General features: G+C 44.1%; 2 protein-coding genes and 1 pseudogene across 5 annotated transcripts; all 3 read right to left on the reverse strand.

Moving 5' to 3' along the window:
• Positions 1–19,740: 19,740 nt before the first annotated feature.
• Aldh8a1 (aldehyde dehydrogenase 8 family member A1) lies at positions 19,741–38,601 on the reverse strand. 2 transcript variants are annotated; one of them, XM_051164303.1, is made up of 7 exons: positions 38,361–38,597; positions 35,070–35,217; positions 33,905–34,060; positions 31,771–31,920; positions 26,282–26,538; positions 22,798–22,959; positions 19,741–20,208 (listed from the first exon to the last, which is right to left on the reverse strand). In XM_051164303.1, exons 1-7 carry the CDS (start codon positions 38,496–38,498, stop codon positions 19,756–19,758), a joined length of 1,464 nt encoding a protein of 487 aa, XP_051020260.1. In that variant the 5' UTR covers positions 38,499–38,597; the 3' UTR covers positions 19,741–19,755. The 2 variants fall into 2 exon arrangements, with proteins under 2 accessions (XP_051020260.1, XP_051020259.1); XM_051164302.1 differs by lacking the exon at positions 33,905–34,060 and having other exon boundaries at positions 38,361–38,601.
• Positions 38,602–45,846: 7,245 nt separating this feature from the next.
• Positions 45,847–113,411, reverse strand: Hbs1l (HBS1 like translational GTPase). 3 transcript variants are annotated; one of them, XM_051164299.1, is made up of 18 exons: positions 113,263–113,411; positions 110,132–110,197; positions 106,646–106,759; positions 104,197–104,391; positions 74,119–74,230; positions 69,339–69,583; positions 68,786–68,951; positions 66,002–66,119; positions 63,530–63,676; positions 61,892–61,966; positions 59,893–60,010; positions 59,342–59,410; positions 57,253–57,357; positions 53,508–53,598; positions 53,059–53,167; positions 49,407–49,507; positions 46,527–46,671; positions 45,847–46,000 (listed from the first exon to the last, which is right to left on the reverse strand). In XM_051164299.1, exons 1-18 carry the CDS (start codon positions 113,303–113,305, stop codon positions 45,989–45,991), a joined length of 2,031 nt encoding a protein of 676 aa, XP_051020256.1. In that variant the 5' UTR covers positions 113,306–113,411; the 3' UTR covers positions 45,847–45,988. The 3 variants fall into 3 exon arrangements, with proteins under 3 accessions (XP_051020256.1, XP_051020258.1, XP_051020257.1); XM_051164301.1 differs by lacking the exons at positions 104,197–104,391; positions 106,646–106,759; positions 110,132–110,197; positions 113,263–113,411 and adding an exon at positions 102,896–103,048; XM_051164300.1 differs by lacking the exons at positions 45,847–46,000; positions 46,527–46,671; positions 49,407–49,507; ... (9 more) ...; positions 69,339–69,583; positions 74,119–74,230 and adding an exon at positions 101,137–102,890.
• LOC127204905 (39S ribosomal protein L46, mitochondrial-like) lies at positions 78,146–82,953 on the reverse strand (annotated as a pseudogene).
• Positions 113,412–126,180: the final 12,769 nt, after the last annotated feature.

Consider the following 126,180-nt stretch of genomic DNA (forward strand, 5'->3'; position numbering starts at 1 on the left):
GAGTCATCAGAGAGGAAGGACTTTCAGTTGAGAAAATGCCTCCATGAGATCCAGCTATAAGGCATTTTCTCAATTAGTGATCAATGAGGGAGAACCCAGGCCACCGTGGGTGGTGCCATCCCTGGGCTGGTGGTCCTGAGTCCTATAAGAAAGCAGGTTGAGAAAGCCATGGGAAGCAAGCCAGTAAGCAGCACCTTCCATGGCCTCTGCATCAGCTCCTGCCTCTAGTTCCTCCCCTGCTTGAGTTCCTGTCCTGACTTCCTTCAGTGATGAATAGCAATGCGGAAGTGTAAGCTAAATAAATGCTTTTCTTTCCAACTTGCTGTTGGTCATGCTGTTTTTCTGGCAGCAATAGAAACCCTGACTAAGACACCTGCTACTGTGGCATCTCCAACAGGTCTTTCCCAAATGACTACAGTTTCTGAAACCATGAGCCAAGACACAGGGTTTCTCTCTCAAACTGCTTCTGTCAGTGACTCATCACAGTCAACAAAAGAGCAACAGAGAAGTGATGTCACCACAGAGACAGGATGATGGGGTGGCTCTTGGGCCTTGGGAACTGTGGGTCGATTTGAAAGGCCTCAGAGAGATTTGAGCTAGAGACACCCTCAAATGCTATAAGCTCCATTTCATGGACAATTCTGATCAGAGAGCTGAAGACCAGAGCCGAGAGAAACATAAAGAGTAAAGATTGTGGGCCGGGTGGGCATGGTGACGCTCGCCTTTAATCCCAGCACTCAGGAGGCAGAGGCAGGCGGATTGCTGTGAGTTCGAGGCCAGCCTGGTCTACAAAGTGAGTCTAGGACAACCAGGGCTACACAGGGAAACCCTGTCTCGGGGGGGGGGGGGGGGAAGAAAAGAGTAAAAATCATCATAGGGTTTCAGGTGGGAACTGAGCTAGGGGTCATTCAGGTTATATTCTGGCAAAGAATCTGGCTAGGTTTTTTTCCTGTGCCCTGAAAATTGAGGTGAGGATGAAAAGTAATGCTCATTAATTTCTATTCTAATTCAAAATTAATTCATTTGGCGGAGGAAATTCTAGCGCAGAGTGGCATTCCGGTGGCACAGCTACTGCTCGTTGTTGCAGTCAGATTTATAGTGAGACAAGAAAGTGAAAGGAAGAGAGTCTAAGAACGGGGGAAACACGCAGCTTGGCCAGGAAACGAGTGTGAACTCAGCCAGTTGCGCACGAGACAATCTTAGTTAATAAAGAGATTCGTACCAATGAAGCATCTTTGTACTTTGCTGTAGGGCAGCGGGAAAAGCCCCTTGAGAATCAGACCATGCAGCAAAAGCCGAGGTTATAAAAACACAAATTCTTCTGGGCTTTTCTGGTCCCTTTCTCATTGGCTTATAGATAACATGCTTTTGCTGCCCCTCACAGGGCACTGTCCCGCATCTCTCTCTCTCTCTCTCTCTCTCTCTCTCTCTCTCTCTCTCTCTCTCTCTCTCTCTCCTCCTCCTCTCTCTCTCTCTCTCTCTCTCTCTCTCTCTGTGTGTGTGTGTGTGTGTGTGTGTGTGTTCATCTCCTCTCGGTCTAGGTACTACAGTCAGGCTGGATTAAGATCATTCTAAGAGCTTCATTTTTAGCTTCATTGTCTCTCTGAAATCCATCACATACCAAGACACTGGGGACAAGGTAATGACACAGCCTAGTCTACAAAGCGCCTCTGCTGACCCTCCTTCATTTCTTTCCTTATTTCATTCCAGTTTTTATTTATTCAATGAACACTTGTTGAGGACTTACTATGGGTCAGATACTACAAAGGAGAACGAAAGAGTAATACTACAAAATCCTTTTTTGTACACAACTACACAACACACTCACACAAACACACACACACACACACACACACACACACACACACACACACGTCTATTCTGTGACTCCTCCGGCATCTTCTCATATTGAGACAGATGCTGGTTCTTGTTGCATTACAGTTAGTGGCGCACACACCTTACTAGGGGGCAGTGTGGGACAGCTGCACATGTCAAGACACTATGGATAATGAAGACAGCTGATAGCGGTTAGACCTGGCTTTGCTTTTGACATTTTTCATGACTTTGGCAAATGAGTTGGTCTTACTTGTAGAAAACGGAAAGCAGCAGCACCGGACACCTGATCATGTCCCTTCAGCTCCCGCTGATTTTAATATCCAAAAGCTATTCCCAAGGCGAGAACTCTGTAATGATGGGTGAAAACAAGTTCCCCAGGGTGAGCAATGTTGAAACGAACGTGAAAAACAAGCCACAGTCTGTTTCTTTTAAACACTTGCCCATGGCATGGGGAGAGAAAGCCAGAGAGGGAGCAAGGGGACAGGGAGGCAAGGAAACAAGGAGAGAGAAGGATGGAGGGGGAGGGAAGGAAAAGTCACAATTTTGCAGAGGAACAGCGCCACCTGCTGGGATGAAGTAATGCTGCATCTAGTAAGTGAAAAAAAAGCGGCCAAGCTGAGGTTTTGACTAAACATGTATGATGGAGAGCATCTCTCTCTCTCTCTCTCTCTCTCTCTCTCTCTCTCTCTCTCTCTCCGCTTCTCTTCTCTCTTCTCTCCCTCTCTCTCTCCTCCTCTCGCCTCCTATCCTCTCCTCCTCCTCTCTCTCTCTCTCTCTCTCGTTTTTAGTTCTGGAAAATCATCCTAGGTCGAATTACATTCTAGAGAAACTATCACTGAATTAGGTCCCCAGCTGCCTTTTCGCTTTGGAACCACGTCTCACTAAGTTGTCCAGGCTGGCCTTGAACTCCGAATCCTCCTGTCCCAGCCTCCAAGTGTCCTGGGATAAAGGGTCTGCGCCACCAGGCCTGTGAGCAGTGTTTGTAGCCTTGAGAGAAGCTGAGTTTTCAAACTTTTAAAAGTTTACTTACTTTTAAAAATGATTTACTTATTTACTTTTATTTTATATGCATTGGTGTTCTGCTTGCATGTCTGTCTGTGGGAGGGTGTTGGAGCCCCTGGAACTGGAGTTACAGGCAGTTGTGAGCTGCCATGTGGGTGCCAAGAACTGAATCTGGGTTCTCTGGAAGAACAGCCAGTGCTCTTAACCGGGGAGCCATCTCACTAGTCCCTGAGTTTTCAAACTTTCACAAGACCATAAAACTGGTGGCTCTCTCACCAGTTATTACAGCCTTGTTTTTTGTTTGTTTGTTTCATTTTCTCGAGACAGGGTTTCTCTGTGTAGCCTTGGCTGTCCTGGACTCACTGTGTAGACCAGGTTGGCCTCGAACTCACAGCGATCTACCTGCCTCTGCCTCCCAAGTGCTGGGATTAAAGGCGTGTGCCACCAACACGCCTGGCCCTACAGCCTTGCTTTTTAGTGGATCTTCATGTTCCCTCGCTGTCTCCTGTTCTCCTTGAGCCAGCCTCAGCGGTATGCACTAGGAAAGGTCAATTAGGCTAAACCGCAGGATGTAAGCATACGGCCCCGCCGGGATTACCCTTCCCACATGCCATTTTATTCAGATGCTTTTAATCATGACCTGACTAAGTCTCCTTTCAGAGCAAGACTTCCTCCTGTGAGGAACTTTGGACATTTCTGAGTTTTCTTAAATGGCAAGGCACTGTATAGATTGTGCTGCGCCCTCCTATTCCTGAAATTCTGAGACCTGGAAAGAAAAAAATATACCAAGACCAACAGCAATTTTTAAAAGTGCCAGTTGACAAACAAAACATCACTCAAAACGGTGTGGACAGGGATAGAGAAGGTTCTGTGGATGTACATGTGGCAAAATGATGGCGCTTGGGTGGCACTGAGTGACGAGAGGTGAAACGCAGCAAACACGAAGCACACGGGGGCAGGGGAGGGAAATGTCTTAATGCCTCTGCTAAGGAAGAAACGAACCACCCTTGAAGGGCCACCAGGAAGAGCTGTTTAACCTGAGTGGGACTTTTTCAGAGACTAGTTTAAGACAAAGGGGGAAAGGGAAGTTGAGACGAGGACAGACAATGCGAAGATAAGGAGCTGGAGTTCACGCTCAGCAAACTTGAAGATTCTGGGAAAGAGAACAGACCAGCTCGAACTGTGTGTGTCCTAGGCTGAACTACCTGCCAATCGTCAGTGGAATAAAATGACTGTAAGACAGGAAAATATACCCCCAGACCTATAGAAATTAAAGAAGAGGTTGGAGGCCACACATGTATAATTAAAATAAAAAGGAATACATGACTCCTTGATACGTTTCTGTGTTGATGAATATGCTGGTGGAGCATTTCTTCACAGTAAACCAAGGGAGTGGCTACAGAGGAAGAGAAAAGAAGAGGAAGGGGGAAAACTGCCTGAAAAGAAGGATTTAGACTCGAAGCCTAGGAAAAATAGTAGGTTAAAGAAAGCAGTGATTAAAAAAAGAAAAGAAAAGAAAAGAAAGCAGTGATTTCTAGAGCAAGACATGAGAAAAGATGGTTAAATAGCATAATATACTAGAAGTAACTCACAATTAACAAATAAGCCGACTGGATAGTCAACTTTCTGCCACAAGAAAGGGTGGGCAGTGAGGTGCCCAGACTCCACACCCCTTCTCAGGGCTGTAAAAAAATTGCGAATTTGCATGGCAGCCTTATAAAAATAGCCTGCTTGCTTCGGCTTTGTGTCCAACGTGCAAGCTGATAGGCCAGGGCTTCGCAAGTGCTCAGAGGCCAGTCTCAGAGCTCGCTCCCCACCCCCAACACATTTCTGATTCTGAGGCTAAATCTCTAAGATCACTCGAGATCAACGTCTTTCTGTAAATGAAGGTGCAAACTCCAAAGCCCTGGAAGTGCCCAGGAATCAAAGCTTCAAACAGGATGATGGCGTCTCGCTCTCCCTAACCCAGGATGGTGCAGCGGGCTCCGTGCTGGACCGGAGAGAAACAAACAAGGCTTCCTCGGTTCTGTACTTGCTCACTTTGACTGTACAGACAGCAAACGGCGCCTGTTTCATATGTTACCTCCCATAACTACGGTTCTCACTATTTTGCTAAAATACCTGACAAGAACATCATAAAGAACGACAAGTTTGTTTTGACACACAACTTGAAGATGCAGGGAACGTGGCAGGAGCAGAAGCTAGAGGTCCACAGTGTTCCTGCCGCGAGGAGCAGTGAGACATGGGTTCTGGCGCCCTGGCAGTTTTATCCCAGGACCCCAGCTCGGGGAGTGGCAGGAGCAACACTCAGGAAGGGTCTAACCTCCCCAGTTAACCTCTCTGAAACACTCAGTGCCCGGTTTCTAGGCATTTCTTAACCCAGTCAATTCGATGATAGGCATCGCCTATCACACTCACAATGGACATCACCTATCACACTCACAATGGATGGACATCATCTATCACACTCACAATGGGCATCGCCTATCACACTTACAATGGATGGACATCACCTATCACAATCACGATGTACATTGCCTTTCACACTCATGATGGATGGGCATCACCTATCATACTCACGATGGACCTTGCCTATCACACTCACGATGGATGAACATTGCCTATCACGCTCACAAATGACATCACCTATCACACTCACAATGGCCATCACCTATCACACTCACAATCGATGAACATCACCTATCACACTCACAAATGACATCATCTATCACATTCACAATGGACATCGCCTATCACACTCACAATGGACATTGCCTATCACACTCACGATGGATGGCCATCACCTATCACACTCATGATGGGCATCGCCTGTCACACTCATGGAATTTTCTCTTTTTGTTCTCATTCCAATCCATACCCACCACTGGTCCTGATACTGATGTCTGTCAATTTTTTCGGTTTTGAGTGTTCGATTGTGCCAGTGGATATATTAAGCCTTCACCTAAGCTTCTGTGCATGTGAAAATCTGACAGTGCCCCACATCAGTTAGGGATGATTTGGGGTCTCATACAAAAATCTAAACAAACAGAAGCAGGAGGCCCTGGGCTCACACTGCTGCTCAGTGACATCCCAGGACCACACCTCTTGCCATGCTTTCATACCCACAAATCTTAGCAGGTGCTTTGACCTTGGCACCTCTCCCTCTCTGTCCCAGCATGCCTGTGTTGTCTGCACCGTGCTCCACATGGGAAAACTCTCTGCAGCAAGGTCCACCCCTCCTCTGAGAGGGAAGGAACACATGGCTTTTTCCAGAAGCGTCCCTAAGCATCATACTACACATTGTCTTACTGGCCGAAACTGGGCCCCACAACTACCCTAACCAGCCCCAACTGATGACCATCATATAATCTGCGCTAGTTGAAACTGGTGAATTGTGAGTCGTTCCCAGGAACCAAGAGTATGTCCTACGCCTCTGAAGCCACAGAAGCCAAGCAAATGGGATTCTGTTGGCAGGGAAGGAGAGGGAGAGGGATGGGTAGGGGCGAATGGTGGAAAACGCCTTTCACCACCATGTCCTACTGGGTGAAAGCTACACCTCTCTCTCTCTCTCTCTCTCTCTCTCTCTCTCTCTCTCTCTCTCTCACACACACACACACACACACACACACACACATTCACACTCACACTCACACATGCTCATACACACTCACAGGCACACACATTACCACACACACACATGCTCTCGTATATAAATACACGCTCACATTCACTCACACACACTCTCTCACATACACATGCACATACACACACACACACAGAGCAATGGGGGGGTTGGGGCCTAGGCATCTGGCTGGTTTGATGAGCCCACTGATACCAGGCAGTTCTCACTTCTTCTTCTTAGGCTCTGTGCTTGGCTTTCCACAGAAAGGTGAATACGTCTAGGGCTTTGATCGTTCCTTATCTACACCTACATTAAAAAAAAAAAAAAAAAACTTGCACAGAAATTTGTATGAGCTTAATAAGTACATGTTTTTAAGTAAGTTCCAGCTACAGATGACTTAGACAGAATGTAACAAAGGTAACCATTCTGGCTCTGAGAGAGAAACATCTTGGAAATACACTGCTACGGTATGGTGGACATTGAGCAGCTTGCTGGCTTATTCTCTAAGGAAGAACTGTGAAATAATTTTTTTTCAAGTATCCAACATCCTCTGCCATCAAGGAAGTGCACATTAAAACTATCTTGAAATTCCATCTCACCCTAGTCAGACTGCCTATTATCAAGAAAACAAAGAACTACAACTGCTGGTGAGGACGTGGGGCAAGGGGGCTCCTTGTTCACTGTTGCTAGGAGGGTCAACTGATGCAGTTGCTGTGCACATCAGTGTGGAGGTTTCTCTAAAGACTAGAGCTAGAACCACCATATGACCCAGCTTCACCACACCTAGGCATATAGGACTCTATGCCTCTAAAACCAAAAGCAAAGTAAGGGGAAGAGGATTATTCAGCTTACATTTCCAGATCATAGTCCATCATTGGAGGAAGTCAGGACAGGAACTCAAGCAGGGCAGGAACCTAGAGGCAGGAGCTGATGCAGAGGCCATGGAGGGGTGCTGCTTACTGGCTTCCTCCCCATGGCTTGCTCAGCCTGCTTTCTTATAGAGCCCAGGACCACCACCCTAGGGATGGCCCCACCCACCATGGGCTGGCCCTCCCCAACATTGATTACTAACTGAGAAAATGCCTTACAGCTGGGTCTCATGGAGGCCTTTTTCTCAACTGAGGCTCCTTCCTCTCTGACGACGCCAGCTTGTGTCAGGTTGACACAGAACCAGCCAGGGCGATCGCTTCCACATTAATGTCTGTTCCTGCTCTATTCATAGCAGCTAGGGACTGAAATCAGCCTAGATGGTCGCCAACAGATGAAGGGATAATGAAAGTGTGGGACAGGTACACAGTGGAATTCATTCGTCAAAAAAAAAATTAAGTAATAAGATTTGCAGAAATTTTTGATGGACCTGAAAAATACTATAATATGTAAAGTAACTCAAGGCTCAAGAAGACGAACAGGGGGCTGGAGAGTTGGCTCAGAGGTTAAGAGCACTGGTTGGTCTTCCAGGGGTCATGAGTTCAATTCCCAGCAACCACATGGTGGCTCACAACCATCTAGAATGAGATCTAGTGCCCTCTTCTGATCTGCAGGCAAATACCATATACATAATAAATAAAACCTTTAGAAATTAAAGAGAGAGAGAGAGAAGATGAACAGCACACTGTCTCTCTCACATGAAGATCTTAGTTTCTAATCTTTATCTATGCATGTTTGTGTGGGAGTGAGTGCATGCAGAGGCCCAGAAGCTCAAATGGTGCCCATGTGGGGAATAGTATTTAAAGGCGGAGGGATGGTAGAACACATGGGACACAGAGTGAAGAGGATGGGTGAAAAGGATTAAGCATGGATAAGAGAGCAAGGAGGTGGTAAAGACGAAGGGGGCGGGGCATACAAAGCTAAAAATATTTTTTAAATGACCTGAGGAAACATGCTACTTTATAAGCTAATTTTAAAAAATCAAATTTATAAAAAAAAAAAAAAAAAAAGGGAATGTGTCAGCGGCAACCTGTGTGGGTGAATACAGCTGGTCCCAGAAGACATTCCAGAGCCGAGGGTAGTACAACTTCTATAAACTTGTTGGTCAGGAAGGCCTGAGGCTTGTAAAACAACACAGGGCATGGGCACCACTCTTTGATTGCTCAGTGGATCTAATGTAAGACCCTATTGCCAAAGACACTGTGGACTTTGGTTACAGGACATAGAGAAAGAAAAAATCAAGCTGGACCTGAGGAGGAAACTTTTTCCCTGCTGGCTAGTTTTCATAATGCCAGAGGTATGATGCAGGATGCTGGGGAAGAATTGTCATCTCAAAGACCCACTCAGTGGTGGGCCTTGCACGCTACCCTCCACACCTGCCCGGCAAGATGGCCTTCACCACTGCATTAGCAGCTTAACTGCTGTGGGAATAGACAACCACTTTCTAATTGCTCTTAAGTAGTCCCATGTAGCCAGAGGTAATTCAGACCTGGTACTACAAACCCGGTCCAAAGCCTGTGGCTAGGAATATTATAAGCCATGGTGTAGAAACTGTTATGATTGCTTTGCTAAACTGATGCTTTATGTCCATCAACCTGCCTTCTAAATGCTTATTCTTGTGCCCACATATTAGTGCTGTTCTTAGCTTTGGTTAGAGCAGGGGGCTTTGCTGGTGGTGAGTTTTTTGGGGTTTGTTTTGTTTTGTTTTTACTTGCTTTGCTTTCCCATCAGCTGGTGGTTACTGCAGAGACTCATGACTGGTCAAAGTGTTTAGAAAATGTGAATATTGAGTGCGACATCTATTTCCTGTCCCCTTGATGGCTCAGGGGACCACTGTGAAAAAGGGAGCAAGCATTAAGGATGTAAGAGCAGGGCCGGGTGTGGCGTCGCACACCTTTAATCCCAGCACTCGGGAGGCAGAGGTAGGTGGATTAATGTGAGTTTGAGGCTAGCCTGGTCTACAAAGTGAGTCCAGGATAGCCAAGGCTACACAGAGAAACCCTATCTCAAGGGGGGAAAAAAAAAGTATGTAAGAGCAGGAAGAGGGAAGGGAGGTCTGTGTGGAATTGTGGAACCTTGTCTTCTGCGCATGACATGAACAATGAACTCATGGCAGTTATGATTGGCAGACAAGAGCTGCACAAGATCCGGGTTGTCAACACTCCCTCGTGGATGAAGGAGAGCCTCAAGAGGCTTCACCTCCATGCTCATAGCGTATGGGCAGGTCAGGATGACTAGAAAAGAGAGATACAGGAATCTCCCTGAAAGGAGGAAGAAGAGGAGGAGGAGGAGAAAGAAGAGGAGGAGGAGGAAGAAGAGGAAGAGGAAGAAGAGGAAGAGGAAGAGAAGAGGAGAAGAAGAGGAAGAGGAAAAAGAGGAGGAGGAAGAAGAAGAAGAGGAAGAGGAAGAAGAGGAGGAGGAGGAGGAAGAAGACTAGAAAGACATGAAAGTAGAAAGGTGTTTGTTGGGAAGAAGAAGAGCAGTGGGGCTGGTGGTGGGGAGACGAGATAGCGAAATGAAGAGATGGACAGCATATTGTACACACGTACACAAACATCGCAGTGAAATCCACTGTGATGTATAATCAATACATGCCAATAAAAGTTTAAAGAAAGGGGGAAGTTATAAGATATGCACAGTGTGCATCGATAGTGGTTGTATTTGTTTTACAATTCTTGTGACCAATACCTGAAAAATCCACTTAGAGAATCAGATTCATCTTGGCTTTTGGCTTTAGAAGTCACAACTCACGGTCAGCTGCTCCCATTATTCCTGAGGCTGTGGTGAGTCAGAGCACCATGGATGAGGGTGTGGGGGAATCATGGTGTTCACCGTGTGGGAGATGAAAAACAGAAAGGGATAAAAAAAAAAAGGGGGGGAGGGCAAGGACAAAGTATGACTTCCCAGGACATGACCCCAAAGACCCACTTCCTCCAAACAGACCAGGTTCCTAGTTTCCACCACCTCACACTGTGCAGTCACATTATAAACCCACCAGCAGGGCAAGTGTTCAAATCATCAGCGTTCTGATGGATTAACATACTGATAGAGTCAGAAGCCTTCTGATCAATCACTTCCCTAAAGATCCACCTCTGAACACTGTGGTTAGGACAAACGAGTCTTCTATACCTTGTGGTGGAGCCCTTCACACCCAAACCTTAACAATGGCTTTTAAATAGGCTTCCATTTTAGGAAGTTTGCCCAACACTGTGCAGCACCAACCTGCATAAAAAAGTGCCTCCCTTCCTTTCTTTCCTATCTCCCTGCGCTCCTTTCTGCCTCTGCTCTCTTACCACCTTTAGTGCTTTCTCTTCGGGAATGCCCGTGAATGGCGTGGTGGTATTTCAGAGCCCAAAGTAAAATGAGGGTGGTGGTTTATGCCTGAAACCTTGTGCTCCAGTGGGAGCAACAGGTTTGATTCCACGAGGGCAGGGAGAAATAGAGAAGGGGGTGGAGAGGGAGAGAGGCTGTTCAGAGATGTGCATGGACCAAAAGATGTACACCATATTTTTGATACATAGGACCAATTGTTGTGCAGAGAAGTATTTAAATCTATAATTTAATACCGTACATATATGCCCTGTTAATTACTGGCAACACAAGAATTACCAGTCTTCCTCAAGTGTTTATCTTTCAAAGTATGGTACTTCAATGCTGCTTTTGTCAATTGCCAGTCTCTGGGGCCTCTGAGCTCACAGGAGTCCAATGTTGAGAGGGGGCCTGGCATCCCATCTTGCTGTTGCTTTTTGCCCCTCTCCTCCCCTAGGCAGCCAGAGTGCCTTCAGCACCTCTAGGTGACCACCATGTGCTATCCCTGGGGGCTCTGATGCGACAGCACTGAGCAGATGATACATCTGGCTCCCAACTGCCTCAGAAAACAGTTTTGATACTTTTGTTTTCTACAACCTAGTAAAAGAGAGACTCTCAAAACTAAATAATTGGCCTTTACATTTTTGAACACACAAGAAAGAGAATGTTTGCTTAAAAGATGTAAGCAGCATTAAACGTGTATGGTCCACCTTCGAGTAGCAAAACTGTTTGAGTCATCTCCTTTTGTCTTGAAATCTCTCTAAAACCTCCAAGGCAAAGGCTTTTTTTTTTTTTTTTTTTTAAAGTCACATACTCCAAATGTACTACCACACAGCTGCCCTAAAACCTCATTCAAATAGAGTTGATCAGAACAGGTCTCCCTCGCCACCTCCAGCCTCTAGATCCTAGGGGCTACCCCAAAACTAAAGAGGAAATCTTCCAGAGAGGGGGGGACAGGCTCTGGAACAGCACATTAGCAGGCAAGGCTGCCCACTGTCTGCGCTCAGGCATCTGAGAGGAGACAACTCCAATTAAGAAACCACCTTCATAAGATCTGGCTGAAGGCAAGCCCATAGGGCATTTTCTTAATTAGTGGTCAACATGTCCTGGCTTCTATTAAAAAGTGGGCTGAGCAAGCCTTGGGGAGCAAGCCAGTAAGCAGCACCCCTCCCTGTCCTCTGCATCAGCTCCTGCCTCCAGGTTCCTGCCCAGTTTGAGTTCCTGTCCTGACTTCCTTCAGTGTGGGAGTATAAGACGAATAAACCCTTTCCTCTGCAACTTGCTTTTGGTCATGGTGTTTCACTGCAGTGACAGTAACCCTTCCTCTTTTCCTTCTGTGCACACATCACACACTTAATATTCTAACATAATTCCCCTGCTACCGAAAGGAGGGCCTGGAGGAGGCGTAGGCTCTATTCAGTGCAGTGGCTAACTTTACTTTGGCTTTGTGCTTCAGCTCTGGTCCTCAAGTAGCAAAAATGGGATGCTCTTCAGCCTCTTGGGATGCCCCTCCCACCACTGCCTCTATCACCATCACTGCTGCCCTACCTACCTAGCACTTCAGGGATTCAGAGCCGCATCCTGAACTCCAGCAGGACGCAGCTGTCTCCACCAGACTTGCGGAGCCCACATTGCTTACCAGAATTTGAGAATCTCTTCTGCTTGTTCTTATCTTAGTGTTTGAGTCCCAGTCTGTCAGGAAGTGACCTTAGCTCTCTGGATACTCAAAACTGCTCTCTCCAGGGGATCTGGTGACCCATAGCCTCCAGCTGGCATTTCCTGTTTCAGCTCAGCTAGGTATTTGACCCTTAAGGACCTGCCTTAGTCATTTCAGAGTACCCACTGCAGAGCCCTGGCTGCCATTGGTCTGTCACAGGAAAGTGGGCCCAGTCATTCATGACCCTGGGTTAGAACCACCCAGTTTAGACTCCAGCCCAAGACTCAGAACCTCCATCCAGGTCTTACAACCAGTAAATAACCCAGCACTTTTAACTGGGATTCATGGACTTCATTTAGATGAAATATATAAGTCATGGTTATGGGGGTGGTTTTTGTGTTTTGTTTTTGTTTTAATCTTCATTACTTGAGAAGCTTTGTCACTCTTGGTATGGCATGTCCCTGTCTGGTCAAGGCACTTCAGGAATGAAGATATTTCACCCTGATGAGGCACACACTGTCTACAGGCTGCCAAAGCTGTTAGCCAAGTGGCCAAAATCCACAGGCATTAGGTCAGTATCTCTGAGCAAATCTGACTAGATCTTGCCTGTTTCTGCTCCCCTCGGAAGGCTGAGGGGCCAGGCTGCAGACGGCTGTAAGCCTTCCATGTCCTACACTCTCAGTAGCCTGTGCCTTGCAGCCCAGGGTGCTCCAAGCAGTAGGGAAGTGAAGAGCATCCCCACAGCCCCACCTAAGGCTAAGAAACCCTGCAGAGGGAGATCTCAAACCAGGAAGCCCCGTGCCTTCCCAGTTCGCTTAACAGCCTTTGTTCCAAGAAAGGCATGTCAGCCTGAGTTGTGTGCAAAGGTAAAGGGGTCAGGACACCAGCCAGCCTGCCACACTGGACTTGTTCTCTCTGTTCCTGACCTCTGGCCCAATTTACAATGGCGGTAAGAGGGGGTGTCTCCTGACACACCCCTACTCCCTGTCACCAAACTAGAACAAAACCGCTCAGCCATTTCCTTAAGAACCACAGAACTAGGCACTAGGAACGGGTGCCAGGGAACATTAGCTGTCACATCTTCTCACGGGATGTCACTGAACGGTAACCTGATATGAACATGTAATCTTAATGCCCCATCTTACTGAGTGACAAAAGTGCGTGAACAAGGAAGGTTCTGGAAGTCTAAGATCTGAGCTCCAAGTACAGGCTGTTCTGACCATATCTGAGAATTACCTAAGGGCAGGGGGATGGGGAGGGTGGAGGACTTTGGTGATGCAAATATTTTAAAACTCCACCAATCTGCACACTAATAAAGGGGCTTCCGTAAAACACACAGAAAGACCAGGAAGCAAAAACAAAAGAAAGTTTGTTTTCTGATGCTGTGATAAACACCATAATAGAAATGAAACTTAGGGAGGGAGGGGTTTACTCAGCTCACAGGTCCCACTCACACCTGAGGGGAGGCAGAGGCAGAATGCGATGAAAGATGCTCACTGGCTCTCTCAGCCCACCTGCCCGGGGATGACATCACCCACAGTGGTCTGAGGGTTGCTCAATTAATTAGCAGTCAATGACCCACAGGGGTAGGAGAGATGGCTCAGCAGTTAAGAGTACTGCTTGCTCCTCCAGAGGTCCCAGGTTTGATTCCCAGCACCCACACTCTAGTTCCAGGACATCCAGTGCTCTCTTCTGGCTTCTGTGGGCACAAGCATACACATAGCGCACAGACATATGTGCAGACAAAATTATACCCAGCACATGAAATTAGAAACAATTTTAAAAGAAGAAAATGCTCCATAGGCCTTCAGGCAATCTGACACAGGCAGTTCCTCAGTTAAGGTTTGCTCCTCCCAGATGACTCTAATTTGTATAAAATTGACAAAAAATAAAGAGCGGGCAAGGCCTCCTGGATCGCTCTACCCTAGTGTACCTATGGCTAACACACCTCATGAAAGACAGTTATTATCTAAGGCCTCCACTAGGCTCTACAGGGAGAGTTTAATCATGTTCTTAAAATAATAAGCAACCAGCTGGGCAGTGGCGCATGCCTTTGATTCCAGCACTTGGGAGGCAGAGGCAGGTTGATCACTTTGAGTTTGAGGCCAGCCTGGTCTACAAAGTGAGGCCAGGACAGCCAAGGCTACACAGAGAAACCCTGTCTCAAAAAAGAGAAAAACAAATAAAAAATTAAAAAATAAAAATAAGCAACCATTTCTTCAACCTTGGTGGGTAGAGATGGCCGGCCAGAGTAACAAAAACAACAACAACAAAAATCTCAAAACAATACAAAAAAAGCTCAGAATGAAAATGGTGAGAGCTGTGACCCCTCCCCCCTTCCTTAAGCACTTTTAAATGGAGTTCACTAAGGTTATGCTCAAAGAGAAGAATTTGAGTTGGGACTAGTGGACTCTGATTTGTGTGTGTGTGTGTGTGTGTGTGTGTGTGTGTGTGTGTGTGTGTGGTGGTGTGTCTATTTTGTTTTGTTCTCCTATATTTGAGTTGAGGTCTCCTGTAGGTCACACTTAATAAACTATCTTTAGCAGTGTGCCTGCACAGAGGGTGGAGCCAAGCCGCATCTCTCAGGACCATGGCTCCATCCCCCCACCCCCACCCCCCACCCCTACCCCCTACCCCCACTCCCACCCCCATTCAAGCTTGTCTTCTGCCAAGCAGCTGGCCTCTGATGTCCACATTGCATTGTCTGATGAGCCAGGACACCTGGCTGTTACTCACACTGGCTGGGTGTCTGGGATGTCCTCGGACATCAGTGAGAATTAGTTGATGCTGTCTTAAAACTTGCTCTTGGCTTTGTTACAGTCAATTGTGTGGTTCAAACCATAGGATGTGTGTATGTGTAAACACATATACACATGTATACATCTGGCTGGTATAATGACTCCGGGTTTTTATGCAGTTCAGCACAGCAAAAGTTTGTATAGTTTCTACTTCTGTCTGAGACAATGAGCTCAGATCTATGCCTATAAAAGCAGCTTTGACGAAGATCTAATATGAAAAGCCCGCCTGCCTTCAGACAATATGCATTCTGTGGAGAGTCAGGGAGTGAGACTCAAGACTCGTTTTCAGGATACTGTTTGAGAAGTTCAAAAAGTATGATTAAACATGCTTCAGATTATATACTCGGAAAAGGAGGAAGAGGAGGGGGTGGAGGAGGAAGAGGAAGAAGAGGAGGAGGAAATAAGAAAAGGCCTGAGACACTGTAAATATGGAAAAGAAATGTTGCTTTCTATACAGCTGGTTCTCAAGCAGTCAGCATTGGGTGGACTATAAAAAGCAATGCATTGGTGCACCTGCAGAAACAAAAGGATGCACTTCCCTGCAGCAAAGGGGAGAGGAATGAGAGGGTGAGTGTGCAATCCCGTCACTGCTGCAATTACTTAGGTGTCTGGAGCCATCTGTGCAAGGTCTTTGCTTCTTTCAGCAACTCTTAGTGAGGTACGAATGCAGAAACAGCCACACTCATCAAGCTATTGGGGTGGGGGTGGGGGGTTGCTGCCTGCCTCTAAAGGACACAAGGCGATGGGTCAGAGAGAGGGAGGAGTCTGACCTGAAACAGTATTTCCACTTTGTATCATTTTGGCAGTTACATGAACTCCACAGACTGGGTTTTCCTCTCTCATTATTTCTAACTTTAACATGCAGGGACTTGGACTTTCTCTAGATTAGGGCGCACTAAATATATCCTGAGGAAAGAGTGCCGTGAGTATCCTTTGTCCACACTGAATGGGAAGATGTGGACTTTCTCCTTGAAATGGGGCAGAGGTTCAGGAGGGGGCACGCAAGGGAAGGAAGGTCAGTAGTCTCAGCTCAGAGTAAAAGCTGCAGTAAGCATTTTGGTATCACTTCCACGGGGACAGTAGAGGCGGTGTCACTTCCACCCCACAACAGAACTTGGGCCTGAACACAAACCATGAACTCAGCCCAAGATACAGCCTGTGGCCCCAGAAACCCAGAGTTATAAATAACCGCTCTGCACCCCTGTTTAGTGGAAGAGTGCATTCTCCCCAAATGCCTGGAAATCAGTGCAAAAGGGATTCCGAGGGGGTGTAATTCACTCAGCTTCCAGGATTAAACGAACAGTCCAAAAATCTCCCCAAAGAGGTAGAGGTAGCGACAGGATCTCGTCTTTTCTTGCCTCTCTCTGTGATTCTCACATGCTTTGATTTCTCAAGGATGATGCCTGAAAAATCAGCTATCTCCTGCTTGGGAAGTCATGTGCCCCTTCCTGTCCCTCCTTCCCAGGGACGGTCCTTATGATCTCACACGTGGACACACAAATGTGATGCTGAAGTGAGAGAGAGAGAGAGAGAGAGAGAGAGAGAGAGAGAGAGAGAGGAAGAGAGGAGGAAGAGGAGAGAGAGGAGAGGGAGAGAGAGAGAGAGAGAGAGAGAGAGAGAGAGAGAGAGAGAGAGAGAGAGAGAGAGCTGTGTGCCCGACACAGGACCTGCTCCCATGCACGCAGCAGGCGCCTGGAGCTGCAGAGCCTCAGAGAGAGAGAGAGAGAGAGAGAGTGACAGACAGACAGACAGAGACAGAGAGAGAGCTGTGTGCCTGACACAGGACCTGCTCCCATGCACGCAGCAGGCGCCTGGAGCTGCAGAGCCTCGCGGCTCACAGGCTATCATAACAGTTACAGAGAGTCAAGACTGGTTCCCACCCGGAGGCTGGACGACCCCTACAGAGACACCACCCAGCCTCAGAGTCCTCCAGGGAACAGGTTCTGTTCTCGGCAGCCATTCACTCCTCTGAGCTGGAAGCATTAGGATAAAGCAGTTCTTATTTCATACATAAGGTCAACCGCAGAGGCTGTGGTTAAGAATAATTCTTGCCTCCATGACTCACCCTCGGCGGGGACAGAGGCCGGCTGCTTAAGACATGGGGCGATAACTGTAGAATGCTTCTCAGAATTAGCAACTGTGTTTTCATGGCCCTCAGAAGTCCTTTAGCTCTTTTGTTCTTGTGTTATTTCTGGGTGCCCCGTGCCTTCCGTATCTAATTCTACCTACGGACCCTTTTTGCTGTTAAGATTTTTAGCGAGCAGGTCACTTCGTTCGTGCCTCGGCTGTTCATCTGTGGGAGGGGAGAGTGCCCTCAAGATCTCTGCCAATCTAACTTCTTATGATTCATTCATTTTCACTTAGCCAGTTCTTAATATTCCAGTGAGTAATTTCTAATGCTGGGGGCATTTTTGGGGGGGGGAGATCATTGAGTCACGCTGGAAGTAAATGCAATTATGAGGTGGCAGTATAATGGCATCTCCGTGGGTAACACTGGACTGGGGCCTGTGGGGGAGGAATGGGAGGCCGTGTGGGATGAGAAAGCCATAATCAAATCCGTGGCGATGGCACATGTTCAGACAATAGGCAGGATTAGGCAGATTATTGATACATGCTGCGTGGCTGGCTGTAATCGGAAATATGACTCTTCCCAGAGCTGCCTGCCATTCATTTGGCAGGAGCCTCGGAGTAGCGATGACGGTGGGATCGCGCAGGCATCTGGGTGAGTCAGCGATTCCCCGGGTGCAAGTCAGCTTGCAGCCAAGATGGCATGAATGTCTCAGAACATTCAACAGATAGATGATAATGCCAGCAGGTACTCGGAGCCTCCCTATAGGTACCCACAAACGGCATGTCCTAAGATAGTACTCCCATACCCTCACTGCTGGGCCTGAATTGAGAGCATTTGAGAAGTAAATCCACCCACTATGAATAGAGTCATGAGTAGCTGCGAGGGGCCCCTTAAGAAGAGGATAGTGAAAACTCACAGGAGAGATGCAGACTCAGAGCAAACAGCAATAAGGATTTTAAAGGTCTGGGATCCCAATGCCTCATCCCAGGCAGGGGTGACCGGGTCTGCCTCCTGGGTCTTCTTCTAATGGGAGCAAGTAGCTTTGAGCCAGCAGAGAAGATTGTGGAGGAAAATGCTCTTTTCAGTAGCCTGTGCTAGTCTCCCTAGATAATAGGCAATGTTGTCTCCCTTAAAGCAGCTTAGTTACAGATCTAGAGACCCGGTGTATCCTATAGCAGAGCAGAACACGGTTCCCTACATCCACTCCCCGAAAAGGCTCCACACAGGAGTGAGGAATGAACTCAGAGTTCAGGTGGGAATTGAGCTTGGGGCCTTCAGGGGTCCAGCTGGCTGTGGAGTCAAACAGCAAATAAATAGTAAGGAGAGGCGAGAGCTGGCAGAGGTTGCTGGCTTGTGCGCTGCTGTAGAGCTCCCTCAGTCATGTGGAATGGAGCCAACCAGAGAGGAGAGGCAAGGTGGGAGTGCTTCTCCACTTCTGGGGCACAACCCACAGCAGGCGTGAGGCTGTCAGAGTCTGAGGTTCAAACCCCACCTCTGCCTTATACCTCTGTGTGACCCTGAGTCTGTATGGAACTTGTGTAAACCTCAGCGTTTTCCTCGGTGTTCAGAGGACATGGGGAAGGGGTGTTAGGCATGCATCTATTAGTAAAAAGTCGGTACTTGTGAGAGATGAGGATAAAGGGAGGAATGGACAGCTTGAGGTGTATCCCGTACCACTGAATGATTTATCGCTTCTTTGAAGAATTAGAGTTGATTGGACTTGACAGTGAAAATGGCTCAGACTGTTCTGTGTCCCAAAGTTCCTCTAAAAAGTCATCATTATTGTGTTTTCCTCTACTCTTATCAAAACGGATTTAGTAAGACCCACCATGTGACACTTACAAGCCCTTCAGCCCATCACTTCCTGATACTAATGTGATCAGCCAATTATCAATCCTTTTGATGTCAGCTAGAGGGATGGGGAATCTATCTCCACAGCTTTGCCAAGACTGGAGCACTGTTTCTTTCCAGGTTTGTTTTTGTTGTTGCTGTTGGTGGTGGTGGTGGTGGTAGTGGTGGTGGTGGTGGTGGTGGTGTGTGTGTGTGTGTGTGTGTGTGTGTGTGTGTCTGCGTGCATGTCTGTGTGTGTGGCGTTTGTGCATATCTGTGTATCTGTGTGTATATGTGTGTCTGTGTGTGTATATGTGTGTGCTGTATGTGTGTATATGTGGTGTGTATGTGTATGTGTGTGCTATGAGCCACCATGCCAGAATTTTACAGTGGTGCTGGGGATCTGAACTCTGGCCCTCACACTTGTTCACAAGCACTTTAACCACGCAGCCAGTTCCCTGGTCTTCTCTCCAGCTTTGTAGGTCTTTGTTCTGTTTTTGGTATATTTGCAAATGAAAATATCTGCTATTGGCAGATTTTCAAGAATTCACAAGCTGGTAAAAATACCAACTAGTGCAGGTTTCCTGGCAAGTCAAGACACAACTGACTGAACACAAACACACTTGAGGGTTCTGTTTACTGCGCTACACCAGTGATTCTCCGCCGTCAGGCACCCACCTCCGTAACTTCTCCACAGGGAGAGTCAGTGTTTAACGGTGATGGTTTTAATTTCCGTGAAGAAGTCAAATGAGTCCTTGGCTCCTTCTCTTCCTATCCCAGAGCTCTTCATCCCTCCGAACGGCAGGTTCAACTCCCTGATGAGCCAGCAGTTGGTCCAGACCAACCCTGACTGAAGCCTTTTAGCTACCCTGTGGATGCGCCCCACATTGTTCGACCACACTGTAGCTGCCAGCCCATACTTAACACCGTTAGCTCTTTTAATGACTTCCTCTTCGCTATCAAAGGGGACAACGCATGTCACTGGGCCAAATATCTCTTCCGTCATGCAGCGGGACTCATCCTTAATGTCTGTTATCACCGTGGGAAGCATGAAGTAGCCTGCCTGGTTCCTGAGTGGAAGACTCAGCTGGTCCACACCCTCACCACACAGAACCTGGGCCCCCTCAGCGCGAGCTTTCATTACATAACTTCTGACCTGGGGAGATTAAAAAAAAAAACATAATTAGAAACCTCTTACCATAAGTTTGGTATTTTACACACGTCAGCAGAAAAATCGGTGTTTTCTGATGACTGAAAAGCATCAGTGAAAAGGTCAGTGCTAAGGGACCTGGGGCTATCTTATCACTCAGCTGTGAATCCTGACAGCCAAGTAGTTCCCACCATGTCTGTATATTTAGCCCTCATGCAAAAGGCGACAGGGGTGGCGGGGGTGGGGGTGGGGCGTATTTCATACCTAAGTTCCAGGTGCTAATATGTGATTTTATGTATCGTCACCTAATTCTTTCAACACTCTGTCAACTATTGTCCCCAATTTACTTGCCTTCGAATGTGTATAGGTTCATGCAGCCACTAAACAACAAAGCTTAAATCACACCCAAGCCCATCCCATAGTTAGGTGCAAATCAGGGCCAGTGAATTCTCATAAGCTCTCAAATATTACAAACTAATGTCTTTGTTCTTGGTGCCTTCTAGAACGTGATCCTACTGCTGAAGACATCACACACTTGAGTCTTAATGATTTACTGTTACACTATAGATTAGTCCATCTCTCAATCCTCACCAGAAAAGCTCCCCCTTGCCAGAAGATGGTAACTTAACACATAGATCCACAAATGGTCAAGGAACATAGAACCAGAAACTGAAGAGTATTCAGCCATTAATGGGGTGCTTATACGACACCATCTGCTTAGGGGATCTTTGCAGGGGAGGGGCACAGAAAGACTCCAGTGGATGGACACACAGAAACCTTTCTGGACACAAGACAGTGGCACATATGAACTCACAGACTGTGACGTCATGCACAAGACCTGCACAAGCTCAAAACAGACAGAACTTGGCACGGAAAAGAGAAGTGGGCACAAAGCCCCATCCTAGCTGAGGAGCTACAGGTGAGTGACAGCTGCCAGAAGTGGGAGACAGAGTCAGCTTTCTTTCTGAAGGATGTGGCCCCTGGTAGTGGACGGCCACATGCCCAAGAATGCAAATGCAACACACTGGGACTGTTATAGCAATAACTAAAGACACAAGTTTGGGTGGGTTTGGGATGGGGATGGACCTTGGAGGGATTGGGAGAAAGGGTAAATATATGATCAAAGAATATAATGTATGGATTCCTCAAAGACTTCAACAAAAATATCTTAAAGAAAGTGGAAAACGAATGACATGTAAGTGTTAAATGCTTAGTAAGTGTTAAATGCCTTCTGGGTCTGAGCTTCTAGAAAAAAAGAAAAGAAAAGAAACAGATCTCTAACTTTCAGTCTTACTACTGATTGTGCTCTGAAAACCAATGTAATGCAAAGTAAACTGATGCCATAAGCTAACAGAGCAAAGAGGGGATAATGACAGCCGCCGGGCAATTGAGTTTGTTTCCGTTTGGAGTCTGTGCTGATTCACCCAGCAAGAGAGACGTCCAGAGCCCATGCATTTAGACCCAACTCCAGGTACTCAAGGCCAAGCACCAAAAAGAAAACTCCAAGGAAAATAGCTACCTTGAGTTTGTGCCATATAGTCTAGTGTCACAACGACTCTTCCAGTGATTCTTACAAGTGCTGAGTTTGTGGTGATTTCCAGTCCCAGGACACAACAGTGGGTAAGCTCAAGGGAAGATGGCCAACAAGGGAAGATGTGCACATGATGTGCCGGGTGGTGTTAAGAGTCATCGAGAATCATGGAGAGATGGTTCACTGGCTAAGAGCACTTGAAGATCTTGACAAGGACCTGGGTTCAGTTCCCAGCACATACGTGACAGCTCACAACCATTTCTAGTGTTCAAAGGCCCTCTCCTGACCCTTCTTATGCAACACACATGCCTGTGGTATGGAGACCCCCCATATAGGCAAAACACATGCACATATAAAACAAGCCTTAAAAAAACAAACAGGAGAAAAATAAAGCACTGAAAAGCTAGGGTGCGTTGTTTTATATAGGACGTGCTGGAAAGCTCTTTCAGAGGGAACCATTTGCTCCAAGGATGAGGAGGATAGGATCAAGCAGGTGTGCGAAGGGTTCCCTTCTGCTCTTGCTCTGTGGGACACACTTTCCCATGGTTGTAAGAGTAATACAAAAGTAATAGCATTTCAAAGCCTGGTGTGTGCTCTGCTTATACTGAGCTTCTCTTTAAGATTTGATTTATTCTTGTGTGTGTGTGTGTGTGTGTGTGTGTGTGTGTGTGTGTGTGTCAGAAGGGGATGCTAGATTCCTTGGAGCTGGAGTTACAAGCATTTGGAGCTTCTAATAGGGGTACTAGAATAAAATTTTAAACTAATCCCACTGACCCATCTCTCCAGCCCCTACGTGTGTGCTCTCCTCTCTCTCTCTCTCTCTCTCTTTCTCTCTCTCTCTCTCTCTCTCTCTCTCTCTCTCATGTGGTTTTTTGAGACAGGATCTCACTATGTAGCTCTTGCTGTCCTGGAACTTACTATGTAGAGCAGGTTGGCCTTGAACTTACAGAGATCCACCTGCCTCTGCCTCCTGAGTGCTGGGATTGCAGGGGTGCGCCACCACCACCCAGCCTCTATTGAATTCAGAACATTCTGGAAGACATGTGGCAGAGATTTATACTTACTTTCTCCAAATGTGCCTTACTTATCAAGGCACCCATGCTGGCTGATGGGTCAGAGGGAGCGCCAACTTTCCACTTTCTGGAAGCCTCCACAAACCTCCTTAGAAAGTCCCTGTAGATGCTCCTCTGGACAAAGATCCTGCTGGTACAGAGGCAGATCTCCCCCTGCCGAGAGCAAAGACAACTGTGAAGCCGGGGACACTCTTCTTCACAGGCAGACGCCCCGTGTTTCTGATCATCTGCCATGTACCTGGCAGTGGGGTCAGCTGTCAACAGGACTAGTCCCTCCCGTACAGAACACATAATCTCACAGGACGAGAGACACAAACACAAACATTTGCCACATGATAGACTTGGGAGAGTTACACACACACAAAAAAACAAAAAAACAAAAAAAAAACAATAGAAGAGCGTTAGACAAACGATAAAATTAGGGATTTAGTGAAGGAATTCATGGGTATCACTTACAGAGCAGATATTTGAAGGGACTCCTGGTTGATATGAAGGAGCTGGGTAAGAAAAGACCAAGACGGGAGAGGTTCAGTGGTAAGAGCGGAGAAGGCACGGAGGGGCTGTGGTGTGGGTGCAGGCGGTGATGTGCAGTGCAGGGACGATAATGAGGCTAAGAGGGGAGCAGGCCAACACCCACGAAGGCCCAGAAGGTTTCTATTTTACTCTCAGCATCATGGGAAGGAAGCAAGAGGTTTTAAGCCACAGAGTGATGTGATCAGATTTACATTCTATGTGTGTGTGTGTGTATGGTGTGTATGTGTGTGACATGTGAATACACATGTGATCATATATATATATGCATGTGTGTAGGTGTGTGCTTGGTTATATGTGGTGGGAATATGTGTGTGCAGCTGTGTGTGTGCTTGTGTGTGTGGTGTGTGTGTACATGTGGAAGCCAGAGAGCAAACTCTCTGTCATTACTGGGAGGCCATTGCATGTTTTGGTTTTTGGCTTTTTGGGAAAGGGTCTTCTCGGGGTGCCTAGAGCTCTCAGAGTAGGCCAGCCTGCTGACCACTGCGCCTGTCTTCATCTCCTCAGTCCTGGAGCTATGCCGTGTGGCTTTCTTACATGGGTTCTGGAGTTGAGCTTGGGTTCTCATACTTAACATGGCGAGTGCTTTGCCAACTGAGCTACCTCCCTCCACCCAGAGATTTACAGTTTTAGATGACCATTCTTGAAATTGTGTAGAAAACAAAAAATAATAGAAAATTAGGGTGAGGAGTGAAGAAAAATATTCCAAAAGCTCAAATAAATGTAGGTAGCTCATATCAGGGAGGTATTAATGAAAGTGGAAAGAATTCAAAATTCTTAAGGAAGCATGGAACCCCCAAAATGTAGGAGATTTACATGGGTACACTAAAAAGTGATGCCTTAGAATACTTATTAAACATAGAACCAACAAGAAGTGTTTATAGATCAGACATAGGTACAAGGAGATGAGAGAGCAAATACAGGGCTGATCCAAGCTCTGGGCCCGGGCCACTTTGGGTGGCATGTTCTTCCGTGGAAAGGCAAATGGGAAAAAAGGGAAGAGTCATTTTTCAGAGTGTGGGAAGAGAATTCTGTTGTGGGCACATTAGGTTCCGATGCCCACGAGAGATCTAAGTAGACATGCTGGGTGCTCAGCAGGAAGGTCCTGGTAGGTTTTGGAGAGAAAAATAACCCTAACTGCCATTTAAATACATCATTAAACCTTTACAAACCACATCTAAACATTTTAGAGCAAAAATGCATGAAAGTATACAAATGCATAAATATTAATGACATTTCACATCACATTTATATTCGGTGTTCACAACAATCCTAGGGAACAGAATGCTTCTAATTATCTTGGTATTTATACAAAGATTTATTGTCCAAATTAGGCAGTTAATGTTCTGGAATGATGCGTTCCCCGACAGGACAGCTATCGGAACCATCTGCCTATGTGACTTGGAAGGTGGGCGAACACCTGTCGGATTCAGTTTGCATAAGTTCCCTACTCAAAAGAAGGGGCCTGGTGGAGAGACCCCAAAGTTCTAACAAGAGTCTCAGCACTTGGTATTAGGAAAATACAGGTCACACTGAGATCCCGGAAAGGATGGCTCAGAAGGAAAAGTCACTCTCTGACTCTCTGTGCTGTGCCGGGTGCTGGTTTGGACATTTTCTCCATAAGAGCTCTGCAGTGTGTCAGTATTCTCAGTCCGAAGTTAGGAAAAGGAGCTTTGAACTAACATATATACACCCAGGGTCCCCCCATGGCCATCCCAGGGTCACCCCGAGAGTTTACCCATCCTTTCCCTGAACCCAATTATCTTCAATCAAGGGAGAAATATGTTCTGTGTAGAACTCATCAATCAGCTGAGCAAATAAAGCAAGCTGTGGTCGTTTGCTTAAAATCAACCTGTGGTCGTGGCTTGGGCACAGCCTTTCTCTCATTGATACCTTAAAAATATGCCTCCCCAACCCCAGCCCGCCCCAAGACAGGGTGGCGGACCATCCCAAATCCTAGAAGAACCCTGGCAGAGGAGCAGCCCACAGTCTATCTCCTTGCTTATCACGTGGCAGCCCAGTTCCCTTCATCTCAGCTCTCAGAGTGTGCCCCTCTCTTTGTCTTCAAGCCCTCAATAGTTAAGTTGTTCACTGGGTATATCTGCTCCTGCTAGTGACTGCAAGTCGTGCTGTAACCCTGAACTACCTGATGAGCACCCAGACACAATATTTCTAGCTATCTTCTTTGGGAAACATGACAAAAGAAAAAAAAAACATCATTTACAATTATCATGAAAATATTAATTGGAAGTTGCATTTCACACTAGACATTCACAAAATCCCTTTGGAAGGTGGCATTGTTCCTATCAGTGGGAAGCTGCTGGCCAGTTAATCTGGTCCAGTGTTCTTATGTCTCTGGGAGGCCATGACTTTAAAGAACCTAAAAAAAGGCAGCAAAGCCCACAGAAACATCTGTGATGTAATAATAACAACAACAATAATAATAGTAATATTATTATTATTACTAATAGAACTTGCAAATATGTCCTGTAGTTGTCTGTCACCCCAAACTCAGAAACTCACTTTGGAATGTTACAGGAAATGGGAATTAAGCTTGAGAAGGCATCAGGGATGGATGGTTTTTGGAAGAAAAGAAAATCTACTGGTAATAGGACCTGTAGCTGCAAAGAAAGGACAGGCATCTGTGTGAATAAACAGATGGAGATGCTTAGAGTAGCAAAATCAATCATTCCAACCATAGCTGGCACCTGAGAAAAGTTGTGTGACTTAAGGAGAGGCACGTGACAAAAGAAGAAGCTGTGACTGTTCCAAGCCACCGCAGGATGTTAGAGCAACACTATAATTGATCCTACTTAAAAAAAAAATAGCTGAGCCATTGCCACTCCCACCCCACCCCACCCCGCCCCACCCCACCCCACCCCGGATTTTGCACTGTGATACGACAGAACCCACCTGTCATGGCCTGGGTAAGCGAGGCTCATACCTGGTTAGCAAAGCTGGACCGAACGGTTGCCGGGATACACTCCTCCAGGTTGGCATCCTCAAAGATGATAGCAGGATTCTTGCCTCCCAGCTCCAGGGAGAGCTTCTTGCAGTGGGGGGCACTTAGCTGGGTAATCCGTTCAGCCGTGGGCTGGCTCCCAGTGAAGGAGATCAAGGGCACCTCTGGGTGGGACACAAGGGCCTCCCCAACCCTGGGCCCTGTTCCAAACACAATATTGATCACACCTGGTGGAACACCTGGATGGGATGTAAAACCAGTAGTTGATTACCTTAGGTTTATCGAGGATACCTGAAGTGACGTGGAGACTCTCCTTTGGGAGTCCCAGAGCTGGTGTGACAGTACCTGGAGATTTTATGAGGAGCTCAGGTTTAATAACGAAGACAATGCTGCAAAGTCTCCTCTGCTTATAGACTCCACCTGCTGGGGTTCCTCTGGAAAGATGCAGGACGTTCTGAGCAACTCAAACTGTAACACTTACTACGGTTTGGGTACCACCAAGCAGGTGGTGGTGGAGCAGGGCCTTGTTCCAAACTTGATACCTAGCAGTTGTAAAGCAGTGTGACGGTGTTAAGTGAATGGGTGTGGGAATCTGCAGAAATGTGACAAGATTAACTATTCTGGCTGAGAGACACAGGAGCAGGCTTCCCAGAGGAGGTAATTTTTTTGACTCAAGATCCTGTGCCCTTGGTTGGGTACAGCACCAGTGCAACCCAAAGTTATATAACAAATGCCAAGAACATAACAAAAATCAGTGCCTCCATCTTTTCCACTGCAAGACCCCTTAGACCTAAATTCTCATGTATACACCTACCTATTTTCAGGATTAAATTCTTTAGGGTGTGTGTGGAGGTGGGTGGGTGTGTGGATGCACAAGTGTGTAAGGCCAGAAGTCAACCTCAGTGTCATTCCTCAGAGGGCACCCTTTTAGAAACAGAGACTCTCATCACCCTGTAGCTCCCACAGTGGGCTAGACTGGTTACAGGGTGAGCATCTGAGATCGGCTCCTCCCCCCACCCCACCCCTACCCCCGTCCCAGCACCAGGATTCTAGTGTGTGCCAGCACACCTGGCTTCTTCTTCTTCTTCTTCTTCTTCTTCTTCTTCTTCTTCTTCTTCTTCTTCTTCTTCTTCTTCTTCTTCTTTTTTAACCTGGGTTCTACAGATTGAACTCAGATCCTCACGCTGTGCGACAAGCACTGAAGAGACTAAGATACTCCCCACACCCCATGAATTTACTTCCTCATGTCTGCCCACCAAGTTGCTGGCTAAGGGCAGAAAAACCATCTGAGTCCTGTTCTCCATTGTATCCCCTGTGCCACCTGTGAATGCTGACACTTAGTGGCTGCTTCACGAGTGTCAGCTATTGTCACTAGTGACCTATAATTATCCTGATTGATATATATATATATTATCTGTAGTATATGTTATATTATGTTATCTGTTGTTACTTGTAGTATATGTTACATGTAAGTTATCTGTAGTATATGTTATCTGTTATCTATAGTACATGTTATCTGTAGTACATGTTATATGTTATCTGTAGTGTATGTTATATGTTATCTGTAGTATGTCCTGTTCTATGGCCTGAAATGTTTGTCTTTACATTTGGAAAAAAAAGACCCACCCTCACATCATGTTTTATCACAGCATACTGTAATACACTGCAGACTTTTCTACTTTATTATTAATTTCTCATTGTGCCTAATTATAAATTAAAGATTGTCACAAGTGTGTATGCATATTAAAAGGTGTATAGAGAGACCGAGGCCATCACCGTTTCAGGCCTCCACTCACAATCTGGAAACACATCCCTCACTTATGAGGGGAGGTTACAGACTGGTTTTTTACTCACAGCCCTTTAAGGTGCTTACTGTCTACTATTAGCTCGATTCTCTGGTGAGAAATTTGGCAAAGTAGAGTAAATGGTAAGTCAGCCATCAGTACATCTGATCAGAGCAGGTTGACAAATGTTGGCGGGTGAGAGTGAAGTGACCAGGGCTCAGCGTTCATCATCCAAACAGAAGCGCGGATGCCAGCTGTGGAAGCTTTACATGTTTGTGTTGTGTTTGTATCTTAGGCATTCTTAGGCCTTGTGTGATGTGGCTGGACTCAGCCCCTCTGTTTCCTCAGCTGTAGCAGGTAGAAATCCTGCGTGAGAAGGTTTTGGAATAGTCTGGCAGCTCCTGTCTCCTCCTCCCTTTGCCCCAGATAAGGCATCTCTCTTCAATTCATCAAATCTTCAAGAATGTGATCTTAAAGTATACGTAATACTTTCACACTAATGATCCAGAGATCCCTTCCACAGAGCCACAGCATAAGCCTGGTCACTCTGAGGGGACGGTAAAGATCCACCCCTCCTGGCAGTGGATCCTTGAAGGAGGCAGGTGGGAAGTCAACATTGTGATGTGTCTGTCTGTCAGAGTCTCATGTCTGAGCACTCCGCCTCTAGTTTAGGTTGATCTTGGTTCATAGTCATAGAGAGAGGAGTGCCATGTACCGAAGACCTTGGGCCCCAGAGCAAAGAGGAGTCTAGAATGGCAGCCACTGATAGCACAACAGCAAGGGCGAGTTTCCCACCACGGCTGTTATCGTTGGGCAGATGGGAGAGTACGGGTATAAGAGGAAGTCTGTAATATCAGCAAATCCTGAATGGCAGAAATGAACTGAGTCATGTCTAATGTTTACTGTGGTGTTTTAACAGAAGCTGAGAGAAAACACAGGGACACCGAGTGTGCCTCACCACGGGACAATGAGCTCATGCCATAGGCTGACTGATTTCCACACACACTATGGTTCTGACTGCCTGCTTGAGGTCTGATGTCAGTGTGGTGAGAGGCAGCAGCTCATGGTGATTTCTCAGCATCATCTGCCACTTGAGCAAGACAGAAACAAAATGTTTGCCCAGGTATCTGCTTTCTAAGCTTGTAAGAGACTCTGGTCACAAGTGATAAAGGATGGTATAGTTGACAAACAGAAATTGTGGAATAAAACTGTGGTAACTGGCTAGGAGATAAGGCAGGATCACGTGAACACAGAAGAATGAAGCCCTCGCTGATGAAGAGGCAAAACTACCTCAGTTTAATGGAGCAGATTAAAAACTGATGGGAAGGGCTGTGGGCCCCATCAGTGGACTCTCCAGAAATAAGATTTAGTGCCTCAAGAAAACAGGGAATACTTTGGAATTCCCAGAGAGGTACTTGCTGCGTGCTTCCTCGTGACTTTATTCTGCAGTCTTTGTATCAGTGCTCAAGACTACAAGAGTTAACACACACCAGATGTACTGTCATCTGACTCTCTCTCTCTTCCCCCGGATGCTCTTAAAGATTCTCTTGTGGTACAGTCAAGTGCAATGTCGTATGCATGATTCACACATCATTCTAGTCCCAACATGAAACCAGCGGCTGAAGGAGAGCGCAGCCTGAGCAACAGTACAGCATCCAACTAGGGGAGAAGAGTGGGCAGTACTGGCCCAGCGAAGAGAAAAGAGGGCTGCCTTGGTGTAACGGCCCATTAGCTGCCAAGAAACGAGAGCGACTCTAAGGCAATCACAGGAAATGGAAAGGCCTTGTGACAGGAGTGTGAGTGTGTGTGTGTGTCTGTGTGTGTGTGTGTGTGTGTGTGAGAGAGAGAGAGAGAGAGAGAGAGAGAGAGAGAGAGAGAGAGAGAGGAGAGAAAGACAGACAGAGGGAGAGAGGGAGAGAGAGAGTTCATTGCAAACCAAGATCTGTTCAAGCAGCAGGAACACAGGTATTAAACACGCCCCTGCCCCTATGATCCAAGCAGAGAGAATGTTCCTGGTCTGTCTGGATTTGAGAGCTCCCTCAAAGGCCCACCGATGAAGCTTTGGTCCTCAGGTGCCTGTGCTGCTGTGTGACAGAATACTTAAGAGCAAGGATTTAGAAGGAAGAAGTCAAGTCACTGAAAGGGTGACCCAGAAGAGAATTGGGTGACCCTGGCTGGCACTTCTTCCTCTTCCATCCTTCCTGTTGAGGTGAGCATCTTCCTCCCAGACATGTTCCCACTGTGACGTACTACCTTCACCACACATCTAGATGTGACGGGGTCAGGTGACCATGAGTTGAAACTTCCCAAAGTGAGAGATAAAAAGCTCTCCTCCTTTCAGGCTGATCCATCTCAGGTGTTTGCTATGTCAGCAGGAAGCTAATTAGCACGGTTCCTCTCTAGGAAGCTGCAGTCACCAAGTTCACAGGAAAAGGCCGACGTGTACAGCAAAGACTCAGGTTTGAAAAAACTGGAATTAGAGTGTAGTCTGTTTATAAGGAAGGAAGGGAATGTTCTGGGAAATGAGAGAGGTGGGCATAGCCTCTCCGTCCTCTTGGGGCCTAGGGCATCTGTATAGGAGGCCTCATCCCTAGGCCTATAAGGAGCAGCACCATTCTCTAAACAAGCCCAGACTTGATCAATCACCAAAATCCTAAAGAACTAGGAAAAACGGCTGGGCACAGTGGCACACACCTTTAATCCCAGCACTTAGGAGGCAGAGGCAGGTGGATTGCTGTGAGTTCGAGGCCAGCCTGGTCTACAAAGTGAGTCTGGGATAGCTAAGACTACACAGAGGAACCCTGTATCGAAAAACCAAAACCAAAACAAACAAACAAGCAAAACCCAAAGAAAACCTAGAAAAACTTCCCCGGAAGCAAGCAAATGTGCCTTCTTTCACTTCTGAGGCATCCAGAAGTGGGGGAGAGAAAGGAGACATGCGCCTGCTGCTCACTCTGTGGAGGCTGGAGAGCCCAGAAGTGCCTCCTCCCCGCCGCAAGGCATTAATCACATCACATGTTTGCACACACAGAAGGGTGGCGAGTCATTCCCCACTCCCCAACCATGAGGGTCCTGACAGAAAGGTTACTTGCTGGGATTTAAATACCAGGGCAACGTCAGGTTTCTCAATGCACTTACATCCCAAACGAAGCCAAAATGTGAACGTTAAAACATTAGCTCAAAGAGAACGAGCCGAAGATGGGTGGATATTTCTAAGAGGCCATGTTCCACCCACTTCTGTGCTGTTCCGAACACGAAGGAACTGGGGCGGGGTATATAAATCGCTTGAAAATGGTTGAATCTATGTGGTACAGTTGAGCTACACAAACCATAGGAACACTCCACTTCTAAGAGTGACTAGTAGCTCAGACCTACATTTAAAGTGACAGCTGATGAGTCTATCTTGAACCAGTGGGTGTCTTTGGTGTGACCAGGTCTCTGTAAGCCTGTACTGTTTCCTGCACTGATCCCCCCACCCCCCATGGGGTGGTGATATTCCTCAATGGGGTTAAAGAGGAAAGAGGCAGTGGAAGAGAGGCCTGCTGCTGCGGATAAGGGCATGGCAAGAAAGGACCAGGCTTGCAAAATGAAGAGATAGCACTGGCATCGGTTTCGCTCTGGGCGAAGATGGCTTCTAGCAGCTGTGCCGTAGCTCCACGCCTCCTTCTGGTCCCCACACTCTGTTACCTGCTTTCTCCAGGTGTTTGCAGAACATCCAGGCAGTCACAGAAGTCAGCTCGCTGGGTTTGGCTATCACGGTGTTCCCAGCAGCGATGGCTGGAGCTATCTTCCAGGTCAGCAGGTAGAGCGGCAAATTCCAAGGGCTGATCAAACCAGCTGAGGGACGAGAAGAGAAGTGTGGCTGTGGTGACACCGCCTCAGACACCGGCCAGCTGGGTGGCACCCTAGCAGAGCTCTGGGCTGCTCAGAAAACCCTAACTTCACTAAAGCCAACTTCAGGGAAGTTATTCCGAAACGCCTTAGGAGCAGTGGGGCCCCCTACGACAGCAAAGTCTTCTTGATGAGGCACAGGTGAAATGAGAAGCCACAGCCATACAAGCTGCAGGGCTGAAGGCTGTCAACAGTTTGTCAGCATGTTCTCAATGGAACGCATATTGAAGTCTGTAGACTGATTTTTACTTTTTTAATGAAAGCCTTCTCCCAGGGCCCTCGGTATTAAAGCCGCCCGGTTGCTGTTTCCTGCCTGGCTTCCCCACCTCCGTCTCCAGCCTGCTGTCACTGAGATAGAAAAGCTCAGGCTGTGCTAAATTATATGTGAAATGGGCACGAAATGGTTCTGACTGTTCCGCTAAGGACTGGCCAATGGTTAAGCTGATGGACCTTGACATACAGACCTGGAAATCCACCCTGGCAACACAGAAGGTCTTAAAATCAAATCCGATTTGCTGGATAATGCTACACCTGCCTTCTAGCAGGTGTGTCCACTCTACTGACTTTGTGGCACAGTCTTGCCTCTACCAAGTTCACACTCAAGAACCATGCAGTCAGTTTACTTAAAAGATGGCCCAACTGGGCGTGGTGGCGTATGCCTTTAATCCCAACACTCAGGAGGCAGAGGCAGGCGGATCATTGTAAGTTCGAAGCTAGCCTGGTCTACAAAGCAAGGACAGCCAAGACTACATAGAGAAACCTTGTCTCAAAAAAAAAGAAAGAAAGAAAAGAAAGAAAAAGAAAAGAAAAAATGATAGCTTGAAGAATCTCATGACATTATAAATAATTTATAATTCTGTATATTAGATCCCATTTCCAGCTATCCTAAGCCACAGGTTGGGCATGACAGAAAGTATCTCTATGACAAATTCTTAAACTTTCCAGTTATCCACAGCCTACACAAATAAAGGGTCTCCCTTACGAATTTAAAAAATATATTCACTTTATTTCATATTTTTGCCCTGTGGAAGTAAGTCTATTTTAATAGTACTAAATTTCCCACAGGAAAAAATCTGTTCTTTGAGAGTAACAGAATGTGTTTGCAATGAAATATATTCATATGTTTCTTAGCAGGAGATTAAAACTTCCCACAACACCTTGGGAAATGATTTCTGGAGGGTTGGGGGATCAAGACAGTGAAATGTTTCATTTGCTTTCCTTCTGTAAGCCTAAGACTTGTAGCTGGTAAAGCATGGTGTTTCTTCTCAGGGGAAACAGCGACATCTACTGGTTACACTCAGTCATTTCCTACACTTGAGGCAAATGAAATAACTGTCAGTTAGCAATCATACCAGACAGCTGGCATCACTTAATCGACTTCACAATTCTTTTGTTTTTCAAGCCAGGGTCTTGTGTGGTCCAGAATGACCTCGAGCTCACTATGAAGCCAAGGATAACCTTGTACTTGCTGAGTCATTCTTCCTGCCTCCCCCACCCAGGTGCAGGGGATGAGCCAGCCCACCCAGCTGAGCCATCCGCCTTATTAATTTATTCAAAGTTCTTACTGAGTCATGTAAAGAGGAAATATAACTACTGCCCAAGATTTTCAGAGTACTGAAGTGTGCAAAAGTTGCAATCCCAAAGCCTAAACAGTGGCACCGTCTGGATTTGATGTTTTCTTATTTTACTTTATAAGCAACAACTCTCTCCCGACCTCCCCTCCTGCTCTGCTCTTCCAGGACAAAGTCTCTGGGGGAAAAGCCAAGGATTTGACACAATGAGAGTGAACTGGAATTCATTTTTAGAGCCAACGAATGTTCAGCAAAATTAGGAAAACCAACCCCTTCCCTTTCTTTGGTCTGTCCCTAGTAACCAGTTGCCTAGAATTTCCTGAGCTTTCTGACACAGGTTTTCCTCAGCCGCCACCTACCAATTCCCACTGGGGTGCGAACAGTGTAGTGCATACAACTCAGGTGGTCCATCTGAGTGCACTCCGTCACGTGGTGCAGGACGGAAGAAGCAAAGAACCGGAAGTTCTGAACAGCCCGAGGAATGTCCATGGTCCTTGCCAGTGTGAGGGTTTTCCCTGCAGGAAGTGAACAATATAAAACGCTGCCTGTGCGTTTCATGTGGCGTGAGCGCCGACCTCTGTTTACTGATACCATACTCATTTCCAGCCCATTGCTGGTACTTTACCGCACAGGGCTGACCCTGTTTGGATCAAGCGATGAAATTTTTAGGTGTGAGGCTGGAGAATGAGGTGGGAGGGCCTGAAATAAAGCTACAAGATCTTTGCTCTGTGACCAGCTCCTAGGTTTCACTGTGAATTTACCAGATGCCCCCATGTCACCCACGCGGGTTCTGGTGTGTTAGCAGCTTTGAAATTGGCAGGACGGAGATGATGAGTGTTAAAGTAGTTGAATGGGCACATCAAATCCTTAAACATCCCCCCCCCCCATGTGTTTAGGTTGGCTAATGGCAGGTATATTTTAATACTGCATGACTCTTCCTAAAAGACACTGGGACATTTATAGATACCCACTGTATTCCTATGCCCTTTGGGAGGGAGTGAAAGCGTGGGAGTAAAATAGTGGCAAAGCATCTGAAAACTAGCTGCTCTTCAAATCGCCTTTACTTGGAAATCCTCTGAAGAGAGCAGACAGATTGCACGGCCGTCCCTAGTTCCTCCTGCCTCCCCATAGCCATACTCTGCTGTAGATCCTTGCAGCTCCTTTTGCCCCGTTTAGCTGCAGTGGGGCAGAGCAGGTCAGCCTCTACCCCCCACCCCCACCCCCGAGGCTTGGCCTTCTGCATCCTTCATGCTTTTACCTCCATCTCTACTGTTGTCTTGAGATGCAAGTGTGCAGGCTATCTTGACACCTCAGACGGGATAATACGACTAACTTGCCCCGAGTGCAATCCATTTTAGTAAAAGGCAACAGACAAACTAGAGTGGGGGGTGCTAGGAGCCACTAACTATGTAGTGGGCTGCGGCTTTCATATGTATTTAATAAGGCAGCCCTGTGCTCAAACCCAATCCCTGTTGGTGAAAGGACTTGGAAGGCAGGACGCATCCCCTGCCCCCACTCCCTCACCTTGGTCCTTAGATTCAGCCTCAGCTAACTCCTCCAGGGACTGCTCCAGTGTATCAGCCAGCCGGTTCAGGACCAGAGAACGTTCCTGCGGGCTCCGGGATGACCAGGCAGGGAAGGCCTCTCTGGCAGCCTCCACGGCAGCTTCAATCTTTGAAGAGCAAACAAGAGATGGTCATTTTAGCTCTGTTGCTCCTGAGGGGCTGGCAGCATTCAGAATCCATGGCTTCCTTCACACCTGATGGCCAGCCTGCCTGATTTCAGTTATTCAATGCGTCCTAGTACTAAACTACACACAAAACAGGCAACATGAGTGTTTATGTAACCAACAAATAAGATTAAAGACAAAAGAAGGGTGGTTTGTTCTCTGCCGGCCACGGTCCTCAGGCAAAGCCGACCATCTGAGTTCTGAGCCATTGCCACCGTGGGCTCACAGTGATCAGCCCAAAGGCCTTTTCTTCCTCCTTTCTGCTGATCCTCTTAGGAATTTAGCCTCAGAGGCAGCAGCAGGCCGACTGGCACGCCACTGAGCATAAAGCCTGGACCAAACTCTAGCCTGAACTTTGAGTAGCCCCGAGACATGCCCAAGAGTGACCCCCAGCTCCTGTGAGTGGTGCCCAGGATGGAATGGGGCATCTCAGGGGTCTCAGAACAACTGCTCACCTGGCTCCTGACAGTGAATAGGCAGAATGCCCAGGCAGCAGTTTCAGAGGGTGGCCTCTGAACCCAGGGAAAGTACCTGCACGGCACAGAGCTGACAAATGACTCTGACCTGCCCCACATAAACACTCACCAGTGAAGGCACTAGCAGTTCAGTTAGGACATGGGCAAAGGGCGTGAGCAAAATATTTCACAAAAGATGTAAACAAGAACAAAAAAAGCTGTCCAGTCTTAGTGACCCTAAGGAAACGCGCATGAAGTCAACGTCTGTGCTTAAGAGATTCTGGGCTGTGAGTGTAGCTCAGTTTACGGCATTTTTCCAGGGTTCTCACTGCTGTCAGTTCGGGGGCCCCCAGAACCACGAAAAGGGGGTGGGGACAAAACAGTGGCAAGGCCAGATGCTGGAAAGGATGCTGAAGATAGCTCTCATCTACTGCTGGAGGAAACGAGAAAGGTGGGCACCCTGGCACCACATGACCCTGTCTAACCTCTTAGCTCCCACCACCACTGCATCGGTAATACCATCATGGGCATTTATCACCCCCCACCATTGTGTCAGTAACCCCGTCCTGGGCATTTATCCCAGAAAAATGAACGCTTATTTTCATGCAAAAAAAAAAAAAAAAAAAAAGTGTTTGTAGCAGAGATAGTCATCATCGCCTCTAACTGCAGGTGACCAGCTCTCCTGTCCTCGGTGACCAGCTCTCCTGTCCTCAGTGACCAGTAGCCACCTGTGGCACACCCATGCTAACTGCATATGTCTCTGCATTAAAAGGAATAAGCTGCTGCTCCCATGCTGCTGCCCCCAGGGATCTGCAAAGCTGAGTGACAGACATGCACTGGAGAGATAAACCTCACCAGTCACTCGCTGACTAATTTGCAAGACTTTAAGCAGCAGCACAGAGCTCTGAACCCTTATTCTAACTCTACACGCCAGTACTGTGCGCTACTCTGTTGGAAGCAGGCCGAGGCACACAAATATCTCACAATTCAACTAAGTGCCAGTGTCAGGATTCGAACCCGATCTCTGTGGGTCCCAAGACCATTAACGGACATGCTATAGCCCAGTGGTTCTCAGCTTTCCTAATGCTGCGACCCATGAAATTACCTTGTTACTTCACAACTGTGCTTGTGCTACTGTTATGAGTCATAATGTAAATACCCGATATGCAAGTGTGATATGATGTGTGACCCCTGTGAAACCTAAAGGGGTCACAACCCACAGGTCCCACTGCTAAGCATAAGAAGTTGCCTTGTCCAGCCCATGACAGAGGCTAGTGCGCCGCTCCCAGGATAAATATGTGAAATCAGGTGCCCTCTTGTGGCCAAACTGTGACGCACACAGAATGCAGCTGAGTGCTTTTCTGCCCTCTACTTTTCAGACTGTATCAGTTTGCTCTACACACACACACACACACACAATTTGGTATGTATCTTATAAAGTCACCAAAGACACAGCTTTTATGGAACACATCGCTTGTGTAAACTGAATTGCTGAGAAAATAAAAACAAATGTATTATACTATCTCAGCTACACAGATGCCTGTCTTATTCCGCTTCCTGAAGACCTGGGAGCTATGCCACACTCCACCTGCACTTCGTCACTCTGGAGACACCATGAGACTGGCAAGAGCCGGGATGGGAAGGTGAGGTTCTCCCGCAGCTTGGGTCATTGGAAACAAACAAAATTGCTGGTTACAATTTAACTAACAAGTAATCCAACATCTTTACACTTTAGTACAGAAGTCTAAAGTTGTTTCCATGAGGTATGAGACAGATTTAAAGTTTAACAATGAGGAAAAAGCTGAATTTAAGAAAAAAAAGCCTTGCATATAAGGTATATTTATATAGGAAGACTGGAATTACATTATAATTTAGTCTTTGTGCCTTAAAAAGAATAAGCAGCATGCATTTAATAACCACACAAACACACATCAGCTATACTTAGCACACAAAATAATCTTTAATTCTCAGTGCAATAAGTCATAAGTAATCAAATGTATTCAGGTATTTTACAAAATTCTCCAAATGAACTTAATTTTTCATAACTAAAAAAAAAAAAGAAGAAAGAAAAAGGAAAGAGAAAGGAACCAAACTATTAATGTCTTTAAGTTGTTAAGAATAATGAAAAGATGAAAGAATTTAATAATTCCTCATTAATGAAACTGAAAATTAAACAATGGTCTTAAACAAACTTTTTGGGTTTTTTATTTTGTTCTCAACTAAAGATTTTTAAGCTCATTCGTTTTTTTATAAACCCATGGAGTTAGTGGACACCTTGTAGAACAAAGGATGCATTCGGTGGTGTGATACTTCTTTCAGTTCACACTTTGTACTAGACACCTATTATAGTCTGTATGAGAATCACAAACCTTAAAACCAACTGTGTCCACAGCAGTTAAGTTAGCAAGCAACAACTTACCTCTGAGCATAGTATGCTGAGGGCTGTTCCCGGCTTATGCCTGTCCAGTCATATGATAAAGTACCATATAGAATTCGACAATTTCCTTCACACACACACACACACACACACACACACACACACACACACACACACTTTACTTTTATAACATAGTTGTCCACACTTGGTCAACACAGTAAATATATCTTAGTTTCCTAAGTGAATACACTCACCTCTTCTTTGCCACTATTTGGTACTTTGCAATACACTTCCCCCGTCGATGGATCATAAGAATCTATGTATGAGTTACAAGGCACAAATTTTCCACCTATGAAGTTTTCCAGAACCAGAAGCTCCTTCTTTCCAGCCATGTTGAGGAGCTAACGTTCCCCAGCCTGTCCAGCAGCTGGCTGTGGCTGCTCAGGACTTTGTTCGGACACTCACCCCCACCCATTTCACAGCCCCAGTGTCCTTATTTGCATATCGGGCACCAGGAGCAGTCCTGATGCCCTCCAGAACATTCCAGATTCCAAACTCTCGACAGTTCTTGAAGGCAGTGAGCAGCTGGTCAGTTACAAGAAATGGATAACGTCCTAAACTAACACCACATTCCACACTCACAGTCTCTTCAGATTGTCCTTTCAAATCAGCAGTGTGCACACATGCGGGTGACCTCACACTGCGTGCTCACCACTTGAGCACTAAGTACAAGGCATAAAGACAGTGGACTCTGCAGAATAACTGCCCATGAAATAACCACCATTACCCCACCCCCCTCTCTACAGAAGAAATTGAGCCTCCGAGAGGTGAGACCATGTCTTCAAGGTCACACATGACCACAGGGCCTCGCCACCTTGACCTTGGGGACAGATGGGAGGACAGGATCCATTGCTTGTCTTCTTCTGTTTTCATCTTGGCAGCCTTCTCCCTGAAATGTGCCCTCCATGCCCAAACCAGGGCTGCAGTGATACCTACATAGTCTAGACAGGCCATGAAATGAAGATACAAAGCAAAAATGCATATGTCATGTACAGCAAAGCACAGAATCTTGTCAGTTCTACAAAATTGATTTAAAAAAAAAAAAAGTGGAATCTGTAATAAAAAGCAATTTGTATCTGAGAGAACAGTTGGCCAGGAATGTATTAGTGATGTTGGCTCATCTTTAATCAAGAAATGGGCCACACAGAAAGGGTCTCTACTGGCTAATTGAACTAGAGAGTATTTTTAACTTTTAATATTGGTCTGGGAATGTTAAGAGTACATGTCTTTCTCCCATGCTGGCAGGGTAACACAGAACACTTCTTGGAGCAACTTGCCAGTGTCGCCACATTAATATAGACTACTTTGGGTCTAATGATTTCCCTTTAACAAATCTCTCCTTAAAAAATATTTGCTCACAAACAAGAAATACCAAGACATCCAATTTTTACAAATATGAAGCTGAGAGCACAGTCAGGGTCCGTAGTAAGCTTTTCAAAGTTGAAGACCAAGAAGTATCTGCATATTCTTTCTTTGAGTGCCACCAGGCCTCCCCACCAAGGGGAGGTGGTCAAATATAGGGCACCAGAGTTTATGTCAGAGTCAATCCCTGTTGTCCACATAACTGTGGAGAATGTCCTGTCCATTGGCTAAAGCAAAGTAGGGGTTCGATGTTTACTACTTGTATTGTCCTTGGTGGCACTTAAAGAAAGAATAAGCAAACTACCAAGATGAGACTTGATAGCCTATGACCATATAGTGAGGGAGGAGGTCCCCCTTGATCATAGACCTAGAGGAGGGGAATAGGGTGAAAGCAGGAGGGAGGAACCGGAGGATACAGTGATGGGATAACAACTGAATTGTAATCTGAATAAATTAATTAAATAATATAAAAATTTTTTAAAAGAAGTATTTGCACAGATGCATAGATGATAGAGTGCTGTGGTTAATTTAGAAGTATGGCCTAATGAATGTTTATGATTAGGCTGTATTTACGACTATGGTATTTACTAATCCACTATCGACCAATAAAAACACAAACACCTGTTATATTTTACAATAGCCCTGGTTCACCTAGGCCAGGGCAGATATTAATCCCCTAAACTACCTCCCATATCGGGGCAGGTATCCCATACCCTGCCCCAATCCCATGCCACCTGCTTCTAATAATTTCTATCAAGTTACCTACCATCCATAATCCCAAATACTTGCTAATGTTCTTCATCTAGCCCAAATCCTCCATCCACTCTGGCCATGTGCTTTGTCTCCACCTCACCCATGCCACAGCCTCCTTCCTTTTCACCATCATGTAAATAGCATGCCACTGCAGTTTGAGTCTACCATTAACAGCTTTCATTAATATAGATTTGCCAACATTTAGGAACTATTAACAAAAATCCAGTTCATTCATCTTTCCTTAATTTTTACCTAATGCCTTTCTTCTGTGGGATCTGATTCATGGCCCCACATTACACATGCTTTGCCTGGCAACAGGTTCAGGTTTTCTTGTTTGACGACCTCAGTTTTGGGGTCAAGAATTTTGTACAACAGCCTTCTAATGGAATTTGATCTTTTCCTCAAGACCAGACTAGCATTGAGGCTTTCTGAGCAGCAGACCCAAAGGTCACTGTTATGCATGCTGGTAACTGTGACCAGCATTTCCCTGGCACTGACATTAACCACCTGGCTAAGGTAGTACTTAGGAGGCTTCTCCAGTTAGATGTATTATTTCCCAGCCATTTTCCCATAGTGTGTTCATCAGAAGGTTGCAGGGCTGGGAGATGTCTCACTGGTAAAGCGTTTGCCTGAGTTTGGATACCCAGAACCTACATGAAAACCAGAGCATCAAAGGGTGTGCCTGTAATTCCTAGCACTATGAAGGCAGACACGGGAGGACCCCCGGGGCTTAGTGGCCAGGCAGTCTAGCCAAATCAGGATGTGCTTGATTTACAGAGATGCCCTGTCCAAAAAAATAAAATAAAGAGGACGTTGACATCAACTTCTGGCCTACACACACTCATGAAGAAGAGGAGTCGTGTTCTGTCTCCTTGAGGGGAGAGGCACTGCCCAACCTGTTCCTATTAACATGGGCACAAGATGTTATTTCCTGAGAAAGTAGTTTTCTTTCCTAACTTTTGAAAGGAAATGTTTATTTAGCTGATTTTGCTGTATGTCATTAATTTTTAAAGGCTATAGTTTGAATCCTTTCTATTATAGACACACGTAATACACACATGCATGTGTATTGTTATCTGCTACATAATATAAATACGTAATGCAGGCAACATATGTGTATGTGCTACATGCCTATTTTTTAACTCTGATGATTTATACTTTTGCATTTCCACAAATAACCTGAAATGACATAACTAGTGAAAAAGCACAAAATCACAGTAGGTTAAGAGTGGGGAAGGATATAGTGAACAGATAATAAGACACAGATCAGATAAAACCATCAACACAAGGTCCTGCATAGTTTGTGGGCTGAGCATCAAATTTAGTGAGAGCTTCCTAGCAGCCCAAGAAGCCCTGGGCCACAGCAGGCTCTATGGGAGCTTCCTGTTTATGCCTAAATGCCACACTATTGCATAGAGAACTGTTCTAGCGGCCGAGCTTAGCTCGCTCCAGCACTAGAGCGGGGTTGGCTATTTGACCCTCACATGGGAGAGGGTGAGGAAGGTGACCTTCAAACAGAAGAGCCCCAGAGCATCCCACAGGGCTTTACAGACAGGTGGGTCCCTGCCAGTCAGATGTCATCACTGTGGAGGCCATTGTGTCAATGTCCCAGGAGACAGTACTGGTCTGAAACTTCCACCTGGCCACCTAGAGAGCGGACTGCTGCAGGATGGCTGTGAAGAGGCAGCAGTCAACACAGGCTGGCTAGGCCCCCAGTACAGAATTGACTGGAACTGGGGAGATGACAGGGCCCTGTCCATCGGCTCCTTTTCAGTCTGCATCCTCGCTCCTCTAAACCCACGGTGTTCCGTTATCTCAAAGTTCACACTATTAAGGTGACTGACTATGCTTTTATTACACCAAACCTATGGAGATTAAGCTGTTGAAAATCCAAGGTTTCCTTCATCACTAAGAATGCACATCTGTGAGGTGTTTCAGAAGATAAACCCAGCCACAGGGACAATGGCTCAGGTGGAAATGTCAGTATGCAGTCACCCATAGGGCACCTACAATGTGCCACAGGATTATACCTTCTATTGAGATTTTCTGGCTTAGAGGTTCTGAGGTCTGATATTGTCAGCATGCCAACAGGCCCACTGAACAAACGTGTGAGACCATTTTAACATCGATTTCCCTGTTCACTTAGGAACCATGAGAATTAGGAAACTCACAATCATGAGCACACTCCTGGAGTATCCTTTTCCTTTATCGGACCAAATGATAATTACCACATCAAACCTGGAAACTAAATATGCAAAGTTCACCTCAGTCTCATCGTAAGCAGAGCAATTGAGGGCACTCAGAGATAACAAAACACTGATGAACTCACAAGAAACGAGGAGACTTGGGCCAAGTTCATGCCTAACAGCATCTGGGTCTCTCAGGGCACACTCATGCCTGTCCTTGTTCGGACTGGCCATGGCTGCTGTGGTGTGATGCTGTGTCCCTTCAGGACCCAGGTTCGGGTTTAACCCTGCCATCAGCAGTATGCAGGTGGGCACTCCAGAGCTGACTAGGAGTCCGTACCTGGCCTCGTCTGTCAGTGCCCTTGTAGTGGACTAGAGGAAGCGATCGGAGGACAGCGTTGCTCAGCCTGGCAAGGAGGTTGCAAGAGAAGCAAGGACTATTTACCACACAGCAAATCTACTGTCTCCTCATCATGGTCTCCCAGTTCCAAGAACAGCAAGGATGGAGTGTCTCTCGCAGATGACCTAATGTCAGATATTCTGTCACAGTAGAACAGACCTGTATGTGTACTCAGAGGGGACAAAAGTGCCACAGCTCACTCTTTTGAAGGTCCAGGGACAACCAAACTCTCTTGTGCATCATGCTATATTTTTGTTGTTGAATTAATCCTCAGAAGATACAGTTGCTTCTGTTTCCCACATTGACTCCTCTCCTGTTCCCTTGTGCAGCGGACATCTCTGACCAACGGGAGGGCGTGGTCTTTGGTGTCCCCAGATCCACTACAGTGCATCTGGGCAAGGACCTGTTCCTGTGAGTGGAACTGGAGCATGCTGTGCTTTTCTGTGGTTGTGTTCATGACTTTCAGCTTTGAACAATTTTTGGCTGCTCTCTCTCACTTGTATGCTGCTATGCAACCACTCTCTGCAGCTGAACTTTGTAGAACTCCTAAGATGCAAACAGACCTCCTCCTCCAATTTCTTACTGGCCAAAAATTTCCTCTCTGACCACCCAGGTAAGTTTTCTGATCTCTATTCTAAGTCATTATATTTGTGCTCCACCTCATCGGTTTGAACACCAGATTGTAGTTTTAATTAATTGTTATCATTTCACCTTCTAGAACAGCGGTTTGCAACCTGAGGTTTTTCCCGTTTGAGGGGTCAAGTGGACCTTTCACAGGGGCCATCTAAGATCATTGGAAAATACATTAAGATTCATAACAGAAGCCAGGCATGGTGGCATTTGCCTTTAATCCCAGCACTCAGGAGGCAGAGGCAGGCAGATCTCTGTGAGTTCGAGGCCAGCCAGATCTACCAAGCAAGTCCAGGACAGCCAAGACTACACAGAGAGACCCTGTCTCAAAAAACAAAACAAACAAAAAGATTCATAACAGTACCAAAATTACAGTTATGAAGTAGCAACAAAATAATGTTATGGTTGGGGGTCACCACAACCTGAGACATATTAAGGGATCACAGCGTTAGGGACGTTGAGAACCATGTGCTCTAGAAGGCAACTTTGTAAAACATGCCTGGCACTTTTTGAAATAGCTTCTTGCTTGCACTTCTACCTTTTAAATAAATATAGGCTTATGATATTTTCACCAGCTATTTAAATTCTTCAGCTAATGCTTCTGTATCTGCAGTCTAAGGAGGGTAGCTAAAAACCATTAGAATTGGCTAAAAGCTATTTAAAGAAAAGGTTTACGTCCACATCTACTAGGCCAGAGTTGATTCTGCAACATTTAACTTTCCAGTGCTGTTAGTATTTACTTATTGGTTTGGTTTTTGTTTTGTTTTGTTTTAAAACAGTGTGTTCTCCCTACACATGGTCATTCTATTTCTGAAAGCTATTCCTCTACAAACTTTGTTCACATGACCTATAAGGCAGAATGAGAATTCAAACAGCTTAAATTACATTATTTGATACATTTTCACGATGCATTTTTGAGGGGCACTAAAGGTCAGGCTATGTAATCAGGCCAGTCTTGAGTTCATGGTCTTTTGTGACTCTCACTGAACTTGTTTGCTTTTTTATTAATTAATTCAGTTACCCAAAATCAGTCTTCAAACTTGTGGTTGTCAGGATAAACTTCTTAGTGTAGTCACAGTATGTCCCGTATCTGGACTCCGTTCAATTATTTCACTATGTTGTTTTAAGGTGCATCCTACAACTATATTTACATCACTAATTACATCCTAAAGTGGCCTCACTGAGGAGGATGAGGCCTCTGACAGACAAGAGCTAGCCTGGTGCTTGCGTTGAGGCCAAAGTTCTGCTCAACACTTACACCCTTCAAAAAAGCCCCTTCATTTCTATTACTACTTACTTATGCTAAATTCTTAATTTAAGATGTTATTTTAAAATAGCTGACATCTACACAGTGCTTTCTATTATTATGGTATGAGTGCAATTGTGACAAGCACGCCCCCAGCAGCACAAGGGATCGTGCACTGTGCGGTGCAGCAGGCGGAGTGGGGCACACCTGTAATCCCAGGGCCTGGAGGACCCAGGGTTAGAGCCACCTGAGCCACACAGGAAGTCCAAGGCCAACCTTGGCTATACAGTAGAGCACTAGAAAATAAATTTAAGGGGGAGGGGGCTAGGAGGTATTAAATTTGGAAATCTAGCAATATACCAAATGAAGATGATCCAACAAATCAAATCCATCAATAAACTTTCAAGTTTGTTGTTGGAACTTTGAAGAACAACTGAGTCTTGACCCAGATATGGCAAATAATTTCAAAAGGATGAAAAACCCAAGGTATGGTCAGAAGTGGCTAAGGATAAACTTGATTCACAATTAGCATAAAAAGCAACAAATCATGTTAGTCAGAAAACCCCTGGGTAAAAAGATGCCACACAGTGCCCAAGTCTCATCTGGTGACGGGTAGAGTCCCTCATAAATGTTCAAGGGATAAGACATGGTTTTTGCAATACATTCAAACTAAGGCATTTTATTAGCTGGCTTTTCAACTTAAATAACATCTTAGTGACCTAAGAACAGCTCTCAGTCTCTTTACACCACACTTTGTCAGGTAGACTTGTTGAATGTGAGGGATGTTTTCCTTTTCCACACAATAGCTTTACTGTTACTGTCAGTAAATCTTTTCTTAGTGTAACTAAAAAAAGCACCAGGTCAAAGACTGACTATGTCACAAGCCCCATTAAGACACCCTTCCTTAAAACATGCACAAAACAGGAGAATGGAAAAAGAGAAAACGCTTTTTTGGTTTGGCTGGAAGCTGAGTCCATTTCATGATGATGTACGCGTCTTCCTGTGCTTCCCACGAGTCAGGGGATGCATTTACCACTGCCACAAAGGGAGAGTCTGCTTTTGAAATGGAAGTTCCATGTTGGCCTTTCTTTGCCAGGTGGCAACTTGGAATTTTGCAGGAGTGATTATTAATACTTCCTGGCAGCTAATTATAGCTTTAGTTTCTCTCATCTACAAACATTTCAACCCCATGTTTCTGTCACTATCTCACTGCAGTTGGACACACGGTGAAAACTGGACCCATCATCACTCTTTTATCTGCAAAAGAAAAAAAAAAAAGATGCCACTATCATCTGAAACACTTTACAAGAACAATGACGAAAACGAGTGATGGTGGAACACATTTTTTTCCTTTACCAGTTCTCTACATATTTTGTTTTCTTACACTAAAATATTGGATATTAATCATGAGAATGTAGAAGAAAATTCAAACTAACGGGATTCCTCGGTTCAGTTCTGGCTATTTCGCCAAAATGTCGTCATGCTCTGTCATATACAGAAGGTGTGTGTGTTTCAGAAAATGTTTAGAACTACATTAATTAAATTTTTTGGATGAATTATTTTAAGTACACTGAAAGCCAGCAATTTAAAGATAGGTAACATGAATTTTTCTACCAAACAAGATTAGGACTCCTAATTCATTTGACTACAAGCTACTTTTCTCCTTTTCTCCTTTAAAAACTATTTAATTTCTAGTGCCAGTATTGTGCACTCCCGTGAGCTATAGCACCTCAGGCCCACCTGTGAAAGGAGAAACAGACAAGGCTCAGCAACAGTCGGTTACCTCAGTGACAACGCCAGCAGCTATTGTGGAGCCACCGTACCGCAGCATGAACCTCCCCAGCTCCTTGAAGTCCTTGTAGAGCTCCAGAGCCACCGGCCTCTGTGTCTGCAGCTCTACCAGCGCATTCTGGCCCTTGGTCAGCAGCCTGTTAGGAATGGAAGGAAAAGAAGAAACAAATGAGCTCCTGAGAGGTGAGGGGGTCACACCCAAGCAGCAAACCAGCTCAGTCTTCAAACCCAGGAGAACACGCTCATGTGTGCACGCTTTAAGTGTAAGCCTGTGCCTCTGAAGTCAAGCACAGCTGTGTCCCTCTAGCACTCTGTGTCCTGTCCATAATGCTCAAACACCCATCCTGACCGACGCTTCCCCACCATCCCTGAGGAAAAGAAGAGGTTTGTTATCTAACAAAGCGAGTGATAAAGCTTAACACTGCCAGGACACTAACTCTTCACCTTCTTTTAGACGTGTTTATTTACTTTGCAGTTCTGAGGATTTACCTTGGACGTCACACATGCTAGGTGTATTGCACTAGACTTCACACGTGCTAGGTGTATTGCACTAGACTTCACACGTGCTAGGTGTATTGCACTAGACTTCACACATGCTAGGTGTATTGCACTAGACTTCACACGTGCTAGGTGTATTGCACTAGACTTCACACGTGCTAGGTGTATTACACTAGACTTCACACGTGCTAGGTGTATTGCACTAGACTTCACACGTGCTAGGTGTATTGCACTAGACTTCACACGTGCTAGGTGTATTGCACTAGACTTCACACGTGCTAGGTGTATTGCACTAGACTTCACACAGGTGCTAGGTGTATTACACTAGACTTCACATGTGCTAGGTGTATTGCACTAGACTTCACACGTGCTAGGTGTATTGCACTAGACTTCACACGTGCTAGGTGTATTTTGCACTAGACTTCACATGTGCTAGGTGTATTGCACTAGACTTCACACGTGCTAGGTGTATTGCACTAGACTTCACACGTGCTAGGTGTATTACACTAGACTTCACATGTGCTAGGTGTATTGCACTAGACTTCACACGTACTAGGTGTATTGCACTAGACTTCACACGTGCTAGGTGTATTACACTAGACTTCACACGTGCTAGGTGTATTACACTAGACTTCACACGTGCTAGGTATATTACACTAGACTTCACACGTGCTAGGTGTATTGCACTAGACTTCACACGTACTAGGTGTATTGCACTAGACTTCACACGTGCTAGGTGTATTACACTAGACTTCACACATGCTAGGTGTATTACACTAGACTTCACACGTGCTAGGTTTATTGTACTAGGCTTCTGTAGCATGCACAGGGAGAGAAAACTCAACATTAGATACAGGAGCCAATTTCAATTGAAAAGTCCTCTAAATAATTGTCTGGGTCATGCAAGCCAGACACAAACAACCCCACAGAGAAGAACATTTATGTAAGTCACTGAGCCAGTTAAGAATCCTGTCTCTGCCACTTGTAAGCTCCATATGAGTACTGAGGCTATAAGTCCAGGGACAGCACTCATGGCAGAGCCTAGGAAACACAGACCTTAGAAATGCCATTCGTATAGACCTGTGGTGTTTCCCAAGGCATCACAGTAAGCACTGATGTGAGACTCTTAGGACTCCGTGAAGAGAGAGGCAGCACAGCCCTTCCTCCCTGAGGAGCAGTCTGCTTTTTAAGTACAGACTCTCTTCACTGCCAGTCAGCTCTTACCCAGATGCAGAAGATGAGAAAAGAAGGGGTTTTTGGGTAGGATTCCCAACAGGGCTCCAATGACAGAGACCTCACAGTGCAGGCAGCCAAACCCACCTGGGACATGGGATGGCCTTGGCTTGTACCAGCAAGAGTCTGTGTTCTGCGATATGCACCTGCATTACTTTATTCTATAGATAGATGCTCAGTTTCTCAGAAAGAACAACTATCCACTCCTCAGACTCTGCCCACTCCTCAGACTCTGTCCTGTCCACTCCTCAGGCTCTGTCTACTCCTCAGGCACTGTCCACTCCTCAGACTCTGTCCTGTCCACTCCTCAGACTCTGTCCACTCCTCAGGCACTGTCCACTCCTCAGACTCTGTCCTGTCCCCTCCTCAGACACTGTCCACTCCTCAGGCACTGTCCACTCCTCAGACACTGTCCACTCCTCAGGCACTGTCCTCTCCTCAGGCACTGTCCACTCCTCAGGCACTGTCCACTCCTCAGACACTGTCCTCTCCTCAGATACTGTCCACTCCTCAGGCACTGTCCATTCCTCAGACTCTGTCCACTCCTCAGACACTGTCCACTCCTCAGACTCTGTCCACTCCTCAGACACTGTCCACTCCTCAGACTCTGTCCACTCCTCAGACTCTGTCCACTCCTCAGGCACTGTCCACTCCTCAGACACTGTCCTTTCCTCAGACTCTGTCCACTCCTCAGACTCTGTCCTGTCCACTCCTCAGACACTGTCCTCTCCTCAGATTCTGCCACTCCTCACACACTGTCCACCTTGCTCTCTGACAAGGTCCCTCAGTGAACTTGCCAACTGAGCCAGGCTGGTAGCCCAGTGAACGTGGGTGCACCTGGCTCTGGCTCCTCCTGTGTGCTGCTATTACAAGTGGGTACACAACAGCTTGCTTCCTTCCACGGGCTTGGAAGATCCGACTGAGGTCCTCATCCTTGCACAGCAGGCACACACATTACCAACTGAGCCATCTCTCCAACCCTTAAATGTTTATTTATCTATATTTTTTTAATCTAGCCACTAAAAAGTGATTAGTAGAAAAAGCAAACTGGATCCCACTTACCCCAGTACACACATGAGCTTCGCTGTAAGGAATTTGCCTAAACTGTTAGTGTCTATGATTTCTGCATTAGAACACTCACTTGGGCTTCTTCTTTGTGACTTCTCCAGTACTTTTGTTTAGGACGCTAATCAGTCGTTTAATAACAGCAGGCTCACTGACAGTTTGGTAGTGTAACAGCACCTAAAACAAACAGACAAAATGTAATACAAAGCACTACTACTACACAGTCCTAGCCTTTGCTTGTGGCACATGATAAACCACGCTCATCAACCACCACGGCGCAGGCACTTCCTACTGATGCTCCAGCAGGCCTCTCTCAGTCCCACACAGTGAGGAAAGTGCACCGTGCGCCACAGTGACAGTGAGGAGAAGCTGGGTCCTGGCTTAACGGCTCCTATCGACCTAGTGACAACCTCACAGGTGTCTGTCTCTACTTCGTCTGTAAATATGGGCAACGCCAACACAGGTCCAGAGGCTCCTCACAATTTTCAACCCTACCCCCAAACCTAAAAACTCAAAAGTGTTTCTCCAAAATCTGTTATAAACCTATTTAAGCAACTAAGTTTCGTGCGTTTCATGTGCGACGGACATTAACTAGCTACGGCGCAAAAACAGTCTGTTTCAGATCTGATGTTGGATGCCGTCTCTTCCTTTTTAGAGTTTTAGACAGCATGTACGCATTCAGCTTTCTAATAAAATCCTTTCATTTCTGAATTCTGAATACACTGGTCAGAGGGCGCCAGGATCACACTTCATTCGTGATCGCGAGAACCAAGTATCCACTGTCCCATTACGTTGTTAGCTCTGACACCAAGCACATGGACATGACACCAGAGGCACAGACTAAAAAAGAAACTGGATTTCTCCAAAATTACAAATTACAAAATTACACTGCGGACACCTCAGAGTGAGAGGGCAGCCGCTGAATAGGATCTACTGTTCCCACACTCAGAATGATGCGACTGCAGGGCTTTAGCCTGGGGTGAGAACATTCTTGACATGGGCAGCAGCGATGGTCATACAATACAGAGAGTACACTGAATTATATACTTAATGTAAATTTCCTTAGATGTAGTAACTGCAGTAAAATAAAATATAAATTAAAACTTAATCTGTCTTATGATTTCCTCTTAAGATGTGCATGTCTCATCATCACAATTAGATATTTATACATACAAGTGTCCTCGCAGAACTCCGCACTCACTAGAAAAACTTAATTGTTTAAGAAGGACTTTGTTAAAAAAAAAAAAAGGACTTTCTTAAATTTTTTCTACCACAGCAACTAGATATGACCACGTTTCCCACTCAAATGTTACCCTGATAGGCCGTAGAGCAGTGGGTCTCAGCCTGTGGGTCTCAACTCCTCGGGGGTGCAATGACCTTTTGCTGGGGTCAGTATCAGATCTTTACATTACTATTCATAACAGTAGCAAATTTACAGTTTCGTGATGGTGGTCAGACAGCACAAGGAACTGCAATGAAGGGCTGCAGCGTCAGGAAGGCTGAGACACTTGTGGTACAGTCTCTTAAAGCAGCTGACAGCTCCCAGCTCATGCTAATTTTTAAGAAACTGCTATAGACAGGAAGATGGTACTACTATTTGAAATGAGTGTTGCTGTTCTGAGTGCTCTCCGTTGGTAAATATTGTGTATGTAATCACAGCTTCAGTGCCCTCGCTTTCTAGGAGTCCCTTTCATTGATTCACAAGCAATCACCTAGGACCTACTTGCTGACTGACACATGAATCCTAATGGTTAGTTGATAAAATACTTTATAACAACTCTTTTGTGAAATACTTTTTAAAAGGTGAGTAAAAGTACAATATGATTATTAAAGTATTTAAATATCTAAAAACACACTGACTACATGTATATAGAAATAAGAGCCATAAGCAAAGCATAAGATTATCTCCTAGGTCTATAATCATATGGGTCTGAACGTCCTATGTGAACCTCTGCCTGGCTCCGCAGACAGCATTAAAGACTTTAAGGAGTTGAGAGATTAATTACCATCCTGGGTTATTTCACTTCTTCTCCTAAAAAGGTTCCCAGGGTCAAAAATCAAAATAAAAGGTAAAAATCCATGTGATTTGTAACTTTGGATGCATATCATTCTAGATTAGGATAAGACGTTATTTGACACAAACACTGCATATTTATGTAAAGTAACAGCTTTTCTGAATTTATACAAACAAGAACCCTGCATGGTGAAAGTGGCTCACAGAGCACCTGTACCACATGATCTGATGGGGAAAGAATTGCCTGACGGCGGAGTTACAAGTGCAGGGAACCACATGAGTGTGGCCTCAGGTCTAGGAGAGGAAAATTACACATGACATTCAGAATTCACAAGTGACTTCGTTCTGGAAGAAGGGGCACTATGACAAACTCCTCATCCAGAAGGATGCAGCTGCATCATGCAGGGGTCATAAGTGGCTGCAGTAGTCAGAGCTCGCCAACAGACGACAGAGCCCAGAATAAACCTGAAATCTTGTGTGCACACACACCAGGATGACAGCATGTGAGTGTGTACACACACATGCCAGGAGGACAGCGTGTGAGCGTGTGCGCACACATGCTGGGAGGACAGCGTGTGAGCATGTGTGCATACATGCTGGGAGGACAGCGTGTGAGCGTGTGCGCACACATGCTGGGAGGACAGCGTGTGAGCATGTGTGCATACATGCTGGGAGGACAGCGTGTGAGCGTGTGTGCATACATGCTGGGAGGACAGCGTGTGACTGTGTGTGCACACATGCTGGGAGGACAGCGTGTGAACGTGTACGCACACATGCTGGGAGGACAGCGTGTGAACGTGTACGCACACATACAGGGAGGACAGCGTGTGAATGTGTACGCACACATGCTGGGAGGACAGCGTGTGAACGTGTACGCACACATGCTGGGAGGACAGCGTGTGAACGTGTACGCACACATACAGGGAGGACAGCGTGTGAGTGTGTCTGCACACATACAGGGAGGACAGCGTGTGACTGTGTATGCACACATGCTGGGAGGACAGCGTGTGGGCGTGTACGCACACATGCCAGGAGGACAGCGTGTGAGTGTGTCTGCACACATACAGGGAGGACAGCGTGCTAGCATGAAACATGCTGAGGTCAAAACAAGGTTATGCAATCACAGAATATTTTTATTTTCAGTATTTGTGTGACTTTCTAACCTTTTAGACTAATCTACCACTTTTATAACCAGCAATACTGAAAATGTGTGTATTAAACAAAACAGAAGCACTCAAATTAAAACACTAGGGAAGCTTTATTACCCAGTAAAAAGTCTATCATTTCTCCCAGAAAAACTATATACCATCAGTTTGAATCAACTGATTATGAAATACCATCTCTTGAAAAAAGAGCTTAGACTTAAGAATTAAAATAAAGGCTGGAGAGGTGCCTCAAGGGTTAAAAGCACTGGCTGCTCTTCCAGAAGACCTAGGTTCGATTCCCACAACTGCTTGTAACACCAGTGACGGGAATCTCTGTCCTTCTGGCCTCTGTGGACACGCACATAGTGTGCAGACACACACGAGGACATGCACCCACACATAGAAAATAAATAATGAAATACATATTTCTTTAAAGAATCAAAGTAAGGAACAAAAATAATTTCTTTCAGATCCTCACTTGATTCTCTGAATTAGGAAAGCCATTCATTTAGGGCAACCGAGGACTCCCCTGAGTTCACAGAAGCAAGGACAGAGCACTGGAGACTTACAGGAAATCCTTTCGTGATGGGGACTTCAATCCTGAAGATGAGGAGCCGGGCTCTGAAGCGAGTGCAAGCTCTGATAGGTTCTTTGGGGCCACAAAATACGCAGCCAACACTATAAAAACAGAGGGGTATGGGAAGAGAGAGACAGAAAGAGAGAGGAGAGAGAATGGATGAATGAACACGAAGAAGAGCACTTGAAAAGAAATAAACAGCTAACTAACTAAGCATGTTCTCTAACTGCCTCCAAGCTTCCCCGCGGCACAGCTTTCCTCTCAAGCACACACTGGATTTGTGTGCCAACATGAATTAACTCCCATCTTAGATGGCATTTGCTAAAATTGTATTTGGCCAAATAAAATCCTGGCTAAATTGACCTAGTGGATTGCAAAACTCATGTACTCCGATGTCCTTCATCTGGCACAAGGGCTGTTAAAACTCGCTTTCTTACTCACTTGATCTTGATGATATCCATCCCAACCAAAGTGAGACTAACGTGATCGCCCGCCGCTGCCCAATCGACAGGTTCATCATGCAGAGTGATTCCTGGAAATGAGTAAAAACCAAAGCCTGCAGTGAAACACCTCTGCACAGAGCACAACAGCAGCGCTTGGTGGGGTGCCCTTCACCCCTGTATGCATCGTTTTCAGTCTGACTGGCGTCAAGGAAGCCTGGTTCCTCAGACTTGACACTGTGCTGCCATTTGCCCACAGGAGCCGGTTTCTTCTCATTTAACCAAATATTTAAAACTCATTTACATGATGAAGCCACAGATCTCAGCAGGCTTCATTTAAACACGGCTATTAGCTTAATGGGCACAGGCACAGTTAAATACTCTGAATAATTAATAATTATTAAATTATTCCTAACTGACAGGACTGGTAAGGGTGGCTGGCAGTACTTTATTCTCTTGAGCTCTCCTGCCCTTCCATCCACCCAATGCACAGCCTAGGCTGGCCGTGAACTCAGATTCTCCCGCCTTTAACTCCTGGGTTCTAGGATTACAAGTGTAGCCTCATATGGACAAGCTTTGTCTTCAATCAGAGAATGTCGGGAACGAAGCCCACATTCCGGGGCGTGTGTGCTGTGGCGCAGCAGTGCTCTGTCATGAGCCTCAGGGTCACTCGACTAGCCCTTCACTATTCCTACACACCACAACTCATCACAGGAGAGGAAGGAAACAGCAGTACAACTTAACTTAAAAATAATGTCGGACATCACCACATCCCTACTCACTTCAAGGCAGTCCCAAGGAGCAGTTCCTCAGGGCAGTACTCAGCGTCCTTGTCCCACAGCCTTGAAACAAAGCCTATGCTGTTTCCCTTGATGCGTTAGGTTTACAGTTCACTTACTTTCCACTGGAAGCTGGGCTTCTGAGGACGATGGTACGCAGGCCAGCGGTGGAGAACTGTTCTAGGCTGACACGTTTTTAATAAATCACATGCCCCACATTTCCTTACAAAACCGTATGTGTTCCCTGTGTGACATGCTCTTTTAGGACAATATTCTTGGCTTCAAAAATTTACTAATTTAAATACAAAATTAACTAAATATCAGTGAAATATCAACTAATTTAAATTATTTAATTTTTAAATGTAACTGAAAATGGTTGTATCTGTATTTACTAGAAATAGGGACTTGAAGAATATAAGGTAGCTAATTTAATGCAACAGAGATTGCCTTAGCGCTTTTCATATTTATTGACAGATTTTTCTAAAATGCTTATATTGCTCTTTTCTCTCACCATGTTAGCATTGCATATTTATTTTCCATAAGCTTTCTCCTTGGCGAGTCATTACAAAAAGGAGCTTTCTTTTACTTTCTTCCTTTAACACTCTAGACACTTGATAAGTTTTGCCATTTGAGTTTTAGTTTTTGCAGACAACCCAAGCTGCCTGGCCACCAAGTAACTCACAATGTCATCTACAGTGGGCCCGGAGTGCACTCCTCCACCCTTCTCCCCCTCCCACATGCTGGGACTCTATGCGTGAGCCATGACCCTTAAGTGTGATGCCACTGGAGTGAAGGAAGGGCTGACTTGGACTGGTACTTGATGGCAGCCAAGCCTCCGTGCTTGGGGTTAATAGGCAGTGTCACAGGTGTACCTCAAATATTTACAGCAAAGAGCATATGCCGTGGGTTGGAGTCGGAGCCTCTCCTGCTACACAGCAGCTTCTTGAACAACTGCCCGCTAGAGGGAATGCTTATCTCCGTAAGGAGAACAGCAGGCAGACGGCAGTAAGGAACGTGGGCTTTCAAAGGCCATCCAGGGATGCAGTGTGAAGGCCTATATTACAGTGATTTTAGGATCACATTCTTTTTTTTTTAAGATTTATTTATTTTATTTATTGCATATGAGTGCTTTATCTGCAGAAGAGGGTATCAGATTACATTATAGATGGTTGTGAGCCACCATGTGGGAATTGAACTCAGGACCTTTGGAAGAGTAGGTGGCGCTCTTAACCACTGAGCCATCTCTCCAGCCCCTAGGATCACATTCTTAACTCACAGCTGCTGATTTCCAGAGTGTTTCAGTTTGCATATGTGTGTGAGAGTATGTGTCTGTGTATGTGACTGAGTGCTGTGTGTGCGTATGTGTGTGTAAGTGTCCATATGTGTGTGTGTGCGTGTGTGTGTGTGTACATGTGTAAGCACATGCACGTGGAGGACAGAGGTCAGTCAGGTATTGGGCCTCTGGCACCAACCATCTCATTTTGCCAAGCAGGCTGGTTTAGTTGCCAGAGAAACCCAGAGACCTGCTTGTTTGCTTCTCCAGAGCTGCGAACGCTTATGTGAGTTCTGGGGGCTGGGCGCAGCTCTCCCTGCTGGCAGGGTAAGACTCTAGCGGCTGAGCCAGCTCTGCACCCAGTGCCTTAGGTCTTAGTCACTTTCAAAGCAGAAGCAGACAGCTGCCCTTGCAAACAACAGAGCTATGGTAATGGATCTTAAAATACACATCACATTTCATCTAAATAGAAATGCCATGGTCTCTGGCAGGCAAGAAGAAAGGATCAAATGGAAACAGAATTCCCATATAATCTTTAAATATAGGTTGAGTATATCACCTCAACAGATATTTACCAATTTCTTAAAATGCCTGTGGTGGCTCACGCACAGAATCTCAGCACTGGAGAGGCTATGGCAGGAGTACCACAGACTTAAGGCTAGCCTGGGCTACAGACTGAGTTCAAAGCTCTCCCGAGCTCTATGGTAAGACTGTTTATCCAAACACCAGGGCTGGGCGTGGCTCAGTGGTGCTTCTCCCTAACAGGCTCCTAGACTCAGTCCTCAGCACCCGAGTGACTGGAGTTAGGAAGAGAGAAGCAACAAGTGGCAGGTGAGCCCTAAAATTTAACTTTTAAAAATGTACATTCACATTTACAAACTTGTCAAGTACAACATGAACACAAACTAAACTACAGAGCAGCAGAGGAGTATACTGAAGACTCAACATTTCTAATAGGTCACAGTTCAGCTTACATTAGTTATAAGTTCTATCATAAAACAGCTTCCGTTTTAAGCTAGAAGTCAGACTAAGGTTAAGTAGAATTGAGAACTTTTAAAGCAAAATTTAGACAAGAACATACACAGGAAAGGGTGAGCCTGAGCCGGAAGGAGTCATCAACCATCACCACAGCACTCCCTGGAAAGCAGTGGTGGGGGCAGATGAAATTACTGTTATTTCTCCTCAACATTAGCTTCCCTGTGTTGGCCTCTTGCTTAGGTCTTCCTGTGATTGCCTTACACATATACCTCAAACACAGAAAGAGAGATAATCAAAGGTGTCATGTGTAGGTATAAACATGACCAAAGCTGTTGATTCTGAAATACAGATTCCACGTGACAAGCCGCCTGACACTGACTAGCTATTATTGGGCTGGATTCTTTAATTCCTTCTATAAATAATAATTTTTAAGCATCTGTCTGGCACATATATGGCTGGCTCAGCCTTAAACCCGATTTGATGAATCAGAGCCCCAAACAGAACGCTGCCAGGGCTAGAGTGCTGCATGTACACACAGCCACGTGCCCCAACAAGAGGAAAATCGTTTAATGTTTTTACACTGCAGTGTTCAACAGTTAGTATCATTTTGACAGTTAGTTACAATTTCAGTAAGAGGAGTTATAACTCGACTACTGATGGAGAAATGTGCTGTCTCAAGGCCTGCTGGCGACAGCACGCTGCAAACGGGCCAGTACCTTTTGCAGTGCACGTTTCATTGGGCGGCATCGCTAACAATCGATCACCAGTCTGGATATAACCAGCTTCAATTTTACCAGTCACACAAAAGCCCGCTCCTTGATCTGCAAAACATACCAACATCACATGAAACATATAGGGATACTATCGGATGCTCAACACCGCGATATTTACTGCCTCCAAAAGGCCAGGAGTCAAATGAACACCAAGCAATGGTCATGTAAGAAATTTTAATACCTCTACCAAATACGGCACACTTCACATTCCAGTTTCTCTTACAAATAAAATTATTCAGATTTATTTTATGCAGTGAAGGTTCATTCCTTTCCAGATATTTGTTGAGCAGCTAACACATACTAGACTTTCTACTAAGCTTTGTGGTCAGAGAAACAGAGGCCATTTTCTGTCAGAAGCTTATACCAGTAAAGAGAAAGACGAAGGCAAGTGCACAAAAAGGACACAAATGTGATTTAAAATAAACAGAAAAAAAATGTTCACCTAAGAATCCACAGTGGCACTCTTGTGACAAGGCTCTGTGCGAGGAAGGACGAGAGAGAGAAAACGAAGGAGGAAGATGCTCACAGCCTTGGCTAACTTCAATGTCTATGAGATTCTGATGGGCAACCTACAGTCATATTCTGAGGCAGAGGGGACAGCTGGGAAACATCAAGATGTGGGCAGTAGGGGAACGTACAGACACTAGTTCATGAAAAGCATGCAGGATAAGAGAAATGAGGCAGGAGAGCGCTGTTTCATGTTCTGAAAATGAAGCCCACACACCCAGGAGGCACACCACAAAATGAGGTGGCAGGAGAAAGTGGGTCACAGAAAAGCAGGGAGCAGAGTCTCATGGTGGATATGACAACCACCATCATCAAAAAGAATGCAAATTTACATGCAGCAGGAGTCAGAACCAGAGCACGCACTGAGGGGAACAGGCGAAGGCAGAAGCCGGGAAGCTGCCCAGAGAGAGGGCAGGAGGTCAGCAAGTATCAGTAAGAAGAGAGGCAGAGAAAGCACTGTAAGGCTGAATTAACAGAGCAGGGCTGGGGGTCAGGACTACAGGGGGTGCCCGGGTGGGTAGCCTGGCATACTTAGGAGACAGCTCACATCTTTTTCAATTATTCCAATCTATCACCACTCCACGTCTTATTCTTACAGCCCTCTGAGGTTCTCTAGGCAGGGTCTTCTACCTACTTCTAAGTTAGGCACTGAGCAGACACCTTTGTCTTCCCCCGCTCTAGGAAACAGGGTTTCCTGGTATCTTAATCACTGGTTTGCTTGTTTTTAATCATAGTTAATGGTTCTGATTGCTCATATTATATTTCCTACTTTGTGATACTATGTCCTAAGGGTAGGACACAGATGGCTAGGAAACAGGCAAGGAAGGAAGGGAAGCATGGAAACAGGTAGACACAGTGCCAACCAGGATCTCAAGGTACACACACGTGTATACATACATACATACATTCATACATACATACATACATACATACATTCATACATACATACATACATACATACATTCATACATACATACATACATACATACATACATTCATACATACATACATACATACATACATTCATACATACATACATACATACATACATTCATACATACATACATACATACATACATACATTCATACATACATACATACATACATACATTCATACATAATTATCATTTTAAGATTACGTTTATTTAGTGTCTTTGTGCATGTGTTCAGTCACCATAGTGCAAGCATGTAAAGGTCAGAAGAAAAGCTCCCAAAGTTGATTCTCTCCTTCTGCCATGTGGGACCAGGAGACTGAATTCAGGCTGTCAAGCTGGCGGCAAGTGCTTTATCTGGTGAGCCATGTTGCCAGCCCCTTACTGTGGATGTTAAGAAAGGGTGAGTTAACTGATTTGTTTAAGGTCAGGAAGATAAAGTTTAGGTCTCTTTGGCCCCTGACAGGTAAATGTAAAGTGGGGAGCGGCGTGTAAGCTGAAGGGGCCATGTGATGAGAAGAAACGAGACAATATAACAAGACATCAATGGTGGACAGGCGGCATGAGCAGCAACCCTTCGGAGTAGCACTCACCTTTGAAGACATCCGACACACATAACCTAAAAGGTTTGTCAATAGATCGCTGAGGGGGCTTGAAGGAATCTGGTAGAAAAGACAACAAAAAAATAAGGTTTAGTTTAGACCTCAGAGCTGTGGACACTGCTCTGCAGAAGGGCACACACCCGGCTTGCATAGGGGCCTAGTCTCCAATCCTAGCAGCCTCAAACCCAAAGACCATATTTTTTTCACTATCTCCAGTGTGTCCATTACTGTCTCTCTTCTTCTAAAAAATTAATCTATTTTGTACATACAGTAAATGACTGTTTTGCATCAACTGTGTTCCCCACACATCATGTCATTTAATTTCAACTAGTCAAGAAGACAGGTAGAGCAGGTTCTAAACTTATTAATATGGCTTCAAAAAACCAAGAATTTAAATAGTACACATGATTCAAAACTGAGAACCCAGGTTCTCTGATTACAAATTCAATGCTTTTTCATATATATTCTGTCGCTCACAAAGAGCTCTAAATAATAAATATCAAGTCTATAGCACAGTAAAACAGTGACAGTAGTGTACATACCAATTTGTTCTAGTAAACATAATCCTTTATACCACTTTGTGAGGTCACTTGACTGTGATCTTGTGATTAAATTTTCACCACTGAGTCCACTCGTAGGGATAAATGCTACATCACTCTCCTATTAAAAAGATGGAAGACAGAAACTAAATTACAACATTACAGAAGCAAAAACTACAAAAACTCATCAACACTACAACGGAACCAAGTTTGCAACTGAACAACAGATGAAAGGTGACAGGAATCAGGGGAGCACAGCCCTGGTGTTACCCAGGAATCCGGGGAGCACAGCCCTGGTGTTACCCAAGAATCAGGGGAGCACAGCCCTGGTGTTACCCAAGAATCAGGGGAGCACAGCCCTGGTGTTATCTGAGCCAATATTTTTTAATTTGGGGAAAATCTGGAAATTTTCTTCAAACCATTAAAGCATGCTACTTGCTGATGGAGGCATATTTCAGATTTTTTTGCTGGATAAATTCTTCTCTACCAACATTCTTCTATGACTTCCTTTAAACTTTTATTATCTGAAGTGGTAGGAAAATCTCTTATTTACATAAAACCCAGGCCAATATTCAATATATGTAAATTTTAAGAGTCAGGTATATACATATACCAGGATGAAATAAAAAGAAAAATGGAATTAAACATACTTAGCAGGATCAAAACATACCAATGACTCATTGTAATGAACATTTGCAAGTAAAGACATCTGGGCAAAAGGGTGTACTATGAGACACACTGAAGCTTCCCAACAAAATGTTTTGCTTGTTTGTTTTTTAAGTTCTTTTGTTGTTTTGGTTTTTTGAGACAATGCTTTTCTCTGTGTAGCCTTGGCTGTCCTGGACTCATCTTGTAGACCAGGCTGGCCTCAAACTCACAGAGATCCACCTGCCTCTGCCTCCCGAGTGCTGGGATTACAGGTGTGCGTCACCACGCCCGGTGATTTTTAGGTTGTTTGTATGTCTGTTTATTTTCTATTTTATTTACTATTTTCTCTTGGGGGGCGGAGGTTACAAGGCGAAGGGTGGATATGAAGGGACAGGGAGGTATGTGGGACTGCAGTGCACGACATGAAATTCACAAAGAATCAATAAAAAGTTAAAAATAAAATGAAGAAAATTTTATGAATTAAAAAAAAAAAAAAAAAAAAAAAAAAAAAAAAAAAAAAAAAAAAAAAAAAAAAGAAAGAAAGAAAAGAAAAAGCAAGAGGCAGAGGACCAGAAAGTCTGCTGCAAGGTTGTCTCCTATAGATGAGAGGGAAATGACATCCATGAAGACTCACTAACATGGCTGCCTAAGTAAAACAAACAATACCCAAACCAACAGACACATTAGCCTGGGAGGGAGAGACTCTTGTCTAGGGTCTACCCACAGTCAGAGAACATGCAACTAAGGAACACTGACAGAGGGAGACATATCTTCCTCATGGATGATAAGCTTCCTAATTGCTTAGCCAACGTCAGCTCTGAGGCCATACATACAAGCAACGCTAAAGGACTCAGCAGGCTATACACAAACATACCTATGCATATATGTGTATATATATGGACCTACAGAGAAACAATTATATATGTATTATATATTTATGTATATATGTATGAATGTGTATATATATATATATATGGACCTGTGGAGAAACAATTATATATGTATCATATATATGCATATGTGTATGAATGTATATATATGGACCTACAGAAAAACAATTATATATGTATCTTATATAAATTATATGTGTGTATGTGTGTATGTACATATGTATGTATGAAAAAAATTGAAGAGAAAGAGGCTATGAATTTGAGAGTAAGCAAGAGGAACGGGTATGGGAGGAGCTGGAGAGAGCAGAGATTGAAAGATATAATGTAATTATATTTTAATTTTAATAATTGTAATATAAAAATTTTAAAGACCAAAACAGAATACTAATAAATTAGCTTTTTTCTTCCCTTGGTAAAATGACTTAGAGAAATAACCCAACTAATTTAACTTAAAATTATCATACCTTAAAACCTGCTTGCTTGAGAAAGTGTCCAAGTTTTCCAGTAATATCTTGAAACCTTTCTTGTTGCCAATTTACCTGACAAAGATCCAATTTATAGGGAGAGTTATGCTTGGGAATAGAATACATAAAATTAGAATTACTACAATAAAATGTACATAGTGAAAATTATATTAAAAAAAGTAAAATTAAAACTCAGGAAAAAAATCTTAGCATTAATATGACCCGAGATTAACTTCTCCCTCTTGGAACAGGGAGCCAGCAAGGACTCTCTACTAGCTAGATCTACTAGTCACGCTAAAAGTGACTTCAAGCTCGGAGAGACACGTCAGTAATTTATTAAATTGGGCTTTGATCACTGACACCCACCTCAGCCAATCACACTGGCCAAGTGTGATGTCACCTCTAGGTCATGCACAGAGCTTAGATGTGCACAGCACCTTACGTAAGTGTCCGCAACATACGTGGAAATGCGCATCATGGCAGTGAAGGCTAGACTCTCAGGCAGCAGCTTCAACACAAGCTACTACATCTTCAAATTTTCATATACAAATGCTAGAGAAAGATTACATAATAAACTATAGAGGAACTAATGGAGATTATTGAATATCAAAAGCTAGGATGAAGAAAATACATAAACATAAAAAACAAAATATGTATTTATATGCCCAAATAACCAAATTGGAAAATGAGTAAACTACACAAAAAATTTCCAGGAAAATGTGTATTTAAATATTATTAGTATTCATAAAGCAACAGTTAACAAACAAAATATGTTCTGTATATCAAATTAGAAAATATCTTTCATAATAGCTGATTTTTCAGTTTAGGGTCATAAATCTACCACATGTACCAAGAGTGGATAATCAGCGCATTTCTCAAAGGCACTTATGCCATGGTTAGCAAGTTTTAAAAGTTATATGGCCTGAGGCCCAGAGATGTCCCCAGAACAGCCATCTCACAACACCCACAAAAACAAATCTTTAAAATAAGATAGTTTCACTATATCACATCATTAGTGTAGCCTACAATAAAGCCATTAGAATTTCTTTACCCACATAAGAGTATTGTCAACTTTTTTACAAAGGAGAAAATCATCTACCATAATCCAATAGTTGTGACAAAAAAAATGAAAACAATCAATTTCTATAAAAATAAAAATCGGTGGGTGTACAATGAAAGGGTTTTATCTTTCATTTTACAACGGTGCATACATTTTATAATTGAAAAGTTTTAAGTTCAAAAAAGTCATTTTGAAGATAAGATATTCTTGCTTCAAAATTACTATTATCATATTAAGTTAATTGAAAGATAGCAAATCTATTTTTCTTGATACTGCAACTAGACTAAGCAAATATATACTCTCTCCATCTGTGGGCATCTATATTGGCAGAATAGTGTGCATTTAAAAATGCTCTGTGCACCACAGGAGTGTCTGGTGCTGCAGAAGCCGGCAGACACTGCTGGATCCCAAGAACTGGAGTTACAGCGGGTTGTGAGCCATCACGTGGGTGCTGGGAAGCAAACCCAGGTCCTCTGCAAGAGCAACAAGTGTCCTTAACCCCTGAGCCATCTCTCCAGCCTAGAGAACATAATCTTAATCAATATTTAAAACAAATTCTGACAGAACCCTTCAGTTACCTGATCCATCTTGTTGACGGCCACAGCAAGCTGTGTCACTCCAAGAGACCGGACCAAGAGGCCATGCTCACGTGTCTGTCCTCCAGTCTCAAATCCAGCTTCAAACTCTCCCCTGCTGGCATCAACCACTAAAACGGCTACATCAGCCTGAGGGAAGAGAGAATCACAGGTGGAGACAGAGCCACTCTTTTTACTCAAAGGACAGCTCACTCGATTCACCACTTGGTCAGAGTTAAAGGCCATAACCTGACCACAACCTGACACCGAACACCAGAGCAAATGGAAGGCCACAGCAGATGGGCACAAAGCTCCAACAGGGAAGATGATGCGATAGTGACATAAAGAACAGAAAGAGGTCAGCAAGATGGCGTCAGGTAGAGCCTTTTGCTGAGGAGCCTGACTAGATGGATCCACATGGTGACAAGAAGGACCTGACGTCCATGAGTTGCATAGCCATACACAAGTATTAAGTATAATTAAAGTCTGCACTCAATTACAGAAAATTAAAATGCTTGCCTAAAGGTGAGAAAGATAAAATTAAAACATAAAGATAGCAAATTATCTCAAGCATCATCTTTATAAAAAAAAAAAAAAAAAAAAAAAAAAAGCATACAGAGTTCTATAGAGAATTAGTTAAGATATAAGCTATGAATTTTTTCTCAAGAAATACAAAAAGCCAAAGTTTAAATTTATTAAAGCCATCCCCACTTTTAAAAAAAAAAAAAAATCAAAGCCAGTGGTGTGACGCACTCCTGTAATCCCAGCACTTGGGAGGCAGAGGCAGGTGGATCTCTGTGAGTTCGAGGCCAGCCTGGTCTACAAATTGACCCTGTCTAGAAAAACAAATAAAAACAAAAGAAACAAAAAAAGGTCAAGGGGCTGGAGAGATGGCTCAGTGGTTAAGAGCACTGGCTGCTCTTCCAAAGGTCCTGAGTTCAATTCCCAGCAACCACATGCTGGCTCACAACCATCTATAATGTGATCTGCTGCCCTCTTCTGGCATGCAAGTGTGCATGCAAACTCATACATTAAGTAAATAAATCTTGGGTCACTTTGAGTTCAAAGCCAGCCTAGTCTACAAAGTGAGTCCAGGACAGCCAGGGCTACACAGAGAAACCCTGTCTCGAAAAACCAAAAAAACCAAAAAGTCAAAACTACACATTCCTAGGTCCTACGTTGAGATGCCACAGGTCAGTGATGCAGAGGGAGCAGGGGTGCGGTCTTGTACACATTTGTTACACAACCCCCCAAAGGGCACTGTGATAGTAAATATCAAAAGCCCTAAAATTATGCGCATTTTACGTCCTATGAATTCCACATTTAGGAATTTATCTTACAAAACAATTATCCTACATAATATTCAGATATCAGAATATTATCTGTGGTGAGAAAAATCAATGCATGAATCACCACAGGTCACTTGTCCCTCTGCTGCAGCTACTGTGTCGCCAGGTTCTCCACCTTCTCCTTTCATACTCAAGCCCACAAGGCAGACAAGAAGCTGCCTCTGGGCGGAGCACAGTCCCTGTGAGCCTCCTGGGTCCCATGACTCTGTATGTGATTTTAATTCCATCTTGGAGAACTGGTTTACAAAATTTTACACAACACTATGGCCCACAGCTGTCCTTCCAAGTGCATTTTATCAATCATCCTGTCAATACCTTGTCTGGATACTTTTCAAAGGATGATGCTCACTTCCCCTTACACAGTTCTTGCTTAGCGTTGGACTTGTCTCAGAGATACCCAGGCTAGTGACTGAGTGACTTATAGTCTACTCCTGACCCATTCGAGACCAGGAATAGCGTCTTTCCAGGGTCTGCTGATACTCTACACAGGATTAAGTGCTCTGGCCTCTTGGAACAAGTCCCACAGCTTTGAAGCTGTTTGGTAATTTTGTTGTTGTTTTCTGTACTGTCTGTTGTATAGAGAATCTCACAAAGATTATCATATAATCTTTACCATACATAATCAGAGATGAAAAAGTCATAAAGTAGTCCCTGAATCTATAGCATAGACCTGCAACCTCAGCACGCGGAAGATAGAAATAGAGACAGAGTGTGGCATCGTGAGCCCAGCTACACAGACACTCCAGGTTAGTCGGAAGTCGCAGCAAGAGCAAACCAACAGCAAAGTGGTCTTGAGGTGCTCAGGTGGGGCTCCTTACACGGTGTTCCCCTTTTGCTCTTACTCACTCACATACTCTTTCTACCTTAATTGCACTTTAATGTGTTCATTATCATGCCGGACTTTAGGAGGAAGCAGTCAAGCAATCCATAACACAGCACAAAGCTTAGATGGCACAGGTAAGCTGAGCACAAAAAATACAATGTATCCATTTTTTCCTAACTGCTCAAAAGTAAAACTTTTCATTTTAAAACACTTTACAAGTTAAAACTCTAGAGCTGCAAGCTGGTAGGTGTTGGGAGCTGAAGACACAAGCAGTGCGCTGCACTTGGCTGAAGCAGCAGGTACCTGGGCCGCTCCTGTGATCATGTTTGGAATGAAATCCTTGTGGCCTGGAGCGTCCATTAACGTAATGACTTTGGTTGTGGTTTCAAACTTCGTCATGCCAACATCCATTGTTACTCCCCTTAAACAGAGCATAAAATGGTTAAAGTCTACTATACAAACAGTCACTGATGTGGACTAAATCTCTTAAGTAATAACCTGAAGTCTTCATCATAATGAAGCAAACAAAGGGTTGGTACTGAAACACCAGCTATAACTTAGTATCCATTAAAGCCAGCTTGTATATACAGCAAACTCAATCAGGATGGTAGGTATTCCCCATTTCCTTAATGTTTTGCAAGAAACAAAGAAAGCTATACATATATCTCTAGATGACAGAAAAACAGGTACTGTACATGAAAAGATAACATGACAAATGATTACTTTCATTTGGCTTTTCTAATATTTTGTTTATGCTTCACTAATTATAGAAATAAACACAGAAAAATTCCACTTGCAAAGTTGGCCAATAGTTATAATTTGAAAATGGGCAGTATGAGAGATGACAGTTTACATCATATTTCATCTTATCATTCTTAGAGGCCAAGCCAGGGCCACTTTTCAGCCACAAAACAAAGATTCCAATTATAGGAAATCCCTAGGAATGGCTATAGGAGCCTGAGTCCTGTGACCTTGAAAACTTAGAATCAAGTGGACAATAGGTTTGCTCTGGGCAAGAGGTTCTCAACCTGTGGGTCATGAAGGGGCTGCACATCAGATGTCTACATTAAGATTCAGAATATAGCAAAATTACAGTTGTGAAGTAGCAACAAAATAATCTTATGGCTGGGGGGTCACCACAGCATGAGGAGCTGGGGGGTCACCACAGCGTGAGGAACTGTGGTGAAGGGTCACAACTGTAGGAAGGCTGAGGAGCCTGCTCTACACCACTCACAGGAAGAAGCACAGCTTTCCTTTGACAGACAGCCCTGACACTCCAATGATGAACTCAAGTTGGCCATGGTAGTAAGGGAAGTGGGTCTCCTTACTCAAGCCATCTGAACTTGCCAAAGCATGCCTAATGCTGCTTATTACGCTCCAAAGTGGCCACAGGCAACTTAGGAATAATTAGGAGTCAAGGTGTTTGACCCAGTGCAATCTTGACTCAGCTTTTATCTGTATTTGAACCTTTATAATCCTTTCATAAGGATATAAAAATGTTGCCCAGCTTATTAACATCTGTTCTTTTTAAAAAATAACTTATTTATTTTTATTTTATGAACACTGGTGTTCTGCCTGCTTGTATGTGTGTGTGGGTGATGATGTCAGATCCCCTGGAGCAGGAGTTACAGACACTTGTGAGCTGCCATGTGGGTGCTGGGAATTGAGCCCAGGTCCTCTGGAAGAGCACCCAGTGCTCTTAACCACTGAGTCATCTCTCCAACTCCCCTAACATGTGTTCTTCAACACTGATTTGCAATATATTTAAAATATATTTAAAGAACATATCAGCTTTTAAAATGCCATTCTGAAATATACAGTGGAGCGAGCTAAAAACCTGCAGTACGTACTCAGAAACCTCCGCTGTCTACAGAATTGAGGGGCAGTCCAAAGTACAACATGGCAAAAAGCAAAAGATAGTGACCGCACTGTCACTGCCGTGAGCAGGTGTTACAGCTGGAGGTCTCAAACGCTGCTTATTAGAGGAACAAGTGCAGCCAGCTCACAGCAGCTCAACTCACATAATTAAGTAAATTTCACTGAGCCCTCCCAGCTTACATTACAACTCTTCTCAGTCAGGCTACACAAAGAAAACAAAAGCTGTTCCCTTTGACAGTCTGCTTGTTAGACAGACAGGAAGGAATCACTTGGGCCTCACAGTTTTTCAAAATATGGCAACTGACAGGTTATTTTTTTTTTTGTATGACAGTAGAAAACAGTTTGCAATAATATACAGAGAAAAAGCTGCCTATACATGAGAGAGAGAGAGAGAGAGAGAGAGAGAGAGAGAGAGAGAGAGAGAGGATGCAGATGCTCAGTAATCAGAAGCAGTGCGGACTACTGTGACCTGCTATATGAGAACCACTCAGATTAACAACATCAGAGATGCTCCAAACCGTTCACTCAGAACTCTCACAGGGCCTCGTGGGGCGTTAGTCGTTATTTTCCCTTAGTTGTTACATATCTGCCATTTCACCACTATTAGGTAGCCTTTGCTTCTCCATCTCCAGCAGCCTTAAATATAATACGCACCTGTGCTTTAAGGTGCTTCAGAAGGAAACACTATTGCTCTCTGGCCAGAGGTATGTGACTGTCTTCTTCCTTCCACTAGAATCTACCCAAATTAGCACTAAGTCCTGAGAGACAGAAGGAATAACTGATAGGACAGACTCAATGTCTCTGTGTGGCCCCTGTCTCATGAATTAGAAAACTGTGGAGGCCTGTGCTCTGGACCCACTGGGCATGCACAGGTAGGCAGAGGACAGCCTACTCTTTACCTTTCCTTTATAACCTCCTCATACAAGACTGAGTAGAGTCAAGACAGCATAGCGTGCTGAGGGAGCGTCAACTGCCAACTCCTCTGGCAGCAAAATCAACTCAGGGAGCCTGCTGCTTGTGTGCTACTCTGCTCCTTGGCTGGTTTGGGATAACTGTTCTCTCACAGAATAGAGCATGGCCAGTGTACAAACAAAAGGGTTTGCCAAAGCTTTCTCTAACACATTTCATGCCTTACATATTCAACACACACTGCACACTTATTTTAAAGGACGATCATTTCAAACTGAAATTTTGAAATATGGTGACTACCTTTCCCTTTCTTCTCCAGTCTCATCCAAGACCCATGCATATGCAAATGAAGCCTTGCCCGCCTTTTTAGACTCTTGTTCATACTTGTGCATAGTTCTCTTGTTTACATTACCCAGAAGGTACAGCATATGGCCCATCAGAGTACTTTTCCCAGCATCAACATGACCTAAGGAAAATTGATTCAGGGTTAAGACTCGGTACATTTCCAGATGTTGTTCACATTGAGGCATTGCATGACTAACTCAATAGCCCAGGGCAGCATTTAGAGTAAGAAATACCAATTTTTATCAAGGTTAAAACACCTAGATGTGGGGGCAGGGAGGAGAACTGCACACATAGTTTTAGAGAGGGTAAGTTTTCCCTTCTTGGGGGAAATACATCCCGTTTTCAAAATGTTCACCAAATGAAAATGCCACCACCTCCTTGGTGACATAGCATCACTTCTCCCTGGTGACTAGAATGCATTATGATGCGATGCCTCTTTGCTTTCTGCGGCTCCAGAGGCTGCCTGCCTAGAGCCGGCCCTCCCGACACGGCAGAACAAGGGCATTACCGATGACCACCAGGTTGAGCAGCTGCTTGCCGCCCTGCCGCTTCTCCAGCTCAGCTCTCACATCGATCTGCTGCCTCAGCTTGCCAGACTTCTTCACGGGCGTTGGAGTTGAGCTCAGCTCGTCCGACGCTTGGGCGGAGGGAGGCTGGAGGGCAGGCTTAAGAGTGCTGGGCTCAAGACCCTCGTCACCAGGAGCTCCTTTGTGGGGAGCATGCAAACTATCTCCATTTTCCTCGGAAGTTAAGCTATAGGAAGCAGATCAGAAAAAAACATCAGAAAGCCATGTCAAATGCTGCCCTACTGTGTGAGAGGGCAGTGATGTCTCTTCCCGTTCTTAGGTCTGTCAAGGTGGAAGTGGAAGCGAGCAAGACCAATCCACACGGATGCAGCCTTGGAACCTCAGGAGGGATGTCTGCTGACCGTGAGGAGGGAGCAGGCATGCACACTGTCAGGCTTCAGGCAGGGAACGCCTGCATCCTGTGAGGTACAAGCGGCTATTTAAAACTCTTTAATGCCTTTAAGATTTAAAAATGACCGTTCTGGGCCTAGGCCTATACTGACTGCTATGACTCAAAGAATAAACTGATAATATTTTTTCAGACATTTTCTCATATAATTTCATGATTTTAACGAATTAAGCTGATTTCTTATTTCTACATGACCTTTCCAAAAGAGGGACCATTAATGTATAAATCTAAAGGACTAGCCTTACTTCCTGACGTGGCACTCGCAAGACTAAGTACAGAGCATCTCTCAGGCATGTGACGTCAATCTCCTTCCGTGTGCTCCAGAGGTGTAGGTACAGCTTTCAATGTTAGTAAAGCGGAGTGCCCTCCAAACAATGAGCCACCTTTCACATGTGCACACACAGAGAAGTGAACTGCCACTCTCTCATCCGATTTTAGCCCCCATGATCAGTCAGAATCAAGTCGTATTTGTGACGCACTGGTCAGGATTGTGTGTATTTGTGATGTTATGGCCAGGACTGGGTGTATATGTGATGGTAGGGTCAGGACTGGGTCTATATGTGATGTTATGGCCAGGACTGGGTCTATATGTGATGGTAGGGTCAGGATGGTGTGTATTTGTGATGTTATGGCCAGGACTGGGTCTATATGTGATGGTAGGGTCAGGACTGGGTGTATGTAAACGCAATGGTATGGCCATAGACAAAGTTTTGGATCAATGGGGGCTTTCAAGAAAATTCAATACACTATGAATTGTATTTTTTTTTAATTCTTGGTAACTTTTTTTCAGATTTGTGTGTGTAGGGGTGTGTATAAGGGGACTGTGTAGGGGTGTGTATGTGTATGTGCACGCGCAAGTGTTTAGGTCAGAAAGCAGCAAAAGCGTGCTATCAGTTCTCTCCTTCTACCACCTGGCTCCTGGGGGCTGTAAGCAGCAAGTCTGAGGAGCAAATACCTTTGCCCCCTCTCTGAGCCATCTTGATTGTCCATTTTTAGGCCTTTTAATCTTGAGAAACTACAAATATTATATGCTCTTTTATTTTGGGTGTTTGTTCTGAAACAGAATCTATGCACTCACAGGCTGAGCTGACACTCAATACGTAGTCAGCCTGTCTAGAACTCACAGTGACCCACCTGCCTCAGCCTCGAAGACACTGGGATCACTGGCATGTGCCTACAAAGTCTGGCTTGTAATATTTTACTTAATATAGTCACATAAAGGTTGAACTCAAGTTAAACAACCCATATGTTTTAAATTTTTCATGTTCTATTTTTCAAGAGATAGTTATCCAGTATTATTTGTGTTTCTATGTCTGTTTGTCTGTCCATCTGTTTTGCAGGCCATCTCATTATACAGTACAAGCTGGCCTAAAGATTGGGATCCTCCTGCCTCAGCCTCTAGAGTGTTAGGATTGCATAAGTGTACAGAATGCCCAATTTCAGTATTAAATGTTGCCTGATGCCAGATTGTCAAAAACACTCCAATAAGTTATCTCTGTTAAAATGATATTTTAATCCACTTGAAGTGAGAGGATTCTGTCAATCTGAAACACTGTATTATATGTAGCACTGACCTAAAAGCCTAAAAAGAAATGAAACTAGAATAAATTAGCCTTAAAATTCTAATATATGGTATACACTATATTACAAGTAATTTATACACATGTAGCAAATGTTCAATCACTCTCTCAAAGGCTGGGACTTCAGTGTCCAGATAGAGTGCTGAGACCATGAAACTTGAAAACCCCAAGTCTACTAGAACAGTCCAAGAAAGACAACTAGGACATGGTGGCACACCCTAACACATGTACCAGAAAAGAAACAAGGTACTGATGTTAAAGCTATGAGTTGTGCAATACAAAGGTGAGTAGAGAACTTAACAGCAGTCATTTCAATGCTGTTGTGTCAGCAGAATTATTAATTCTGTTCTCTCCTTATAGGCACCACTAGGACTACCTCAGCCATGTAGAAACTCATGCTGCGGAAATCGATCTAAGAGTGTTTCCTTGTTTCTGTGTTTTCTTGAGACTAAACCAGAACAGCCCCAAATTTTATCCAGATTATGAATGCTACAAAGTATCCTATAAAAGTATACCTTTACTTGTCTTAAGTGCTGATAAGTGTTCCGAGTACTCAATCTTTAATTGGATATTTTATATTCTAATGATTTTTCCCACTGAGCCCTGTCAAAATGTTGACTCAGAGACATAAAACCAAAAAAGCTTTACTATATTTACAAATGTAATTTTAAGATAATATATCTCCAAGGACTCTGATTAATACTTAAATGATGTACTGATGAGTGCAAATGGGCCCTGTCTTCATGAAGCACTTGTCGCTGTGTGACCTCCTAGCTCAGTGTTTGGACTTTATAGAAGTTATACTTGCACATGGTCACCAGTTCCTTGTGTATAAACACTTCTCTTTCTTCATCATTTCATCCATTGTCTTACAGATACTTGTGCAGAAGCTCTGTCTGTCTGTCTTTCCAATACAATATATTACCTAAAGCTTATTTGCAGGTTGCTAAGACTTCTGAAACTTTCCACATCGAGACCACAATGCCTTCAAAGAAAGGGCTGTGTATTTTACTTATTTTGCTCAATGAAGTCTCCCTAGATAGGCACAGTGGCGCACGCCTGCAATCCAGCACTCAGGAGGCAGAGGCATGTGGATCTTTGAGTTCCAAGCCAGCCTGGTCTATGTAGTGAGATCCATGCCCTGTCTCAAAACAAAAAAAGAGGCCCCTATAACAGAATTAAATATAACTAAACACATTAAGGCCGAGAAGGGTTTTTGTGTTAACTCAACCCTGATTACAAGAGAAAAGGACAACTTTCAGAACTGAACAACTCAACATCATCTGACTAAGTTCAAGCTACACAACACAGATCAACTCTATGTCGCTCATCACTGAACTAACACGGACTGTAGGAGTCCCGGCTACCAGACCTGGATAAAGCCTTGTTTGGAAATCCAAACAGAGAAGTGGGAGACCATTGCTTATGTTCCCACTCCCACAGATGTTTATAAAAAGAAGAGCAATAAGGGTCCTGAGACTGTATTTCACAATGCTAAAAATGAGTCGTCCTGATTAGTAGTTGATGACTTCTTCCCCTGTATGCCTGGTAAATAAGGTATACATAACTTATAAACAGTACTTTTAGGAGACAGACTCAGGTAGCCTAAGCTGGCCCAGAGCTTTACGTAGCTAACTCCTGATCCTCCAGTCTCCACCTCTCAGGTGCTAGAATAGCAGGTGCATGCAGCCAAGCCCAGCAAAAGGGATAGTTAGAGAATAAAAATTCTGAACAATTTTAAAGAGGCTACATATTAATATTTTACAATATGAGACACATGTAACTCACTTTCCTTCACTATTAAAAACTCCTACAAGTTTTAAAAGTAAAAACTCCTAAGATCAATAACAAGTACTGTCAATGTTGACTTAGTCCTTTTTCCCTACATAGTCCAAGTTCTAGGAGTTTTTAATTGCATGTGTTATTGATACGATGAACCACTTTATTCAGCATAAAAATTAAAAGAGGAGCAGGAGAGAGAGCTTACTGGTGTGTGAGCAAGAACTGGGCGTGGTAGCACAACACCTGCAGACCTGCAGGCCATATGTTTACATAACTGAGTACACATGAGTGCACACACACACACACACACACACACACACACACAAATATTCATAGACATACACAAATGTGCAAGCACACAAACACACCGAGTTACAAGAACTTCAAGGCAATATTTTTATTTTACTTTTAATTTCCTTCCTTTATCGGTATTTTGCCTGCATTCATACATTACAAGTATGTGCAATGCCTACAAAGACCAGAAGAGGGTGCCAGATCCCCTAGAACTGGAGTTGGATATGGCTGTGAGCCACCATGTGGTGCTGGGACTGGAACCTGAGTCCTCTAGAAAAGCAGCCAGCGCTGCTCTAGCCCAAGGCAGGATTCTTACTATTAAAATCACTGAGTCCGGCTCACTGACTCTCAGGAGCTGCTCGCCCAGACCACCCAGAGGTCTTAGGAATCCCCTATGTCACAAAACCAGATTCTATAGGACATAGTTGTTCCGTCTAATGTAAGGTAACTGTCAGTCACTAACGTGAGGTGACTCACAGTGAGTCGCACAATAAAGTTAGAATCAGAGCTAATCTCTCAGCCCCGCCTGTCCTCTGCTCTACACACTGTCCAGGAGGCACGTGAGCGCTAGTGGGTTATTACAGAAAATTGAAAAGGTGTTCTCATCAATGCTCAGGAGGAACGGGTGTTTTAAAGGTGAATGATTCAGAGTCTCACCCAGGCACTTCAAACCCCAAAGTCTGCTTCTGCTTCCCAGACACAGTCATCTTCGCAACTTTCGGCACAATTTCAGATTCACTCTGGGATGACCGAGATCCAACTGATTTTCCTAAATACGAGTAAAATATAAAAGGACAATTAGTTTCCAGAAACATATGGCATATTATAGAGAGTGCGATTAATTTTCACAGGATTCACGTCTTTGTATACAGACCTTCTCTTTAAACGGTGAGACAAATATGCTGAAAGACTATGGCCTATTCTGGGAAACCCCTGACAGTCTGGACACCCATGTTTAACCCCAGCAAATCTCTTCCTAATCTTGAGCTGACTGGTAAGTTTCGGTATCAGAAGTCAAGGTGGTTTCTGTGCTGAGCCTTATTCTGACATTCTACCTAGATTCTCTACCTGCCTCTGTGACCACACCCTTTCACGACGCTAAAACTGTCCGTTCTGTTAGCAGATGGCTAAGCTATTTTTGATCCCCTGAGATTTATCAACTGATGAACAAGTTAAAGTCTGCTGAATTTTGCTGGAACATTCCTTGTTTTTTACTTGCATTATGCTCTATGCTAACCACACACAGAGAACAGGACAATGTAGGAAAGTCAAAAGCATGAAGGATAAGTTAGGAGTCGGAGTAAGACTTTATGGATTCACACCTAACTCTATCGTTTTAAAAATGTATTTTCTTAATTTTCAAGGAGTACCCACAGGCTTGGATTCACAAAAACATGGGAACTACATGTGGTAAACTAGTAGACACATAAACAGAAAGTGCTACAGTAATTAGGAAAGACAAGTTAGTGTACAGAATTTACTTTAAAAAAAAATGCTTAACTCTTTGTTCACTATAGGCCAGTCTGGCCAGAAATGCAAAATTGAACAAGAAGAAAAATGTGCTCAGAGAGTCTAGAAGGGGACCATTAAATGATTTTTAAAATGTAAAATTAAACTGTTGTTATTGGTATAAAAAGTTCATCTATGGTGCCATAAGATCTGATGACAGCACACATGAACTAGAAAGCCTCTCCAGAAGGCCGCCTGGTCACTGACGCTGTTACAGGAGGAGGAGTTGTTCTGAGTGGAGAAAGTGAGCCCTGTGAAGCTCAAGAGGTGAAACGCACAGGCCCATTGGGCCACACACAAGACACAGAAGTGAACGGCACAGAGTGGTAACCAAGTAGCAGGAAGGAGAATATAAAGTAACAATACGTAAAAACAATCCTTCTGAGGATGAGGAAACTACAGAAACCAGACCGTCTGAGAACTCTGAATGGCAAGTAGGCACCCGAACTCATGCAAGGCCTGAACTAGCGCATGCGTTGTGGTTCATGAGCACCTAACTGGAAGAGAGCTAGAAATCTGAAAACAAAGACAGGAGATTGCCAACGTGAGGAGACAAATCTGATCTGCCTTATTATAAAGCTCGGGAAGTTCTTCAGCATCTAAGTGCCAGAGGACACACTTGCCACAAGATGGGGAGCAGGAAAAGGTGACAGACCAAGGGAGGTAACAGGCCTGAGGCATCATAGGACCTGAGGCTGCTGACCAATCAGGTGGTAAGAGGCTGCAAACGCGGCAACCATGGCAACTTTAGATAAGGGTCACTAGTAGTGTACAAGAGACTTAAAGTGAAGAGTGCAGGGAGTAACGGGCAGAATGAGGTAAAAACAAGCAAAGTGAGAAGCAGACACACACACACACCATCTTTTCATCTGTAACCTGGAAGTCACCAGCTCTGACATTTTTAAGGTTTTAATAACTCATTTGGAAGCAGAATCTGACACGAGGCTGTTTATGCACAGCTTTCTTCTAGACAGCTCCATCTCAGGGTGGAAGTAGCGAGGAGCTTGACTACAGAGCCTGCTTGTTACTCAAGCCCCAGGCCTGCAGACCCATGGTGGGGACATGTAAATGCTTCTCAACACCTCATGGTGTCTGATACTCCAATCTGGCTGTAATGACTTAGAGGAGCAGTGTAGGTGCGTAGAATGACTAAGAATGCTGGGCAGGAAATGGAAGCGGCAGAATATTGTAGAAAGGGCCTAGGATCCTACTCAAAAGGAAACTGAGAGGGCTCGCTGGACACACTGCTGATGCTGATATGTCTGGGGAGGCAGCAGGGATCAGGATCCAAAGCATGGCACACTCAGTTGGGGTTGGGAAGGGGTTAATATGAGGACACTTTCTCATGGCTATTTTTCTGTTGAGCCTGGGGAAATTTTTCTTAAATAAGAATGAAAAAGGAATTTTTAATAATAAAAGACTAGTCTTTTAAAAAAAAGTGCAATTGGGCATGGTGACACACAATTTTAATCCCTGAAAAAGCAGGAGGAGCTCTGAATCTGAGGCTAGCCTGGTCTACATAGTGAGTTCCAGAACGGCCTAAGCAATGTAAAGACCCTGTTTCAAAAGCAAAACAAACAAATCAAGTGCTAAGACCCATAGATGAGAAAGAACGTGTGTTTGCCTTCCTGGGTCACACACATAAACTTTTCTAGGTCCATCCACCTTGCCTGCAAATGGCATTATCTTTTTTTAACAGCTGAACAGCATTCCATTATGAATATGTTAAGATCTGTTATCTGCTGAAGGGCTGTAGGCTGTCTCCATTTCCCAGCTATGAACTGGGCAGACATGGTGGCTCTGAGAATTGCTGAGCCAGTGTGGAAAGAGGGCATAGCTGGGTCATGGGTACGTTTATCTTACTTAGTGTTTTGAGGATTCTCCAGACTGATCTTTGAGTGCAATGATTTGTGTTCCCAATGACCTCACCAGAATGTGCTGTCAGTTGTTTTGCTCATATTAGTTATTCTGACCGGGATGAAATGAAATCCCGAAGCTATTTTAATTTGTATTTATATTTTTAGGTATTCATTAGCCATTTTTATTTCCTCTAAGAAGAACTGCTGAGATTCTTAGCCCATTTTTAAACTGGATCATTTGTTTGTTTTCTTTGAATATTCTGGATATCAATCCTTTCTGAATGTGGTGAAGATTCTCTCCAAATGTGTGGGTTTCTTGTTCAGTTGATGTTTCCTTTGCCTTTTAGCTCTGTATCTTCAAATGTCAGTACAAACATGAAGTATAAAGGGAACGTAGAGACGGGGCAAGAGGCAGTGGATCACAGGTGACATGAAGCAGGAAACCACAGGGAGAGGGTGGGAGGTCCGTACAGGAGGTGGGACGGGGGACGAAGGAAGACCACGATTAGTGCAACGTCAAGGAATCATATTTCATGTTTACCTAAAATAATATACAACACACATAAGTGTATGTACACACATACACCTTAAAGAAAGTTAAGCCACTTGAACATTGCTCTCCCTAAGAACCAGTGACCAACAAAAACACTAGTAGCAGGCATGAGAAACCTCCTTTCAAATAGTTGGTCAGGGTAGTCCAAATGACTCCCAGGATTATAGATGTAGAGCCTATCTATACATCTACATTACAGATGTAGCCCTTGGTCACTTCCCAGGGATTCGGGGTGGTCCCTCTTGCCAAAGGCACCACAAGTTTGGACACAGGACTCAGCTGACAGGAGCTGGATCTGATCTGAAAGCCTCTTTCCTGTGCTCTACCTTCTATGGTTCCAGAAAAGCATATGCGAGCTGCCAAAGGGCAGAGGGGAGCAACTACACAGTCCTATCCAGCCGCAATACCCGTGGATCACAGCTACTAGCACCTCTCAATAGACTTAAAGCCCATTCAATAGAACTGACAACCTAGTCAGCTCCCCAGGGCTCATGAATCATCAACAACAACAAAATCTATTACCACCACTCTGCTAGACTAGCTTAATTCCTTCCTTACTGCATTCTATTTTTTTCCCAACACAATGACAGACACATGTAATTCTCAGAATTTAGTATGGTGCTTGATGGTCCCTGTAAATGAGCATCAGCATTGTTCCTGAGATCCTAATAGCTGATTAGTGAGCGTCATCCACAGGTAGCAGAGGCCACTGGACGTCTAGGAGAAACTGCCTGACCTGAGGCCATCGGAGGTCCAGGAAAAACTACCTGTCCTGAGCCAGGTACTTGGGCTGCAGATAGTCACCCAACTCATCCTTATTAGCCCACACATGGTGGCCCTTCTTCCTGGCCTGCATGAACCCTCTGGTGAGACAACATAGCTTTGAAGAAGACTTTGACCCCAAGGTCACTCTCTGTCCGCATTGCCTTGGGGAGCATGAACTTGCAGTGGCCACAAGGTGCATTCCCTAGGAACTTGGTTTCCATGTTGTTTTCTGAGAGTGTAGTCAAGACCCACTCAGCTGTCCCTCGAAGGGGCTCCGTAGGCTGCCACTCTACTTGAGGGAGCTTCCAAAAATCTTGGTCTCCAGGCTTCTGATTAAGAGGACAAGCTTTCTGTCTAGCTTACGATGCAAGGAGGTTCTGTCATTTTTTTTTTTTTTTAATCAGCTTCTATTAGCCGAGCTCCAGGTTTGAAGTGTAGGAAGGCCTGCTCCCACACAGCTTCTAAATCTTGTGCAAGTGTAATGCCCTCCTCATCCTGTTCATCATCATCAAGTCGGCTTTCTTCACCAGCTGCTGAGTTTCATGGAGAGCACAGAGCTCATGGTCTGAATACAGGCTTCTCTCTGTCTCCTCCTGCAATGGGGTGAGTGGCTTGGTGATCAGCTGGGGCCGCTGCAGACACAAGGCACCCAACAAGTGCCATGGAGCCTGGCTGCTTGAGAGGGTGTAGCCTCAAGGGACAGACCACGAGGACTTGGGCCACCTGCCCAGGGCCTGTCAAGCCGCCACAGAGTACGTACGCCCTACGGGTGCCACCATCTTTCTGTCTTCCCACCTCTTACTACATCCTAAATTTTATCTTTATACCAGCCCTCATCATAAAAGCCTCTTTTTTTTTTACAGCAAATGGAGACCATGACAAGAAATCAGTGCAGAGATCAACAGACCATGGGGAGCCCAGCACCAACAGACACTTCTACATCACAGCCCCTGCATCTATGGTCACGTCAATGTGGGAACGGAGTGCAAAGAGTGAAGACTCCAAATACCAAGAAATCTACTGTAAAACAGCCTCTCCTAGAACAGGCTGCATGAATAACACCGTAACAATGATGCTATCAATTGATATGTCAATGTGAAAGGGGGAAAAAAATCCCTCAGGGTCTCTCCATAAACAAGTATCTACAAGCAGCCAATGGCTGCTGAGAGAATAATAATTACCCTCTCCCAGGGATGAGCCCCCTTTTGGTTGTCCAGTATAAAGTAGTCAGCCTGGAAACTATATGCACAAAAACAACAAAAGCAGACTTAGTACGTTGCAGTTATATATGTATGTGCACACACACGTGCACACACATGTACATAACAATAAGGAGAAAGGAGCTGCCAACTGAGACACATGAAAGGGTTCAAGGGACAACAGCTGGGAGAGGCTGAAAGGAAGAGAGACAGGCAAAGTGTTATGATTCTATTTTAATTAAAAACATCTAAAAACAACAAAAAATAGGTAGCCATGATATTTAGATCCTTTTTAGACATAATGAGACATTAACAGAAAACACACGGACTGCTGTATGCAAGGTCAAGGTTCTACCCAACAGGTGTCAAGACAAAGTAAAAACGAAAGATATCGCCCTCCAAAAACTGACTGTTTGGAGGACAGGAAACCTAAGCTGAATGAAAAGTACTGAAAATGAAAAGTAGGGTCTATAGGCCAAGAAAAGGTCAAGGTGGCAATGGTAGTAAAAATGGGTATGAAATAGTTATTTTGAGGAGGAGGAAATCAGACTGAGTGGCTGCTAAGTGAACATCACCGCAGAGTCAGCTCAAAGTCCTGGCCTTCCCAATACACTAGCAGAGCATGCGGTTGTGCTGAGTGAAGGCCGAAGTCTGCAGTGAGGAAGAAAAGGCAGCTATGAGGCCGTAAAGCAGGCGCCTGCAGAAGAGCTAGCAAGGTCTAACACAGGCAAAAGACAAGAACTTCCAACATGCAGAGACGAAGGGGAAAAGTTACAGGAGCAATGATGCTGGAAGGGCAGGAAAATGGATAAAGCTGATTTCCTAGGCCCCAGGCCTACAGCCTACAAACAAGTGGAACAAGGAAGAGGACAAATGGCAGGGGAGACTGTGGCAGAGCTGGAGGGTTTGGCTTTGCATGAGAAAAGCACTTAAAGCACTTCCTAGGGTTCAGCGAAAGTGAAGAGAGAAGGTGGTAGATACTTGGTGCATTGTAATAGCGATTGGTAGTGGTGGTGGTGGTTATATTGCTGCTGCTGGTGTTGATGCTGGTGATGGTGGTGATGGTGATGATAATGGTAATGGGGATGATGGTAATGGTGATTATGGTAGTTGATGCTGATGATGGTGGTGGTGATGGTGGTGTGTGTCTGTGCATGTGCGGACCTTGACTTCTAGGAACAAGAAAAAATGTAAGATGAAAGTCTCATTCCAAGGACTACAAAACTAATTCTAACTTCCTTTTAAGATTCACTTTTAGTATATTCTACAGGTTCATGAAAATGTTGATTCCTATATATTTAGTATACTGAAATAATGTAATTTTTACTTTTAGAGGTCTTGTAAGCATAGAGGAAAAAAGTGTGATGATCTTACACTACTTTTGGGATGCAATAAATTTTACTTTGGTATGTTTTTACATCTAAGACTCAAGATGTTTCTCTGTGTAGCCTTGGCTGTCCTAGACTCCTTTTGTAGCTCAGACTGGCCTCAAACTCACAAAGATTTGCCTGCCTCTGCCTCCTAAGTGCTGGGATTAAAGGCATGTGCCACCACGCCCAGCTCAAGACTTAAGATGTTTCAGATGTTTGATTAAGTGAAAGTACACAGAAAGATGTCAGGATTGAGGTAAGAATACCCTCATCAAAGCACTTCATTAGCCTGCCTTCCTTCCTTCCTTCCTTTTTAAGTCAGACGTTCCTTTAGAAGGCCAGCAAAAACCACAGGTCATTCTTAACTAAAAAATGCAAATACACATATGATTTTGCTACCTCAAAGAGATCACACACAAAGTCATTCTACTGTTAGTGCTGGGCTGGACAGGAAGCAAATCCTACTGAGATCATAAATAGACAAGCATCTAAAGGAGTCAATCGTGGACCAATAGAAGACAAACCAAGACACACACACACACACACACACACACACACACACACACACACACACACACACACAATCTCTTCCTCTCCCCCCCGTCATATTCATTGGGTGACAAACACTCCTGCCCCAAATTGAGCAGTACACTTACAACAAATCTTAAAATGCCAACAGCGGGAAATGAGTGCTGGGTAGGAAACAGGCCTTGAACTCTCAGCCGTGCCCTTCTACTAAGCAGCTGTTACCATGCACCTTCTTTAACTTGACTTTCTCCGGGATTTCTCTTGGAGGTCACAGGCTGCACCACTGAACCTTGCAGGAATGAACCCCTCCTGTGCTTTAACTTCCAGCTGGCCCTTCCTGGAAATCCCATAGAAGTGCTGTCCATTCTAAAAGGGTATCAAGATCCTTGCCCAAGCTATACAAGACCCACTCATCCACCAAACCATCTAAAGATGTGTGTTCTGAAGACTCTTATTTAATGATTAGCATTTAGCCCCTAATAAAAAACGGAAGAACTGCTTATGTGTTCCATCCTTCATTAAAACGTAATTAAAACTTTTTCTCTATTTTATAGATAAATAAGGACACACAGGTTAGATGATTTCACTGTAAGGACCGCCTGCCTGCCCAGCTCTTCTTCTCCATGCTACAGTTACATCTGCAATAAAGCTCCACCTCCTGTCCCCTGGGGGTACCCTCTGACTGAGACTTCCTCCCCAACTGCCCTGCTTCCTTGTTAGCTAAAATGTGGAACCCAGAAGAGCCTTTCTCAGTGTGCACTTTTATAAAGGATGAAGAGGTAGACCACTGCGGCAGCATATCAGTGTTGCTGACTCTTGCTGGATTTAATGCTGGTTATTCCCAAACACTTATAAACCACTCTGAGACACAAACTACAAAATACATGAGATAAAAGTATGTGTCTGAGTTCATAAAGCTTCAGTTTTAATCTGACCCAAAACTTGGGGAGCATGACATACAGAACTAAAACTCTACACACTGTTCAAACAAATCAATAAACTTTGAATATCTATCCTCTCTCAATAAATTTTAATATGTATGTAGCTCCACCCCTCTCTCTCTCTCACACACACACACACCTCTCTCTCTCTCACACACACACACCCGCACACCCACACAAACACCCACCCACAGTTTTGCAAGAACGTCATTAAGGGAACTCTTGCAGATTTATGTTAAAGGACTCATTTTCCACTTATTCAGTATAAAGTAAAATAATTCAATGTTCTCAGGACAGACTGTTTAGAAAGACAAGGTAAGGGAAAAACAGAAACCGCGAGTGATATTGGTGATTCATCCATGAAAACGCTGTGTGCACATTCTATAACCCTTTACTTTCTCTACACCACTATAAAGGACTCTCAAGCTTCTGCCTTGGGATCCCACTTACACCATGGAGATACACGGCCTCATATGGAGAGAAGTTAAGAACAGGATACCAGACATATTCTTATGTAGGGCGCAGCCTAACCAAAACACTGAGTTTGTCACATCCACCAAATGAGCATCTACTTCTGGATGGAGTTGAAATATACGTATTTGCAAGAACACAAAAAACATGAATCTAAGAAATCGGACTTCATTACAGAGACAATTTATTGCTGAGTAGTATTTTAGAAGAAAGCCTCTCATTAGAAAATGATTACTGAAGCTTGCGGTCAGTCAAGTTCATCTCTATAGTGTTCCGTTTGGACATTTCTATGCCCATTTAGTGTCCAGTTCTTAAATAACTACAATAATAGGATCAAGAAATGCTCGATTGCACATGGACCATGTCACACACAGCAAAATAGAGCACTTTGCCTTGTCTTGAACCCAGGATTTCTGGTTTTGCTGAAGTATTATCCAATGAAGTTTCTAGAATACATAACAAAACAGTATAAACCTGGCAGTATAAATCCAGTGAAACTATGCCGGGAGAAAAACATTGTTTTGTTGAAGTTCATGTGAAAAGTAAATGTGAGAGAAGGAGCTGAACTTACAGTCAGGAAGTGTCACAAGAATAGCTCAATAATTAGAGAATCTGAGCTATATCATGTAGGAGGGTTGCATCTACACATCCCATATACATGTGCGTGTCTGCTCTACACAGTACACAGTAAGACGTGAGCACATGGAAAATACATGGGAACAGAAACATACAACAGCACATCATTTCCAAACAGCTTCTTTCAATGTCCCAGTAACTGCTGAAGGACAAAGGCAAAGAGAAGTTAGGGTGCGACTTCTCGAATGTGTTTTCTCTTACGAATATCTCAGGGTAAAAGCTATCCTGGACTCATCAAGTTCTCAAAAAGTAGGGTTCCTCAATGTCACTGACATTCTGACTGTGGTCACATGCTTCTGTGAAGGGACTGTCCTCAGCACTGTCAGGATCTGTCAACACTGGCCAAATCTTTCCAGCCCACATATGTCAAATACCAGTCACTTGGAGGTTAGTAATGCCAATAAAATAGGGGCTCTGCTACCATATACCCCAAATTTGAAGTGAGTCTACCTTATCTCCATGCCTAGCTTTCTTATCAGCAAAACAATATTTATGCAGTCTCCATAGTGGGGGTATATGAGGAACTGAAAGAATCTGTATACACGAAGTGCTTTAAGAAGCTGACCACCAGGAGAAAACACACAACCTGTGGGTCTCTTGACAGCACCAGACTTAAACTCTGGCACTAAGTCACTCATGATGAAAAGGGAACGACATTGTGGTAGGGGAAAGAGATCAAAGAGTAAGACCATGATTCTACTCAGAAGGAGCTCAGGAGCCCAGCAAGAGCTGCCATAGGGACATGCTTCAGTGTCACACTGTGACCTGCAACAAGAGCTGCCATAGGGACATGCTTCAGTGTCACACTGTGACCTGCAACAAGAGCTGCCATAGGAACATGCTTCAGTGTCACACTGTGACCTGCAACAAGAGCTGCCATAGGGACATGCTTCAGTGTCACGCTGTGACCTGCAACAAGAGCTACCATAGGGACATGCTTCAGTGTCACACTGTGACCTGCAACAAGAGCTGCCATAGGGACATGCTTCAGTGTCACGCTGTGACCTGCAACGACGCAGTATGAAGACAGGACATGGAAAAGTCGGGGGGGGGGGGGGGAGTTCTGTCCAATCTGGAAGAATACAAGTGGGCCAGGGAGCGCAACAGCAGTCCACACAGGAGCCCGCCCACACAGATGGCAACGCCACCAAGAGTTCACCATACCAGACACTATCTGTATACTGGGTCTTCAGAGCTTTGCATCCTATGTATCGCATCCTGACACTGGGAACACAAACAGACAGCATCCATTGTAAGGGACGTGCTAGATAAACAAGATGGAAAGCAACAGGACCATTAAAAGAATTCTGAGAGATCAAAACAGTGATTCCAGATGGGCAAGTACTGTGGCATTCAAGAAAACATAGGAACTTCAGTGACCAATAATATTCTAATAAAATGGACTGCTGGAGTATAGGATGAACTGGGTGTTAGAAAGGGAAAACAACAAAAACAGGATTCTTAAGATTCTAGTAAAAAACTAATAGAATATGGTGATGAGCTATGTGTTTGAAGGAAGGACCAACAGGAACCTCAGCAACCGCTAAAGTAATCCAATGATATGAGTGAATGCAGATGCAGGAGGCTGAGACCCCTTTAAAGCTCATCAATCCACAGTCAACACCAGACTAAAGGCTACAGCGCAGAATTAGTGAAAACGCAACTAAAACACCTCAAGTCACTCCCAACTTGAACAGCTAACAACGTGAAGGGCAAGAAAGCAGCTGGGTAAAACCTTGAACGCTCAGCAGAGCGGGCAGCGGAGAATATGTGTACACTTCCTTTCAGATCAACTGAAGTCTGACTCCTTAAACGAGCTCAAGTGTCACGTATCTTGAACTTTGGTCGAATTCTGCATTTTATAGGAAATGTTCATTGACTACCTGAGAGCACAGAGACAATCAGTGCCACGCTTGCTCCTTTTCTCCAGGTTCTCAAGGGACCGTCCTTTCTGCTCCACTGTGTCCTCTAATTGTAGCTCTTCAGAATGAGGGACATGTGTTCCCAACATAAGTCAATCAGGGTCGTTAAAGTAAAATATCCACAAAATAATCTTGAATCAAGTATCTCTAAGAAATGACAATGTGTTGTCCAAATCTTGATTTTGTTACTCTATTGATCATAAACTACAGTCTGAGATACTTTTGAAAAGGTAATGCTAAAATCAATTGTTCTGCCCCAGGCATGGTAGTGCATGCCTTTAAATCCAGCACTTGAGAGGCAAAGGTAGTGAGTTCTAGGCCAGTCTAGTCCTAGTCTACATAGCAAGTTCAAGGATATCCAGTACAGAGAGAACCTGTCTTAAAATTAATTATTACAATATCAGACTTAATATTTACATTTCAAAGGCTCCTAAGAGCAAACTGGAAAAGGTTAGAGTCAGATCATTCTCTGCTCAACAAAGAAGTTTTAATGTAAAACAATTTTAATTTCCACTGGGAAACTAGATGCATAGGGTATTGTTCCTTTAAGAAATACCTGGACAGTCTTCTGGTCACCCTAATTTTTAGGAGATGGAAAAGATGTATTCAGATCCAAGATATCATGTTCCAGTGAGATGCTGTCACTTTTAGGCCACAGGTGAAAACAAAGGGTCCAATCAAAGTGACTCAATAATTTATGAGTTAAATTTGAAAGGCCTTTACTGTGTATCTTTCTGTTGTAGATATACACCTTTATAGTACAAAGTATTAAACTATAGGCTGTCTTACTTTTCAAACTGGTCTACCAGTTCCATGGTTAGTTTCTTTTTAATAGCCTCTGCAATATACCGTCCAGTGAATGAAGTATCTTAGGCACTCAAGTATTTAATGTAACTATACTTCTGTGTATGGAAGGAAGCACAAACTCTTAGTGCTTCTCACAGTGGGAGAGGAAGATGGACTTCAACAATATAGACATTAAGAAGATGCTTATGTAGGTGAACTGCAAACACGAGGACCTGAGTTTGGTTCCTAAGCACCTAAGAAAAGCTAGGTATGGCCACACATGCTTGCAAGCCCAGTGCTGGAGTTACAGACTCAACACCTCGGGGAAGCACTGACCAGCCAGTGAAGTGCATCTTTAGGTTCAACAAGACCTCATCTCAAAACACAAGGTGGAAAAGCAACCAAGGAAGTCACCTTATATCAACCTCTGGCCTCCATATGTGCCCACACAGGTAAGTGTACCTGCACACATGTGTGCACATACATACACCATGCACACAGCTCTCTATCCTCCCCATCTCCTCCCCCTCTCCCTCTACCCCACCACACACACACCAGAAGGAAAACACTGGCACCTCTGCTCTGCACCCTTTCAAAACTGCTCTCACTAAGTTGATGATCAGTACCATTCTCTCAAGAAAGGGGAAAAATAACCGAGAGCCACTACATCCGGTCACCTGGTATAAAACTAACTCTATACATAAAGAAGTTTGCTCAGACACGCTGCTAAGTGTGAGGACCTACTTCTCACTGGGTGGTCTTGGGCTCTTGACAGGTATATGGAAACCCACGCAAATCAGGGAACCAGTTCAGACGACGCTTTAAAGGGTTGTCCCCTTAGAGCTGTATTTTAAACATAACTACTACTTAGCCTACTCATTGGGATCTCTCTCCCACACACAGACATTAACTTCATGTGACTGTAAAATGCCTAGAGCACACACTCTCACTATAGAGCACTATACAATAACACTGTTATGCAGGGGATATCTTATTAACCCAATCAACCAACCAGGGAGGCTCCGCCCCCAACACAACACATAGAACCCACAATTAAAACGCAAGAAATACAAGGGACAATTTTTAAACACAAGTCTGAAGTATCCGAGGAGTTGTAACCTAGACTGTTCTCAAGGGACAATTCTTAAATACTAGCCTGCAGCATCCGAGGAGTTGTAACCTAGACTGTTCTCAAGGGTGGATGAGAACCCTGGATTTGCGACCGGCATTGCCAGGAGACAGGCATACACAGAGAGAGATTTAAATGTGAAGACTAATTTTTGCTTTAAATTAAAAATGATTTAGTCAATAAAGGCACCTGCTGCTAAGCATGGAGACCTGAGTTCCACCCCTGGGCACCACCATGGTGGGAGAGGTCCTCTGGCCCCCATGTAGTGCCCAGCCCCCCGAAATCAATACATATTGAAAAAGGGTTTAAAGTGCCTTTATGTTTCTTAATGTTTTCAATGTGTAGAAACTAGGTTCTAAAAGTTGATTCCTTATTTTAAAACATGTGTGAAAAAGAGAAAACAGGATGCAGTTTACAGTTGTATGATTAAACCTGAAAAAACACACACAAAGCGCAGGTGCCTCTTCCCCTGACCCAACCTGCCATCTTCTTAATTTGAGACAGGGTCTCACTGATGCAGTGCAGGCTGGCGTGAGTTGAGGATCGTCCTGCTTGTTTCCAGACTCCGGCTCCAGGGGAGTACCAGCACCCCCATCTTTTGTCAACATTAGGAACACTGCTTTCACTTCACAGAGTCAAAGAGGAATGCTTCAGTTTCTATACTTTCCGACCATCCAGAATAAATTCACAGTAAACTCCTTTGGTGTGAAACGAGTTCTCAACCTTTAGTCATTCACATTAAAACATACCAATTTAAAAACATTTAAGAATAAAAAAGTAACATCAGGTTTTCTGGGTAAGAACATTTTGTCACCATCACTCTCCTGTAAGTGCATTTCAACATAACATTCATAGAAATTCACACACACTGAATTCTCAAAACGTCAAGAAACTTGTGTTAATTTTCACAAGAAAAACTTCAAATAAGTCATTTCATTGAATCTAAACAAACATTAAAATTCTAGTTATCAGACATACACTGAGAAAGTACATCAAGGAGACCAGACAGCCCACTTCCTTCAACAGAGAGCTACACTTTGGTCTGAATTATTCATTTCAATAGAGCTTTATAGCACAAACCCCCATCAAATCCACCACTCAGCACCCGTCTCCAATAATGAGAAGAGAACAAACAAAAAGAACCACTGGGGCACATTTCCATTTTATGGACATAACACTGAACCCATTAACTTGTGAAAACACAAACTTCATGACCTGGGAAAATGACTCTGAGGTTTAACTGCCTGCTGCAGAAGCCTGAGGACAAGAGTTCAGATACACAGAAACCCATGAGGATGTCAGACAGCAGCCTAGTGTCAGGAGCCAGCGCAGGCTAGCAACATGGGCAGCTCTGGTTGGACTGCGCCTGAGCCAACGAGCGGAGTGCAGGGCAGCAATGATGGAAGACCATTCCTCACATCAACCTTGGGCAACCACATGCATAGCACACAGGTGCACATGCACCTACTTACACACACACACACACACACACACACACACACTGTATACACATTCATATGCACACAATAAGTAGATTTCAGTCTGGGCTAGATTTCATCACAAACCTTGATATAAAATTACAATCTAGTATGCAAAAGCTGTAACCATCAGAGCAATAATGATTTCTATGGGTCACTTGGGAAATAACTTGGATTCATGCTCTAGCAATTATCCTCTAAAAATACATTTGGGTTTGGGGAGCCAGAGGTTGGTAAGGTGCTCATTTGCACAAGCATGAAAGCCTGACTTTATTCCTTTGAGTTCACCTAGGCAGAGCCAGGGAGACAGACAGGATCCCAGGAGCTCACCAGTCAGGCAGCCTGACCTAACTGGCAAGGCCCTGTCTTACTGACAGACCCTGTTTCAAAACAGGTGTGCAGTTCCTGAGGTGATATGGAAAACTGACCTTCGGCCTCCACATGTGCTCAAGTATCCACACAAAACACACACACACAAACTCACAGATCTGCACAAAAATTACATTTCATTTATAAATACTATTGCTGTGACTAAAAAACACAACAGCCTGAAAAATAAAGCAACTTAAATCCTTACCTTTCCTCCCCAAAAGAAACCCTGTTGACAAGTCCACTGCTGCTCTTCGGCATTCTATCTTAGGCGTTTGTTCATTTGTTCTAAACTCCAGATTTTTTGCACATACCCATGAGCTTCCTACCATGAGCATCTCTAACAGTTCACACTCAGCTTCTGTGTTACACACAGGCACAGCAGAAACACCTCAACAATGCAGACTCCAAGTTAACAAGCTCCTTTTGTGGGCCAAGAATTGCTGTAGTGACGTAATACATGCAAGTCATTAGACATCACAACTACCCGAAGAACTGTTAGTAGCCTGCTTTCAAAATTAAAGTGAACCTGGGGCTGCAGAACGCACACACCCATAGGACCCGGGTTCAATGCCCAGCACCCACATGGAGACTCACAACCGTCTGTGTGTCCAGTTCCAGAGAATCCAACATCCTCTTTCACCCTCCACGGGCACCAGGCCTAAATGCCGTGTAGACATATGCAGTCAAAATGACCTTACACATAAAATTATACTGAAAGTACAGATAAATAAAGGGAACTGTGGCAGTGCTGAGTAACCAGCCAGAGTGGACCTCAGTATCCATGCCTCTCCACATTATTCTGCAAACTGAGTGAGAATCAACAAGTTCCTGTCAGAAGTTCAGAAACACTACAGGTCTGGATAAAGGGAAAAGCTGAGGAGAAATAAAAATCTCCGGGCGTGGTGGCACACGCCTTTAATCCCAGCACTTGGGAGGCAGAGGCAGGCGGATCGCTGTGAGTTCCAGGACAGCCTGGTCTACAAAGCGAGTCCAGGACAGCCAAGGCTACACAGAGAGACCCTGTCTCAAAAAACCAAAAAAAAAAAAAATCTCAAGGCATGCAAAGCTGGAAACCAGCCAACAGATTACAGGGCTCACACCAACAGGAGACAGTAAGTATCTGCTGTAATGACGTCTACATGGTACTAACATTAACATCAACATCCTGTCTAGGCTTTTACAGTTTTCATGACATTAAAACAGGCATACATGCACACATGTGCACACACACACATGCATACACACATGCTTTCATAACCTCAACCTCACTTTCCCCCAGTGCTGGGGATCAAAGTCCCAGCCTACACACACTAACAGGGAGGTTCTCAGGAGCGATCTCATAGACATGAAAACTCTCTGGGCATGGTAATGCACACCTTTAATCCCAGCACTCGGGAGGCAGAGGCAGGCAGGTGCTGTGTGAGTTTGAGGCCAGCCTGGTCTACAAAGTGAGTCCAGGACTGCCAAGGCTATACAGAGAAACCCTGTCTTGAAAAACCAAAAAAAAAAAAAAAGTTTTATAAAAGAAGGTAAATGGATATAACTTAATGCACTCTTCCTAAAGGGGAAAAATCCCTGTACATTTTTAGGTTTAGTATACTAAAGGATGTTTTGGGGTTGCTAAAAAATGGCCACATGGAGAAAGTCAGCAGATAGTTATGTAAACAGAAGAGCTCCGGAAGAGTCAGCTGAGTAACATGAGAGCCTCAGTTCACTAGACTGGATTCTAAGGACCAAGCTCAGCTGTTTCATCTCTGGCATTGTCCATCTGCAAGATGCGGTGCTCACAGTACCTCATGGAAGCTTGCTTCTCACAGAGACTTCTGAGGTAGACACTATCTTCTCGGACAGCGCGTTGGCAGTGCTAACCCACAGCAAAGCGAGCGCTCCAGGTACCCTGAGCACAATTCTCAGGGCTCACTAGTAGCTGGGACCTCAGCAGCCCCGGAAGCAGCACACACTTGCCCAATGCCCACCCAGCCGCACACTCACAGGTAAGGACACCCAAACAATTTAACACCCGCCAGTGTAACATGAATCCTGTACTAAACAGCTTAGTTGAGGCTATTAGGACTAACATGTAATGTGAGGGATCAATTCGGATGATGTTTCTGAAGGGTACGCTCAGTGTGTCCTAAATACCTTACAACAGCCACTCCTCATCTATGTCTCACTACAGAATCACACCTTTTGTGAGGCAATTGAGACTACTCAAATACGCATCTTTACAGTAGTGCGGGAAAAAAAACACAAAACTTAAATTCATGTGGTACTTGGCTAAATAAAATCACCAGACACCTCAACAATGGAAGGCTCAAGGGTTAAGGGCACACACAGGTAGAGGGCCCACTCAAGGTGGCTCACCACTGCTTAGACCTCCAATTACAGAGGATCCAATGCTTTCTTCTGGCCTCTGTAAGTTGCATTCACACATGTGCGCACATGCAAACACACACACACAATATTAAAAATAAAATCTTAGAAACATAATTCTAAGGAAGCTGGATAGAGCGGTGCAAGCCTGTGACTCCAGCATTTGCAAGGCAGACAGGAGGACTGAGAAGCCTACCAAGGCTCTCAAAACATGACATTTTATATATCCCTAATACCAGCACACCTGTCTGACTTTTTTCTATAAAATAATTAATAACTGGCTGAACTGAATTGATTCGTCCTTTCTTTCCACAGTGTCCCTCACAAAAGTATTTAGAATAAGGACAAAGTTATTCAAAAGCTATTCTATTAAAACACTTATAACTGCCATACAATGCAATAATTATTGAGTATATGATTTAATTTTAATTGTTTTTTGGGTTTTTCGAGACAGGGTTTCTCTGTGTAGCTTTGGTTGTTCTGGACTCGCTTTGTAGACCAGGCTGCCCTCAAACTCACAGCGATCCGCCTGCCTCTGCCTCTCAAGTGCTGGGATTAGATGTGTACACCACGACGCCTGGCCTAATTATAATCTTGATAATGTTTAAAAACAAGGTAATTAGGATTAAAAGAAATCTATGTAACATTCAAGCAACTCTGTGTGTGTATACATATATACACACATATACTAAATAAGCATTAGTAAAAAGCTTTAAGAGTCTAAAGTAAGTTATTTTTAATTAAGCAATCTGTTTCATTTTTTCCAGTGTAGGTGTATGTAAGAGAATCTGAGGACATTACAAACTACTTAAGCCTCTTCACTGAATTCAACCACTTCCTCTCAAAAAACCCCCTCATACTATTAAGTACAAAGCAAAGTCATTCTTAGCTATCTTTATAAGATGTATAACATTCTTACTGTGTGAATAAAAATACTCAATAATGAATGGGTAAATTAGTGAAATTTTTCCAAGAAAATACGTTTCCAATAGAAACCTAGAAAAGTTACTTACATAAGCAGACTACAAAAACTGAACTGCAATAAAATGAGATATATATATATATATATTTAAGTGCATTATTCAATGGTCATATAAACTCAGAAGTATTCAGACTCTCATATCAACCCTCCATTAACAGTCCTCACATCAATCATAGGCCACTTCAGGATGACATGAGGAAGGAGAGGAGGCTCCAGCCACCCCCATCCCTCCCTTCCACTCTGAGCTCTCAGAACCAAAGAATCTGAAACACGCGCTTGCCTCCTCTAAGGAAGAGGTGACAGCCATTGTCTAAGTATATTTTAGGTAATACAGTCCACACAGTCACAGCTGGTACACAGATACACTACATGGAGTCTCCTTAATAAGCAACTACTACCAAAACATGGGGTTTTTTGGTTTTATTGTTATTGAGATAGGTCTCTCTACATATAACCCAGGCTGTCCTGGAACTCACTATGTAGGCCAGGCTTGCTTACAATTCAGAGATCTGTCTGCTTCTGTCTCCAGAGTGCTGGGATTAAAGGTGTGTGCCACCACAAACGTGACAAGGAATATACATCAGAAAACTGAAAGATTACTCCCATGATTTCACTCCTCCTCGCAAATATGCTCTTTTCTTTTAACAGCTCACTCATACAAATGGTAACAAAACTGTACGGCTAACTCATTCCAGTATGTTTTAATACACACATTAACACAACTATTAAATTAGGAAAGATAGCACTTAATACAGTATCTTAGAAATTACACATATTACTATAAATGGGTTTATGTTCTGCCTCCAAGGACATGAACCAGGAGTAGAATACAGTACAAGATGGCCCCAGCTCAGCCCTACCCACCCTCCACCATTCCTCAGTGATGCTGCTGAGAAGCGAACTCCCGCAGCTGGATAGACGGCCCAGCAGCTAAGAGTGAGTGCTGCCCTTGCGTGGAGTTGAGTTCTGCTCTGAGTGTCCAAGTCGGATAAGCTACCTGTGCCTTTAACTCCAGGGGATTTGGATACCATTCTCTGGCCCCCATGGGTACCTGCCACTTACACCCCCCAGCACACACATAATTTAAAACATGAAATAAACACATTTTTAATACTAAAATAAGTAGGTAGTATTCCTCAAATACTCAAACAAGCCAAGACAGGGGTTTTAAGAAGATACTTGAAAAATGCAGAATGTTTTTATATCCTAGTGTATGAAGTATAGTAAAGATACTACAGCTCTGAAGAGCTTAAAGGACGCAGAAGATGTTTAAAGAGGAGAAAGGGCTGGAGAATGTCTCATCAGTTAATGGGCACTTCCTGTTCTTCCAGAGGACTGGACTGTGGTTCTCACATCCACACGGTGGCTCATTCCAGGGCATCTGAACCCTTCTCCTGACCTCAGCAGGGACCAAGCACTCAGACACACGGTGCAGCCAAGGTCCTCAAGCATACAGAAGAAAACAAAGTCAATGGGCTGGAGGGGAGGATCAGAAAGAAAGCCCTGGGGTTGGAGAGGAGGGGTAGACACTGCTACAGAAAGAAAGAAACCCACAAGAGATACAACAGCCTCAGACCAGCTGGCTGTGTCAAAGATGCGCCAGGACTCATCGGTGAAACAGATGGTCCTCAGGCTGGAGCCTGGGCTTTGGAGGGTTTGGAACTTTCAGGAGGTACAGTCTTGGTGGAAGTGGGTCACTAGAGGACAGAAATGGGTTTTATATCCTGACCCTTGTCCTCCTAGCCTTGTGGACTTCATCCCCAAACCGAGAATTCAAATAGCCTCTAAGTTGCTTGGCAGGTTCATCACAGCAACAAAAACAGTAAATAACAACTAGTAACTCACAGTCACAGAACACCTGAAAGGTGCTCCAGCACACACACACACACGGGGACTGTAACTCACAGTCACAGAACACCTGAAAGGTGCTCCAGCACACACACACACGGGGACTGTAACTCACAGTCACAGAACACCTGAAAGGTGCTCCAGCAGACACACGCGGGGACTGTAACTCACAGTCACAGAACACCTGAAAGGTGCTCCAGCAGACACACGCGGGGACTGTAACTCACAGTCACAGAACACCTGAAAGGTGCTCCAGCAGACAGGTGCGGGGACTGTAACTCACAGTCACAGAACACCTGAAAGGTGCTCCAGCAAACACACACACACGGGGACTGTAACTCACAGTAAAGAACACCTGAAAGGTGCTCCAGCACACACACACACGGGGACTGTAACTCACAGTAAAGAACACCTGAAAGGTGCTCCAGCACACACACACACGGGGACTGTAACTCACAGTCACAGAACACCTGAAAGGTGCTCCAGCACACACACACACGGGGACTGTAACTCACAGTAAAGAACACCTGAAAGGTGCTCCAGCACACACACACACGGGGACTGTAACTCACGGTCACAGAACACCTGAAAGGTGCTCCAGCACACACACACACGGGGACTGTAACTCACGGTCACAGAACACCTGAAAGGTGCTCCAGCACACACACACACGGGGACTGTAACTCACAGTCACAGAACACCTGAAAGGTGCTCCAGCACACACACACACGGGGACTGGAACTCACAGTCACAGAACACCTGAAAGGTGCTCCAGCACACACACGGGGACTGTAACTCACGGTCACAGAACACCTGAAAGGTGCTCCAGCACACACACACACACGGGGACTGTAACTCACAGTCACAGAACACCTGAAAGGTGCTCCAGCAGACACACGCGGGGACTGTAACTCACAGTCACAGAACACCTGAAAGGTGCTCCAGCAGACAGGTGCGGGGACTGTAACTCACAGTCACAGAACACCTGAAAGGTGCTCCAGCAACACACACACACGGGGACTGTAACTCACAGTAAAGAACACCTGAAAGGTGCTCCAGCACACACACACACGGGGACTGTAACTCACAGTAAAGAACACCTGAAAGGTGCTCCAGCACACACACACACGGGGACTGTAACTCACAGTCACAGAAACCCCTGAAAGGTGCTCCAGCACACACACACACGGGGACTGTAACTCACAGTAAAGAACACCTGAAAGGTGCTCCAGCCACACACCACACGGGGACTGTAACTCACGGTCACAGAACACCTGAAAGGTGCTCCAGCACACACACACACGGGGACTGTAACTCACAGTCACAGAACACCTGAAAGGTGCTCCAGCACACACACACACGGGGACTGTAACTCACAGTCACAGAACACCTGAAAGGTGCTCCAGCACACACACACACGGGGACTGGAAGTCACAGTCACAGAACACCTGAAAGGTGCTCCAGCACACACACGGGGACTGTAACTCACGGTCACAGAACACCTGAAAGGTGCTCCAGCACACACACACACACGGGGACTGGAACTCACAGTCACAGAACACCTGAAAGGTGCTCCAGCAGACACACACGGGGACTGTAACTCAGAGTCACAGAACACCTGAAAGGTGCTCCAGGACTGTAACTCAGAGTCACAGAACACCTGAAAGGTGCTCCAGCACACACACACACGGGGACTGTAACTCACGGTCACAGAACACCTGAAAGGTGCTCCAGCAGACAAGGGGTTCAATCTGCTGTCATGAAAACATAAGCCACACAATCATGACCACGTACTAACACGTCAAAAACATTTTTGTGATAGTCTGAAAGGAAGAGAATATAAGGGACTCCAAAGTAAAAAAGACAAAGTAAAAAATGGGGTCTAACATGAGAAGTCAACATAATTAAACCTAACCGAGCTGGGAACGGCGGATGAGACCTGTAACTCCAGCACTGAGACCAAAGTCTACTGGAACACTACTATGTACGACCGAACACTACTAAAGCCTTCTGCTGCACGGAGACTTTCTTACCTCCAAAGATGCTTTCTAATTGTTCAACGTCCTTCTCTATACTTAAATAGGGGAAGGAAGCTACTTGAAAATAACTCAAAAAAACAGTCGGCAAAAATATTAAAACCTAACAGAAATTCGAAACTACAGTACCTTAAAATGTATTAGTAGAGCTCCAAGATAAATATTTAGTATATGCCACAGCAGGCCTAATGATAGACCTACCTTTCTGTAACCTAAGATCTGAGAATAGCAGCACATACCTTTTCAACTCAGCAGCTGGGAGGCTGAGGAGGAGTGTTCTGAGCCAGAGCCAGCATAGGCTACACAGTGAACTGTAGGCCAACATGGGTGAGAGGACAAAAAACTGACCAAAGCCACAAGGTTAAGAAATGGCAAAATAAGAATCAGAAGTTAACAATTATTATGAGGACTGATTTCTGTAGCATATAAATAAATAAATATATATATATGTAATTCTGTTTACAGATAAATACATATATACATATATTGCTAAGATTACTAAAGTTAAAACAGAAAAAAACATGGACACAAAATAAGAACTAAAAGTTTTGAGAAGAATGGAGATACTTTAAAATTACAGAAAGGCAGGAGAAAAAGTGTATGCATGTGTAGTAAGAATTCCTATGGGGTGGGAATAAGATACAGAACCTCAGATGCACATGAAGACACAATGGCCCAGGATATTATAAAACTGTATCTGAACTCCAATCTGAAGAGAATATAGCCAAGTACAACAGGAGAACAGAAAGAGAAGGGGAACCTCATGGACCCAGGTGACCACACAGTGGGGAACCTCATGGACATGTACCCATGTGACCACATAGTGGGGACCTCATGAAGGTGTTCCCAGGACACTGCACAGTGGGGAGCCTCATGGAGGTGTACCCAGGACACTGCACAGTGGATAAGCTAAACAGATTACTTAGAGGGGCTGAAGAAATAAAAGCAGAAAATTTAGGGGGAAAAAGTGGGGGTGGGGCGCCAGGGGCAGAGAGGAAGGAAGGGAGGGGGAAAGAGAGAGAAAATTACATAGACATCTCAGGAAAAGTATTCTGGGTCTAGGGTAGAAAATATTTTAAGAGGAAATACACTGGGCCAAGAAACTACTTAGATGTTTCTGTAGTTCTTACGAAAGCTAAATGCCTTTTAAGAGAGTACTAAAGATGTGGCCTAGTGGGGCAGATGATGTGTCAGGTCCTCTTGATTCATAGACCCACAGATCTGGGTATTCAAATGTTCACTAGCATGTATCTGTAACCCCAAGTCACTACTCAGGGCACCGCAGCTATCACTTACAGTCCTCCAAAGAGCACTGGACAATGAGTCACAGGTAAGTTCCCAGGTGAGGCCAAACACGGCAACACTATTTTCTTGCTTAAGCTCTCATACCGTAAACATGTACTTTTCATGACTGATTTGGTGTCGTGGTTTTCTGGTTTTGTCTAAGATCCCTAAGCATCAGAAAACACAGTACACATTAAATGAGGTACTATGTTATATGGAAGTGGACTACTGACATGTCTAAGATCTCTAAGCATCAGAGCACAGTGCACATTAAATGATGCATTATGTTATAAACTGTCACCTGTGAGCTCAATGCTAATGCATTAATGAGATGCAAAGACAAAAATTAAATAGTGTATCTGTAACAGAGGCATGTGTAAAAGAAAGTTACATACTGAGTAGTTGGTGGGCTCATCAGTTACAGGACACACCAAACATAAACATCCTACAGAAAGAATGTCTCAGGAAACCCTAACTCAGTATTTTCAGTCACTTTGTGAACTATGATTAACGCAAATAAGAACTGTCTAAATGCACATGTGCACACATACATGCTCACTAACGGTCCCCATGCACATTTGCACACATGCACAGGTACACATACCCCAGTGAGAAACCACTATAAATGGTGAATATATTAGAAGAAACTCCTCACACCCAGGTGGACTGCTTTTTAATCCATTTATAGAAAAATGAAAAAGTAGTACTTTCCACATAAGTTACCAAGACACCATTCTGAACTGTCAGACTCCTAAAGAAACTTCTAATGAGTAAATAGTGTTTTATACTTGATTTTAAAAACCTCAGAATTATAATTTCTTTCAATGTAGCTTTTATAAAAATATACATATACACTCAAAATGTGACAAGTTTGCAGAGTCTGGAAATAAGTTACATAGTTACAGAGTCGTATATAATTATAGGTACAAACATTAAAAACTACCATAGAAAGTCCCTTTCTAGCCAACATCATCTTTGTTTATACACATCTCATTAAACAGAAAACAATTTCTAAGCTACTACAGAACTCATTTTATAAACAAATATACATGTACATATATATATATATATGTGAACATAAAAGAAAAGGTTGATACATAATTCATTCTCAATATATAATGATCTAAACACATATTCAATGCCAATCTAAAAGACAACAGCCACTTGCAAACCAGTTCTTTTTCTTGCACTTTATTATCTGAAGTGCTTCCTTTTTAGATTCAAATCACCTCCCTGGCATTATCAGTGGGGTGAGAACTAGATGCACACTATCCAGGCACCAAAATTAAACATAACAGCTATCACTGATCCTTTGAGAAAGGTTCAAAGTGAAGGGGAGGAGGGTGTACATAGGTGAAGGTGCAAGTGGGAAAAGAAGGAAAAGTTAAAACTCAAAGGGTTTTGTACAGACCTGTGGTTCTAGACAATTAAGAACCAGGTCCTTTACAATGAGAAGGACAAAATATCCATGGACACAAGATCCTTTAAAAAAAAAAAAAAAGGGCAAAGAGCAAAAATCATCATTTTGAGCATCTTTTACAGCGTTAGAACTAATTTTATTGTATTCCTATCTAAACCGAGGCATTTGACCACAACACAAACAGAAATGGCTTTGCAAGTCAACACGGATATTTGAAATAGAAAATAAACTTGACACACACAACTTCCCTGAGCTTCCACAACAGCAGCAGCTGGTGCACACTTGGTGTAAATACCCCACAACATCCTACCTACCAGAGAGCACACCCTGCTCTATGCCAAGGAGCATGGCCACGGGTAGGAGCAGGAAGAGGCATCGTGGTCTCACTCTCTGAGTCTCAGAAACTGTGACATCCCACAGTCAGAGAACACAGTCGGGAACATGCCTGACAGGCCAGGAGCCAAGACGAGGAAGACAGGAAGGCTAGGAAGTGGTCTTAAAAAAGAAATTTCACATACACACACACACACACACACACACACACACACACACACACACACACACACACAAATCAGGGAATAGTGAAGCAGCTACCAGAAAAACAAAACACGAAACAAAACAAAAAAACACTAATGGAGGTAAAAGAAATGCCCTAAGTGGCAGTTTTGATCCTAAGTGGCCAAAAAAGGGGCACACAGTCCACACAACTAAGTATAGCTTACAAACTACTTCTTCTTCTTAAAAATTACTCCATTATCAAAGCAAGACAATACTATCACACTCTTCAGTGCGGATCAGGCACAGACTTGCGGCTTTCTGTGCAAAGAGAACCACTTGTATAGGGTTTAATCTATGAGTAGTTAGGAGTTACAAACTCCCAGAACACAATTAAATTCTAAACTGGACACTCCCTAGACATAGCTCTAAATAGTTCGCCTACTAAACTAATGGAGGTAAAAGACAACCCAAGATAGTAGCTGGGGGTAACCCTAATTTTAATGCTAATCCTAAAATTTGCATGTTGTGGATTTTATAATCTCCTAAACATTATAAGCAATGAAATATTCCATTACAAAGACAATGTGGGACTTACATTGTAGCTCATTAAAATATTGGCTATGGTAGTATCATGCTCAGCTAACACTACTGAACAAAATCAATTTGAATATAAACACACTGACACACTGACACACTCACATACACACATATACACATAAACACAGACTCAAAGACACACAAAGACCTGTGTGTGTGTGTATATACACACATATATACATATACACATACACAAGAGACACACACATATACATACTAGCAGACAGTCACAGACACACAGACACACACAGAGAAACACACATACACAGATGCACACACTCACACAGAGATACACACACACACACACACACACACACACACACACACACACACATACAATCAAGGAATAGTGAAGCTGCTATCAGGAAAAAATATTACTACTTAGAGGACAGATCCTCAATTTTCACTAAGAAATTACATTTTGCAAGAAATATTAACATTACTCTTTATCATTCTAAGCAAAAGACCATTATCCCTGATTAGTAATTTTTCCTTGATATTCCTGATTATTATAAATTATGTCGGTCAGATATATTAGGCATTAAAATCTTATTCCACAGTTTTACTCTCTAGGAAAAGCAGGCATGTGCATCCCCTGGAGAGTGGCTGCGTTTAGAAAGTGATCTCTGGTGCTCCCCAGCTCTAGCTGAAGACCAGTGCTGCACAAGACACACCCATACCTGACTACAGCTGTCAGCGGCATGAAGGAAGGGTCCACGTCTAGTGATTTACTCTAAAGAAACTGCTAGAGGTCTGGTAAAACTATTTAAATAACATGCAAACATATTCCCAAATACTTTCTATATGTTTATTTTTAAAAGGCTGCCTTAAAAATCTATAAAATATATAACATATAAAAATAATGTATTACTCCAACTTCAATATATACATGGTCCCTTAAAAGATTTTCATTTCATCATCAAAAATGCACCTTAACCATATTTTGTATTACTTTCAAAAATCAAGATTTTTAAGATTTTCTAATAGGAAAGCTTTAGGAGTCACGTAAGTGAAATAATAAAACTAGGAATGACACTAGTAATATGTGCGAACACACACACATGTCCCAGCTGTGGTGTGTGCCGCAGGAACACCTTCACACTATGGCAATCCCAAGTAGCTGCACTTTCATTTCAGATAAAAAAGCACAAAAGTATTTCATAGAAAAGACTTAAGTTGGATATCAAGTGAAGTATCTGAGGTTCAAGTCACAATATTGTGTTTCCATACATACATTGTAAACACACACTCTTATGAGATAGCAACTTAAAAGAAACCAGCCATTATTCCAAGAAGACAACATAAAAAAATTCCCAGTGCAAAAATCCTTATCAACCTAAATTGTTATAATGGACTTAAGACAATTTTAATAAAGCTCACAATTTGAATCGCATAATATAAAATGATCCTACGAAGACTTTACAGTAAGGTTAAAAAGCTTACAGCAGAAACCAAGCTTTCCTTGTGTCCCTATTCTCTAGTAAAAGCTTTCCTTTGATTGGCTTTTACAATGTCATCCGGAGACGCTGATTTGAAGTCAAAAGGTGTTATTGCTGCAAGAGGACTTATTTCTCTGTCCGACACATCTTGAACTTGTCTGCTATAAAGGAAAGTCTTGTAGAGGTCAAGAGTGCGCCTCTTGCAGCTTTTCAGTGGGTAACGAAGACACAGCGTTGAGGCAAAAGCTGAAGGCCTAGCCGCAAGGGCCTTGGTCCATGACACAGCCAGAGGAGCTTTCCTAACAAGGGAGCCTTTCTTGTTCTTCTTACTATCCTTAGTAGAACTGGAATTTTTCCCTAACTTTGAACTTAGAACTTTAGCCTCTGGTGTTGGAGCAACTGATGGGTCACCTGTAGGCTTTGGGACAAACTCTGGAGCTTTTATCAGGACACTAAGATCGATGTTTGAATCAACTCCAGGACTCCTTGTTTCAGATAAACCAAGCTCAAAGGAATCTCTCTTAATTGGAGAGGTATCTAGCTCAATCGATTTTGCAATCAAATCAGAAAGGGACAAATTCTCCAGGTCCCTCGTGGGAGCTTTACAAAACACCAAAGATGACAGAGATCCTGTTAATTCCGATATTCCATTAGCAGACTGGCAGTGCTCTGCCAGCTGTGAGAGGGGGAGGGAACGCAGGCTGGCAGGTGCCCGGGTACACAGGCTGGGTAAGGAAGAGCACTGGCTGGAGCTGTTCCCTCTGTGTTCCTCCAGCAGCTCAGCTAGTGACGGACCTCCACACTGAAAAAATGGTAAGCTGCTATTCTTTACAGTATGATTCTTGGCACTTTTTCCAAGTTCAGTGCTCATCCTGGAATTAGAATTATTTTCCACTGAGCTAGGTAAGTGCAATGTATTATTTAAAGTTCCCAAGGTGTTCTGCACTGGAATGCTCTGAAAATCAGGTAGTGAACTAGTTTGAACGTCCAAAGAGCCACTAGCTGCTATGTCCCCCCTCATTAGGGACTTTAGGTCTGGTATTCCTTTGAGAGTGAATTCCTCTTCAGGAGCACACGCAGAAGCACAAGGTCCTACCACATCGGCACCTAGCGTCTTAGGAAGCAGGCTCTGCAGACTGTTTGAGGACGGCAGTCTGACTGACGGCTGGCTCGCACAGGAATCTCTTGACATGTCATGGATCAGGGGAGCTAGAGACAGCTCTCTTGCTAACTTACATGATTCCAGCTCCTCCTCACTCTGGGGCCTGTCAAGTTCCTCTTTGCTATGAGGCAAACACTGACTTGGCACAAGGGTAGAACTGTGTGATCCATAGTTTGCTACTGAGCTACAACAATCAGATTTGCTACTGATCCCCAAGTGATTCTCTGACTGAACATTTTCTGAAGAAACCTCCAAGGAAGAAAATAAGACTCCTTACCTTACAAGAGCCATTGATGTTCAGATGAGCGAGTTGAATTTGCAGAGGGCAGTCACAGCAACCAAAGGGAAACATGAAACGAGGCATTTAATTACTAAGTGCTTCCCTTGACCACGATATAAATACAGTGACACTTGTTTGTTATTCAGCAATAGGGACCATATGGAAAACGAAGGAGTATTACCTCTAACGACCTACAGTGGCTTCACACATGTCCACTGGTGTATGTAATGGAGCGTGCCAATGTTCTAATCATCATGAACTTACTGAATCAGAAACTTCATGAGTGTGAGACTCTGTCATAGTGAAATTATCATGATTACCTCATTAAAACTTTTTTTAAAAAAAAAACTGGGTTCATTTTGTTCTGTGTTTTAACACATTAAAAACAACAAGCAAACAACACCTGTGATTTTCTGTTCTAGGGACACATTATTAATACAGAAAACACTATCATCACAATCAAATAAAAGTACATGTCTGGGCTCCCTCCCCCACAGAAACTCTGATTCCAATAAGCTATATGCAATTTTGTACATTCTAACCCAAAGATTAAAGGACATATCAATCCAGTTAATAAATGATCATACTTGCACTAACAGAAATCATGCCAATTAATACAGTTAATACCTCAGTCCCCTATGTCCACAAAATTCCACACCCCAAGCCCTACAAATTTAAAATTAAAAACCTATTCTTGTTTTCTTACACATTAGCTAAAAATGAAGCTGTGAGGAGTATAATTTCAGTGCTTAATTTTATTTAATGACACTTAAATAACATGAAATTATAATTATCCATGATGTAAGTACAGAGGAATTTTTTACATTAAAGGCTGTGTACTCATTTCTATCTCATCTCATTAGGATTTGAAAAAATACAACAGTTCAATAAGAAACTAAGAAGGAAATGTTTTCTTCTATTTTATTTCCTTGTGCTATTGTTATGCAAACACCATGGCAGGAGGGAACATAATACTTAAATGGAAAATTCCCAAGCAGGGGTTATAGTTGGCTCAGTGGTCAAGAGCACTGGTTCCTCTTCTCTTGCAGAGGACCAAGGTTTGGTTCCCAGCGCCCACACAGTGGCTCACAATCATTAGCTCCACTTCCAGGGACCAGACACCTTCTGAGTTCCAGCAGCACTGCACACATGTGGGGCACAGACACACAGACAAAATACTCATAGAATAAAACAAAACATCATAACAAAATTGCCAACTAGACAGTCAATGGATACTAAGTGAGCTAACTGTGGCATCCCAGCACCCAAGAGCTAAAAGAGAGCAAGGGACAGCATACCTTTTGCCAGCTTTCCTGCAGACACTGCTCTCTCACTCTTCCCCTTCAAGGTCTGCACACTATCCTGTTCCAGAACCATGGACAAAGCCTTCTCCACATCAAACTTGTGTTTCAGAACTGCTTCAGTCAGTATGTCATCAGGCACGGCGTCCCCCAGCACCTCTCTCATATGATCAAGGCATGAATAAAGGTGAGCTAGAACACAGAACACATTACAAAGCTGTACCAGACGGCATCTTGAAAGAAGCTCTAGATGTTCACATCTGACCAGAGAACTTTATATTAGGACAGTCAAACTTTTCTTTGGTAGAAATTACTTATGAAGGTAATTTTTCTACTATGTACCTGTTTTCTCATAGCTCATTAATGAAGAAATCGACATAATCAATCTTTCTGAATAGCAGCTAGGAAAAATACACAGAGGGCTACACAATACCCACTCTGAGTACCACATGCGGTTCCATGTCTCCAGAACAATACTGCCTGTTGCTTAAAAAATACAAATGGGCGGAGCTGGAAAGAAGGGTCAGAGGGCAGAAGCAGGCACCTCCTTCCAAAGCACCACACTGGGCAGACCAGACCAGCATGACCTCCAGCTCCAGAGGATCCAAAATGTCTCTGAGGTCTAGAGGCACCTCTGCACACAGACACATTCACTAACTGAAAACAGTACAGCCCAATCTTTATGGAACACCCCAGCATTTTTAGACAGTGATGGTGGAATTCGCAGCAATCACGTCTATCTAGCACACCTAGGAAGGGAAAGGGGCTATGACCTGGGTGAACGACCCAGCTCATCTCAACTGTGTTTCTTTTCTTTCTTTCTTTCTTTCTTTTTTTTTTTGTTTGTTTGTTTGTTTGTTTTGTTTTGTTTTTCTGTTTTTGTTTTTTTGAGACAGGATTTCTCTGTGTAGCCTTGGCTGTCCTGGACTCGCTTTGTAGACCAGGCTGGCCTCGAACTCACAATGATCTGCCTGCCTCTGCCTCCCGAGTGCTGGGATTAAAGGCGTGCGTCACCACCCGTGGCACTAACTGTGTTTCTTACACATCATAAATTACTACTTGAAATATTTTTCAAACTAATGATCTCTGCAAAGCAGCAAAAATCATCCTTTAAAGTTATCAAAGCAATTTAGCATAAAAATAATGGAGTCCAGAAAATTAAGAAGGAAATGAACATTCATCTTTAAAACCATATTTAAACCTGGGATTGTATCGTTAAGATTTTCATTTTTCTTATAACTAAATTATTATAAAAGGTCAGTTTAACACACATCAGTCTTCATATTAAGAGTGCATGCGCTAGCTCTGCAGTCCACCAGATGTCCAAGTGAGTCTAGAGTTGACAAATAAATTTAATTTCTTCTATCTTGATTGTTTCTACTTCCTAATTTTATATATTTATGCCTTCTTTCCATTCATCATGATTTAGCACCCAGCATTAAAATATACATTTATTATTTATTTCTTATGCAATGAGTGTTTTGCCTACATGCATGTATGTGCATTAAGTCCAAGCCCAAAGAGGTCAGAAGAGAGCATCTGATCCCATGGAACTGGAGTAATGGACGCTTGTAAACCACCATGCCGGTGCTGGGAACTGAACCCAGGCCCCCTAGAGCAAGTGCTCTTTACCACTGAGCCATCGCTCCTGCCCCAGTACTTGGTATTTTATTAACATTCAAACATCAGCTGCAGACCCTCCATTTCTTCCTGTTTCCAGATTAGTTATAAATATACAAGTTAAAAACGTGTAGAAAAAAAATCCACCTGCAAAGGAAAAGCAAGCCAGCTCAGCCTCGCTCATTCTCCACAGACAGCGTTACTCCTGTGCCTGGCCAGCTCAGCTCTCTCTCAGTCTATGGTCTGAGTGATACTTGAAGCAATGTCAGTGTGAAATGTATTTGTAAAAGGAAACCAAAGCATAGTTAGCCCTTTCAAGCGTTTAAAACAGTTCAAAATAAGCAAGAGGTTTCTACCTTCAAACTTCCCTCACACAGACATGACAACCACAACAGTTGTACGGTGTTGCTCTGGTTTTCAGTGCTTTTTTTTTCTTTAAACTTTTCAGAAGTCATCATTCTCATAAATAAAGCAACTCCCATCATTTAATCATCAGCTCTACAAAAGCTCATGAACAAAGACCCTTTAAAAATTCTTATAGCAAACACCTGGACTTTCCTCTCCCACGTAAAAGATGAAAGGGTGAGAAAACTCGGAATCCACAATTCTCTTACTAAGCAGCTGCTTGCTCAATGCAATCAATTTCTCAATCACAGACTTCTCACAAAACACATAAAATAGGATTTAAATTTTCCTTCAAAGTGTAAGATATGCTTGTATCATTACTGTGTATAATCATTACTATAACTTCAATAAAATTCATATAGTCTTACTTGGTAATGAATCATGTTCAGCTAATGAAGACATATTTTTCAAGAAGGCATACCTTGGTCAATTTCACTTAATTGGTGATTCAGAAGTGAATTAGAAGACTCTTTCAGATCTTCATAACCATATTCTTCTACAGGGTTGTCCCGTTGAGAGTAAATAAACTGGGCAGCTAAAATACAAAAAGAGAAATGCTGTCCTACAGCCAGTTCCCAATGTTTTCTTGTTTTCTAACACAAGTTGAGATAGAGGAGATGGGGCTGAAGCTCACTTGGGAAAGTGCTTCCCTGGCAGATGTAAGGTTCTAGGTTTGATTCTCAGTACTGAAAACTAAGACGGTGAAAATTCAAAATTCTGGGGCTAAGAGGATGGCTTAGGGTTAATAGTGCTTGTTCTGCAAGCATGGTGACCCGTGAATGCCCAGCACCACACTAAACAGCAGCAGGGCTGCATGGATCCCCCGTGCTGTAGGGCAGAGAGATGAAACCCAAGAGCTAGCCAGCCAGCCAGTCAAGCCTAAAATGCAAGTTTCCAGCTCAGTGAAGAATCCTGTCTGAAAGCACTAGGAGAGAGAGAACATGAGGAAGGCCTCTGCATGTTCATGCACACGGGGCAGGCACCTTCATATTCACATGTATGCATCGCCCTCACACGCACGCACACATGCACGCACAGGTAGGATGGACAAATTCACAAGCACAAATATACAACACAAATCTGATCAGCACTTACAATCAGTTCTCCACATTTGACAAGAGTGATAAAATTAGAAATACCCCAAGGCGATAGAAACCCTACCCAAGTTCTACTCAGAGGTCCTTAGGCTAACAACTTAGTAATCTCTCATTACTGTTCCCTCTTTCCCCTAATCTCCAAGATCCGTGCTCACTATTAGGGACTTTTGTTTTCTCTTGGTGCTGATATTTTAAAGCTTATTTGCTTAAAAACACTGCAAGTGTATTTTCATAGTGAAGCAAACATTTGACTAAATATCATTACCCAAGAAACACTAATTTTGCCAGACTCCAAAAGGTCACAAAAGCATAAGCTTTAAATTATGTATACGTGTGTGTTTTAAATGTATATATTTAATTTGTTTTAATCTGTGCACTGCATGCCACACACCCTCGCAGATCTGAGGCGGGCATTGGAGCCTCTGAACTGACGCTATGGATAGTCTCCACAAGAACAACACTGTGCTTAACCACCGAGCCATTGTCTCTCCAGCCCTCACAGGCCTTAAATTTTGAACAACTCATTTTTCAAACATACAATGATACCATAAACCAGGCTCTCTCGATATGTAATCAAGTATTACGTACTTCATTAAAAGTAAGAATCTGTAAAAATGCCAATATATACCTCAGTGACATAAACAAAAAAGGAAGTAAAGTAATTATACAAAGTGTGGACACACCCAGCTCAACTGAATGCTCACTGAACTCATGACTGTCCAACTGCCCGGAAGTGAGGTTAAAGACCAGTGCTCTAAAGCAAGGCATTGTGGGGCCTTTACATTATCTCACTCTCCTAAGAACATAGTAAGCCCACTGCACACAATTCCTGCATACAACTTTTGTGCATGGTTCCAGAGAGGTATTAATGTTGAAGAAGAAACTACTTCTAAAATTCATAGACAATGCAGAGAATATAAAGTTACAGACCATTCGTAATATTTATATTCAGTAATCAGAAGGTCATGACTCAATGACATACAGACTGGCAGGGAAGACAAAAAAGAAAATTGTAATACTGTATTTTAAAATCAAATGAGAAACAGTTCACAAGTAGTGGAAAAACAAGTTAATCACTGGAGACTGGACCAGTTACAATAAAGGAGGCAAGAACATTTTTAAAAAGTTAAATATTGAACAAAAAGAAAATCCAACACATGCAAAGAAACTGAGAACTAAAGTACGTGTGTTGCTTCCTCAGATGAGGTCATTGTAATCAGTAAGTATGGGCACGGAGATGCTGCCACACGAAAGATGCTTCAGGCTGATGTGCCCCACCGCTTGAGCAGGTTTGGAAGCCTGACTTTACTGCACCTGTACGTGCAGTGTGGCCAAGGCAGTCTTCCTCAGTCCCGGGAGCACCTCCGATGCATATTTGCCTTTGCCACACTACCCACAAGTCACCACCCTTGCACCTCTATCCATCAAGCCTTTGTCTTTATAGGCTGTCAAGTCCTGCATCTGCATCTTTAGTAGGGAGCTGATGTCAAGCACTTTTAAGGTGCCTACTGGTCTTCTTAGTGATCCGCAGGTTGAACGGCCTGTCCTAATCTTATTTTCCCTGTAGTTATTTTTGGTGTTATGTTTGAACACAAGTAGTTCAAGAATTCATATGTTATATCATTATGTGTGTCCTTCCCCATCTTATAGAATTACAGGTCGGTAGCATTACAGGTGACCACAACTAAAGAGTGAAGAAGCGTTCTTGCTGGAGCATCTGATAAAATGGCGTTGGAAAAATGCAAGAAAATAACACTGGGGCTGGAGAGATGGCTCAGTGGTTAAGAGCGCCGCCTGCTCTTCCAGAGGTCCTGAGTTCAATTCCCAGCAACCACATGGTGGCTCACAACCATCTATAATGTAATCTGATACCCTCTTCTGCAGATAAAGCACTCATATGCAATAAATAAATCTAAAACAAAAAAAAAAAAGAAGAAAAAAAGAAAACAGCACTGAACAATTACCCGCTGCTCTTCCATACCACCAGGGAAGCTTAAGAAACACTGTCCTGTGGCGAGTGGTGGCACACGTCTTTAATATGAAGAGGCAGAAGCAGGTGGATCTCTGTAAGTTCAAGGCCAGCCTGGTCTACAGAGTGAGTTTTGGACAGCCACAGACATAAAATAACAAACACATCTGAGGATAAATAAACACCCTGTGATGCCTGATCTAGGCCCCAAACAGAGGAACTGCCATGTGTCTCTGGGGCATTTTCTTTGCATAAACCCTTTCTTCCCCAGCTGCTTTTTTGGTCCTGGTATTTTATTTCTTTTATTACATAGATGAAGGAAGAAAATAGGATAGACAGCAACAATGACAACAGTAATGAAGATAGGTCTGTTTCACAGAGCAGCCAACAGAGCCCAGCAGCAAATCCTACTGCTCTGCTATGACAGGCTGATGCTTTAAGAAACAAACTATTCCAAAACTATTCATTTCTCACACACATAACACACACACACACACACACACACACACACACACACACACACCAAAAATTAGTCAAGGGTAAAGAAATTCTTGCAGGGGAACTTGGTGGGGTAAACTTACAAACCTAAGTGGGGCCAAAGCTGGAGAGCCACCAGGAGTTCAAGGCTGCCTTGGACTACATAAAGTCTGTATTTTTGTTTTCAAATAAAAAACTTTAAATGTTAACATGTGTGTATAAGGACATACACACATATACATGTCTTTAAAAACATTACATATTACAGTTTTATGAACACTCTGGTCCAGGATGCCAATCACACTTGCTTGACGTTTGTAAACAGCCAAATCAAAGGAATCTTTTTTTTTTTTAAACAACTTACCTGTCGATGGTGAGATGCAGTAATCATCCTCCACAGACTGGCCATACAAATCATCGTCTTCAAAATCTAAAAGCACAACAGATGCATTGACAAGCTCAGTCACAGTCTCAGGAAACACCTGAATTATCTACAAGACAAGTTAGAGTACCATCTGCCACGGGAGCTGAGATAGCTACTGTTCCATAAACTCCAGGAATTCTACCCACAAAGCAGGCATTTACTAACAAATTACTAACAATCGGTACTTAAAAGGCACACGGAGGTCTTACGTTTTTAAGCTGATTTGGCTTCATTTAATTCTCTCACATTTTATCTCATGCAATCAAAAATTAGTAATAATCCCGTAGATGACACACTCAACCGTCTTTCCAACTGTTAGCCCCTGAGACAGCCTCCCTCCTCCCTGTAGCCACACATCTTCAAGAGCTGGTGAGTGCAAGGTGCATGACCAGCCACAGTCATTCTTCATGGAGGCAGGAGGCCTAACTGTGGTGAGCATTAACTGGCCTCAATGGAGTATGCTCCCTGTCGTGATGTTCCTAAGGCTGCTTCTTTCTCTAGGTAAGCTCCCGTAAGTCTTCCCTGACACCTTTACCTTCCAGCAGCCTCCTCTTCTTGTCTCTCAAGTACAACATGGCTCAATGCCTGAGAAACTACAGCTCTTTCTGGCCAATACTTAGGTTAGCGAAGTACCTGCCATACATGGGGCACTAAATGAATGTGTTTGTAAGGTAACAAATCAAACTGTTTAAAACCTGCAAAGAACGTAAGTTTATGCCAGAAACTAGTAAAGAGACATTTTCACAAAGTGTGTGTACACCTCCATCTCTCAATGCCAGTATCTAACAGACCAGAAAAGGGTGGTTACAAAACTGTATGATGAATGCTCATCCTGAGAAAAACAGAGCAATCTGGGAACACATGTGGACAAAACTCAAGTTTCCCCAGGAGGAGACCATCCAAGCCAACTCTAAAGGACAGAGTTAGGCAGTTTTCTCGAGCAATCATACGGTAGGAACAGCGTGCTTACAGGTCAAGCCCAGACACTGCGGTAAAGAGGTGTGTGACTGCTGCTGCTGGGTAAAACATGGGAGATTAATGAAGCCAGACTGTAATCCCAAACTTAAAAACGGCATTCACCAAGCCAAAAACCCTATCTTTAGGTATTACCAATCACTTGAACTCTTCCCTGCAATCTTTCTAAAGTGGTTCATTTATGCAACAAAATGTTGGCGTGATCTACTACACACAAGGTAATCACACTAGACATGAAACTAGCCAAGAGAAGCTGCTAATGCAGCTCAGTTGCTTGTCCATTATGCACAAAGTCCTAGGTTGCAACGGTCCGCCTGCACTGCATACACCAGGCCTGCAATCTAGGACTTGGGAGATAGACTCAGAGCCAGGAGGGTTAGAGGGTCATCGACCTTGGCTATATAGTCAACACAAGTCCAACAGGGCTACACGAAACTGCCTCAAAACAAAAGCACTAGTAGTCAAGGCAGTCAAAGTACTCGAAATTACACAGAAAAATAAAGCAGATGCTACACAGAGGCGTCATCAGGTGTTAGGCCACAGACTGTAATGAAATTAGAATGCTTCTGTGGATGTTTAACTATTGAAAGTCCAAAGAGAAGCCTAACTGGGACATTGAAATGTCTAAACTTTTATAAGGAGGAAAGGAGAAGTGTCCCAGGATAGGATAGAGTTGGTTGTGATGTCACCAATTGTTACAAAGAAATATAGCCTGACCTCAGCCAAGGCAAGAAGGTATTCAGCACTCTCAGATGGCACACGAACTCTCTTGTCAAATACTCCACCCAGAACTCCTGATCCTTTCTGGTTTAGACAGTCCCTCTTACATAGCTCCCACAGCACCGTCATTACACTACGTGGAATCTCTCACCGTTTAACCAGCAGTTACTTTTAAACAATTAAAACAGTCCTCAGTATGTTACACAGTACTCTTAAATACTCAGTTGTCACCGGATGAGGAAATATAATTACTATGGAAACAAGTCCTTTATTGCATATCTACAAAATCTCTCCCAGTCTGAAGTCGCTTCTCAGCGGCAGTGGTCCTCAAGGCATCTCATACAGGCACTGCAACGTCCTTATGGCGAATGTGTCCAGGCAGGACTGGGTCAAAGTCTCCAAATGCAGCCCAGGGCGTAGGGCATTAGCTGCCCAACCCTGATGAGTAGGTTGATGCTCACTATCTCCCAGGTGTGTCAGTAGCAATCGACTTCTCAAACATTACACGGTCTCCATTTTACACAGCAGGGGGTCTTTAGTCCTTTTCCTTGGCTCACACTTGGGTTCCCTTTTGGCTCCTGTGACCCTTTATGATGCATATCACTATCCATTCGCTGCATGAGATATTCTTCCTACAACCACTCTAACCGAACTCCTAGAAGGTTCATATACATATTTCTTCCATTAAAAAAGAAAAGCAGTGGGTCCTTTTCTATGACCTACCCGCTAGTGTTGCTTCTCTTCTCCCTTTTAAAAATACATATACATTAAGCATTACCAGTCAATAGCTGGATATACACTTGAAGATCAGCCAATAGCTCTAACTTTTTGATTCTTTTAAACATGTATCTTTTTCTGTTTGTCACGTCCCCGATTTTGAGAATTCGCTGAAAGTTCGGGTCAGGCTAGGCTCTGCAGTCAAAACGCACGGACACAGGCAAAACATTAAATAAATCTGACAGTTATAGCAGGCTGGCTGCACGTAAACACTCGTGGGCACGCCTGAAGGAGGGCTTACAAGACAAGAGGTCAGAAACTGGCACGTGAGCTCCCCCGCCAAACGAAACAAGAGAGAGAAGAGGTACCGCGTAGATACCCAACAGCATCGGACCCCGCCGTCGCCACACATCCCCAGGCCCTTGAGATACTACACACTCCTGCCCTGTCTGGAAGTGCCCCCCGTCCACAAGGCAGAGATCATGCGAGCTTCCTTCCCTGGGGCTCTGACGTCCTACCGTTTCTCCGCCTTCTCCCTCCCCGCCACAAACAACAGTTCTATGGCTCCGGGGTCCACACCGATCCCGGCGGATGTAGAGCGGCCAGGACGCCATCTGGAAGGGCTAAGATGACGGCCCGAGCACGACCCTGCCACCCACCTTCATTGTAGTTATAGCCTCGGACGTTCCGATGCCGGGCCATCGCGCACGGAGGGCGTCTGCCACCGTCCCTTCCAGAGAACTCGGCTCAGACACCGACAAGACACTGACCGCGGCCTGGACACCTCGTCCGCGCCATCTTGGCTTCCGCCAGGGCTCTGCGCCGTGCGTCTGCGCATGCGCGACGTCATACCCGCGCGCACGACGTGACGGCAAGCTCTCAGGGTCACGGCCGGCCCTCCCGGGACGCATGCGCGCTCGCCGGCCGGCGGGCCGGCGGCTCAAGGTCCCGCCCACAAGCGAGTTGACTGATGTGGACTTTCAATACTGGATATTCTGCAACCTCCAGGTTATTGAGCCGGCTTCTCTGACCTACACCGGCGTTCAGGATTGTTTTCGATATTTGGTTTGTGATTTTTCTGAAAAGCTGGCTGTTTCAGCTTTTAAGATTTAGGCAAGCACGATGGGCAGTCTACAAACCTGTGTAAGTGTGGCATAACAATTAGTCCAAGCTTGACGGACAGAGTGATTTAAGTTTAGAGTGTAGCCACACTGGGTCACAACGTTTTGCGTATAGCTCATGGCTTCAGCTATGAGCTCCGTCCTCCATGAACAGCTGTGGTAAACAACTGTCTGACCTTAGCTATGTAAACTATTTTCATTAACACGGATTAATTAAGGACGCCTTAGGCACTGATTGAACACATAAACGCGTGAACTTGCTAAGGGTGTTTAGGACAGCCTTTTAGACACAGAACTGGCCTTGGGTATTTATGATGTAATACATAACACATAAAGCTATAACCTGTTATTAAACAGCCTCATTTCGTAAAGCACGAGGCTAATAATGCTGTGTAAAAACTTCAGCCTCATTATCATACTGAAGAAACTGCTTTGTTGTAGCTTGTTTTTGCAATGCCAACACCTTGTATCAAAGGCAAATGTCAAATTCAACCTTACTCAGCTTTTCTTAACCACAATACTGAGACTAACAGAAATTAAATTAATATTTGTAAATGGCTCAGATTTTATTTCTGACTACCAAATGGTTGTTTTTAACTATCGTTGTTTCGTATGGCTCCCAGGCAAAATTTTATGCAAGAAAAAAATGCAGATGCTAATTTTATATGGTTTTTACGTGTTTTATTTTACACCTTTAAATAATTTCTACATTGCAACCTATCTCTTTGTATGTGAAGATATTACCTTACTAACACATTGTCTAACTCATAAAGTTGTAAATAATATTTGTCCATGCAAGAGAACTTAGCACAAAGCATTAAAGTCCTGAAAAATATCAAATGTGCTGGACCATGGTGGCTCACTCCTTTAAGCACTTGGTAGGAGGAGACAGCAGGATCAGGAGTTCAAGGTCATCCTAGGCTACCAGAGGAGTTCCAGGCCAACCAGCACTATTTGAGACCCTGTCTCAAAAACATATATATAAACTTTAAAACTAATGACAGCTTCTATTCCTACCCCCTCTGTAATCGTCAACACAGTTAATTACAACTCACTGGTGAGACTCTAGAATTAAGTGCTCGGTGAATAAGAAAACAATCCAAGAGATGACACAAAATTTGGCTCTGTGGGCCAGTTCATTATGTACTGATTCATGGAAAACATAAATGAAAATAGCACACTACTTAGCTTCATTGTCACCTTGGCATAACTGAGAGTCACCTGGAAAGTGCCTTCTCCTTGCTCCCGTGGGGCGTGGTCTTGACTGATGGTTAAAGTGAGAGGTTCCAGTCAATGCTGGGCGCACCCTCCCTATGTAGGTGGGCCTGGGTGCTGGGCATGAGCCAGAGGGTGAGCCAGTAAGCGGTTGTCTTCTATGGTTCCTGCTTGAGTTCTTGCCCTGAGATCCCTCAGCGATGAGTTGGAACTTGGAAGTGTGATCAAAATAAACCCTTTCCTCCTCCAAGTTGCTTTTGGTCTGAGTCTTTCTAATACACTTACAAGATGGTTTTGTGTCAGCTTGACCCAACCAAGCTGGAGTCACCAAAGAGGAAGGAGCCTCAGGTGAGGAAATGCCTCCATGAGATCCAGCTGTAAGGCATCGTCTCAGTTAATGACCAATAGGGAAGAGTCCACCCATTATAGGTGGTGCCATCCCTGGGCTGGTGGTCCTGGGCTCTCTAAGAGAGCAGGCTAAGCAAGCCAGGAAGCCGCCTGTTCACATTACAGCCTGTTTTCTGGTTTTTCTGTTTTGTTTTTCTGCTCTAAAGTGAACGGTATTGATCCATGGAATTTGAACTAAAATGGCGTTATGGATGAAACAATCCCACTCGGCAGGTTCTTAAATACCCATGTGCTTTTCCATAAACACAGTGATTTCTGTTCTCTATCATTATTAATGTGACATGAAGGAGTTGATCCTTATCTCTAGAGAGGAAGTGGGAGGGAGCATAGTTAACAATTATGACATCAGACATGACAGATCCCAAAAGTTTTATAACTAAACATGTAGGGATGTTTAGCCCACAGTACAGCCCATAAGATGACCTGAGTCTCCGGCCCAGGGAGATGGCATACGTCTGAAAAGGATCTACCATGCTAGCATGAGGGCCTGAGCTTGGATCCCCAGCACCCATATTAAAAAATCTGTAACCCCAACACTGGGGAGGTGGGGACAAGAGGACACTTGGAGCAGCCTGGCCAGCTAGTCTAACTAAATTGGTGAGCTCCAGGTTCCTTGAGAGATCCTATCTCAAAAACAAGGAGGAGAGCAATTAAGAAAGGCACCCACATCCAGCCTGACTCCCCCCAATGTGAACAGGCACCCACACATATCTACAACTGAACCCACACACCTAAACACATAGAAGCACATACAATACACACACATACACACATGCACACACATACACATGTGTATACACGCACACACACACACACACACTCATACACTCATGCATGCACGTACACACACACACTATCCAAAATCCTTTGAGTCTTTTATTGTTCTTTGAAGATTACTTAGGAGTTGTGATTTTGGTATAACTAAAATTCAGTCATTACTATTGTTGCCAGATATTTGTAAAGGCTATAAACAAATAAGTATTTTTCTTACTGAGCTTCCAAATTTCCCTGCCCTTCGTCGTCAGTCAGAGCTAATGATATTCTTATCCTCCATGGACTTTTTTCTTCACATTCCTTATGCTACTCGCTTTTCTTTTTCTAAGAGCATTTCTCTCTTTTCCTTTTATTTTTTAAAAGGCAGGAATGTAGCTGAGTAAAAAAGGACAAGATTCCGTGACTAAATCCTTATGCTAAGGCACAGTTCTAACCCCAAAGGACCGTGCAGAGGATCTGCGTTTGACAGAAGCGCCCACCGCATACCTAAACAAACACGGAGGTGTTCAAGGAAGCTGACAGCGATCTTCAAAGAAGGCTCCGCGGTACTTTTTCGTTTCTGTGTGGCTTTTGTGGGGGCGAATATAGAACGTATGAAAAGGGTGGAAAGGAGATAGTGAGTCATGAACGTACCAAGCAGAGTGATCCCGGCAAGAACAAAACAGAACTCGGAGTTCCATCCACAAACACGCGTTTGCAGGGGGGGATCGCCAGCAAAGCAGGAACACCTGCGCGCAACCTTCTACAGGTCGCGCTTTCAAGCCCAAGCCCATGCTGCCTAGCTGTCAATCATGTGATCTGGAAGTACAACAGTAAAGCTACTTTAGAGGTCCTTTACAAGACTCACTTTTCAAAAGTTCATGTTGTTCTAAATGCTCTAGTAAGAATTAATCCTCCAGATTAAAATCTTTCAATGGAACCATTTTAAGTCCAAACCCCTAGAAAGACAGGATTTCCATGACGATTTCATCACTGCCTGGTTGGTTCATCATCACCTCACCTGCCATAACTCTATTACCCAGCCAGTGGCACTGTACTGTCGTCACAGATCCTACTTTGAAGGTTTCAACTCTGGCTATACGTATCATGTCCTACTTATTACTCAAGGTAGTACTGTTGGGGTCACACACACTGAACTGTGACACAGTCGCAGAGAACAAGAATACCCCTTCTATGCCCTTCTAATGCCTTCTGTCTCTATTAGGGCACACATGAGAAGTATTCTGTGATTCTGCTCCTGTCAACCTCCTAACTGGACAGGAGTTCCTCAAAGGCAAGGGTGGCCATTAGCTTTGTCCCCCTAGCAGCACGGCAGAGACTGGTACAAAACTGCACTAAAGAAACTGAAATGTCTCAACTGACTCTTGAATGTATGTATTACAAGTAAATAGCGTGCTTTGTAAGTAAAAACAACAACAGCAAACAAACAACAAAAACTATAACTCATAAATGTTAATATAAATGAAATTCTAGAAAAAAGAAACTATTTTCAGGGAACGAGAAGGCGAATTACCCAGGGACAGAGGCTATCCCATCGTTAGTGTCTCACCGTGGCATGCCTGACACTAACAAAATACATTCTGAATGGATGTTTCCATATAAGCTTGCAGCTTGTGAAATTTTTCAAATAAAATGGGCTGGACTTAAAAGGGAAGAGAGATAAAGACTGAATAGAAATGCTTAAAAGAGTTTTATGTGTATGCCCTCAAAAAATGAAAATGTATGTCCACATAAAAGCCAAAAAGTAGGTTTGGAGCCTCCATTAACTGATAAATAAATAGAACGTTGGATGTTCATACAGTAGAATCTAGCACTTGGCAGTGAGAAGGAGCAAAGTGGTGGTGATCACCTGTAACAGGGCAAACCTCAAGAGCAAAGTGTTAAGAGAAGGAAGCTCATTAACAAAGGCCACATGCTACGTGGTTCGGTTGCTACGGTATATCCAACATGAGTGAAACTGGGGACAGAAAGGACAACTGCACAGCCTGGGGCTGGAGAGACACCGCAAGGGTGGATCTTTTGTCTGTGGGAGGGAATAGAGAGTAACAGCTGATGGGCAGATGTGGCTCTGGAGCTGATGGAAACATCCTAAACGCAATTGGTGGAGGTTCCACAGCCCTGTGCATGTAACAAGACCACTCTTAAAACTGTATACTTAATCGTGCAACGTGGGCATATAGGGTATTTAGCAATAGTGTTGTCTTTTTAAAAAAAAGAAAAGAAAAGAAAAGTCGTTTTCAACAAAGTTTAAGGAATACTCGGTCTGTTTGAAGGCAGATTCTCTGCTACCTACATAGGGAAATGAATGGTTTCTGTAACAAAGGCAGAGGGGACATGTTCCATCCAGTGGCCATTGGCTGGAGTGGTTAGGGACCATCTAAGTCTCACACGCTGTGCCAGCCATGTAAGTCTTGAGCCAGCCGCTTCCCAGTCAGTTGCCTTTGTTACACCCCATCCCCTCCCTCCCCAAGTGTGAGCGGGTAGAAACTGAGATGCGCATCTAAAGCGGCTCCAGGCATATGAGTGGTCCAGCAGCAAGGTGTGTTCCCTGGTCCCCTCTCCCCTGATTTCCACATCAGTAAGCTGCCCTGCTGGTTCTGGGCTGGTGCTTGGTTCTGAAGTCACCTCCAAGGCCCTTGAACTATACTCCACTGCTTCTTCAGCTCTCTGAGGCAGCATGTGACACTCGGTGAATCTTCCCTCCCCTACTGATATCAGTCCCCAGCCAGGGGCCACACATCCTCCTGCCTAGCTCTCAACATCACTTCTGTACCATGGAGAGGGGGGCTTTGTTGGGGGACTTTTCAGCTTGTACAAAGGAGGTTAGGCAAAACAATACCACTTCCAAAGAACTCTCAGATGCATCAAACCCATCTGGAAGTCTCTCTCTCTCTCTCTCTCTCTCTCTCTCTCTCTCTCTCTCTCTCTCTCTCTCTCTCATGTTGCTGTGTTGTCTTTGCTGGTCTCAAACTTCTAGGCACAAATCATCTCCTGACACATCCTCCTGAGCAGCTGAGACCCCAGGTGTTGAGCAGAGTGGCCTGCTCCATCTGGAAATCTGAGCTGCTACTACTATTAAGGCTAGAGAGAACTGTTCTTTATGAATGTTGTATTCTCAAAAAAAGAATGCTTTAGTGAAAACTGAAATGTAAAGACATAACCTTGGGGCCTATCTTGGTCTGAATGCACTCGAGTTGAACATGCCTTGCTAGTGTCTCCACAACTTCTGGGTGTCTGATCTGTTCGTCTGTGGGTCACTGTTAGCAGTTTCTGTGCACACATCTCTTAGGGGCCCACATGGTCCCTTGGCATTGAGAAAGAGTTATATCCACAGGGCAAAATGTTTCAAGTCACCAACAGAATATTAATGGAAAAAAAAAATCAAAGGAAAAGCATTTCTAAATCCCAAGGCGTGGGGAGGGGGCAGGGAGGATGGAAAGACAAAGAAAAGAAAATCTGTGAATGAAATTTTAAAGCATAAAAGGTAGGGTTTGCAGGGGGTAAAAGAGCCTACACTCTCCTTAGAAATCGTTTACAACAGTGAGCCGTTGGAGGAATTCCCCTCCTTGCCCTGTCTTGCTCTGTGTCTTTGAAAAGCAGATGGCGAACATTGTCAGTGGGTTGCTTGGGAGCTGAAATTTAGAAAACCCCTGAAGAGGCCAAAAGAGGAGCGTGCCAATCAACACCACCTCAGCCCCTGGAGATGATGGCTCTTCTTAAGAGGAGCAACATGGAAAAATGTGTGTAGAGTAGAAAGTGCTGCTCATCTTGAAAACAAGACACAGGTCCTTCACACAGGAGTGTGGTCTGTGCACTGACCGTAGATGTTGCAAATTCTTCCCACAGACAGTCGCGGTGACCAGAGGTTGCTCGCCGCTGATGTTACATGCATGCAATAGGGCTCGTTTAGAAGACTCTGCCTTTAATTTCTATTCTATCAAGGAAGTAGTCAATGTAATTAGACAACCTTTTCTTGCTTGCTTGCTTGCTTTTCAATTCCTTCTCATTAAAAAAAGAAAAATTTCTTATTTCACAACTTCTGATTCTATAGTTAACCGGTGAAAAACTATTTCTGACCCTGGTCAGGAGATACACACCACACTGATGTAACTAAAAGGCTTATGTCCACATTGAAACAAATAGAAAAGGCACTTGTCCTTCGGCAGCAGGATGCTGGGCAGCAATTAGTCTAACACACTGCAGTGGCCAGAATGTCCCCACCATGTGACACTGCTACTGCTGCCCTGAAAGACGGGAACATTCGTGCTCTGAGAGACACCCGCTTCTGGTAAAGCTGGGTCATCCTGTGACCCAGAAATACCATCCACCTGCTAACCTTGAGCTACAAAATGACCTAGCTTTCACCTGGTCCCCTTGGGGACCAGTCACCATATTAAGAGGAACCCAAACAACTTTGTGGAAGGATTATGGGTGGTGTTTCAGTGGTGCCTTAGCTTCAGGACCAGATGACAATCAGCATCTATGACCAGATGTGCCCATGGACATGGCTTCAGATGATCATAACTCCTAGCCTTCCAGCTGACTCTCAGTTGAGGACAGGCAGCAAGTCCTCACCAACCCCATCACAATGAAGCCCGAGGGATAAGTGCAGCTGTGCTCTTCATTTTAATGATGCACTATGTAGCAATATATAACTTGATAATTACTAATACAAAAAAAAATCCGTAGGTGACGAGCATCTGCATGCGTTCATAAAAAGCTTCATGCCTGTAGTCTCGTCATTTATAAAGATGGCAATTGATGAAATGGTTAATAAGTACCACTGGCTGTGATCAGTTGTGGGGCAAGAGCTAAAGAGTAGAAGTGTGCTTCCCGTGAGATTTGCTTCAGTCGCGCAAGCCACAGCTCTAAAAAACTGCCGCCTGGGTCTGCGGGTGGCGGAACCTCACAAAAGAACTCCTTATTTCGTTCCACTGAAAGGTAATACTCCATGACCGAGCAAGGCGGCGAATGTGTAACAGGGACTCAGCTTCCTGACGGGAAGGCTCACATTATGAAATTCTGTAGTCCCTGCTCTTTCACGTTACCCAACATGTCAACTGTCTGAAAGTTTTAAGAAATGGCTTTATGCTTAAGAGAGGAAAAAAAAAAAGAAGAAGAAGAAGAAAAGCAAAGCAAAGCCGCAGCTCAACAATGAAACTTTTGATAAAGCGCCTCCTTCCCAGCTCGTGGAGATGAGAATTGTTTGTGGTGTTTTTAATTACTGCGGAGTTTCTTCATTTTGATTGTGCAGATAATTGATTCCGATCTACCTCAAGGACTCCCTGTTCCTCAGGCTACCTTTTGATTAGTGATTGAGAAAGAGCAGGAAATTAAATAACAGGTGACTCGTCATGTCACCGGGGCCGTCCTGATTGAATTTAATAAACACAGCGATTCTCCATGAGAGTGTTTTCAAATGTTCTGGAAAATTCCAAAGAATTAATTACTCCCTTCCAAGTATTTTAGAACAAGCAAAGGTGAAGGGAGGTGATTTTGTTCCTGTGATCAAAACACACTAATATACATACATGTGCTTAAACGCACAGATATAAATTTCCTTATCCACTAATCATAGCCCAGTGCTGTTCAGTGAAAAACAATAATGTGGCTGGGTGTGGTGGCATATGCCTTTAATCCCAGCACTTGGAGGACAGAGGCAGGCAGATTGATATGAGTTCAAGGCCAGCCTGGTCTACAGAGCAAGTCCAGGACAGCCAAGGCTACACAGAACTCTGTCTTGGAAAGAAAGAAAGAAAGAAAGAAAGAAAGAAAGAAAGAAAGAAAGGAAGGAAGGAAGGAAGAAAGAAACAGTATTAGACATTATGTTAGGGCAACGTGGCTGACAAGACTACAAAAAGAGCCAACCATAGACCGTCATGCTCTTGGCCCTCTGACCACCTCCTTCGACTTTGGCAAAAACCTTCCAGGGGTGTGCTAATTTTTAGAAAGAAGCATCCCAGAAGAAGCCTGGAAATGTCCTTCAGATGTCGCAGGAGGCAATGCGGTGCAATAGGTAAGCGAGAGATTTAAAGAGAATCCTTTATGGTGTGCTGATGGTGCCCTTCAAGTCATGACAAATATCTCACACTTAGTGTGCATCCCAGGGAGCCCAAAACTACACATCACTTGCCGGTATAAACAGCAGCTGGAGATTTCTTTATAAGGATGAGAAAATCAGGAAGAATTATTCGTTTTTTGCCTCCCTGTAACATCACTTTAATGAAAATGGAGGAATACCTGACTGTAATTTACGGGCTCTGGTTCTTCTCTGGCTTCTAACTGACAGCGACTCTGTTGCTTGTCTCTGAGTGGTTATTTGTGGCTCAGCAATTTTATTCACAGTTTCTTCCGAGTTGACCATTTCTGGGATTCTGGGATTTCAGCAATACTGGCACCTATGATCTGTGAATGTAAAAGCCAAAAGGACAGCATTTTAATATGGATATGAAGTGTTCCCCAAGCAAATGTGCTATGCAGTCCTCCAGTAGTACTCAGACACAGAATCACAAGGTTGTGATTTCAGCAACTGGTGAACCCATGCATATGTTCATAGCTGAATAAAAACTTAGCAGACGTGACCCACTTAAAGGGAGCAGATCACTTGCTCATGACCCTGAAATGTGTATCATGCCCTCTGCCCCTCCCAACTTCCACCATGAGGAAAGCAGCCGGCCACCATGAGGAGAGCAGCAGCCTCCATGAGGAGAGCAGCGGCCACCATGAGGAGAGCAGCAGCCTCCATGAGGAGAGCAGAGGCCACCATGAGGAGAGCAGCCGGCCTCCATGAGAGCAGCGGCCACCATGAGGAGAGCAGCCGGCCACCATGAGGAGAGCAGCCAGCCACCATGAGGAGAGCAGCAGCCACCATGAGAAGAGCAGCCGGCCACCATGAGGAGAGCAGCCGGCCACCATCATGTCTTTCCTACTACATTTGTCTTCCCTCAGTTCCAAACACAACCGATGTCAGAGCCATGATACAAAATAAACCACACCACTTATTTTTTTTTAATCTCATATAATCTGTACAAAAATCCTTGTAGATTACAAGTGATAAAAAATATAGACAACTATAGATGTGAATTTCCCACGTAGCAAGTTGGTAAAAATGTCCCATCACCTTGATGGTTAGTTTAGAAGTAACTACTTTCCCAATTTTCTCCATCTTTTAATGTGTGACACTTGTGAAATATAATTAACTACCACTGACTGAACCCTTATCAAAGGGTACACGGGGACCCTGACGCTCTCTTTCCTCCATATGAGGACTCAGGGAAAAGACAAACATCCACAAACTAAGAAATAGGTCCACGCCAGACAATGAATCGTTTCCAGTTGTAATAGCCCAAGTAAACTAAAGCAAGAAGCATGGGGCCTGTGCAGTTTACACAGAGTCATGGAGGCCAAGGAGTCAAGCATAGAGGATGATGAGCACCATGCTGCAGGGAGAGACAGACAAATGCCGGTAAGGACGACGTGGCCTGGCCGAGCACTCCAAGAACTGCCCTGTGGTTAATGGATCACTTTTTTGTGTTGTCACAAAAGGGTGGCCTCCATTAGGGGATGGTCTCCGTCAAACATGAGGACAATGTTAAAATGTTTTCCAGCGATGAAATAGTCTTAGGAAACAGTGAATTTTCCGTTGTGAAAAAAAAAATTACATTTCTATTTTTTTAAATGTAAAAAATTTGGAATTGGGGACAGGATTGAATTAGCTGCCCCTTTAAGAGTGGCTATTCTAGCTAGTCCTTAGTTCTATCTGTAGACAGCAAGCTAGGGGCTGGAGGGGTGTCAGCAGCCACTGCTTCCTGCTCTCCCGGAGGACTCTAGTTTGGTGCCCAGCACTCACACTAGGTGGCTCACAATCACCTGTAACTACAGCTTCAGTAAATCCACAGCCCTTTTCTGGTCTCCAGAGAGAGGCAAATACACACACAGAGAGAGAGAGAGAGAGAGAGAGAGAGAGAGAGAGAGAGAGAGAGAGAAGAGAGGAGAGAAAGAACAAGCCTTTAAAAGACATTTATAAAAGAGTGAAAGAAGTCAATAGAGTATACAGGAGAATAAGTAGAAAATGCATAACAGGAAAAGATAAAATCAATAAGGACACTGAGCCAGAAAAAAAAAAAAAAAACCCACAAAGCCCTTTAACCTTCACTCTGAGAATCGGTGCCTTGATCCAAAAAACGCACCCAGAAACGAACGGTTTAACCAGAGCAGAGAGCAGATACATCAGAAAGTTGCTACGATGCCAGGGAACTGTGACTATTGACCCTTCCAACATGTCGGGGTGGACCTGTAGCTCAGAGGCAGAGCTAGTTCATTGCCAGCACCCAGGCACTTTGCGGAATCCTCAGCCCTGGGAGGAAGGGGCAAAGATAGGAAGTAGTGATTTCAGTGTTAAGGGAATTTAGATGAAAGATGACTCGGACATGGACGAAACCACTGGGCATTTTTCTTTTGTTCGTTTTGCAGTTTATGCCGATGGGAGGTGGGGTAGAGAAGAAAGAAGCAGCTGGAAAGCTAGAGACATAAGCAGACAAGGAGATGTGTGGACTATCAGGAAGATGAGGGGAGCCGACCCTCCAAAAAGTCATCAAGCCAGAGGGAATCCCTCTCTGAAACTGAGCTAAAACTGGCACACACCTGCACAAGTTAACAATTACAAACTACTTCAAGAAGATGGCGTGCTAATAATAGCCTCACGCTAGGTAAATTCCAACCCCAAACAATTACAAGCTACCTTCCCAAATCCTCTGCCATGTGGCGGAAGGAAGTCAAACTTCACTTCCTTAAAAGCCAATAAAACATGCCGAAAGCTGTTTATGTAATTACAGTGCTTGGGATAGATGATTCTTAGACAGTTTAAAAAATGGCTACAAAACTAACATTTCTAAAACAAATTCTCTTTGCCTTTTGCCCAGCAATAATAGCACGCGCGCGCACGCGTGTGTGTGTATCCGTGTGCGTGTGTGTGTGTGTGCATGTGTGTTGTTGCTGTTATGTACTTATGAGCTATCATGACTAGGGGATAAAAAAAGCATAATTACTTTTTATGTAACAATGTGGTTTCTTTTGTAAGGATAGATTCATAAAAACATATCTTTCCAAATTCTCTTGTGTTTTATATGGTTCTCTGCGGAGTGTCGTTTAGGTTCACAGCAGTAGCATGGTGGAACACAGTAGCACATGCCTGTGATCCCAGTACTTGGGAAACTGAATGAACCCTCATCTCAAAAATCAAAAGAGGCCTGGGACATATGACTAGGCAGGCAGTAGTGGAGTGTTTGCTCAGCCCGGTGCTTCTCAACCTGGGGGTCCAAACCCCTCTGAAGGGGCCTAATGACCTATTCCCGGAGGCCACATATCAGATGATCTCCTGCATACCAGATCGTTACACTCCAATTCGTAACAGGAGTGAAACAGCGATGGAATAACTGTTACGGTTGGTGGTCACCACAACATGAGGAACCGTACTAAAGGCTTGCAGCAGAAGAAGGTCGAGAAGCGCTGATCTGTTGTGTGTGAAACCCTGAGTCCAGAAACCGTCACCACCAAAACATGAGATTAGAAAAATAAGTGCTTGCGGATATACAAAGAAAGAAAAATCAAAAGAGGAAAGAAGAGAAGGAGGGAGGGGAGGGAGGGAGAGTGGAAAAAGAGAGAAGAGACGAAAGGCAGTCTTGTCTTACTCCTTTGCCTCACCTCTCAGGTGAAGTCAGTTTTCTTCCCCCCTGACTTCCCTTTCTATTGAGACAAGTCCTAACTTGGCTTCCTTGTGAGAAAATCCTGGCATCAGGGGAAGGTGGGACTTTGGCCCTGGTCCAGTAAACTTTCATGATGACTCTCTTTCACCTTCATCCTGGTGGCTTAACCTGATAACCAGGAAGAAAGGAGCTGCTCGGCGGCGTGACAGCTCGCTATCTAGCTGGCTTCACATGTCGAAAACGTAAAATCCCATGACCCACTGCGAGGATGGCTGTCACATCCTGCAAAGACTAATCTTGTTCAACGGATGCTCTTTTAAAATGTCCAAATCTACGCGAAAGCCAACCTGATAAC

Source organism: Acomys russatus, chromosome 21 (assembly GCF_903995435.1).
Source record: "Acomys russatus chromosome 21, mAcoRus1.1, whole genome shotgun sequence".
Lineage (NCBI taxonomy): Eukaryota > Metazoa > Chordata > Mammalia > Rodentia > Muridae > Acomys > Acomys russatus.

Bases quoted from the DNA above. Each gene is read 5' to 3' on its own strand.
- Aldh8a1 (XM_051164303.1), bottom strand. From the start codon at position 38,498: ATGGCTGGAAAGAAGGAGCTTCTGGTTCTGGAAAACTTCATAGGTGGA. The intron at 34,061-35,069 runs GTGAGGGAGTGG...CACTTCCTGCAG, and splicing joins GGCTGAATCTAAGGACCAAG to GGAAAACCCTCACACTGGCA. The intron at 31,921-33,904 runs GTAGGTGGCGGC...CTCGTCCCTCAG, and splicing joins TCGCACCCCAGTGGGAATTG to CTGGTTTGATCAGCCCTTGG.
- Hbs1l (XM_051164299.1), bottom strand. From the start codon at position 113,305: ATGGCCCGGCATCGGAACGTCCGAGGCTATAACTACAATGAAG. The intron at 110,198-113,262 runs GTGGGTGGCAGG...TTGTGCTTTTAG, and splicing joins AGGCTATAACTACAATGAAG to ATTTTGAAGACGATGATTTG. The intron at 66,120-68,785 runs GTAGTCACCATA...GCTCTGTTTAAG, and splicing joins ACTGGAGAAGAAAGGGAAAG to GGGAGTAACAATGGATGTTG.